We start from the raw sequence: 144,179 nt of genomic DNA on the forward strand, positions 1-144,179 counted from the left end.
AACTGTGATGTATATGGAATATATTATAAAAAAAACTAATTTAGGTCGATGTATATATATTTGCATAGACTTTGGACCATTTCTTTCTAACACAAACGATGCAAACGACTAAGCGCGCACATGTTTTGATCATTTGTTTCTAACATACGTTTGCAAAGTGGGCAGAATCAATTTGCGCCAATTGCAGTTTTGAAAAGGTATTAATTGCGCCACTCTCTTTTATTTTGATGGTATTAATTGCGCCAATAAATGAAATAAAATTGCGCCAAAAACTTTGACAAACTATGCACTCGCTAAAAATGCGTCTACAGTTCGTCGTTCATCGTTTGTTAGAACGAACTCTACATTTGTTTCTAACGTCACTCTGATTAAACGATGTTTTGTTTCTTCATTTGTAGCGTTTAGAAAACAGCAACAAACGCCACACAACGTTTACAAAATTTTGGTTAGAAAGAAATGCACTCTTTATATTTTGAATTTCGGATCCAATTGTGTAAATTGGAAATTTTGAAATATGTTTTATATCATCTTCTCTCTAAAGGTATGACAGTTCTCCCCGATACCGTCTCTAACGACATATGATCCTGTATAATAAGCATTTGTTTTTATATAGATTTGAAAAGTAACATTCCGGAATACAAATGGGACAATAATATACCGACTATACCCGTCATGGCGAAGCATTGCACATGCAACCACAATTGAAAGAGTTTTTTTCTGCAGATAAATCGTACATTTCAAATGTACAAAATCTGAAATAAATCGAAAATCAAATATAGTGACAACAACAATATTTATAACAAATATCCTTTTCCTTTATATATTTGTTTTGCCAAAACTAGCTAAAATATTATCAACTACAATAATTAGTGATGAAGATTGGATCTGTTTGATTGTCTCTGCTTCTCAGTTATCCATCCACCGTTTTCTTGCGTTGAATGATATGGTTAATATGCGTTCATTTGGTCCTTTCATTCGAGCTGTGGGCACTGTTTAGTATCATATTAACTGGTTTGAAAACAAAGTGCAATTAATAATTTTAGACAAAATTACGCAGGCGAAAGTATTATAAAAGTCGAAACCTTAAACTAAATGACCTCGCGAATTATTGTAAACGATCATGGGATAAAACTATACCATAGTTGATTTTGAACTTTAGAACATTATTTTGTATATTGTTTGGTCTTTCTATAGATTTTTGATTTGACAGCTAAATACACCAAGGTAATCTTGCCTCATTAAGAATCATACCTGTTTAATACCTGCCAAACACCCCCTATCTGTAAGTTGAAAGTAATAGTTAATTCCTGACAAACATATCCTATCTATACTGGAAGAATTATTAATGCATCGTTTGTTGACAAGTGGTTTTAATTATTTTGTGAAAAAATACCCCAAATAAATCACATTTTAGATTTTTGTTATCTAAATTCTAATTGATACCTGATTTTTTGGTACAGCTGTAATGACATATTTTTGAAAGTTTAGAAGATTTTTAAAAACATGTATTGCACGAAATCATTAAGTCACAGTGGTAATGTTTTTAAAAAAGTACAATACATGTGCCTTTACAACTGAAAAAGTACAATACATGTGCCTTTACAACTGAAAAAGTACAATACATGTGCCTTTACAACTGAAAAAGTACAATACATGTGCCTTTACAACTGAAAAAGTACAATACATGTGCCTTTACAACTGAAAAATAGGCAAAACAGAAAGGATTTAAAACCCATTTTCCTCTCAATACTGTATTGAAATAAATTACGATTTAGTATTTCCTCCTCTCCGAGTTTTTTTAAGTAATCATCAGTAATGATTATATGACAAACTGTTGTCTTGCATTCAAAAATATGTGACTTTAATCAAGTTTGGTCGTCATGCATATAAACAATTTGATTAAAATAAATAATATTCTGTAACGAAGTGACTTTGGTTTCTACAATATTCACATCATTGGCTTTGATATTGAAACATTCTCGTATCAAGCCTCATTGAATATTGTATTCACGCATCTGTTTGGATCGGTGAATGTTTTTAAAGGACCATCAATAGATATAAATAAAGATGAAATTGTATAGGGACAATTTAATCCGGTGATAAAGTCAGTGCGTTTTTATAAACATTTTAAAAGTAAAATCACGTCAAAAAAGGATGATCTCCATAAGCTGGAAAATATATTTCAACTTTTGTAAATATTAATTTGAAATCAAATTTGTTAGTATATGTTCTTTTCAATAGATTTGAAATATTTCAACCGAAAATGACATTAAAAATTCAGGTTTTGAATGTCAATAATCATGACTACTTTGTATGTAATATGCATTGATAAGACGCATAAAACCTTAAAAATTGTTTACATCAGTTGCAGCCCAATTGTTTTGTTGCCGAAGCAGTGAAATGGTATTAGTGGGAATTTAAGTCGGATTGTAATAATTGAATCAATGTAATAAGCAACGACTCGAGAGCCGTATCATTTACTACCTTTTCTACAAAGGGTTGGAGTTAAATGCAGCATTGTTGTTATCTAGGATACAAGCTTCCTTTATGACAAAATTTATGGCCGAGTTTATTATTTTCCATTATATAGAGATGTAAATGTTCTGCAGGACAATTAATTCACTTATGTTTGTGTTATCGAGAGGGATCACAATTGTTGATGACCCTTGTTGTTTAATAAGGAAAGAAAAACAGTCACATGGCAACGGGGTCTAATCCGCTTCTATAATTTGGAGACAGAATCGAGAGGAATTGATTATTTCTTATACTTTATAAGAGCATGAGAAATAGATTTAGATTTTACTTTTGTTATTCGTGGAATGTAACAGGTATTAAATATAAAGCCTGGTGAATAAATGATAGATTTTCTTATTCAAGACTTTAAAGTATAAAACACATAAACAATAGAATGCCATCGTTTTATGAAAAAGTTGTTTCTGTTATCGAGAAACCAGAAAGTTTGAGAACAGATTTTGAGTGTCAAGAACTTATTGCATGGTTTAGGAATAAATCCAGTTTGTTTAAAACTTTAAAATCAGGTAAGAACATGAAGTTATTATTTATAAACAAAATAATGGTAATTTTAGCAATGTCAGTACATTTGTAATTTCCGAATCCATGATATTTATTCAATTGATTATATTACTAAATAGATAGTACATTTCATAATTACAAAACTTTTTCAAAAGTTTATTAATTATAAATGAAGTATACCAATTGTTACATTAAAAGCCGATCAATTTAAACTTGAATACATACAGTGCAGTGCGATGCACTACTGTACCATCAATATTCAGGTGTATTTGATTTCCATTAAGAAGCGAACTTTAAATGACAGTATGAAATTTCGTGGTCAAATCAACCTTTTAAATGATGGGTAATGAAATGAAAAGAGAGCATTCTCAGTCAAAAACTACCCCCCCTTCCGAAACACACACACACACACCCACATCACCAAAACCCAATCCCCCACTAACACACACACACACGTTGAATAAAGCGCCAAGACAATAAAGCGCCAAGACAAACCCTTGTTGACAGAAGACGTATTCGTGTTGGATTTAAGCTTTTTCATATGAATTCCCAATATGTTTTAAATCATCATTTGTTTCAAAAACGTTATTTGACCGAAACAATTCTGGTCATTCAAGATATCTGAGGACATTAGTCAAGAAGACTTTATAGAGCCGAAATTGCTCAACGCCTAAACCTAATTATAGTTATATGAGATAAGTCACAGTATCAAGTATCCAACGATATAAGGAGAGATGGGATGTTGATCATTTGTTACTGAGTGGAGGTCCAGAGGGGGCTTCCTGGGGTTGGAACCCCCTTATTTTGACGATCTATGCATTTGGATACCCATTGGTGGCCTTCGGCTGTTATCTGCTCTTTTGGTGGTGTTGTTGTCTCTGACATATTCGCCATTTCCGTTCTCAATATTATTTGAATGGGGACATATAGTTGGACCCCATCCCTTAAACTCGGTTTGGAACCCCTTTTGGAAATGGCTAGATCCGGACCTGTTTGGGTTTATTTTGACAGAAACCCAATGACAAAACTACAAATAACCAACAAATATCTAGACACTAATTCTGCTGATCTCATTTATGTAAGTCAACACATGAATGAGGCCACTAAATGTAATTTTTGTGATTGTGTTTAATCTTTGACTATAAACCTAGTAATTTAACAAGCAAATCAGGGGACAATATTGCGTCAATCGTGTAACCTATGTATGACATATATCTTATAAAAATAAAAATTAAAGATATCTTAAATACTTAATAAGATATCTTGTTAAATAAATAAGATATCTTCAAATTTGAATAAATATAAAAACGGCGTGCCATACCTATGTGCTTACTCCCTGTAATTTTGTAATACATTAAAGCGTAGTGAAATAGTATCAGTAACAATTATCAAATCCGGTAAATTAAATGTATTCTTTTTTTAATATATTTAAATTCCAAAAAGATATTCAGTCATTAAAATTCCTTAAAATTGCCTTTCTGAAGAACAATAATCAGTCACGGAAATAATTTATTTCATTGACGCGACTATTGTAAAAGGGCTCTTAAAGTCATATATATGTTGCTTTCCTTTTTAAATTACATCAAAGTAAGAAAAGTGCTCGCAAAGAAAAAATATGATGAATAACGTTGACCTACGCCAGAACTACTCTGACAATTATTTTTGTGGAACGAACTATAAAATTATGATTGATTCATGTTGTAGGAATTTATCAATGGAATTGTGTTTAAACTTTAATCAAATTCACGAGATATTCTAGGGAAGACTATACATATAATATATACAAAAGTAAAACAAGAGCAAACGACACTCATTAAGTTGACAAATGACTGAAATATAAAATTAAGGAGCAAATATTATAATTTCCGGAAATTGATGATGATGGGAGTTTATAACGACCTTGACTGTCTTACCATCCTCGAACGGTCGGCTTCGGCTTGCGCCTTTTTGGGGCTTTTAAAGCGGAGGAATTTGTTTTTGTTTTTATCATATAATAGTTGGAAAACTTTAAACTCCAAATTAAATTCAGTGGTAAAAAATTAAAGCTAACATATCAACTGATGGTACAAATATTGCTGACTATCAGTTTGGTTGTATGCTCATTGTTGAAATCCGTACGATGACCGATAGTGGTTTAATTCCACGTCATTTGGATTCTGGTATATAATACAGTCAGGATCCTACTTCGTCAAAATTATCTCCCCATTACGCCAGTTCATTTTCACAATCGTAAAAATGGAAGCCATTGTAGCGATGACGCGCTACCAATTTTGCTCTTGGAAACCGATAAATTTATCCACATTGCACCAATACGATCCTTATATGTCAGTTATATTTTAAAAGACAAATGTATCAACTAGCTAATGAGCATCAGTTAATGATTTTGTCTGCATTGATTCAACTTAAAACTATTGTCTGATCGGTTGTTAGGTGGAATTTTCGAAAAATCATAAACATTTTAAAAAAATCTAATTAAATATTTCGTGGAAGGGCAGACTAGATTTTTTTAGTGGTTGAAGACTATAAACCCTAGTTATCACACACAAAAAATTAGAATTTTTCGAAGATATGCATTTTCATCATCCAACTTGTAAGGCTGTCGTCAAGTACTTTCAGTATAAAAATAGCTATCCGAACACACCTTCCCTGTTTGTGTGACTCATTAGATAGGTATTTCACTTGACCCATATATTTCATCTTTTAGTACTGTTATTTTTTTGTGTTATAAAGTCAACCTGTAGCTTTAATTTATAAAAATGATAGAATCTGAAGCGAGACGATGTATGAAATATTCTTACTTTGAACGATATCAAGACAAAATACTCAACTCAAACACGCCCTAACATAAAAAGGTGCACTCGATTTTCTCTTTTCGATACAATTGTTACCTATTTTTTGGAATTTTTTCTTCAGTCACATAATGGAAGGGCAGACACGAAAATTACTGAACTAATAGATTGATATCTTTTCCGTCCGTGGTAATTTTTTCAAAAAAATCGGAGGTTATGCATTTTTGTCATCCAACTTGAAAGATACCCATGTCGTCGACTTGATATCTAATTGTTCTGCGTAACTATGTACTAGATAAATTGAAAACTTATGCAAATGGTGTTTTTGAAAATAAAACACCTCGTAATTGAGAAGAAAATTGCAGTTTTGTTTGTTTCTATTAACTTTTTAAAAATTTGTCACTATAGTAAACAATACAGTAAACATTTATCGCCTTCTCTAATAGAGAGCTTCGATTCTTTTGTTCTATTTCAACCTGGTTTCCGACTGATAGTTGTCTCATTGGCAATTATATCTATTCTTCTTATTGTTATATTCTTGAAAGTATGAAGTGTTTCGATACAAGTTTCCCCAATTTGAAACACAACTTTCCAAGCCGCGTTCCGGCAAATGCCAAGAAAATAATACTTAGCAACTTTGGTGCTTCCAAAGCGCTTTTCTTGATATACCTTTATCTGGAACTCTCACACAAAAGGAATATATTTGAAAGCCAAAGGGATGTATAAATTGTCGTTCAACGTAAAATATAATGTTGTACGTCAGAATTACGTTTCGTCTACAAAAGACTCATGAGTGACGCGGGAATAAATAATGGAGAGGAAATCTTTTAATGTCTGAATAATTTCTAAATTTGACAACGGAAAATTTAAGAACGGTTAATTTAAATGTCTGATAATATAGTTTAATGTCAGAAATTAACCTTTTCGGAAACCATCGGCTGGTTCCCGATAGTGTTCTTGAAAGCCTTGTCTAGTTAAATACCGGAAAAGTTGCCAAAAACAAACGCTCTGAATGTTTTAAAGTTATTTAGAGTTTCATGAATAGAAAAAAAAAATGATTCCCAATCACATCTTCTTATTTGTATGCTACAATAGTTGAAATAAGAACAAATTAGAAAATCAGATATTCCAAAATTAGACAGTTTCTGATAGACAAGAGAGAGAAACATTCTCGATATACTTAGTAGCAAAATTTCTAGTCTTTTCGATGTATTGTTTTAAGGACTGGTCTGCCATATCGTGTAAGGTGAAGGAAATTAATTGTATAAAGGAATTCGATGAAAAACTTATCATAACCATTTTGTCCGGAAAAAATAAACAAACAACATTTGCAAAGATATATATGTTCTATTTCCCCGACAAAGTGCATTCTGCGGTAAGGGTAAATACCCATCGACTACAAATGCACAACTCATTACATGGAATGTTTAAATTTGTTAAAGATACGCCGGTATAGAACAAAGCAGGTATATTCATATCACATGAAACATGAATCTATTATTCTTATAAATAAAAAAAAATGCATTATTATTATTATTATTGACTTTATTTCCTCTTATACAGAGATTATGTCATAACATATATATATACACATTAGAACAAAACACATATTTAGACAGTTCAAAGTATCAAAGGAACATCAAATTAAGCAATCTTTATTGTCGCTAATGATCAGCAATTTATCGATAAAAGAGTTTGCATGTGCTATAGACATGCTGGACACAAATTTTTGAGAATACAATACTCTCGTCGTCATCTAGGTCGTATTTAGTGTCAACGGATAGAAGAGTGGCTGTGAATTCTAGAGATGATAGGCTGCCAATATAAACACTAAACTGGATTGTGTTTATGTTTATAATGTCTCTCCAAATTTCATTCCTGTAATCAAGAACACAATCACATGATCATAATAATATGTTCTAAAACGTTTGAAAACAGTTTCCCGCATTTTTCTCATAGGAGTTATTCAGCTTAAATACGAACAATAGCGCACAAGTCGATAATGTACTTTGAAGCTACACTTAGATCTGGATATCTCTTCGAAATTATCCATGATTTATGTAAGTTAATGACTGGATGGATAAGTTTGAAAAAGTTAAAGTCGCTGTCGTTTGAAATCCTTTCTAGCCACTTCAATTGTTCAGTCTTGTGAATGTTTTGCGACACTACATTGTTCCAGACAAAGTTTTGTTGAAGAGGTTCTAAATGAGGTACAAGCATTTTCTCGAAAATCTTTGATATGCAGCTTGTTAGCGATATACCTCGGAATGAATTTGGGTCTGTTTTGTCTTTATTCCCACATATGATCAGTGGAATTATAACAGTTGATTTCCAATCAACAGGTAAATAACAGTTTTGAATTATTAAATTGAATAAGGCGCACAAATGTTTTTGTAGTTGTTTTCCAGCATACTTTACGTGTCCGTATGAAACCTTATCAAAACCAGTAGATTTATTATTCTTTAACTTTTTACAAACATCATAGACTTCGTCATATTCAAACTCCGTAATATTGTCACTGACTGCACTAAAGACGTTTCGAATATCAGCAATTGTTTGTTTCATACTTTGTTCTCTTTCAGGATTGAACAAAGTTCTGTCGGTTTTAAATGTAGATTCAAAGTGGTCGGCCCAAGCCTGACATATATCATTATCTTCCGCATATGTACGTCCATTCATGCGAAGTTCACTGCAAATAACCTTTTGTTTTCTTCGACTTTTGAGAACTGACCATACGTATTTCTGGTCTGAGTCTATAGATTCTTCGAGTTTTTGTGCACAGTTTTTCATATAAGCATAATACTAGTGAGTTCTAATTCCTTCCGGAAATCTCTGTATGCTCTGAGGAAAGAGTTGTTTCTATTGTGTATGTTGCCGTTTGTAACCCAATCTGCACGACGCTTTCTCATATATGCATGATTACGTTTTACAGTGTTCGTCCAATACGGTTTAAGATGTTTGGCGAATCTTTTATGTGGTAATGTATCATGATCGGCAGTCATTATTGCATCGACAATAGTCTTGTAGTATGACTCAATAGTTTCTGAGGTTGCAGGTGAGGATGGCGAACAGACACTCCAAAGATTTTGAGATACGGCAAAAGAATAGTCCGTGATTAAATTAAGTTCAATCGCCTTCGTCCAAGCAACCTTTTCACTTAACTGTGTTAAAAGTGGATTCTGATTCATCCTGTCTGATCTACGGTAACCGTTAATTTCCATCGTGCATATTATAGGTTTATGGTCCTACACGTTTCAAATATATCTTCATCAGGAATAAAAACTTCGGATATATAACAAATGTTCTCTCTTTGAGTTATTATGTGATCTATAGCAGTTTTTGGACCACCATCGTAAGACTGAAAGGTATGTATAGGCCCAATGGCAAAAATTAGTGTGTGAAGTGAGACAGTACTAGTCGCCTCTAAGTGTGTATTCAGTAAGTTACTCCTTCTATCATTCACAAAGTTATATCGCGGTCCTTCTATCTTGCAATTGAAATCGCCCAATAAGAAGACAGTTTGACGTGAAACTGTACTTATGTATCCCGTCATACTTTGAACCACACCATTGTTTTATTTATTATTATTACTTTTACTGTTCAATCTGGTTTTTGTTATATCTACTTTACGTGAGTCTGCATTTATGTATGCCGTCATACGACAAAATTATTTTGATGTCTACCTGTGCGAATTTCAAACGCGCAATTTTACACCAGTAATGAAAACCTTCTTTCATTAATGAGTAGACTTTACATAGATAAATTCAGCCGTATAGGAAAAGCAAAATGAGAATGTTGATTTTGATGTATGCCTTTTTGTGCTACTTTGTTACATTTGTTGTTTATGTAGTGATATTAAGATGATAACACAATATTGACTGTTGTACCCCTATTTTTGACATTTTTACTCTTTGAGTATGTTTGTTTTGTTCATGCATCGTTGACAATGTAATGGAATTTGATGCGACTGTCATACAAGTGAGAGGTTTAGCTAGCTATAAAACCAGGTTCAATCCACCATTTTCTACATTAGAAAATGCCTGTACCAAGTCAGGAATATGACAGTTGTTATCCATTCGTTTGATGTGCTTGGACTTTTGATTTTGCCTTTTGATTTTTGATTTTCCTTTTTGAATTTTCCTCGGAGTTCAGTATTTTTGTGTTTTTACTTTTTTCCAAAGTTTGTATAAACACGGTAGATATCCATTAAATATTCAAATTTTGAAAGTTCTTAAAACGTTCCTGATTTTTAGAAGTAATATCAAGTAACTTTGTTTTCCTCTGTCAGCTTGAATATTCTATTATTAAGGTATTTTCTTGGATATGATCCCTTTTTAAGGAGTTGACCTCTCGTTCTAGACGAATAACAGTGTCTTTAAGTCCAAGAGAAGTAATAAAAAAGTCAGAATGCGATTCATCCTCCACAACAGATTGTTTTCTTGAATACACGTTCTGAGATTTCACATTCAAAACTAACTTCAAGTCATCGTTAAATTCACTCCTTGAGGCCAAGTGTAATAAATAGCAATCATTTCCGAGCTTACCCTCAATCGGTTCACTAGATGGTTTTCTCTGACCGAGTCGCTTTTTAAGACTAGCATTCCTGTATGGAAAACATTTATGGCGCTTGGCAATATTTAGTAACTCATATCGAATTGTTTCAATATCAATATTACGTCCCCTGCATTTGTCTACTAAATTCGACACAAAAGTATCTCTAGGCAGCGAGGCAAGGGTATCATTCATATAAATGTGGGGTTTTTTTCTCATTCAAAGAAAATTGACAATATACCAAAGAAAGAGTGATTTTGTAATTGTTTTTCATCTTTATACTTTCTGTCTGATCTTCCATCCCTATAGTTTCTATTTGACTTTCCATAGCCATTAGAGCAAGAAAAAAATATCGTTTCAATAGTCATCTTGTTATAGTTAACAAGTGAATGGTTTTTCATCTTATTGTCATAATAATCTACCCCCACATCCTTTCATAAACTTAAAACGATATAAAATAATATTTAACATGTGGATAAACATGTCTAGAATATTTTGTCATTGAAGATTTTTAAAAGAATATTTGGTAATGAGTTTTTAATGTGTTTTGGATTGATACAGTCAGCCGTCATAATGGGACATTATGAACTCATATTCACCTTTATTGGTGTTTGACAAAATGCCTTTAAGTGTTAAATAATTTATTGGTATGCAAAAAGCATTCTTTTGTTGCTTTTGATTTATTTCTTCGCGTCAAAATAAGGATTTAATTTTATCTTATGACGAGTTAAAACTACGGTTGGAAGACTTGCATCTATAGCTACGCGATTCGCAGAAAAATGTTACTACCCATAGGATTTTAAAAAGCAAATTGATGAAAAAATAAAAAATATTGCCATTCCTTAATTTAGACACATATGTGCTATAAGGAGAAAAGTACGTTGGTAGTCTATACACATACCAATATGCCATGGCGTTGTCTGTTTGTTTCCGACATATAAGCGTTAATGCCCCTCTGCATGGTATCTTTTGCCCCTTTTATAGAATTCAATTGGCCCCCAGTGAGTGGCATACAGATTTCTTGTATGGCCTGATAATATATATTAATCAAATACATATGAGTTATAAAGCACGAGGAAAATTGATTATAAGATACATTAATTCTTAAATATGGACGAATCCTGTTTATTAATAATACACATCACAGGCACCAAATTAAAGAATTTTTCATTGACTCTGACCTTCAAGAGTTTATCAAGTGTCTTTGACCAATGGTTTCTAAGGCCTTAAAACATCGGTAATCGAAAGACTACTTTGATATTCCAATCCCACTTTAAGCCATTTTATTGTATTGTTAAAAACTCTGTGATATATTATGAAAAAAAGCTTTTTCCATGATACTAATCTATCAGAAAAGTAATGAATTATGTTTCATATTAATTTTTCAGTGCAAACCCGTAATAAATCATGTATAAATGTCTGTGAATTTTATTTTTTTTTTAGATATTGTGAAGGATGTAATTCGTCACTGTATCTTCATGCGAACAAATGAGGACAATGTAATCATCAGGCAGGGTGACAGTGGTGACAGGTAAATTATTGTTCGCTTCCTTGTATTTTATGGAATGATATTATAGTGGCAAATTTTTACACCAGGTATAATTTGGTTGCTGTACTCTACTACGAAGACTACAGTACCACAAAATATATCTTTATACTTGTTAAGCAAGTCATCGTTTTATACTTTAATGATTTAAAATTCGATGCAGATAAAAGTCAATGGACTCATAGAAGCCATACGGTGAACAGAAAAAAATAAGAAGTGGTCATTGATTTTTAAATGTCGTACTTTAGAAGAAATCACAGCTTTCTTCTATTTCAAGTTCAAATAACAGGATGTGTCCAACAAAAATAACTAATAATATATAAATAATAATATCTGTATGTTTTCAGGCTATATGATATTTTAATAGACACAGTTTTCTTCTATTTAAAGTTCATATAAGAGGATTTAACCAACAAAAAACCTAATAATATTTGTATGTTTTTCAGGCTTTGTTATTTTAAGAGGCACAGCTTTCTCCTATTTAAAGTTCAAATAACAGGATATAACCAACAAAAAAAAACTAATAATATCTGTATGTTTTTCAGGCTATATGTTATTTTAAAAGGCAGGGTTTCAATCTATGTTGTTCAAGACAAAGAAAATGATCAGGAAATACGTCAGCATGTGGAAAAAGTTCTCGCAAAAGCAAAACTTGATAAGTTACTTGATAGAACACAACTCGGACAACATGTATGGACCTCAAGTTAGTTTTTAATGAAACATTGATGTGGCATGTCCGTCCTATTTCTACCAAAATTATTTACAATTAACGTTTTCCATTTCCGTAGATTGAACGTGTTGAGCTTGGGTCGTTTTAATGTAATGGCAGAAGGTTTTTATTTCAATACAAAGGGTTTACAATATGGATATATTTGAACAAATAATAATTTCAGTACTTTAGTATCTGTCTGAACTAACTTAAAACAAGTAAAACGTGTATTCTCTCTCTATTGAGGAAATGTACTGGTGCTTCTGGATTTTTAGCTGAATTCGGCTTTTCTTTTATTAGAAGTCTTTTATTTGCTGCTACCTCATCACTTGTACATGTAGTATATGTCTTATAATATTATTATGTATGTATGTATATGTTTCTGCATACCATTGTATCAACAAAGGTTTTCTCAGAATACATATGTATATTGGAATATTTACCAACCAAGATATGAATGAAACCGATGGAATGGCACTAGCACAGGCACTCGTCTCAGAATTTTTTTCCGTATATAATACCTTTATATAACACGTGTTTTTTCTGAGACGAGTGCCTGTGGGCATGAGTTACGAATGAAGCAAGACTTGGTGCCTCGATCGGGTTATCGTCTTCTGCTATGCCAGGCTTTGTCAAGACTGTCATAAATATACACATGCTTCTTGGCTAGTTGTTTGGAAAAAATAAACAGGATTGTTAGGTTTGAGCAGCTTTTCAAAATATGCGCCTGTCACCAATAGGTAATTAAGGCCGCTTTTAGAACAGTAGATATTTTTATTTAAAAGCTTAAGTTTAAACGATATCTTCTCATTATTCAGAATCTTCATTTACGCTACAAATGTAAAGATGATTTATGTAAATTTCCGTCTTGATAACTTGTAGATGAGGGTCAGGCATTCGGAGAAGTTGCTCTGATTAAGGAGGATTGTGTGAGAACTGCCAGTGTTGTGACAGATGAAGACACAGATTTAATGGTTGTCGACAGAGCATTGTATAATAGATCTGTGAGGGATGTCCTTGAGAGAGAATTCCATGAAAAGACTGAATTTGTAGAGAATAATCCCTTATTTAAACAATGGCTGCCAAAAATGAAGAAATCAATGACAATTGCTTTACAAAAGGAAACAATGCATTATGGAAGTCCTGTTGTGCGACAGGGTCAGCCAGTCGAGAACATATTTTTTATGCTCAGGTATGATTTGATTAATATTTTAACAAATGAAGTAAAATTATTTTAATGAGTTGAATGTGTTTGTGCAAAAAAAGAATATTTTTGATATAGGCGTGATTTTCTGTTGATAAATAAGATAGCCCAGTCACCCTGACTTTCAAATTTTTTGACTTGGGCGTCCCTGTTCAAATTAAAGCCAGAAAATGTTATTTTCATTTATAATACATTTTAAAATCAATTTATTTTTGGGGGTGGGCAATAGGGGTTCAGGTACTGCTACTCGAAAAAGATTACACTGAAAAGGCACATACATTTTGCCATACAACATGTTGACTACAAGCTCTTTTGTGGTCATTTGAAAGAGTCCTTTATGTGCTAAGAACGTGACAGTTCCCTACATGAGGCAGCGCGTAACATATTTCAACAGGACGTGGCTGCGTATTTATACATCCCACACAAAAAGCGAACGTCCATGTAATTTTTATCGTACCAATCAGAAGTGATACTTTAACTCCGGCCGGATGGGGATGATGGTGACGAAATAGTCTAAAATAATTATAACAAATATATATATCAAACTTCTAGCTTTATGTTTATTTTCAGAGGAGAAGCAGAGGTGATAGCAGACCAAGCTTCACATAAGACACAATATCCTGAAATCTGGGGAGAACTCCAACGAATATTACCAGATCTTCTTCCAAAGTAAGAATATGGAAAATAGTTTTGAGAAGTGTGATATCTATAATAATTGGTATGCAATTCATGATTACAAATAGAACATATAATTGATAAAGCAGCTACTGATTATTGCTGCAAATAGTCTATTCTGAATTTGATGAGACCATGTATGATGGATATGGTTTTATTGCAACTTCTTTTAATATTCCAACTGACCCAATGTGAAAAACGGAATCAAATCTAGAAAGATATCAAAACCGCATGGGATTTAAATATCTAAGGGGGTTTAAAGGTTTTCGAAAAAATAAAATTAACACAAATTTTCAAAATGAAATATCCAAATATTAATTTGCAACATATTGTTGTTGAACACAATTTGGACATCATTTTTCATAACTACAAACTTTTTAAAAAAATTTCATTGAAAGACAACTTTTACCCAAGTTAGTTAAAAAAATGTTTGAAAGATATTTTATAGATCAGCATTTTGAATAGGTCTGGATTTTGTGAAGAATTTCTTATACTAGTACATGTTTTGTAAAAATACTAAACTTACAAAGTTGCATTTTTTTGCTATTTGTTGGCACTTATAATTTGGGCATATGTATTGTTTTATGAAATAAGGCATAAAAGTTTCAAAGTATACAATATAGTTGTTAACCTCTACGTCATGTTTAATTGATGTGTGTCTCATTGGTAATCACATACTACGTCCTCTTGGTTTACATAAATCTGGGATACTGTGCATTACATTGAAAATTGAATGGCATTTGAAAATGATGTGCAATAGGTTCAGACTTAAAACCCGTTTATTCATGTACATTCTAGTTCATGGTTTTTATATGCACATTTAGTTTTTCATTAGGAATATTAAAGCTCTAACGGGAAATTTCCAATTATTCATGGCATAATTAGACCATATGGAAAGTTTCAAGGGGTAATGGCTTTTAACAATTTTACAATGGTATTTGTCCGGCTCTTCCCATAGGAAAAGTCTCATTTAAATCTTATGTTTATACAAATTGGAACTATATTAATTTCCAAAGCTTCCATAGTAAGTCTAGATTAGTCCATGGACGATGTAAAAGCTGTATGTGACCTAACGACGTTATGGTTAAAGACATATAGGATTGCTGGTTTTATATTTTTTTTACAACATTGTTAGTAATCGTATACCCGATGCATGTTTATGACATTTCTCAACACTTTGAATCATCTTGATAAGATCCATAAATTGATAAAACGAGTTTTTTGTATCAAAACAGGATATAAAATTAGAATAATTATAATAATTGTTATTACATCAAAGTATTAGATTTTTTAGAGTGATTTTTAAATTTATGTATTAAGACTTTTACTTAAAGTAATTAAAAAACTATTTTGATGCACTTTTCTCCATTCATGTATGCATGAAATGTATCCCAAATGTTATTATATATATTAATAATTAAAATAATAAAAAAAAACATTTTAAGTAAAGTATTTAAATCAAACTTGTTTACCTTACAAATTGTGACTTGGATGAAGAGTTGTCTAATTGGCACTCATACCACATCTTCTGATATCTACACTCATACAAAACATGAAATACTGTTTATATACAAATCTAATGTTTCCATTAGAAAAGTTATTACATTTAAAAAATAGTTGGGCTTTTGCTGACATATTTTCACAATAAGGTTATTTTCAAAAATTATTTCGCTTTAATAAAATTAATAGTATTACATATTCATGTATGTACTTACTTACTTACATCATTATGTGATATTTCGAAACATTTCCTTTTATTTGTTAGGTATTTTAAAAATTAAAGTAGAAATGTTTAGATATGATGTAAGAAAGTGGTAAACAACAATCTCATCGAAGTAAAAACAGGAATTATCATTTCCTCTCCTTAATGTAATTTGTTAGATACGTTAACATTGGAAGTTGCGTTTAAATTAATACAATTAACTTTAAGTTTGCTATTCTCAACAATCAGGAAAATAGTCACATTATCTATTTTGTTCCTTAGTAGTTGAGTAAAAGGTCTGTTTTCCTTACATGCAATATGTTCGCACACTCTCCTAATATAACGGATGTCAGAAATATTAAAGCTTGATACAGAAATAGTTCGGATACAGCTTGATTATATAATTGTTACTTTGATGCAACATTCGAAATGTCAAAGTGTTAAGTGGGGACACTTATCTTGTTTTCAAGCAGTTGAATTTGAATTAGATTTTCAATTTGGTAATTTAGATAACTAGCTACAGCATGCTACATTGTATTGTATCGATGACTTTCAATACTACTCTCAGATTTATTTAATCTCGTTAGTAATTTTTACCCATCAAAAACCAACTGTTTTGCTGTCACCGAACCAAACATTATGTATACATGTTTTTGAGAATGACTTGCATATTATCCTTTTACCTGAAGGTACTTGCACTTTAAAAGAAAGCCTCTATTCATTCAAAACGACTTTTTTTATTATGTGTTAAAATAATCTTTACAAAAAATGAAATGAACATAATAACTTTTAATCAAAATAATTAACCATGCACAAATTGGGTAGCATGATTAATTCTAGCAGCATCACATCGAGAACATTAAAAACCGTTGCAATGAAACCATTCCTAAATGACATCTCTTTGTTTGAACGAAATGTTATTGCTTCAACGTCCCGTGGAAGTGATGGGTCACGTTACATAGGGTGGGCATTAATATAGGCAAAATTATTTCGGTCCTTAAAAAAATACTCGTCTTTCCCAGTTTAACTCCAAATTTTCTGACCTTTATCTCAGCTACCAGGGCCAATTATTTGTTACACAGTTTGATTTGTTTTTTTCTTAAATATATGAATCTGAATGCTTTTTGCAGACGTTGAATTACGACAATGGCTAAATAGTTTTAACCATATAAATAATAGATTTTTTTAAGTTCCTTAACTAAAAGAAGTGTCTCCAAACACATCATTTATTTAATGCGCAAACTAATGCCCGTTGTACTTATTTATATGCAGTCTTGCATGCATGCATGTTTAGCACAGGTAAACGATTAGGGGAATAAAAAAATATACGGGAACTTAGTTGCATTTAGTAATATCCGTTACATAAACTTGTTTTCTAAAACTACAGTAGCAACTTCCCAGGGCAGATCGAGTTGACCAGAGATGACGGGTTTAGCCCTTCTGTTTACACTGTTTTAGATGTATGCCATGAAATGTTTTATATTTTGTCATTCCAATAGTTTGATCGCGAGCAAACCTTATAAAGATCATAAAAAGTAAAATGACAAAAATACCGAACTCCAAGGAAAATTCTAAACGCTCAAACACAACAAACGAATGGATACCAACTGTCTTATTCCTGTCTTAATTGGTACAGGCATTTTCTTATGTAGAAAATTGTGGATTCAATCTGATTTTAAAGCTTGCTAAACCTCTCATTTGTATGACAGTCTAAAAAAAGATTTCAATGTGTCACAGTAAACAAAACAAACAGACATAATAGGTAATAATGATAAAAATATGGGTATTTTCATGAGGGGGTTTTAAGAAACACGTGCTGTGAGCCAATGCGAAGTTTATTGAAATAGTGTTTCTGTTTTAGCAGGACGGTTGATGGAAAGGTTAACTAGGTTGCAAAATTCAACTTAAGTGAAGTGAACAATTTTGCTGAAACATTACTAAAACAAACATAGATTCGACAATATGAGACAACATTTCTTCCTTGTTCGATTTCATTTATTTTAGGTGTAGTATTTTTATGAGTCTGGTACCTTTGATAACTATTTTCACCACTGGGTCGATAAATAAAGGCAACAGTAGTATACCGCTGTTCGAAATTCATAAATCGATTGAGAAAAAAAACCAAATCCGCTTTTCAAACTAAAACTGAGGGAAACGCATTAAATATAAGAGGAGAACCAAGACAGAAACACAACATTTAAATGTAACTCACACAGAAACGAACTATAATATAACAATGGCCATTTTCCTGAATTGGTACAGGACATTTTTAGAAAAACAATGGTAGGTTGAACCTGGTTTCGTGGCATGCCAAACCTCCCGCTTTTATGGCGATGCTACTCCTGGTGGACTTTTCGTCCTCGAAGGTATCAACAGCCCATTAGTCACCATTTCGGTGTTGACATGCATATCAATTATATGGTCATTTTTGTAAATTTCCTGTTTACAAAAGTATGAATTTTTAGAAATACTAAGGATGTTTTTTTTTTTTTTTATCCCAGGCACAGATTACCGTAGCCGTACTTGGTATTACTTTTAGGAATTTGGGTCCTCAATACTCTACAACATTGTACTTAATTGGCTTTATAACAAGTGTAATCTGGGCGTCACTGATGAGTCTGGTATACCTTTCATAACTATGTATATGTAACTATACTAACAGAGTGTCTTGGTTTATCAAGATACTGTTAAATTGAAACTGCAAGGCTTCACGTTCATTTCACCAAAAAAGTACCCCCATCTATATACAAGAATAGTTTTTGCGTTGCAATAGATTACTGGAACTGTGTTCTTAAAAGTTTTCTGATGCATCATGAAATCATGAAAATATACACATTGAAAAAAGTATTGCAACACTTCCATTGATAACAATGACATGATTGCAGAATGTGTATAATATGGGTTCTACCGAATACTTTTGATCCGTTTATATAATTGTTACTTCGATGCAACATTTGAAATGTCAAAGTGTTAAGTGGGAACACTTATCCTGTTTTCAAGCAGTTGAATTTGAATTTGATTTGCAATTTGGTAATTTAGATAACTAGCTACAACATGCTACAATGTATTGTATCGATGACTTTCAATACTCCTCTCAGATTTATTTAACCTCGTTAGTAATTTTAGAAACATATCAAACTGTCACTGAACCAGACACTAGGTATACATGTGGAGAATGTATACATTCTCCCAAGTCGGGAGCCTCTGGCCTTTGTTAGTCTTGTATTATTTTTGATTTTAGTTTCTTTTGTACAATTTGGAGTTTGGTATGGCGTTCATTATCACTGAACTAGTATATATATTTGTTTAGGGGCCAGCTGAAGAACGCCTCCGGGTGCGGGAATTTCTCGCTGCATTGAAGACCGGTTGGTGACCTTCTGCTGTTGTCTTCTCTATGGTCGGGTTGTTGTCTCTTTGACACATTCCCCATTTCCATTCTCAATTTTATTTATAGAATGGCTTGCATATACCTTTACATACTTGAAAGTTTTTGCACTCAAAATAATTGACCATGTACAAATGGATTGCATGATTAATTCTAGCAACATCATATCGTAAAAACATTAAAAACAATTGTAATGAAATCAATCCTAAATGACATCTCTTTGTTTGAACGGAATGTTAATTGCTTCAACGTCCCGTAGGAGTGATAGGGCACGTTACATAGGGTGGGCATAAATATTGGCAACATTATTTCGGTCCTTTCATTTATACTCGTCTTTCCAGTGCCACTCCAAATTTTCTTATCTTCATCTCACTTATCAGGGCCATTTCTTTGTTGCAGTTTTATTTGTTTTCTTCTTAAATATATGAATCTGAATGCTTTTTTCGGACGTTGAATTCAGACACTGGCTAAATAGTTTTAACCATATAAATAATATATTTTTAAATTTCCTTAACATAAATTAGTTAATGCGCAAACTAATATCCGTTGTGCTTATTTATATGCAGTCTTACATGCATGCATGTTCAGTACAGGTAAACGATAAGGGGAATAAAAAAATATACGGCAACTAAGATTTATTTTGTAATATCCGTTACATGAACTTGTTTTCTTAAACTACAGTAACTGTAGCAACTTCCCGGGACAGAGTTGACCATAGACGAGTTTAGCCCTTCTGTTTATACTGTTTTAGTTGTATGCCATGAAATGTTTTATATTTTGTCATTCCAATACTAGTACTTTGATCTCGAGCAAACCTTATAAAGATCATAAAAAGTAAAATAACAAAAATACCGAACTCCGAGGAAAATTCCAAACGCTCAATCACATCAAACGAATAAATAACAACTGTCATATTCCTGTCTTAACTGGTACGGACATTTTCTTATGTAGAAAATTGTGGATTAAATCTGGTTTTAAAGCTTGCTAAACCTCTCGTTTGTATGACGGCCATTATATTGAAAACTACGTGTCACAGTAATAGGTAAAAATGATAAAAATATGGGTATATGCATGAGGGAGTTTAAGAAACACGTGCTGTGCGCCCATACGAAGTTTATTGAAAAAGTGTTCCTGTTTTAAGCAGGATGGTTCATGGAAAGGTTTACTTCGGTTGCAAAATTCAACTCAAGTAAAGTGAACTCGTTGCAATTTTATTTGGACTCTGAACAACTGCATTTCCTTCTTACTTATAAACCGTTATTCAAAGTTTATAGTCGTACAGCTTTTGAATGTATTACCACACCAAGTGTAAAAACATAAAAAAAAAACTAATTTTGCGTTACTGAAAAAAAATGATCCGAAAATATGGGACAAAATTTCTTCGTTGTTCGATTTCATTTATTCTAGGTGTAGTTTATTTATAAGTCTGGTATCTTTGATAACTATTTACACAACTGAGTCGATACCACTCCTGTTGGACGTTTCACCCCGAGGGTATCACCAACCCAGTAGTCAGCACTCCGGTGTTGACATGAATATCAATTATATGGTCATTTTATAAATTTCCTGTTTACAAAAGTATGATTTTTCGAAATACTAAGGATGTTCTTATCCCTGGCACAGATATCCGTAGCCGTATTTGGCATAACTTTTTGGAATTTGGGTCCTCAATGTTCTTCCACATTGTACTTGTTTGGCTTCATAACAATTTTGATCTGGGCGTCACTGATGTGTCTTATGTAGACGAAACGCTCGTCTGGAGTATTTTTAAAATTATAAGCCTGGTACCTTTGATAACTTTATATGTAACTACACTGACAGGGTGTCTTGGTTTATTAAGATGCTATTAAATTGAAACTACAAGGTTTCGCGTTCATTTCACAAAAAAGTACCCTCAGCTATATACACGCGTTACAAAAGATTAATTTTTCTAATTTGTAATGCGTCATGTAATCATTAAAAAACATAAACAACATTGATCATAAGTAATCGATATTTGTTAATCCTTCAGTTGTTTGATACCATAATATTATATTGATATTCTATGTAGAAAAATGTTTCCTGTTAAGGATTGTTTATTATAATTACTGTGTTATTAATTCTTTACTTATCTTATTTCAGAGATAATGGTATTAACTACACACCTTATGAAACCCTACAACGACGACGCACATCCCATCGGCCTTATCAGATGTGTCTTTTAGGAGCAAATGAAGTGGTCGGTAAGTGTCATTGGAAGTCTGTTCATGCTGTACTTTTAATACAAATATAAGAATTTTCTTTGTTTTTTATTTATATTTTGAAATAATGTGTTAAGACTAATAGAGACCGGAGTTGCTTTAACGTATAGCAGTAATTCTGAACTACTCAAATAAATTGGGCCATAATCATGATATTACTACAATATTACTGTGACTTGACTGTAGGTGTTGCTCTCCACCTATTGCAACTTATTCAAAAATTCTGACCAAATTGCAGTTTGATTTATCCGAAATTTGAGCAATACTAACAGTAAAGTAAAATAACAAAAATACTCCGAGGAATATTCAAAACGGAAAGTCCCTAATCAAATGGCAAAATCAAACGCTCAAACTCGTCAAGCAAATGGACCACAACTGTCACAGTAATACAGATAACAATTATCAGATAGTTGCTTGAAAAAAAAAATGAAAAATGTCGGTCATCACAGCTTAATGATTATAAGCAAACTCCATTTTTTTCAAATGTATTCCTTATATTGCTGTTCAACTTTATAAGGTATTTGTATATATGAGAATTTGCAAAGAAAAATTGAACCTACCTTAAAAACAATATTTCAATTTAGCAGAAACTGTTAGTTGAAAAAATTGACGTTGAAACACATTTAGTTCATTCAGAGCTACCTATAAGTTGGTAAAATTCTTTTAAAGAAATGTTACTTAATGAGAACATGCATTTTTCTGTCAATTACATACTTCAATGAAAAACTAAAAATTGATTGAAAGTATGCTCACAATTATTCCTATCATTCACCAGTACACTTGTAATTCTGTAATCATTGTCATTTATAAAATCTATCTGAAAACATTAGAACATAATCTTGGGAAAACCTTACTGTATGTAGAAATATTTGATATTCAAGAGTTTTGCAATTTACAGTAAAAAAAAATATTCGTATTGGTTATATTTATCAGGTGCTGTTGAAGTTATTGTTGGACTCAAGACTCACCTAGAAACAACAACTGTCACAAGGGAATCTGATGTATTGGTTCTGAGCACCAACAATTACAACAGACTCTTCAACCGGAAATCGTCTGCTAGATCAGTTGACATGCTGAAGGAGATGCTTTGTCAGCGATACTTTATGTATATACATCGTTCAAACCTATCTGTGATAGACGCTACTTTCCTGAAATATTTAACAATAAAGATGTTGGACACTGAATCTATAAAATTGCTGAAGACTAGACATAACAGAAAGAACGAATTTACGGAACATGATTTTTACGAAGCATACAGAATTTTCAAAAAAATGGAAAAAGAAAATGACAGCATTATCAGTTTAATGAAAATACTTGATATTAATTTTCTTTTCTTTGATACAACATTGCCCGAATTAGAGACAAGTAAAAAAGTGCTGACTGATTTAGAATACAGAATGACACAATGGAGAGAAAGGAGTAAAGGAGAGGAAAAACCGGGCACTTCAACTTCTAAACATATCAAAAACGGAAAACCAAGAAGAAAATCAAGTTCTGATGTAAGAATTATGTTCTAGTTTATTTTGCATTTACCATTTTTACCTATAAAGTTTTTTATTTTATTTTTATCCTGTTTTCTCGTGACAAGCAAATGAGATTTAAAAGTAAAACATAGTTTCCTCCGTTATAGAATCAGACAAAGACCGCTTGAATTTCAGAGACTTCTGAGATTAAAAATATTCTTCATCTATTCTCTAATCGTTATTTTTCCGGCGGTTTTATATACTTGTAAAGAGTTGTTAATCAAACTACATCGATTGAGACTTGTCTTTTCAGTTGATAAAAGTTAATTGTGATTATTTTGTCGGGTTCTATGTCATTTCAATAACGAATGTTTCCAAATTACACACTATCTTGTTTGTTATTTGTAGGTTTCACACAGAAAAAGAGGCACTTCTTCTGCAAGCAGTCAAAAATCAGGGACCTCAAGACACAAAACGACACATTCATGAGAAGAGAGGAAAACCCTGATGTAGTCAGATATCATTTCCATGTAGACGCAAATGAACTGTTTCGTGTACCTGTATTGTGTTCTTTCGGATTGGCCAAAAAATTGTAACTGCTATTACATGGTACAAGTTTTGTCATTGATGACAAAAGGTGGATGCCGATAGCTGGCATTTACGTTGCCATATTATTTATTAATTTATATTGCCGAAATGAAGATTAAACGCAGACTGTTGTTAACAGATTTGTTGTACCCAGTAGTTAAATAAAGTCTTACTAAATACATGTTACATGCTTAAATCTTAGTTTTTTATATAATAAAAAGGCAGAAAAACATTGTGGGAGATTGTACTGTGACCTGTCATTTTTGAGTCAGATAATTGTCTTTTTAAATAATAAAATTCTTTAATTTGTGCAAAAAGTAAAATCACAAAAATACTGAACTCGAAGGAAAATTCAAAACGGAAATTCCCTAATCAAATGGCAAAATCGAGAGATAAAAAACATCAAACGAATGGACAACTGTCATATTCCTGACTTGGTACAGGCATTTTCTTATGTAGAAAATGGTGGATTGAACTTGGTTTTATAGCTAGCTAAACTTCTCACTTAAATGACAGTCGCATCAAATTCCATTATATTGCAAATTGTTGTTTTGCAAATCCTATCCCGTCGCAATTCTCGCAATAATGAAAAAATGTAAATATTATTTCAAATTTGGTGCGATCGAACCGCTTTTCTAGATTTAGCTTTATCATGAATGTCCAAAACAAATACATATATATAGATACTTAAGGATTATTAGGACTAAAAGGGACCCCACGAACAGTTTAGCTATTAATATATCCAAGGTCAACTATGCCTGATGGAGTTGGGACCTTCGTATCGTTATAATTTCCAAATTCATCAATGGAGAATTTCAGAAAGACAATGTATAGATATCGTTAATTCCATAAGCACTAAATAATGAGCTTGATAATACCCTTGGGAATAGGAGTCCATCCTCAACAGTATATGACCCCACAGTGCTAGAAAAATCAAATATCACTTTACAAAGTTGATGCGTTCGATATGTTTTTCTTGATTACCCTTTATTAGGAACGCCCAAACCCAAAGCAGGTCAATATCCGAGTGCTTGATAAGCTATATGACCAGAATAGGGACTTAAATTTCATCTAAAATCAACAAAATAATACTAAACGCACGCGATTAAAAATGATAATTGATAAATTGCTGTTCAACATATGGCATCCGTTCTTATTATCGTGGAAAGAAACAACTCGTATTTTGTATTTCAGAATCGAGGAAAGGATTTTTCGGCTATAGTTGGAGCATATATATGTTCATCTGTGAGTCAGATATTCCATACGGCTAACCAAATCATGATTTCGTCCTTATATATTTGTTTAGAGATGACGTCTTCTTTATTTTTATAAGCTTTTGGTCCAATGTGTTTTTTGTAAGCAGCAATCCTCTATCAGTAGAACGTACAAGTGGTTGTCGTTTGTTGATGTGTTACATATTTGTTTTTCGTTCGTTTTTTGTACATGAATAAGGCCGTTAGTTTTCTCGTTTGAATTGTTTTACATTTGCCTTTTTGGGGCCTTTTATAGCTGACTATGCGGTATGTGCTTTTCTCGTTGTTGAAAGGCGTATGGTGAGCTATAGTTGTTAATTTGTGTCTCATTTAGTCTCTTGTGGAGAGTGGTCTCATTGGCTATCTTACCACATCTTCATTTTTATATGAGACATAATATGTTCTCCATATGCCGCAATTTATTGGAACGCTGTTACAATAAAACGAAAAGTTCGACGGATATATGTATGTTTTGTCATAGAGATAAATATATTGTTCTTCTAAAACTGTTACATTCACGTTGGTGTACACGGTTTTACATACATCTGATGAAACACATTTTATTGAAAATCTAGCAAACTAATTTCACTCAAACGTTATTTGTGTATTGGTTTTTTTAAAAACACTATTGTACTTCTGACACTCACGTGGGTGTACATGGTTTTACATCCAACCAGGAACATATGCTGTTCCCAGATACAATTGAAATTGTATTATTCATTGTAATTCTATGAAACTAAGTTCACACGAAATGTATGTTTGTATGATGTGAAAAACACAATTGTACTTCGGTGATGTGTTAATTTTTTACAAATAAATATTGCAAACATATTGCATGGGTTTGTTCTGTATAGAATGGATTTCAGGAAATCTGAATGACACTTCTACACGTGTTTGTCCCTGTTAAAAGTAACATATCAGCACAAAGGTCTATTAAATTTTGCAAATTATTCGTGATTTTTAATCAATAAAAAGGTAATAAAAATACACCAATAGGAAAAAATATCACAAATCAATATAATAAAGATACACCAATAATAATTAGCCTGACACAAACTGATAACAAATAAATATAATAAAAGAATTAAATACACCAATAAGAATAAAATATAAAATGACAAATGACAAATGAAAAGAACAGATGTTGATAGTAATTTTGGATTGAATACAAAAAAATATACTTTTTGAAGTTTTTGATGACTTCTGGTATCAACATTATTTTGTCATGCCAGTTTTAATGTTATTTTTATACTATTGAAAGATCCACAAGGCACAAAATAACTTTGAAGTAAGCGACTTAAAGTCTCCGTACGAACAATTAACGTGTAAATTCATGTCTAACTCGGACAAAAAATGAATTTATATGGTTGCTCCCTAATTCAATGTTTTGATACATATAGATATATAATAAGAATAAGAATGTTTTATTTTCAAAATTACAGGGCTCATAAAGATTATATAAATCAAGTACAATGATTGAAGTAATTAAGTCAACAATAAGACATTACAATATAAAATATATATAATTATATCAAAATGCGTCTGAGTCAGAATCAGAGCCAAAACATAATTAAAATCTTATACAACAAACACAGTATCAAATAAAATTGAGAAAGGAAATGGTGAATATGTCAAAGCGACAACCACCCGACCATAGAGCAAACAACAGCCGAAGGCAACCAATGGGTCTTCAATGTAGCGAGAATTCCCGCACCCGTAGGTGTCCTTCAGCTGGCCCCTAAAATATGCATAATAGTACAGTGATAATGGACGTCATACTAAACTCCGAATTATACACAAGAAACTAAAATTTAAAATCATACAAGACTAACAAAGGCCAGAGGCTCCTGACTTGGGACAGGCGCAAAATTGCGGCGGGGTTAAACATGTTTATGAGATCTCAACCCTCCCCCTATACCTTTAGCCAATGTAGAAAAGTAAAAGAATAACAATACGCACATTAAAATTCAGTTCAAGAGAAGTCCGAGTCCGATGTCAAAAGATGTAACAAAAGAAAATAAATAAAATGACAATAATACATAAATAACAACAGACTACTAGCAGTTAACTGACATGCCAGCTCCAGACCTCAATTAAACTGATTGAAAGATTATGTCTTCATCATATGAATATCAGGTACAATCCCTCCCTTTAGGGGTTTAGTATCATACTATCATAAAATATATGAGAAGAACATAACCCGTGTCATGCCAACAACTGTTTTTTTAGAAATAAATGTGTTTAGTTCTGATGCAAAGACCCTATCAGTGAATCAATGTTAAAGCCAAAATATGCAATCTTTAATGAAAACCTGTTCTTCTTAAGTCAAAAGAACTACCAATAAAATCACCATTTTTTTCAATACTAGTAAAGTGTTCTTGTGATAACATGGATAACATCCATCCAAATTTTGAAGAATCATCTAAATTATTGAAGTTCTGACAAATGCTAGACATTTACTGAAAGAGTTCATCTCTCAAATAGTTATATAGTGAGCATTCAATTTAAAAAATGACGCTCATCCTATACTTTATTGACTGTACATTTAGACAGTATAGCGCTCAAATCTATCAATATGATTTTTTGAATGTCTGGCAGTTTCAATTCTTAATGGGTGAGCACTGATTCTAAATTAAAATATGGACTGCATTTTATAAAAATCACTGATATCTTAATATTTTTCTTTTTGAAAACAATAGTGAAAAAAATAAGCGTTCATTTTGCCTCTGTCAGTGTCCATTGTTTGATACCTAAGATGATTCCAAAATTTTAGAAAATGTCACACAGTTTAATTTTAACAAACTTACACAATGTATCAAGTTTTTGATTAAAATTAGGTAATTGAATCTCATTTTGTATAAATTCTATACTGTTTTCCATGTATTGACTTAATAAAAATGTAACTGTTTATTACACATATAGGCATCATATAATAATCCATCTTGCAGCCAGTCTATGACAATATTTTAATATTGCATGATAAAAAAAACGTAAAAAAAACTTTGCACAATCAAGCTCTTTTTCTCCAAAATAAATTGGGCATTTTAAAAATTTTATTGACTTATTAAAAATTATAATCTTTGTTTTATTAAGATTAATATCAAAACACCATTCTGTACAAAGATTTCAACATATCAATTCTCTTTCTGTTGGTGTGCTTTGTCTGTATGCCTTTGGTATAACTTCGATGCATATATCGTGGCTCTGTGCTTCAAGACTGACAGGCAGCACCTCGTTATTGTGCTATTGTAAAACTTGTTTGTTGCTTGTCGTTCATTTTTGCGGTGCTTTGTCTATATGCCTTTTTATGATTCTTTCAGGTGACATATACGAAGTGGCTCTGTACTTATACATCCCGTCATTGTGTTATTGTACTTTAGTAAATTTGTGTATTATTGTCTTAATTTAATTTTTGCTCATATGCTTGGTCTATATGCCATTGTGTGCTTCTGTGTTACATATATTTTTTATTTTTAATGATTTAAATTATAACACAATGTACTATTTTGATATTTTTACCTACTGTGTTTGTTTGTTTGTTCACGCATCGTTGTCAATATAATAGAATTTGATGCGACTGTTGTACAAGTCAGACTCGAGGTTTAGCTAGCTATAAAACCATGTTCATTCCACCATGCATTTTCTACATGAGAAATTCCAGTACAGTTGTATTCCTTTCATTTGATGTGTTTCAGCTTTTGATTTTTCCGTTTTATAAAGAATTTTCCGTTTTAAATTTTCCTCGGAGTTCAGTATTTTGTGAGCTTACTTTTTTTGCATACCATCATGTGTTTCTGAAAAATATTACAACATCATCAGCATACATTAGACAATCAATTCTTCGATTATTAAGGTAGATAGGGTGTCTTCCTCCATTTTGGATTTTGAAATACTAGAAAACAAGGTCTAGATTTTTGATGAAATGTGCAAATTTTTATAGTAGTAGGTAATTCATGTGTAAGAATTTTCATTATAATATAGAAAATGCCATGTTTTATCATATTTATGATTGTATTTTACAAAAATAAGAATACTTTTGTTTGATTCATTTTTTCCCAACTTTGTCAAATAAGGGGAGGCAATTCAAATGCAAGGGCAGATAATTCAGATAGTGTTACTTTTACAATAGAATGTGTTAGGAATTTACCCATTTTTACACGTAGCAAGAAAACGAGTCCGGTGACCCCATTTTTTTCTTTTTCTTATCTGAAAGCATAATATTGGAGCTATCTTCTCAAATTTTATCTCAAAATTCTATGGTGTGGTTTGCGGTTTATGGCGGAAAAGTTAGTTTTCCATGCATAATCTATACAAAATCTTTACAATTTGCACAACCTGTAGTGTGAAAATAAGTCCGGTGACCCATTCTTTTTATTAATGTTTTTAAACAAGCAGGATATGAACTACATTTTGGCAAATTATTAAAAGATTCTATGGATTATAATTTAGACACCCATCTACCTTAATAACAACAGGATCAGGACATGATAAGAACTTATCTGGTAAATCATTCATTAATAATTAATTAAAAAATATTTGGGTTTAAAAGATCACCCTGCCTCGCACTAATGATCACTAACAGTGGCGGATGCAGGAATTTTCGAAAGGGGGGTGCTAGCCCAGGGCAAAGGGGGGGGTGCAGGGGGTGCAAAACATATGTCCCGATTCAAATGCATTGATCGGCCAAAATAAAGGGGGGGTGCGGACCCCCGGAACCCCCCCCCCCTCTGGATCCGCCACTGACTAATGCAAGACTTCAAACATAGAGTCATTACATACATACATGCAATGACAAAAATATGTTTGCTCTTTAATGTGGAGACGTGAAAATTATTAACTTCCGAGGAAAAGTTTGCGAATTTTCTGCAATCGAACTACTCGGCCATTCTCGCTACGCAATACAAGTTATTTCTTCGTGCAACCAGAAAGGCCGAGTTGTTCCGATTGAATTTTCTGTTGACAAAAAAAATAAGTAAGTGTTTTTATACTCCCATTTACGGGACGTATAATGATATATACATACAGTTGTCCTTCCGTTCGAACATGATGGGCATTATCTTAAAAATGCTTTGTTTAAGCATGTAACTTTGGTGTCAATGGTGAATTGTCTTTGACAACATGATTGATTTGAGCTCCAATTCGTATATTATGAATTTTACTGTTTTAGATTTTACCATGAGGCCTGAACACTAAAAATTTATTGCATAATTTAATATGAAATAGTGAATCTCGCAAGATGTTGGTCCTGTGCATGTTACATGTATATGTTGCAAGGCTAACTGTAACCTGTCCCTATCCAATATACAGTACCATTCAAACGGATCGATTTGATATTGTTTTTTTTCCGATTTCTGTGTTTCTCAGAATCACACCAAGTACCGCGGATTTCACTCCCAAAGTCCTCCATAGATTCTCTCCCAACACCGTGTGGCTGTTAATTGGTTTATTCGGATGTTCTAAAAATTAACGACGCGTGACAACATAATCAGATTACCCAGATAATTTACCTATGTACATTTAATCGATCTTGATTGCACAGGTGTGCTTTAAAATCATTGTATTAAAAATTGAACAAATGTTTTCCTTTCTTTGACAGATAAAGATGTGTCATTATCATTTAGAAGAAGATAATTATTATCTTATATGTTTTTGTCGGAATGTCCTATGCCATTATCTTTGAATAAAACGTACATACGAAAAAGTATGAAGAAAAAAATTTGTTATTTTGTGTTTCTATTACAGTCTGGTAAGGTCATACATTGTGTTCTTTCAACAAAGACGATTCTGACACAATTAGAATCTTTTATGACTTACATTTACTCAATCAGCAATATCGGTGCATTAATTGTTCATTATTTAAAAATCAACTGGCTAATAAATATCATGTTGTTTTTACGCTTACACGATTCATGAGATCAACAAGTAATTAAACTTAATTTATTGAGCAATGTAAAATATTATGTTTCACCACCTCGGTACATTTATAACTTGAATGATTTAAATTACGAAAAGAAACTGTAAAGTAACAACTCTGTTGGACAAAGGAAATATCTTAAAGTGATATTGTTAGCGCTCGTCATTTTGCTATTTTACGAAATGGTTTTCAAATTGACAAAAGTATTTGTATCAATTTCGTTATTTAAATTTGGAAAGTGTAAAAATTTAAATTACTATAATTCTACCTGTCTTCATGTTTTTGACAAGTTTATGACGCTCAATCATTTTACGTTTACAAAAGATGTTAAAAGTTGTGATGATAATTAATCCGCTTATCGCTATCCGATAATCCTTTAATTATTATCAAACCTCACTATTGCCCATCATAATGTTCCATATTCCAGTTAAATCAGTCATCATTTTATTTTCAAAATTTCCCAACCGCCTACAATTGGCAGTTCTTTATTGTATTGTTGTCATTTGAACACAATTGATCACCGGGGACAATTTCCATCATAACTTCAATATTTCATCAACCATAAATTTATATTATTGACCATGGACGTATAACTAATGTTCAGGTCTACGTCCTTTTTTGAAAGATAATAACATTAAAATTCAAATAGTCAAAGATGTGTTCTCGTTTATTCGGAAAAGAATTACATTTTAGATTCCGATTAATCAATTGTAAAAGGACCTTCGGGAGCCTCAACACGATCGCACAAAAATGTCGTTCACCTTGAATGAATTTTTCACACGGTCATCTAGAAAGGTCACCTTAGTTTACTGAACGCGATATTATTTCCCGCCCTTTAAAAAACTTGTGCTGTGGATGAAATTAATGTTAATTATTTTTAGCATTTTTAACATTGTTAAGTAAGTCAAGTTCAACCCAAACTACTGATAACTGAGATGTGTATCGTGGAATTGTCTTCGCACAGCAAATAATTGTTTTTAAAATCTTTTAAGGTCACTGTTCAAAATACATAAATTTACATTCACTGTGCGAACATAAATATTACTAGAACACACCCGCGAAATCGTGGGCATTCAGAGCGGAGTTAAAAGTATGTAAAGTGTTGTTAGAAGTTTTATACCTCCTCCTTCATTTCCAAAATTCCAAGTTTTTGGTTTTCTATCAATTTCAATATGAACATACATTTAGTATGTTATGAACATTTAAGTAAGGAGCCTGTAGTTCAGATATCAAAAGTTCACATGAATAATTTTAGTCCTTATCTGTATATTACTATATAAATAAAGTGTATTTACTTTCAATTCTTAGTTTAGTAATCAATCCATGGTGGTCAATTGACAAAGTATACAGACCCTCTCCATTTAATAAACTCTGAACAGAATTAAAATACACTTTATTCGTACTATTTGTTTGTTCAAAGTATACAGAAAAACGCAAACCGGAAGTATAATCTGACTTAAAATTTCGTCCAATGACGGGACAATATCCGGATGCCTTTTTTCTCGTTTTTCTCCCAAAATAACTCAATCTGAATAATCATATGAATTGATGACAAATGCGACTATGCACTGTATATATAGGACACAGAGTCGTGTTGATTAATTTATTGTGGAAAGAAGAGAAGCGACACCAAAAATGAGGTCTTCTCGTTTAATAGTATAGATACAAAGACGAAATTAATGCAGCTGTGGATATTCCTGTTGTAACTGAAATGTATTATTATCCTACAGTCATGACAGTACTGCCAACAATTCGAAAAACGAAAATGCCGTAATTATTAAGCATAACGAATGGTGAATAATATTTTCCCTTTTACTTGCATAAACAAAACTTTGAGACATGTAATTTTTATGATTTTCTTTAAACTGCTCCCATTAATTTAGCGGAAGTTTCCGGTTCTTTTTACACAAGTATGTCCATTTCGTAAATAAAATATTAATTTACTGGTAAAGACATCGAGGTCAAAAAATTAAGTAATTTACATTTTCTATAAAACTTAAATACAATTGAAAGAATTAACAACAACATTTTGCTTTAAATATTTTATTCATTCCAGCAATTTATAATCGTAAAAAGAAAATGCCGTATTACGGGGCCATTATTATACCTAATGAATGGTGAATAAATTTTCCGTTTTACTTGCATATACAAAACTTTTAGACACATAATTTTCTAATAAAGACTAACTTTGAAGTAGAATATTGGATTTTTCACATATTCCACTATATTTTATAATCCCTATTTTTTTAAAAGCAAGTACATTAAGGTAAAGATATATTTAGATAAGCAAACAAAAAATATGAAAATATTTTGACTTATTATTACCACAAATTAAACTTAATTAGTATTAAAAGACATTTAAAATTATATACCTGTTTGACACTTAAACTGATACAGTAGACCGGAAATATAATTCTTTATTACTTCAACCTTTACCTGTCAGGTAATCCAATTACCTTATCAGTCGTGAGACTCCCAAATTCCTCCTAACATTTTGGGAGGAGTATCAGAATTTTTCGGAGTGACTCCCACATTTTCCTTGGTGTAGGGTGTGGGAGAGTTGGTCCTTTTGAACGGTACTGTACATGTATACCCTCATTTTTCAGTGGTCCGGCAGTCCAGATTTCCTCCAACCATAATCCCGAATGGTCTCTATTGCAAGACCTACCTATTGTATTTGTTGTTAACCTGCATGGTTTCGTCCTGAAAATGCATGAAATATTTGCCACTGGACGTTAAGCAACCAACAATCAATCAATCTATACAAACAAAGAAACACTTTGTTTTAAGTAATTTTTTATCTTTTGAAAACTATTATTTAAAAATAATTACATAAATATTATAATAATATAATAATTACTACATGAAATCATTAAAAAGAGATTGATCATAGAGATAAGTTGGTGTGTTTTTTTAGATCTACAAAAAATTTATTAGTAGTCAAAATTTCTCTGTTAATCATTTTGCATTGTTTTTTAGTTTTATAAAACTGTATGTTGAATACCCATCAAATATAGTTGAGACTGGAAATGGGGAATATGTCAAAGAGACAACAATCAGATCAAAGAGCATATAACAGCCAAAGGATACCAACATGACCAATGGATATTCAATGCAGAGAGAAAAACCTGCACCAGGAGGTGGGCCTCAGCTGGCCCCTAATTAAAGATGTGTACTAGTTCATTGAAAATTAACTCGAATAATTACAGCGCCCCCTTACGGTCATTGTCCTCCAGAGGAGGTGATCGAAGTGATCGTAATATAACGACTGGATTATTCGGGTTAATTGAAAATGGACATCATACTAAACTCCATTCATATAAATTATTTAAACTTAGAATTATTTTTAATTATGGAATTTGTATAATTTCTTGTGCTTGAAATTTTTAATATTAAAACTCCATGTTTATTCTGTATTACAATGTTTTGAGCGGTGCATTACCATGATTAACACTTTCCATACAATGTGTGTTTTTTAGTTAGTGCTGTGCATTCTTTTTTGTAATAGAAAAAGTTGTGTGCCCGAAAGAACATTAAAATACAGAATATACATGGAATTTGATATTAAAATTTCAAGACAAAGAAATTAAAAAATGTATGCAAATTCCATAATTAAAATAGTTCCAAGTTGAAATAATAGCCTGTTTATTGCAACTTCTTGTCCATGGTTGCAACAAGTTACAGCTATATATAAGTATACTAACTAGGAAGCAGATGTATTTTAGAATACATTTTATTTTAAAAAATCACTAGAAAGCACCATAGGGAATACATAAACTGATGTGATGTTCAAGCTAGGGTCAAAAGAGGAACATTATAAAAAAAAAAACACTAAGAAATTAGGATACAAAGACTGATACCATTATCATGATTACATACATGTACATTTAAAATAGAAAAAACAGTTAATTAACTGATGAATAAAAAAAAATCTGTAAAATCCAGCAGTACATGTACACTACAATCAACATTATCAATGACAATAATTACTTTTGAAAAATTGATAAATGAAACATTTTTAAGAAAGTTTAATAGTGTAATTCTTTTTTTCAGGAATGTAACAAATCTCACTTGACCACTTATTGTTTGAAATGGATGTCCTAAGACCACAGATAATAAGAATTGGAGATAGATGTTATAGGAAGAATCCTACCCTTGAGAGAGATATCACAGCTGATGAAGAAGAGGAATATGATGGTTTGTAAAATACTGATTTAGTGTTACTTTAATCAATCTTTTTTAAAGTAATGAATTGATATCTACACAATGTACATTGTACATAATGTAAAAATGTTATTTTAAAAATTGTTCTTTTTACAGAATAGCCTGGATTGGATGGTTGAAATGTGCATATTGAAACAAAAAAAGTTGTGCACTTTGTGGAGAATGTACATTTTGGGATTAAATGGGGAAATTGCTTTAATGTTTAACTTAGAAAATATAACTTGATGAATATGATCTTTCATTTCAGATGAGAAAATTTCAACTTGCAACTTGAAGGTATTGGAAACTATTGGTAAAACTGTTGGTAATATTGTTCATGTCCTTTATTTATCTTATTAGTCCCTTTAATGTATATTCTTTTGTTGGGAATCAGTTGGAAAATTTCAATCTGAAACAGTTTGCCTGTTTAAAACTCTCATTAAATGTTCATTTTTTTCTAGATGGGAACGGTGAAGATTTTGGATATTGTGATGAGGCTTGTGATTTGGACATTTCTGTTGAAGAAACAGATGGTGGATTTCAGTTAAAATTAGATGTCCCTAGTGTCTTCTTTAAACATATCATTGGTAGGAAAGCTGAGACAAAGAGAAGACTAGAAACAGAGACTAGAACTCAGATCAGAATACCAAAGAATGGACAAGACGGACCTATAGGTACAGTAAAGGCACTACTTTATAAGTGAGATAAAAAAAAGTTTTTGGAACGATTGGAACTATTATTTCAAGTTTTTCCTACGGCAATGGTCTCCCAAACAAGAAGTAGCACTTCAACTTGAGGAATTATGTTGAGAAGAAGGACAGTTTGAAATGTGCTAGAAATTTATACATATATCAAATTTAAATACTTTAATAGTTTTCTTGAAACAACTATCTGCCAGTAACCAAATGATACATGGATGTGAATAGATAAAGCATAAAGTTATTTATATTTTTCTTGTGCATGTGAAGTGTTATTAACTTAATAATGATGAATAATGAACTCAATTTTAATCCAAGAACAATAGTATTTTCATTATATTGTAACAATGAGTCCATTCAGTAATTTAAAGATAAAAGGGACTTTTTTTCAGTAATCCAGGGTCATGACAGAAAAGGTGTTATTTCTGCTAAAACAAGAATTGATTTGATAGTAGATGGAGCCAGACAGAGGGAACCGTTTACTCACTTTCTTTCTATTCCAATTAACAGTGCCAAAATGCAAGAGAGCTTTGCTGAATTCAGAACTGATGTATTGAGAGAATGTGATGGGGTAAATATTTTCAGAATAGTTTTTCAGTAATAATGTGATCCAAAATTCAGTATTCCAATGTATAAAAGTAAAATTGGAATGATTGTTATTGATAATTACATGCATGTAGATCTCATTTACACAAGAAATGTTTAAAAAATTATATTTCTGGGTTGCCCGCAGTTGCTTGGATTACATATTTATACAAAAATAACAATTCTATCTCTTTATTGTTTTAATGTTGAAACTCATACACATCAAGGAAAAAATAACTTGCCTTTTGTACCTGTTTAACTGGCCCTTTTTTTAGATTCAAATAGTGACAAAATAGTAAATTTATAGAACTATAGCAGACATTGGAAAAGATGGCTTGAATGGATTTTTTTTTCAATTCAAAACTATATTGATAATTTTACAAAATTATTAAATTAAAAAAATAATAGTAATAGACCTAAGCTTTGTTTTCTTTGACAGTTTTCTTACACTTTGACTCAATGAAAGGGGAAAACATTACACATATTGACCATAAAATATGTTCCTGGATTAGATAAGTAGCTTTCGAAATTAAAAACCAGTCTAAATAAGAATCATGCAAAACTTGATTGATGGCATGGGTGGAAAGTCTAGAAATTAAAAAGAAATCTTATTTAGGATATAAACATGATAAAAGTAAATTGAAATGCTGTGGCTTCATTTATTTTCAAAGGGTACGGATTTATGTCAATTGAGAAAAACTGTATTTTCATGGATATTTGATTATTGGTTTTGCCAAATTTAAAGTCTGCATAAAAGGCATACATAATTAGAACTTCATTGAACATTTAAATCTGTGGTTTAACTATGCCCACTAAATCCATGAATATTGGTATGCCTTGAATATTATTGAATCCACAGTAGTTTTTTATTATATGAACCCTTAACAGGTAAGAACAAACACTAGTCATTGAGAAGCTTAACTTTTCTGAACAATAGAACGTAATTAGTATGTTCAGCTGATTTTACAGAGTTATCTCCCTGCAGTAATATGCACCTTCTTAATTTCATCAAATTTATCTTTTTAGGACAGAGGTATTGACAGTTCTATCTTCCAGAAGTTACAGAAATTGCATTTAACAATAGGAATCTTGGCCTTAATGGATGACAAAGAGATACACAATGCTGAGGAGTTGTTAAATGAATGTAAAGAAAGTCTTATAGAGTAAGTGATACATGTAGTTGTAAAGAAAGTCTTATAGAGTAAGTGATACATGTAGTTGTAAAGAAAGTCTTATAGAGTAAGTGATACATGTAGTTGTAAAGAAAGTCTTATACAGTAAGTGATACATGTAGTTGTAAAGAAAGTCTTATAGAGTAAGTGATACATGTAGTTGTAAAGAAAGTCTTATAGAGTAAGTGATACATGTAGTTGTAAAGAAAGTCTTATAGAGTAAGTGATACATGTAGTTGTAAAGAAAGTCTTATAGAGTAAGTGATACATGTAGTTGTAAAGAAAGTCTTATAGAGTAAGTGATACATGTAGTTGTAAAGATAGTCTTATAGAGTAAGTCATACATGTAGTTGTAAAGAAAGTCTTATACAGTAAGTGATACATGTAGTTGTAAAGAAAGTCTTATACAGTAAGTGATACATGTAGTTGTAAAGAAAGTCTTATAGAGTAAGTGATACATGTAGTTGTAAAGAAAGTCTTATAGAGTAAGTGATACATGTAGTTGTAAAGAAAGTCTTATAGAGTAAGTCATACATGTAGTTGTAAAGATAGTCTTATAGAGTAAGTGATACATGTAGTTGTAAAGAAAGTCTTATAGAGTAAGTGATACATGTAGTTGTAAAGAAAGTCTTATACAGTAAGTTATACATGTTATATTCACATTAAACATTTGTTACAAAACATACAGAAAAAGGTAAGTCAAAGTTTAAACAATTAGTGTAGATGTTGTTTTTGTTTGACTGCTGTCTCTTTGATAAGTACACTGTAACATTACCCATGATGACCAATATACATGCTATGGGTTCATTTATTTTCGTGGGAATATAATTTGCATGGATATAACCAGGTGTTGGACTATTACACCACTGTTCAAGGTAAGGGGAGTGTTGGGGGACCCTCTACCATGTTTAATCCTACATTGTTATGCCTGTCCCAAGTTAGGAGCCTGTAATTCAGTGGTTGTCTTTTGTTAGAATTTAATAGAAAAATTGTATTTTGTTGATACTTAATTTCATAGTTTTGCCAAAGTTTGCATGTTAAAAATTTCTTGAGAAATTTTATTCTTCATTGAACTTTATCTTTATAGTACATCAATTCCCTAAAGTTGTAGAAATTTGGTACACAATAAGTAATAATGAATCCTTAGTATATAAATCCCATCATGTAAGCAATGCATGTGATGTGAGTTATTCAATATAAAAAAGATGTGGTATATTTGCCAATGCGACAACTCTTCACAAGAGACCAAATGACATAGAAATTAACAACTGTAGGTCACCGTACCACCTTCAACAATGAGCAAATCCCATACCACATAGCTATAAAAGGCCCAGAAATTAAAAACGTAAAACAATTCAAAAGAGAAAATTAACGACCTTATTAATGTACAAAAAAATATATAAAAACAAATGTGTCAAACAGCAACAAAAGACAACCACTGAATTACAGGCTCCTAACTTGGAACAGGCATAACAATGTAGGATTAAACATGGTAGAGGGTCCCCCAACACTCCCCTTACCTGGAACTGTGGTGTAATAGTACAACATAAGAACTAACTATAAAAATCAGTTGAAAAAGACTTAACTCATCAGTCAGATACAAAAGAGATATGTCTATAAGCAAAAACACAGAGTGGACGTAGCCAAATACTTGTACATCCCAAAAACAAAAAGACACTAGTACAGAACTGAGAGAACTGGCAGTTACTGACAGCTAGTTCAAAGCCAATAACAACTTCTAAACAAAACATGCATCAAAGACTAATAAGATATAGGAAAATGTGGTATGAGTCCCAATGAGTCAACTCTCCATCCAAGTAACAATTTATAAAAGTAAACCATTGCCTTAAAGTGAAGTTCTGGGGTAGAAAGTAGCTAATTATTAATATGCATGGCATACCTGATTTTATATTGATTTAAACGCTTATACAGTGTAACTCACCTCATCCAAAACCTGGTTATTCCAAAATCCTGCTTTAGACCACACATTTTGATGGTCCCAAAATATGACTTTCCTTGCAGAAAAAACCTGAGTATTCCCACACCCTGCTTAATCCAACATTTTTTTCTGGTCCCCAAGTGTATCGGATTTCACAGGTTGCACTGTAGAACTTTAATAGGCTGTACAATGTATTAATTATAGCAAATAATCTGATTTGTTTTCAGACCTATTCTGAAATCTGAACCACTGTTAATACATTTAAGAGGATTGGAATATATGAATGATGATCCACGTGCAGTGGATGTGATGTATGCTAAAATAGACCCAGGAGAAAACCTTGATAAGTATGTACAGATGGTAGAGTATAAATAGATCATATCACTTACACATATATTCTAGTCATAAAATAGACTGATTTTGAATCTCATTATAAAAATAAGGAGATGTGGTACGATTGCCAATGAGACAACTATCCACCAGAGTTCAAATGAAGTGTTTATACGCACCAATTGCTTTTAAAGTTCCTTTGGCTTTTCTTGCATGTATTTAAGATATGACATTAAAAAAAATGTTAAGTTGTAATATTGTATGGAAATTTCTTAGGGATAATCATTGACCATACGTTATTAGCTTGACATATGTGGTTGGTTCATTCTGATCAGAATGTGTCCCTTGTTTGGGGTATGCAAAAAGATTGTTTGCAGTGTTGTAAAACAGAAGAATTAGGAGATAACTATATTGTGTTTTAAGTTTGATTTACATAAATTGCACCATGTAGGTTTTACTGTCACAAGTGTCACTTTGCAAACCTTAGTTAATTGATGTGTGATGCATAAAAACCAAGTTTTATGACTACAATACAGTTATCTCCCTTCTAATGCAAATTTAATAAATCATTCTATTCCTATCATTCTTTTGTTGTTAAAGTCTCTTTTTAAAACTATAATTTCTGGAAAATTCATTTTTGTCTTTGGCATTTAAACAGTCTGATGGCATCTGTATATTTCTTGGTTCAGAAATAAAATCAGAGAGGTCTTGGCTTAAGAATTGAATGAAATAAATTAAGTCTGAATAATTTCAATATGTCAGCTTCCATTTGTTTCATATTGGAAGGTTGAGAATTAGTTTCTGCTCCTCATTTAATTAATTCCATTGATACAAAAAAAAGGAAAAGGATAAGATGTTTTTTTAATATTTCAGTATTTGCTTTTGAAATAATTAAAAATCATATAATTTCAGATTGCAAATGATAGTCGACAGAATAGTGGATAAATTTACATCAGCTGGCATTATGACCCAGGAATATGACAGGGTTAAGTTACATGTTACAATAATGAATACATTATTTAGAAGAGATCCAACAGGTGCTCCAGTGCAAAGACAAAAAGGAAAAGTGGAAAGGGAATCATTTGATGCTTATAATCTTATAAAGGTGTGTTACTATTTATCACTGGTTTTGATGTATTAAAAAAAGCATGTTGATATGATTACAAGCAATCAGATGAGAAGAAGATATGTTCAATTTCTTAGATATTGGTTAGATAGAACTAAAATCTAATATAATACATTGTAATAAGTTAAGGATAATTTAACATCTGACAAATTCAGCTTATCATCTGCAGTTACAAAACAACAAAAAATGCACACAAAAGGCTTGACAAAAAATCAAATGATTAAAACCTTTACACTACATTTTAGTTGGCTGGTGTCTAGTGAAGCTGCATGATGTTTCAGGTACACTCATCCTGAACTCCTCTAGTGATAATGCAGATGCATTTTGTATCTTACAGTAGGTTTTTATGTCTTACACTCAATGGATTTGGATTGTGTAGCTAAAAACAAGTCACTGGATCGTTAGTCTTTGCTGTAAGTTGTCTCACTGGGGATGTTTCAATAATCCTGTGATGCATACTTTTGGAGTGTAAACATGTTACTTACTAGTTGTAGACAAAATCAGTGGCTCTGCATTGAAACTGTTCAATTGTTGAATTAATATTGATTTACTACAAAGAGAATGTCTTTGCATGGCTGCATGTGGGCCTTTAAAAAATGTACAATCCATTTTGCATTGTTTTGAATCACAGTTATTGTTATATTGCAATAAGACATTGTGATAAATATGGTTATAAAAGCATATAACAGGCATTCTAATGTTTATTTCTTCTTCCATCCTGTCAAGTAATCAGTTATGTTATTTTTAACATCATTAACAAATGTTTTTTTCTCTTTTGCAGAGATTTGGTAATTATAATTTTGGAGAGTACTGTATAGACAAGATACATTTATCACAGAAACATGGGACAGCATGTGATGGATACTATTATTGTACTTCTTCAATTAATATTCCATAATAAATTGTTATAAATGTCATACACTTTCTAGCATCTTTTTTTCTTGTCAATGTTTATACTTTTTAATGCCCTTGTTGTAGGTAACAGGAGCATTAATTGTTACCCTTGACTGTCCGTCTTTCCTTCAGTCCATCCCATTTTTGTTTCAGCACTTTTACTTTATTAAACCTCATGCAAATTATTAATGCTAAGATTCACAACATGCAGAAATAGTTCGAATACGGATTGTGAGTCATTTACCACTCAAGTGCTACTGTGGATTCACTATTATTCGTTGGATACCAGTTTTCATGGATTTCGTGGGTACAGGGAAACCACGAATTCAAATGTTTAACAAATTGGTAATTTGTTGTATGATAAAATGCAGACTTTTGGAAAACCATGAAATCAAATATCCACGAAACAAGTGTTCCTTAATCCATGAAAATAAATGAACCACGGTATGCCCCCTTTTTAACTTGGAAAACTGCAGAGCCTGAAAAGGGGACATTATGTCCTCAGACACATTCTCCTATTATTTACCACAGTTTACACAAGATAAAAAATATTTAAAAGACATTAAAAGAGTAATAGGTAACAAATCAGCTGAGCATCTACAGTGGTGGATATAATTAATTAAATGCCACTGGAAATGAGGAAAGCAACTTCCAATCAATCAATGAAATAAATGTAATAACCATTGCTTTCCAGTAAAGGAGAGATACATTTAAAAAAAAAAACAATTATTCTCTGAAAGTGCTAAGCCAAACTTGACCTTAATGCTTCTCCATGTATCAAGAGTAAAATGTAAATGTAAGTGAAAACCTAAAGCAGTTAGAAAAAATCAAAGTCTCTGTCCTGCAAAGTTTCCTGAAAATTCAGACTACCCATAATGGAGTTGATGCCCTATGAAATGTCGTTTTTGGGCAATTTTCACAATTTTTAGTTGTATTCAAAACTATAACAGATGTTAATGATTAGCATAACAATAAGATCTCCAAATAAGTCAACATTGATGATGTGTCAATTTATTCCTTATCAGAGTACATGCCCTTGGAACACTACTTTTACTCATTTTGTGACTAGCCTGTGACATAATGTGAAAACAGTCGATTTTCACTCTGGTGTTGACAGCAATGGCATAAACTATTTGCACAAACCTTTGAATTTTAGAAGCTAGAAGACCTGGATGTTTCATATCTTGTATGCACCTTATGTTACAAAGTTTACTTCTGTCATATGTTTATTGTCCTTGACCCTATTTTCATGGTTCAGTGACTGCTTGAAAACATTTTTTTAAAGTGAAACATTCACTTACTATGAGTAAGAGGATAATTATATTTGCTATATTGTTTCAATGCAAGGTGAGTTTCATCTGACCTTGACCTTAATTTCGTGATTCATTGGACAATGTAAGGTTTTTGAGGTTTGGTCCATTTCCTTGATACTATATATAAACAATATGGCCATTATACTAGTATTAAGTATGGAATGCTTATAAGAAGATGTGGTATGAGTGCCAATGAGTCGATTCTCCATCCAAGTCACAGGGTATAAACTAAATAAAAAAACGAGAAACGATACACTTATGAACCACATCAACAAAAAAACAATCTCTTAACAACTGTTTCTTGACGCAGGACAGGTGCAAACAAATGCAGCATAGTTAAACGTTTTTAGGTCTGACTAGCAGGTTTCATCTGACCTTTATCTCATTTTCATGGTTCATTTAACACTGTCTAGTTTTTGAGGTTTGGTCTATTTCTCAGATTTTATAAGTAATAGATCAAATGTATTTGGTGTATGGAATGAAAGTAAGATGCACATGTCAGTGTAGTTTATATGATATTGACGTCATTTTCCACAGGCACTTGTCTCAGAAAAAAAATTTCCTATATACCTTAATGTAAGTGTTGTATTAAGGTATATAGGAAATTTTTTTCTGAGACGAGAAACGATACACTTATGAACCACATCAACAAAAAATGCCTGTGTCATTTTAATAGAAAATTGACATGTAAAGTTCATGTAATTGTAAAATCTTGATATGACAGACTTTCAACATTAATTCAATGATAATTAAAACAGGCGAGATATATCAGCGTGTGCACTCTTGTTGCACAAACTATAATGTATGGAGAAACATTATGAAACAAACGGGTTCAGCAAAATAAGATCTACAAACAAGTCAACATACACGAACCCCTTTCGGGAGTTATTGTAATTGAAAGACCATTTTGTATAATTCTTATATCATTTGCATATCTATAAATACAGGATTAAACAGATTTTTTCTAGAGGTTATTGATGTGTAAACCGGGTCTCTTACTCACAAACTTAACATAAAAGTCCTTCGGACTTTTATTCAGTTTGTGAGTTAATCGCCCCGGTTTACACATCAATAACCTCTAGAAAAAATCTGTTTAATCCTGTATATTATTATTTTTGTTATTCTTGCAGAATCTATTATAATAATCGATATAGAGAAATTTGAAGCAAAATTTTAGAGCAAAATAATATCTGCAACTGAATAAGTCAACTTGACCGAAATTGACCACATACAGGAGTTATTGTTCTTGAAAGTTTGTGTTTAAGTGGAGTCCCAGTATACTAAGTGACTGTGATCATAATATAATTGATAATAATGATAATAGATATATATTATGTTATAAATTGTAGGTCTTAGATACACCAGTGGCAGAATGATCGAAGTAGTCAAACACTAAATATTTTGCCTGTAAATAAACTCATCATAGATACCAGGACTAAATTTTGTATATACGCCAGACGCGCGTTTCCTACTATGGTTTGGACTGGAATATGGGAGAGTGAAATTTTATCAAATAGGATGATATCATATATATCTTAACCTGAATCAAATGTAAGTGGATTTGGGGTGTACATTTATACAATCAGAACTCATATGTTACTGACTTGATCACTACTTTTGAGATAAACAAAAACATAGTGAAAAAAAGTTTTAGAAATATATATAAATTATATACATAAACATTTAATATAAGAAATATATATCAATGAAATATTTTTCTCAGATAGTCAAATAACAAAATGATATATAAAACTATACTTGTCGAGAAAATAAATTAATGTGGGCATGGGACATAAGCAATGTCTTACATTAGGGTTATCTCCCTTTGTCCATAATTGCAGCTGAACCAATTCTTAGGATCCCTTCTTATGTTAACTTTTAGTTCCCACTACAAAATTGATGCGATCTATTGAATAACGCAACTGTTAACAAATACTTTAATTCAAAGATGCGATAAAAATAAGTTATAAATGGTACAGGGTTTCTCTAATTTTGGTGCTATGTTCACATTTCCTGACCGGTGTGAGAAAAATATTTCTCCTCACTAGTGAAAAATCTGTTCTCAGCAACCGATTGGTTGAAATTTAATTGTGACGTTAAATTTTCTTGTTTTCTTCTAAATTTTCTTATTGTGACGTCATAAAAAAAGGCGACCATGTCTGATGACGTCACATCAAAAGTACACAACTTTCCTCAAATCTTTGATAAGTAAAGGATAAAAATTTTAAGAGAAACAAATTCCACAACTGTAACTCGTGTATTACGATATTTCTCCACTCTCAACAGTTAAATTTTAATTATTTAAAAAGCTCGGCAAACTTCGCGCTTTAAATATTAAAATTTAACTGTCTCGAGTGGAGAAATATTGTAATACACTTGTTGCAGTTGTGGAATCTATATTTCTATTATGCTGCTGCAAGAAATGGTGTAAATGAGTAAGGCAGCAACAATTTGGAGGGGCTATGGATTTTTTTTCTGGACAAACTTTTTTTTCGCCTCTGGCGAAAAACATTTTTTTTTTTCGCGACAAGTCGAAAACAATTGTTCTATTTCAATTTTAGCATTACATATATAGTGGCAGCTGAGGGTGAAACAAACATATTTTTTTTCTCAGAATGAAAAACATTTTTTTTCTTTCTCCAAAACCTGGAAACAAACTTTTTTTTTCCAAAAAAATCCATAGCCCCCGCCCCCACCCCCGAAAATCAAATGGTTGCTGCCTAACTACCACAGGCACTAAAGTCTTGTCTAAGATTCCCCCCCCCCCTAAAATTCTAAGATAAGTGCCTGTGGTAACTACCCAAAATTTTACGACACAAATTTCGCTTTTTTCCCCTATTGCTGATTTTCCTTTTTTGGATTGTGATGTTTCTTTGGCACCATCTTTCGGTGCTTATAAATCCAAACTTGTTCACTATGCCTATGTGTAGTGGCGTTTTAGATTTCAATAAGCGACATACATGTATAATTATCATGCAATTATTGGTCAATCATTTATGAAGTCAAGGATTTCGTTACCAAACATTTATTTAATTATGTCATATATACAAAGATTTAGTATTGAGTTTGACTGTACCTGCAAAAAACTTATTTCTAACGGAATAGAAAATCATAATTTTTATGGTTATGTTGTTAACCAAGCCCGGAAATTTATATACGATCTGGGTAAACTGGATCAATATAAATAAGAAGATGGGGTATGATTGCCATTGAAGTTGGCCGCTTCTCTGATATACCAAGAGAAATGCGTCTATGTGTATGTTGTAATATGCAATGTGTTGAGAATGAATTCCATTTTGTATTGGTATGTCCAGTATATAAGGCAATTAGAATATTTTTTCTGCCATGCTAGCCTATTATTGTTCATGGCCTAATATTTTTAAACTATCTTGTTTCTTGAGAGCTAATTCTAGATCTCTAACAATTAAACTCAGATATTATTGGATAGTTATGATCATATTGTATTGTTCTCTATAGCATGCTCTATATGCTTTTGCAGATAAATATTCATTCATTCATTCATTGAGACAACTCTTCACAAGAGACTTTAAGCTTATTCCAAAAGCACTTGTGTCAACGTGATGATCGTAACTGCAATTACGATCATCCCAATATGGCGGACACAAATATAGGGAAATTTTATACGGCTGATTTCTCCACTTGAACAGCTTATTTTCAGATTTGTTTTATTTCAAGAAAAGTCTTTATAATCATTACCATTGAATGTGTTTTTTCTAAATGATAGAAAGACAACCAGAAGAACAAAAATCGAGATTCCAAAAACCACGATGATGATCGTAACTTCGTCTAAGGATGATCGTAACTTGGACGTGTTTTTATAAAAAGATGATCGTAACTCAAAATTAACGATGTGTTTTTTCACTAAATGACCGCCCTATAATATTTAGCAGTCACGACAAATTGGTATTTCTGAAAAAAAGTATGATTTCAAATTAAACAAAATGAGCGTTAATGAACACCGTTTTTTGTCAAAAGGAAATGACATAAGGGTGGCTTAGCAGGCTTATATGCAATATATTTTTCTTATGAGTAATAATTAAGTTAACATTTCAAGCCAAAAATATCAATAAGACAACAAATGGAAGTTTTTAACGACCTTGACTGGCTATACAGCCCTTGCAGGGTCGGTTATCAATCAGGGAGCTGCCATTCAATTTTTATATGGAGCGTGGGGATTTGGAAAAATGGCAGGACAGGAGAATTGAGTAAAAAAAGGCCGGATGAACAACTTAGTTTAAACAATATTTATTCAAAAAGTGCATGAAATATAAATATACAATATAAATACAGGGATTCGGAAACAAGAAAAACTTATATAAATCCGTCTCCCTTAAGAAAAAATGACGAAATTAGAAACATAGTATATAAGAAACTCGTATAATCTAATTTTCAATTCTGTGGTTTGCCAGTTACTCAGCAGTCAGTTTGATCGAAAAATGGGATCAACTCTTTTTATTATAATTATGGTTCATGTATCTGAGAAATGTGTAAATGTTCCGAAAAAAGGGTAACATTAAATCAAAGTTTCAACATCTAAATCGACATCGACATAAAGATAATTGTTATGGACCAAATCTCCCTGTTTCTAAAATAAATCTTTGTACAACTTTAAAAATATTTTCGTTTTCCTCATCACTGACGAGTTCACTACCTGATACTAATGTGTGTACATTATATATTGGTAGTGTAGAAATGGTTTGTGCCCTGATGAGTCTATAATTATGACATTCTAGCAAATAATGTTTGCTGCTCTCAACTTGCCCACATTTACACAGGCTTGAAAGAACAATATTTTTCTGGAAAAGGTGTTCATTTAAGCCACTGCAGTTCAACCGGAGTCTGGCGTGAAGTATTTGGCCTTTTCTACAACCGGTATTATAATATGTAGGGACTTTCTTAGTATCTCGATTTATGTAATATTTAAGTGTAAATTTTGATGGATTACATCTAACGTCTTGTGGAAGCCTGTTCCATTCACGAATAACAGATGGTAGGAAAGAGTTTTGATAAAAGGTAGTTCTACAGTTCATATTTTGGACATTAAATGCACTTCTAGTATTATAGTTATAGACTTGATATAGTTGTTGAGGTACGAGACTACAGAGATAATTAGGAGCTTGATCATGAAACATTTCGTGAAATTTAATAATTTTATGTCTGGATCTTCTTTCACTCAGAGATACCCAACCAGTATCATTATAAAGATTAGATTTAGAGCAAAGCTTAGTGGCACCTGTGACTATACGAGCCGCTTCTATTTGAATGCTCTCTAGTTTATCTTTTAAATAAATTGGTATATTATCCCACACAGAATCCGCATATTCGAGAATAGGCCTGATAAAACTTATATATATAACTTGTAGATTATTACGCGATAGCTTAAACTTTAAACTCCTCATTAGATTTAAGCGAGGCGTAGCTTTATCAATAATATAGTTTACATGACTTTCCCAACAACCGTTTTCTTGAAAAATTAACCCTAAATGTTTATGTTCTTCAACCTCTTGTATCAGTGTATCATTCATGTATATTGGTGGATTATGGGGTTTTGCTCTTTTTTTAGATATGGTCATGGTTTCAGTTTTTCTTGGATTAAAATTAACAAGCCATTGTTGAGACCATTGGTGAATTTTTTCTATATCAGAATTCATCAATTCAGATGCAGCATACTCGTCCTCAACAACTATATATAATGACGTATCGTCAGCAAAAAGTCTGATGTTGCATGATATGTCACATACAATATCGTTTATGAATATAGTAAAAATAATACAGGTCCTAAAATTGAGCCCTGGGGGACACCTGCATTAATGCTATACACATCAGAGGTCTGTCCTCCTATGACAACTCTTTGTCTTCTTTCGGATAAATAACTTTTAAACCATTTTAATAAGTCCCCTCTTATTCCATATTTTTCTAGTTTATGAAGGAGGCCTTCATGCCAGACCCGGTCAAACGCTTTACTGATATCACAAAACACAACTCTTATTTCCTTTCCAAAATCAAGGGCTTTAGCGATATCGTTTGTAATATAAATAAGTTGATTAACAGTACTATCTCCAGGCATAAAACCTGATTGCAAGTTTGTAATAATTTTATAACAAGAAAGGAAATTAAATAAATATTTAAAAACTACATTTTTCCATCGTTTTACCAATAATAGATAACAGAGAGATTGGTCTATAGTTTGATAAAATTTCTTGAGAACCACTCTTAAAAACTGGTATCACATTTGCTATTTTCCATTCATACGGATAAGTGCATAATTGAAGTGACTTATTGAACAACAGAGCCAGGGGATAGCTTAATTCTAAAGCAGCATATTTAAGAAATCTTGGACTAATGCTATCGGGGCCTGTTGCCTTAGACACATCTAACAAGAGAAGTTGGTCATAAACTTCATCTTGCGTTATAATTATATTATCTAATGTATGTATGATTTCATCTAAATTTAGTTCTGGGATATTTGCAGATGAGTCATCAACACTCGATTGATCACAAAAATAACGATTAAATGCATTTGCTTTATCCTTATTATCGTCTAAATAGGTATCATTTAATAAAATAGGGGGGTAGTCTGAGGATTTGGAAGGAAATCCAGCCAGGTTGCGCAATTTTTTCCACCAATTCTTAATGGAATCTACGTTTGAATGTAATGATTCACATTGTTTTTCAAAATAATGGGTTTTTGCTAGTTTAATCAAGTTTACGCATTCATTTCTTATTTTCTTAAAGTTTGCCCAAGACTCAGCAGTATTGTATTTTTTTGCTTTTTTGTGCGAACGTTTCCGTTTACGAATTTGTCTCCTTATAAGTGACGTCATCTAAGGAGGATCTTTCGTGCGAACAACAATTAGTTTACTTGGAATATGCTTGTTAGCAGCATCTATAATTTTTTGTGTAACAATGGAGACTGCATTATTTAAATTTGTATCAAGTATTGTGTCCCAGTCAACTTGACTTAACTCCTCGCAGTAGCGATCGTAGTCCCCTTTTTTCAAAATCCCAAACCTTACGTTTAAATTGGGTGTATTTCGGTTTGTGCAAATTCAGTATTCCACTTACTGGACAATGGAACCTATAGTGTTTGCTTCTAAAATATTTTCACTCACTTCGTGATATGCAAGAATATGGATATCATTAACTATAAGGGGGTCGAGAAGTGATGAGGAATTCTCACAATAAAATGTTGGCTCGGTAATTGCTTGGTGCATACCATTATCTAATAATATGTTTTTTTAAATTATTACGGTTGGCCAGTAGTAAGTTTTCGTTGAAGTCACCCATGACCAAAATATTTTTTATACCGCTGTTTACTGCGTTTTCGATTGACTGATTTATATGATTCCAAATATGATATGGTGAATCTGGAGGTCTGTAAAATAGGCCAAACAAAACTTTACAATCCTTAACTACTACTTCAACCCATAAGCATTCGAGAGTATTGATTTCTAGATCATTTCGTCGCTTACTTGGGATATTTTGTTTTACATAAATCATGACACCCCCTCCAAGCTTATCACCTTCTCTGTCGTTACGATAAGGAGCCTTAAAGTTTGATAATGCAACTGAATTGTCGGATATATTCGGCTTTAACCAAGATTCTGTTAACATAATTATATCTCTATCCCCAAGCTCTGCCTCCAAAATATCAAGTTTTGATTTAACACTTTGAATATTAATGCAAGTAAATGTGATCAAATCGCGCAGATCTAAATTCGAAACTGAATCATTTAGGCTAAAATCATTTGCAAATGATGGCCCAGGATTTGTTTCAATATCACCAGAAAGCAATATAATAAAAACTACAAGAAATATCAAATAACTAATAAGCTCAGTTTTTACAAAAAGGCATCTTGATACGTCTTTACACACTTTGGTAGTTAATCGTGTATTTGAAAATGGTGTTATGGGAAGTTGATCTAATTCAAAAATAACAGTATATAATAGAGCAATTGTGATCCCTAAATAACCATATCGAAGCATAAGTAATACAAGAACAACAGTATTCATGTCAATACATTTTTTATGATGAAGTCGAGTTGACCTCGTATAATTTAACCCCACCCTTATTCTATAAGTAGTTATATCAGTAGACATATAAAGATATAAAAAAATGACGGTATAGAGTACAAGGGTGGGGCTTCAACAATATAATAAACAATTTCAAACAGACATAAAGCATGGCAAACCACAGAACAGGCATATAAAACAAAATAAAATAAAAAGAACAAGATAAACATATATACACAAATTTTGTTTAGTTGTTGGTTAAGGCCTTCCAATGTGACTTTACTTATAAAGATCCAACTTAGTATAGGATCTTTCCATATGTTTTCAGTTTATGTACTGGACAACAACAAAAAAATTAATTTTTTTTTTCTTTTTGAATGAGTATGGACAAGGTATTAAATGCAAATGTTTCTATGATAATGGAAAAGAAAAGAATAAACAAACAAACAATCAATACCCCCCCCCCCCCAAAAAAAAACCCAACAAAACAAACAAATAAATAAAACAAATAAAAAAAAAACAAAAAAACAAAAAAAAAAACAAACAGAAAACAAAAAAAAAACAAAACCCAAGGAATTTCAAACAAAATAGAAGATTTAGTTCTTGTAATTGGTATGTTTCAAATCAAAATGATAATGTCAACGATTACAGAAAAATCTGAATATTGGCTTAATCTGTTTATTTTTTTTCATTCATCTTAAAGTAGCATAATATGAACTTTATGAAAATATCTTTTCAAAAGTTTTAGCAGTGCATAATACTTAATGAATGCTGACTTATAGTATCATTTGTCTAAGGAGACAACTTGTATTAACATATTCGAATTAAACTAATAAAATGTAGAAAGAGAACCAGTTCTTGACAATAAATCAAGGAAAGACATTCGAACAGACCCAACATTACAGTTGCAGATGTTTCAAAAATGAAAAATAATATTCTTTACTCAGAACAGTTTCAAATTACTATTTCAGACTGAGATTTAGTACAAGTAATATCTTATATATAAAGATAGCGGTTTGCTAAAAAAAAACATAAACGTTCAGGATAGATTCAGTTCCCGTTTCCCATCACTACTTCATCAGATACAGGTTGTTTTTCAGGTGTAGATTCATCATCTGAGATGTCTGTGTCGATATGGCATATGCTCAACATCTTGGAGAATTCAATTTCGTTCCGGATAACATGTCTAGTTTCTGATAAGTCATATACATATATTTTACCATCTACCACAAAAGTTGACTTGATTTTCTTATTTCTAACTAACTGTCGTGCTTCGTAAGCTAGACCACTTCTTGCTACAGTTAGGTCTTGGTTAATAGAAATACCTTGTAGGTCAGGTCTGTCTTTTAGTTGTTTGGATGCCTTCAGTAGTTTCTTTTTTAAATTATGGTTTGGTATTCGAGCTATAATCTGTCTAGGTTTAGCTCTCCCTGTACGATGACTAATCAGTATGTCATTTGGCTGTATATCAACACCTAATTTATTGGCGATTTCTATAATATTTGTATTAGTATTTTCACCTAAAGTATATGGTACACCGCTAAGCCTTACACACTGCTTCCTGCTGTGCTGTTCTAGCTCATCACATTTAATTTTCAGATAGTCTATCTGGTTTTTAAAGTTTTTGACATCTTCTCCATAGGAGAATTCTAATTCTGTTTGCTTTTGTTTTATTTCGGCTAGTTCGAAGAGAATAGGCCTCTGTTTTTCTTCAATAAGGGCTTTGAAATCATCAGTCAAAATTTACTTTACTGCTATAGCGATTTTAGCGATGTCACTGTCACTAATGCTAACTATGGGTTGTTGGTTGGTCGCTGCCATGCTATCAGTACAGCTATCTAGGTCAGTACTTCTGATAAGATTTTTTTTTTTTTTGGCAATCTGTGTGTTTTGGCCAAACAAAAAGGCAGGATGATAATTTAGGTAAAAAAAATTAGGTTGAACTAATGATAAAAAGGCAGGATGACATTTTAGGTTAAAAAAAATCAGGATGAACCAATGAAAAAAGGCAGGACCGAATAGAGTGAAAAATAAAAACGCAGGATAGAGATTTCAACTTAAAAAAATGCAGGACAAAATTGTTCATCCTAGCTAATCAAATAGCAGCTCCCTTTATTGATGGTTTCATTGAGTTTTTTTTTTTTTTTTTTCTCATTCAACAGATATGGTTACACTTCTTTATGCTATATGTTTTCAACCACTCCTTTGAAAATCCTATATCTGTTAAAAAAAACTATTAAAGTTTGAATTCCCCAAAAATACCAGGTTCTCGATATATATATGTACTATTGTCCCTACAAAGTGTAAGGGGAAAATGGAAACAAGTCTCCAATTTTACCAAACTGGCCATTAGTATGAAATGTTCAGTGCCTTATTTACATAAAATATATGAAATCAATAAAGAGTCGTTAAACCCTAATGCATTTTAATATTGAACTAGATAAAAATAAATACAAAATCTCGCGAATTCATAACCATTTGTGCACTTACCAATATAACGTTACCCTCCCCTCAGTGATCGTTCCTCATTATTATCACAATATTAGCTGAAAATGTACACTTTATCGCATACCATACAGCTTTATTTATCAGAAAATGCTTCGTTTGAACAGACAGTTACGATCATCTTAAAGTCAAAGTTACGATCATCGTTGATAAAAATAAATAAAAGTTACGATCATCATCGTGATCTTTTGTATCTCGATTTTCATTCTTCTTGTTGCTTTTCCATCTTGTCCGAAAAAATATACCAATAGCAATGCTTATAAGATGGTTCTTTTACATAATACCAATCATGAAATAAGCTGTTAAAGTGGCGAAATCAGCCATCTAAAATTTCCATAAATTTGTGGCCGCCATATTGGGATGATCGTATTGCAGTTACGATCATCACGTTGACACCAGTGCAACAGGTTACCAATCAATTCAACACGGCTTTGAATAATGCTTTTATTTGTATAAATATTGATTTTGTAATGAGTAAATTAAAACTATACAAAATATTATTGTTATACACATATAATTAATGAACTTTCACGGTATTAACAATATGCCGATATTGGCATTGCACAAGCCGTCATATTTTCAAAAAAAGTCACCGACTGCGATGTTGGTTGTGTGATGAGGTCATATTTTTAACCGACTTCGATGTTGGTTGTGTGATGATTGATATTTTAGTCTTAGACAGATGATTTTTTTTTATTAGTTGTTATTGTCGGGCTTTGAACTATAATAGCTGTTGGTAACTGCAACCCTCAGGTCTTTACTTTAAATGTCTTTTTTTGTTCATTTGGTGAAAAGTAAAATAAAAAACACTATTAAAAAAACAAAAACTAATAGAAACGATAAACTTAATGCTTATTTATACCTCTGCCCCATATTTCCGACAAATGATTAATGATCCGATATAGATATAGATTATAACATGGAATTTTTCAAGATCAGACCCCTTATCAGCCCTAGGTCATGATATCAGCCCGAGAGCCGACAGTATAAAAAACAAAATATTAGGAAACAGGAAAATATATTATTAAAAAATGCAAAACAAATAATACAATAAATGAATTTTATAACGTTTTAAAAAAGTTCTTGTCTGTATCAGAGACATATAATACATATAGTATTATATGTCTCTGTCTGTATGTATTCTGGTGAAGTATATGATAAAAAGAATATAACATGTCATTTATAATATCATATACCCCTTATCATCCCATGGTCAAACCTACTCGGGCTGATAGGGGTCTGATATGAAAAATGCCATGGTTTAATCTATATCGATACATATCGTTAGGTTGATTTTCTAGGCACTTTATAATTTATGTATCTCTCTCTCTCTCTCTCTCTCTCTATATATATATATGAAAACACGGATTTCTTCTAGACCCTATCCGTCTTTGTACAATCTTTAAAACCGGTAACTCGTATTGGTAAGTAAACATAGAGGTCAATCTTTTAGAATGAAATATCATACAATAAGTAAACTAATATGCTTTTGGTTATTCTTAACCGCAACAAAAGGATGCATGCAATCAACTTTTGTAGAGGTATAGCTAAGCACCACATAGGAAGATAACAGATAAGAAGCCACCTTGTAACGAAATTACTGATTACTATATTGTATGCGATGAAGGATTTAACTTCTACCGTGAAGTTGCAGAATAATCATACTCGATAAACTTTTTTTTAACAATATTTTTTGGTTGAATTTTTATTCTCGATGTTTAAGCGTTCCATCTGAGATTATTTTAAATATAATTATGGTTCGAACTCTTAAGATGAAATAATAAGCCTTTAGCTATAACAACATTGAAAGAGATCCCTTTCGTTATTTCAGGAATTACATATTGGAACTCTTCTCATTCTCATTAGACAAGAAACATATATTACTCTGATTTAGTCTAAATGAGTTTTAGAGGTAAGCACATATCTGATTGATAGAACTTTCGTCATCCGAGAATAGTAGTGTTGCTGATCTCGCTCTATTGGATATACATTTTAGTATGTTACAAATCAAGTTAAAAAAATTGAGTGAAATCGGTAAAGATGAATTTAATTTTAAACGACTTACCGTCGTTTTGTGATCCTACACAAGAAATTTCTCACGTAGGTAAAACATAAGATTTAGTTTTAAATCCGGTTCCTAATATACCTGGAAGAAGGAAGTACATAGTCATATTCAGCGACATATAAATGCAACAACTCATAAATACTGGACATTTCGTTTCATTATATATATATAATATAAATACCAATTTAATTAAAAACAGGATTGCAACCTAATCGGTATTAATGGAAAATTTACCAAATTATATACAGATGATAAAGAAATTCTTAGATTGATACTATAGTAGAAGGTAGTGTAAATTCAGCCTTGAAAGATAAGTAAAGGAAATCAAATTAGTTCTACAAGCTAAGAACCCATTAATTTTGGTCGTTGATCGTATTTCTTTTTTTCTATTTAATGAACACTATAGGAACAAAAACATCCACAGTTTAAACATAGTAACCTTATGTCCAGACCAGACCCTTGTCAAAAATATGCCTGCAAGATACAAGATTGTCTCCAAGGTAACGTTATAAAGTTAAAGAAGAAAGAACATTGTAGGCGAGTAGAATAGATCTAATACTGATTGATAGCAATCTAAGACCTCAGATAGATACATGTAAAATTAAACCGGCAACAATTCAGTATACTGATCATCTGAGCGTTTGTTTAACATTTAAAACGGGGGCGTCAGAAAAAGGACGTGGGTTTTGGAAACTAAATAACTCTGTCTTAGAAAATAAAGATTATCAAACCTTAATTAACAATTTGATAACTAACTTTTTAAATCAATACCAAAATAGAGATACAGACTGTCGTACTTTTTGGGATATATTAAAACTTGAAATTAAAGAAGCTACTGTAAAATATTGTAAATCAAAAGCTAAAGCCAAAAGAGAAGTCACACACACGTTAGAAAAAGAATTACAGGAAAAGATGGTTGAGAGAGACCAATTAGATTTATTAAACTTTAATTTGGATGATCGTATTAAAAATTTGGAATCAGAACTGAATAAGATTTATGATGAGACAGCCATTGGTGCACAAATCAGAGCCAGAGAAAAATGGGTTGAATTAGGAGAAAAAAATAATGCATATTTTTTGGGACTTGAAAAGCAAAGGCAAATTAAAAAATCGATAAATAAGTTATTAGATGAAAAAAACAATATCTTAAGAGATCAAAGTAAGATTTTACTTGAGATTAAAAACTACTATGAAAAATTGTTTTCATCACAAAATCCTAATGATACATTATCCCAAGAATACATTAAAAATACAAAATTAGAATATAAATTAAATGATGAAGAAAAACTATTGTGTGATGGTTCAGTAACGCTTGAGGAATGTTCTGAAGCGATAAACAATATGAAATTAAACAAGTCTCCTGGACTTGACGGTCTAACCGTAGAATTTTACAAAACGTTTTGGGAGAAGCTTAAATATCTACTTGTTAAAGTCTATAATAAGGGTCATGAAGATAATTTGTTGACTTACTCTCAGCGTTCTAGTGTTTTGTCGTTAATATTCAAAAAGGGGGACCCATTAAAATTAGAAAATTATAGACCAATTTCATTATTAAACGTCGATCTTAAAATATTGTCCCATGTTCTAGCTCAACGACTAAAAAAAGTTTTACCAAAACTCATTAACACTGATCAGTCTGGATACATAAAAAATAGATTTATTGGATTTAATTTAAGACAAATACAGGACATTATAGATTATGCAGATATATATAATATAGAAGGGGCTATTGTTTTTGTCGATTTTAAAAAAGCATTTGACACGCTTGAATGGAAATTTATGTTAGACACTTTAGATCACTTTGGATTCAATGAATCATTCAAAAATTGGGTTAAAACTTTGTATACTGATATTCAAACATGTATAATTAATAATGGGTGGATTTCAGAAATGTTTAAGAATTCAAGAGGTATTAGACAAGGGTGTCCTTTATCTGCTTTACTTTTTGTCATATCCGTTGAAATATTGGCACTAAGACTTCGAAATAACGAAGATATAAAAGGATTTCAGATAAAATTTGATAGAAAAACACATTGTATTAAAATAAGCCAATTAGCTGATGACACAACTTTATTTTTTAATGATAAAAATGATATCGAACTAGCATTGAATGAAATTGAAATCTTCGGATCTTATTCCGGATTAATTATAAATAAAAATAAAACAGAAGGGATATGGATAGGAAAACTCAAAAATAGTAAAGACAAAATAGCAAATATTAACTGGACAGATAAACCTGTAAAAGCTTTAGGGATTTATTTTGGACATAATAATGAAGAATGTGAGAAATTAAATTTTGAAACTAAAATAGATAAAATGGATAAATTATTTATTCTTTGGAAAAAGAGAAATCTCACTATTTTAGGTAAAATATTGATAATTAAATCTTTGATTATACCACTCTTTACCTTTTTAGCTAGCTCATGCGTATGTCCAGAAAAATATAAAGAAGAAATAGAAAGAAAATGTTTCAAATTTATCTGGAATGACAAACCAGATAAAGTTAAAAGAAAAACGATGATTGGTAGTTATGAAATCGGGGGTTTGAATATGATTGACATTGAAAGTCACTTTGAATCACTAAAAGCATCATGGATAGGTAGAACCTTACATACAGATATGGCCAGATGGCAACTTATACCTTTAAATTATTTACAATGCTCAGGAAAAAATTGCCTAGCAGTTTATATGAATATGGATTATAATAAAGTTGATCAATATCTACCTAATATTCCAATATTTTATAAAAACGTGTTAAAAAGCTGGATGAAATTAGGAGGAGGACAGACAGATATACCAAAAACCTTTTACGAAATCAGAAAACAAATTATTTGGGGGAATAAATACATTAAATTTCATAACAAATGTCTTTTTTTCAAAAATTGGATAAAAGGTAACTTAATTTATATAAATGATATTTTAAATGAAGATGGCGAAATTTCACAAGATGTAATTTTGCAAAAAATTGAAAATAAATCCAACTGGATAGCTGAGTTGACATCCCTAAAAAAAGCAATTCCAAAAGAATGGTTACAATGTCTTAGATCAGAGAATTCAACAAGAAGTATAGTCAATGTAAAAAGGCAATGTTTGTCAATAAATGGTAAATATATTGACATTTCTTTTTTGACAAATAAGTTATTATATAACAGATTAGTAAAGAAAAAAATTGTGAAACCTATTGGTATAAATGTATGGTTAAATGTATTACCATTACAGACAGAATTTCATTTGAAACCATTGTACAACTTTATTTTTTACTATTTAGAAGAAAATAAATTAAAGATGTATCGATGGAAACTTTTACAAAGCATTTTACCAACCAAAAAGTTATTATTTAGATGGAAGGTAACAGACAATGATTTATGTAATAAATGCTTTACTGAAGAAGATTATCAACATTACTTTATGTCATGTTCTTTTTTGCACGATTTTTGGAGAAAAATTCATAATTTATTGCAAAAAGTAAATATAGAAAAAGATTTCACATTGAAAGATATTGTTTTTGGCTATAAAATATCTGATAAATATTACTTTGGCTTTAACTTTCTTATAACTATTATTGGGTTTTCAATTTATAAATCCTACTATGGATCTGAACAGAAAATGAAAAGACTTGATGTTTTTTGTCTATTCAAAAGAGAATTTACAAAACGAATGTATTATTCAAAGAAGTTAAAAGAAGATAATTTTTTAGTTAATGTTGAGAAACATTTATTAGATTGATGTTTTGTTTATTAATATATAATAGAATTGAAATTTATATGTATTCTTCACAAGGAGCTTGGACTTGTTGAAGACAATGTAACAAGCAACTGATGGAAATAAAGGAATTTTAAAAATAAAAAAAAAAGAAAGAACATTGTACATATTGATAACCGCAGTTCTCGGATGCGGATCAACGATGTTGAAAAGGGGACACCACTATAGGCAGCATAAGGATCGAGTGAGACTTGTAAAAGATTATACATTTACCATAATGTAGTTCTATAAGGGCGGCGTTCCTAAATCCAGCTCAACTGGCACTCCCATTTCAGATTTACGAAACGTATTTTGTTATTCAGCATTCTAGTATATTAATGGTTTCTGTAGGGTTTATTCTATATATGATTTTAAAGTCTTTGGTTTATCTGTGTTTTTTGTAGTCTGAAGATCTCTGAAGTGTCTAACTTATTGCCCCCCCCCCCCCTTCCCCCCATCTTAATATCATGCTGATACTTCATCATTCGAATTCAGTCACATGTTGTCTAGCCATTTCAGTGACCACCTTTTTGGTATCGTTTTGGCGTGCTCTCCCAACAGAGTCCGGGAGATCATGAGCTCAACTTCTGTCGGGTCAAACAAAGACTTTAAAATTGGCATTTGCTGCGTCTCCGCTTTAAGAACACGTGTCGGATCAAGCACCTTAATAGTCCAGCTCTGTTGTCACTGTTTGGACAAGTACAAAGATGGGTTCATATAAATTAACTTGTTCTTGCCCTTTTTTGTGAATTTAATATTTACAACTGGACGTTGAACACCAATTCATCATCATCAACATCTAGACTTGGGACGAGTCAGCTGTTCTTGTGTTGATGTTTTATCCATCATCTTTTTCAATATCACCCATGATTGAAATGACAAGTTTTTTTATTTTTTTATTTTACGAAGTAAAAAAAAAGTAATTAGCTAGGAGGGTCACAAAAACATATAAAATAAAAAAATTTCAAGTTTTTTTTTTCAGCTGTTGATATAGGCAAATATGCAATGCTTTTGTCGTTTTTAGTTATTTCATTACAAATTTTAAACGGACAATGAACCCACGCTTCTGCTAAAAAGATCACAAGAACACAAGATTTGCAGTTATTGTAGAATAATTGCTTTGCTATTTTTTTTTAGCTCACCTGGTCCGAAAGGGCCAAGTGATCTTTTCTAATCACTTCACGTCCGACGTCGTCGTTAACTTTTTTCATTTTTAACTTTTCTACAAAATCACTGAATGGAATGAATCCACATTGCATGGATACTTCTAAAGAGGTGCTGACCAAGTGCTGTTACTTAGTAGCTGAAAAAAAATCAAAAATTGTCACCAAAATAACCATAGAAGCCATGGGAAATACATACAATTGTTTTCTTCCAGAGAACCACTGAATTGTATGAAACCAACACGACATGTATGTTCCTAACGAGCTGTTGCAAGTGTTGTTACTTTGTAACCGAACCATCATCCAAGATGGCCACGAGCAAGGGAATAATAAGTTTAACATAAGGCCATATGGGAAATAAATACAAATACTTCTTGAAATCTTCTCTAGAGTAGCACTTTGAAACTAATCATGGCATAAGTGTTCCTTATGAGGTGCTGATGAAGTGTTGCTACATGTTGAGCAGGATCTATCTACCTTTCCGGAGCACCTGAGATCACCCCTAGTTTTTGGTGTTGCTTATTCTTTAGTGTTCTATGTTGTGTCATGTGTTCTATTGTTTGTCTGTTTGTCTTTTTCATTTTTAGCCATGGCGTTGTCAGTTTATTTTCGATTTATGAGTTTGACTGTTCCTCTGGTATCTTTCGTCCCTGTTGTTATCGATTTACTGTTCATGATGACCACCAGGACCTAATTAGTTTAACATAGAACACTACGGGGAAATATGTAACAAATGTCTTCTTCTTAAGAACCTTTGAATGGATTGAAACCAAACATGGTATTCATGTTCCTTGAGTTGCTTAGCAGGTACTTAACAAGTTTTGTAACTTTGTTACTGATTTGTCATACAAGATGGCCACCAATGGGAGACCTAGTTATAGGAATTACATTAAAATGTTTGTTTTATATTAACCACTGAATGGAATGGATTCAAATATGGCATGAATGTTCCTTGTGAGGTGCTAACCAATTAGTGTTGTTACTTTGTTGATGATTTGTTACCCTAGAAGTTCTTAAAAGTAATTTCCTACAATTTCAATGAATTTTTGTGTAATTTCTGTAAACTTTATGAAAGTCACCTGGTTTTGATTAAATTATGGGGTCAATATGTAACTTAAATTATCCTCAATCATTAGTAGGGTATTTGTCATGATTTTAACCTTTTTTTACATGATTTCCAAAACCAAAGTACTAGTAGAATCAAGTGAGCAACACAGGCTCTTGAGACCCTCTAGTTTGTTGTAAGAAATGTTTGCATAACATTTGATATGTTTGTTTACAATAAATAGTAAAAGCATTTGCATTGCGACTTGCACTAAAAACCTACACAAATTGAAACAGACAAACAATGGAACCCTGTTTGCTTGTATTAGAACAAAGTCTGCAAAAGGTTTAGAGTTTATAAAGTATTTTGCAAAACTGTGACAGCTGAGTTTACATTTTTAAAGCTCTGAGATTTCTGTAAATTCGAATGTCTTAAATCAGGTAATTTAATGAATCTTTTTTTCTTTGTAGCTAATAATTACAAAATGGAATCCTGTAAGAATGTTATAGAACAATTGGTACAATGTTGTAGAAAGCTGAAAGATCCAGCATCTTCACCTCCTTGCTCTGGATATTTAAAACATTTGCATAAAAAGCCTACTTGATGCCAGTTTGGAATCATAGTGTTAAAATATCTCAATCTTATATAAGTGGTCATGTAAACTGTTAAATATGTGAATTATACAAACAAATATTTATAAATTTATTTTATTCAATAAAACTTTTACAGACATTTAACAGTTCTATATGTATGTCACCTTGTCCTTTGATTAATATCCAACATAACTGTCAAACCTGCCTTTGTGTAATAACCTTTTGTATGCTTTAGTATGGCAGTTGTGATAAAACCCTGATTCTTGTTTGCTCATTAATGAGAGGATATGGTTTCATGCAAAATTGCCCTTAAATTCGAATGTTTCAAAAGGTTTTCACATTTGTAGAATTAATTTGAATTTATGGACTTTTAATGACATTTCTTTTTTTTCTGTTTTTAAAATTTTTAATTGACTATCCAATAAAAAAAAGCCAGGTAATCTAGTACTGGGAAATGATGAAAATACCATTTATTTCAAACCATACTACTGTGAAATATATATCTTGCCTATAAGATATTTATACTGTAAGTGTATTCCATGGTTATTTACTCACTGGCAGAAATACACATGGGAAACACTTGTGCTATAAAATAATTTAGAATATAATGTTTCTTTAACTTATCCACTTCATAAAGAAATCTAGCAGGCTTCATTCTAATTGTGTTATGAAGTAGAAGATGGCAATTTACATCTCTCCCCAGACCATTATTAAGGCATTTAAAAAAGTAATAACTAATGATACAATTCTTTTTTTTATTTTTTTTATTTCTGATGAATTAGCAGGACTAAGATAATCAAAATATACCTTCTCCTTTATACATGCAAACCTATCACACTAGGGTTTACCAATCAGTTTGTATGAAAGATAAACCAAGTCCAGTTTACTATTGAAATAAAACTGATCATAATTTTGGCTATTTGTTACCTTAGAAGTGTATTTCAACTGAGACTATACAGTAAAACCTGTATAAAAAATAACAAATACAGCTGCAAAAATTATAAATAGACTGCAGTAGGTAAAGTATAAAAGTTTAATAATGCTGATAAAGTATTACATATAAAGAAAGAAACAGGCAAAAGCAGTATCTTTATAAAAAAATCTTATTATGCTTTAAGTAAATTGTACTTGAAACAAACCAAAAGTGTAAGAAATAACTTAACCCTGGTATATGTATACTTCATCTACAATAACAAAAACACTCTTGTTGGTTTGTCAGAGAAATTTGAAAACCCATGTATCCAGCATGGGCAGTTCAGAATGAAAATTAACTTATGTAACATATGAACAATGGAGCAATATTTTAACTGTTTCAAAATTGAATTAAGTTCCAGAAGCTGTGCATCAACATGAAGTGTACAAATATTTAAAAGCTGTTTAAATAAGGTCATATTATTTATAATTTGACAAAGATGGATGTATTAGTCTTTGTAATAAGTCTTTTTGCTTAGATATATTAAACAGTGCATTACCTAGATGCTGTATGTGATAGTATTTTAATTGAATTTTTTCTTGTCAACCAGAAACAGAAGAAAATCCCACTCAACATACCTATTCACCATGTTCACATAAATCTCAATTTCAAACAATTCAAATGAAATTGAATATATTTAAATTGGATTAATTAGATTTCATTCAATTTAAAATACAAAAATTTAAAGTTAAATTCATTCAATATATATTTAATTTTCCTAGGATTTCATTCAAATCATAACATTTTACTTGTTTATTCACATTCAGAAGCCAAATTAATAATGTTACATATTTACACCGAGAAATTAATTACACTTGTAGAAACTAAAAATCATCTATTAAAATTAGAAATATACAAAAATATTGTAATCTTCATGGTGACATACAGATTAGAAACTAAAATAATAAACCTTAGTACAATATTATAACACCACACTTAGAGGCTATTACTAATCAACAGGTGGGAGGCATGCTTCATCAAACAAATAAATAAATAATAGAGGTATTCAATGAAGAAAATACGTCAGAAGCCAATGATACAGTTTTTCTCTTTTGCTAAATCGATCAGTCTTCTGAAACACCATGTACCTGTTGTGTTTGAATGATAATTTTGAAAATGAAACCAGCTGCGAGTATGTTAGACAGGCATCTTCCGTTACCAGAGACTGAACAATGGACTGTCAAATTTATTTTATAAATATTTAAAACCTAATAACAAAAACAATCTATAATGGTAGTTCAAATTTCACATTCACATCAACTTCTTTAGCAAGTCCTACAATTGTAGACAGTTTCACAGCCTGTAAATAGAAAACAATATTATATTATTATAAACATTTGTATTGTTTTTACAAGCCAATTTTCTAAAAGCAAAATTTAGCCTAAAACTGTAAAAGTGACACCACCAAAATTCAAACTTCATCTGTGTTTTGACGTAATAAGCTTTGTGTATAAGTTTCATAATATTTGGTTGAGGCAAACAAAAGTTAGGGAACAGAAACAATAAATTCCAGCTTTTTTTCCATTTGTAAAGGGACATAACTCTAGAACTAAAAGTGACGCAACCAAAATTCAAACTTCATCTGTGTTTTGTGAAATAAGCATTGTGTATAAGTTTCATATTATAAAGTTGAGGCAAAATAAAGTAAGAGAAAATTATTCTAAAGGCATACTTAAGTAAGTTAATAAAATAATTTAAAACTCCAGTGAACAGACAATGGCACACCATTATACCTGGTGTTCACAGGCAGATAAAAATGCACAATTGAGTTGACACCATATCTCCTGGTATCCATATTAACCTTAAAACCTACTAAACTACAACAAGCAAAGGAGTATATTAAATCTTTTAAAATGTGGAAATTTAAATCAAAGATGACAGCAACATGCATCTAACAAATAACACAATGACACATCCACAACATTTTTGACTTGATTTAATAAAATGGGCACAAAAACAATTCTGTTCCTTGTTCTTGTTTATCACTGTCAGGAAACAAGTGAAACTGCGAGCTACTGCTCACTGATGATACCCCCGCCGCAAGTGGATAATATTAATAGTGTAAAAATATGCAAGTGTTCGGTAAACAGAAAGTTGTCGAGTGATGAATCTGAAAACGCATCACACAGTATAGCTGACTTATAAAAATCCTGAAACCAAATTTCAGAAATCCTTGTATTGTAGTTCCTGAGAAAAATGTGACGATATTTTTAACTTGGCTATCATGTGTAAAATCATACAAGTGTTCGGTAAACAGGAAGTAGTCGAGTGATGAATCTGAAAACGCATCACACGGTATAGCTGACTTATATAAATCCTGAAACCAAATTTCAGAAATCCTTGTATTGTAGTTCCTGAGAAAAATGTGACGAAAATTTTCAACTTGGCTATCATGTGTAAAATCATACAAGTGTTCGGTAAACAGGAAGTTGTCGAGTGATGAATCTGAAAACGCATCACACGGTATAGCTGACTTATATAAATCCTGAAACCAAATTTCAGAAATCCTTGTATTGTAGTTCCTGAGAAAAATGTGACGAAAATTTTCAACTTGGCTATCATGTGTAAAATCAGACAAGTGTTCGGTAAACAGGAAGTTGTTAAGCGATGAATCTGAAAACGCATCACACGGTGTGGCTGACATATATAAATGTTGATACCAAATTACAGAAAGGGTGGATGTGTAGTTCCTGAGAAAAATGTGACGAAAGTTTCATGGGACGGACTGACTGACGGACTGACTGACGGACTGACTGACGGACTGACTGACGGACTGATGGACGGACGGACTGACAGACAGAGGTAAAACAGTATACCCCCCCTTTTTTAAAGCGGGGGTATAAATATTCAGCATGAGAACATGAGTGCTTTTAAAACAAATGGTAGTGACAAAATTATGTCAGTTAACCGAATTTCTATCAATGTACAAGAAGCTGTCAGTTCAATGTGTTGTGATAAAAAATATTCCCAATGATTCCCTCACTGTTACCTTGACTGGCATGAACAAATTTAGTTACAAAGTCTGAAGAAATTGAAATGGGATAAAAATGTCTAGCTGCCTAAAATTCTTGTTGGAAACACTAACTTTGATACATTTTTAATTCATAATTATATATATTTACCATTTTGGCTGCTTCATCTAAGTTATCACAAGCAATTATTTTCAGATCACTAGCACCCATCAATGCCTTTGCATCTTCTACTTTTGTTCCTATAAAAAATGATGAAAGTACATGTATTGGATCACTATCACATGTTATTGTCTTTGTATCTATTGCATCCATAGATCTCAATAATGCCACCGCATCTTCCTTATATGCTCCTGTAAAATATGATGAAATCAAGTAACTCCATCTACACTATTGATATACAAATACACTCTTACCTACTAAAATGGTATTATATTTTTCATAGTTTTCATCTAAATATTTATCTGCCTCACCCTTCCCCAGTTTCTCAGCCTTAGCAAAAGTTTTTATTTTCCTGACTGACCTTATATTGTATATGGAAAAAGTCCTTAAATCTGGAAATTTGCTCCTTTTTATAAACTTTATCTTATTTATTGGTTTATTATATATAATAAAATAAAAATAAATTGTGATATGATTGCTAATGAAACAACTATCTACCAAAGTTCAAATGAAGTAGATTTAAGCAATTATATTCAGGCCTTAAACAAGAGAAAAACCCATACTGTATTGTCACCTATAAAAGGTCCTGACATGAAAATATAAAACAATTCAATTGAGAAAACTAACAGTCCAATTAATAACAAAAAACAGGTATTATTAACATGAGTCAACAACACCACTGAACTACAGGATCCTGACTTGGGAGGGACACGTTAAGAATGTGGTGGGGTAAAACATGTTTTGGGCTAAAAAAAATAAAGTAATATTAAAATGTATTTGAAAGGTGTATTTGAAAGGTAATATAACATAATCCTTGAAATATAACCTTGTAACCTAACTACAGTGGGTATTTTAAGATGTATTTCTGATCCTTGAAATATAACCTTGTAACCTAACTACAGTGGGTATTTTAAGATGTGTTTCTGATCCTTGAAATATTACCTTGTAACCTAACTACAATGGGTATTTTAATTTTAAGATGTATTTCTGATCCTTGAAATATAACCTTGTAACCTAACTACAGTGGGTATTTTAAGATGTGTTTCTGATCCTTGAAATATTGTTATGCCTAAGGGTAGGAGTTAAGATTGATAGGTTTATATGTATCATGTTTCTTTCTTTTCTTGTGTTGCTCAGAGAGTTCATTTCTACTTTCACTTTCATTTTCGTGTTCCGTTACTCTGAGCTGCACTGTTATATTATGAACGGAAGGACTATGCCTATGAACTCTTTATATTTCAGGTATCGCGGCCGTATTGTATTGTATTGTATGTATTATATTATTGTTTATGGGAAATATTGATAGGACAGGGTTCGTTCTCACTGTTTGACCAGGGGGGTACTTTGACATGATCCCAGCTTTAGTTTGACCTGTATATCGCTTGTCCCTTTTGCTCACCTGTTTTATTCAATCACGTTAAGGGTCTATATTGTAACCAGGGTACGTTCCCACTAAGGGTTATTCTTGATAAGCCCATATCTCCCCTTTTCCCTCGACAGTTGTGTATTTCTATTTGTTTTTGCGCCATGTTCCATATTATTGCAGTGGGAACTTCCGGTTTTAAGGACCAATCTGAATGGACAGAGATAACCTAGTTTCCAGAACCCGGTATTATGTATATGTAGAATTACAACCAATCGCTACGTTAATTTTATGGACACACTTATCGTTATAGTAACGGACACACTTTCTGTGTCCGCAGACTTCCGGACTATATAAACGGTTGTAGCAGACGATTCTGGACAGCTCAGCTCACATTACTTTGACCATTTTTGATAGATATACCATTATTACCAGAGCCAATACCACTTGTGAACCATTACCAGGTTAATGTTAACCCCGATTTTTAGGATATTTACGACCTGACAAGTGACCTATATTATTTACTATAATACTATAAATTAGTATAAATAGTAAAACCACTTTCCCATGTTTACGCACGACGATTAACATCCAAGGGGGGCTCTGAACCGTTTTTGCTTTGGGATATTTATTTATAACATATATATATTGATTTATTGACTGATTAAATAGTCATTGCTAAACTTATAACTGTTTTTGTTATATTTTGTCTTGAATTGAATAAGAAACCAGTGTCTTAGATTACTCAGTCCAGCTACCAAGGTTTGCAAGTTACCATTGCATGTTTCACGATTACCAGTGAAAGTTTATAAAAGGCCTGCTACCAAGGTTCTAGTGTTAAGCAAGTAAACACACACACACATTTAAATATGAGCTACGTAATGCTATACCAGAGGCGTTACAATATAACCTTGTAACCTAACTACAGTGGGTATTTTCAGATGTATTTCTGATCCTTGAAATATTACCTTGTAACCTAACTACAATGGGTATTTTAAGATGTATTTCTGATCCTTGAAATATTACCTTGTAACCTAACTACAATAGGTATTTTAAGATGTATTTCTGATCCTTGAAATATTACTTTGTAACCTAACTACAATGGGTATTTTAAGATGTATTTCTGATCCTTGAAATATTACCTTGTAACCTAACTACAGTGGGTATTTTAAGACGTATTTCTGATCCTTGAAATATAATCTTGTAACCTAACTACAGTGGGTATTTTAAGATGTATTTCTGATCCTTGAAATGTTACCTTGTAACCTGACTACAATGGGTATTTTAAGATGTAATTCTGATCATTGAAATATAACCTTGTAACCTAACTACAGTGGGTATTTTAAGATGTATTTCTGATCCTTGAAATATAACCTTGTAACCTAACTACAGTGGGTATTTTAAGATGTATTTCTGATCCTTGAAATATAACCTTGTAACCTAACTACAATGGGTATTTTAAGATGTAATTCTGATCATTGAAACCTTGTAACCTTACTAAAATGGGTATTTTAAACTGTAATTCTGATCATTGAAATATTACCTTGTAACCTAATTACAATGGGTATTTTAAGATGTAACTCTGATCCTTGAAATATTACTTTGTAACCTAACTACAATGGGTATTTTAAGATGTATTTCTGATCCTTGAAATATTACCTTGTAACCTAACTACAATAGGTATTTTAAGATGTATTTCTGATCCTTGAAATATTACTTTGTAACCTAACTACAATGGGTATTTTAAGATGTATTTCTGATCCTTGAAATATTACCTTGTAACCTAACTACAGTGGGTATTTTAAGACGTATTTCTGATCCTTGAAATATAATCTTGTAACCTAACTACAGTGGGTATTTTAAGATGTATTTCTGATCCTTGAAATATTACCTTGTAACCTGACTACAATGGGTATTTTAAGATGTAATTCTGATCATTGAAATATAACCTTGTAACCTAACTACAGTGGGTATTTTAAGATGTATTTCTGATCCTTGAAATATAACCTTGTAACCTAACTACAGTGGGTATTTTAAGATGTATTTCTGATCCTTGAAATATAACCTTGTAACCTAACTACAATGGGTATTTTAAGATGTATTTCTGATCCTTGAAATATTACCTTGTAACCAAACTTAAATGGGTATTTTAAGATGTAATTCTGATCATTGAAATATAACCTTGTAACTTAATTACAATGGGTATTTTAAGATGTAATTCTGATCATTGAAACCTTGTAACCTTACTAAAATGGGTATTTTAAACTGTAATTCTGATCATTGAAATATTACCTTGTAACCTAATTACAATGGGTATTTTAAGATGTAACTCTGATCATTGAAATATTACCTTGTAACCTAACTAAAATGGGTATTTTAAGATGTAGTTCTGATCATTGAAATATTACCTTTTAACCTAACTTCAATTGGTATTTTTAAGATGTAATTTTGATCACTGAAATAATACCTTGTAACCTAATTACAATGGGTATTTTAAGATGTAATTCTGATCATTGAAATATTACCTTGTAACCTAACTACAATGGGTATTTTAAGATATAATTCTAATCCTTGAAATATTACCTTGTAACCTAACTAAAATGGGTATTTTAAGATGTAGTTCTGATCATTGAAATATTACCTTTTAACCTAACTTCAATTGGTATTTTTAAGATGTAATTTTGATCACTGAAATAATACCTTGTAACCTAATTACAATGGGTATTTTAAGATGTAATTCTCATGATTGAAATATTACATTGTAACCTAACTACAATTGGTATTTAAGATGTAATTCTGATCATTGAAATATTACCTTGTAACCTAATTACAATGGGTATTTTAAGATGTAACTCTGATCCTTGAAATATTACTTTGTAACCTAACTACAGTGGGTATTTTAAGACGTATTTCTGATCCTTGAAATATAATCTTGTAACCTAACTACAGTGGGTATTTTAAGATGTATTTCTGATCCTTGAAATATTACCTTGTAACCTGACTACAATGGGTATTTTAAGATGTAATTCTGATCATTGAAATATAACCTTGTAACCTAACTACAATGGGTATTTTAAGATGTATTTCTGATCCTTGAAATATTACCTTGTAACCTAACTACAGTGGGTATTTTAAGACGTATTTCTGATCCTTGAAATATAATCTTGTAACCTAACTACAGTGGGTATTTTAAGATGTATTTCTGATCCTTGAAATATTACCTTGTAACCTGACTACAATGGGTATTTTAAGATGTAATTCTGATCATTGAAATATAACCTTGTAACCTAACTACAGTGGGTATTTTAAGATGTATTTCTGATCCTTGAAATATAACCTTGTAACCTAACTACAGTGGGTATTTTAAGATGTATTTCTGATCCTTGAAATATAACCTTGTAACCTAACTACAATGGGTATTTTAAGATGTATTTCTGATCCTTGAAATATAACCTTGTAACCTAACTACAATGGGTATTTTAAGATGTATTTCTGATCCTTGAAATATTACCTTGTAACCAAACTTAAATGGGTATTTTAAGATGTAATTCTGATCATTGAAATATTACCTTGTAACCTAATTACAATGGGTATTTTAAGATGTAACTCTGATCATTGAAATATTACCTTGTAACCTAACTAAAATGGGTATTTTAAGATGTAGTTCTGATCATTGAAATATTACCTTTTAACCTAACTTCAATTGGTATTTTTAAGATGTAATTTTGATCACTGAAATAATACCTTGTAACCTAATTACAATGGGTATTTTAAGATGTAATTCTGATCATTGAAATATTACCTTGTAACCTAACTACAATGGGTATTTTAAGATATAATTCTAATCCTTGAAATATTACCTTGTAACCTAACTAAAATGGGTATTTTAAGATGTAGTTCTGATCATTGAAATATTACCTTTTAACCTAACTTCAATTGGTATTTTTAAGATGTAATTTTGATCACTGAAATAATACCTTGTAACCTAATTACAATGGGTATTTTAAGATGTAATTCTCATGATTGAAATATTACATTGTAACCTAACTACAATTGGTATTTAAGATGTAATTCTGATCATTGAAATATTACCTTGTAACCTAATTACAATGGGTATTTTAAGATGTAACTCTGATCCTTGAAATATTACTTTGTAACCTAACTACAGTGGGTATTTTAAGACGTATTTCTGATCCTTGAAATATAATCTTGTAACCTAACTACAGTGGGTATTTTAAGATGTATTTCTGATCCTTGAAATATTACCTTGTAACCTGACTACAATGGGTATTTTAAGATGTAATTCTGATCATTGAAATATAACCTTGTAACCTAACTACAATGGGTATTTTAAGATGTATTTCTGATCCTTGAAATATTACCTTGTAACCTAACTACAGTGGGTATTTTAAGACGTATTTCTGATCCTTGAAATATAATCTTGTAACCTAACTACAGTGGGTATTTTAAGATGTATTTCTGATCCTTGAAATATTACCTTGTAACCTGACTACAATGGGTATTTTAAGATGTAATTCTGATCATTGAAATATAACCTTGTAACCTAACTACAGTGGGTATTTTAAGATGTATTTCTGATCCTTGAAATATAACCTTGTAACCTAACTACAGTGGGTATTTTAAGATGTATTTCTGATCCTTGAAATATAACCTTGTAACCTAACTACAATGGGTATTTTAAGATGTATTTCTGATCCTTGAAATATAACCTTGTAACCTAACTACAATGGGTATTTTAAGATGTATTTCTGATCCTTGAAATATTACCTTGTAACCAAACTTAAATGGGTATTTTAAGATGTAATTCTGATCATTGAAATATAACCTTGTAACTTAATTACAATGGGTATTTTAAGATGTAATTCTGATCATTGAAACCTTGTAACCTTACTAAAATGGGTATTTTAAACTGTAATTCTGATCATTGAAATATTACCTTGTAACCTAATTACAATGGGTATTTTAAGATGTAACTCTGATCATTGAAATATTACCTTGTAACCTAACTAAAATGGGTATTTTAAGATGTAGTTCTGATCATTGAAATATTACCTTTTAACCTAACTTCAATTGGTATTTTTAAGATGTAATTTTGATCACTGAAATAATACCTTGTAACCTAATTACAATGGGTATTTTAAGATGTAATTCTGATCATTGAAATATTACCTTGTAACCTAACTACAATGGGTATTTTAAGATATAATTCTAATCCTTGAAATATTACCTTGTAACCTAACTACAATGGGTATTTAAAGATGTAACTCTGGTCATCGAAATATTACCTTGTAACCTAACTACAATGGGTATTTTAAGATGTAATTCTGATCATTGAAATATTACCTTGTAACCTAACTACAATGGGTATTTTAAGATGTAATTCTCATGATTGAAATATTACCTTGTAACCTAACTACAATTGGTATTTAAGATGTAATTCTGATCATTGAAATATTACCTTGTAACCTAACTACAATGGGTATTTTAAGATGTAATTCTGATGCAGCTGCTACAATCCCTTGGGCAATCACATCACATCGCATGATTCCACCAAATATGTTTACCATTATAGCGTGTACCTGTAATAGAGCATGTTGTTATAGGAATTTACTAGAACTGAAATACTAACAGAACAAAACAGACACCCTAGAGCAGGCAGTGTTGCCATGATATCACAGAAACAGGGGTTCTAATAAGGCTGAGGAAAGACAAAATTTTGCATAAAATTGTTGAAATTAAACATTCATATTAATAGTAGATACATCGGTCACTTTTTTACAGAAAGAAAAGGCTTGTAAGACTCCAAACAGCTCAGGTGACTATGTGTCCCGAAAAATATGTCATTTTGATATTAATTTACCTTTATTACAATCATTTATGTATGCATTTTGTAGATCTTATCAGTTTCCTTCTATCTACCATAGATCATTTATACTTATTACATTTTCTCTCTGTATTTTTTTAAATAACAAGATCAAAGCCACAATAAAAAATTTGGTCTTTAAGAGCAAGAACTCACATGCAAAGTCAAACGATATTTTGAGGGAATAGAACATAAGTATTTATACTGAATAAGTATTTCTTTTTGACAGTAAATTGGCAATCACACCAAATCTGTCTTTTTAGACACATTACTTTATAGTTTTCCAACATATTCATGAATAACAGAAAACCTTACTGATTTTGTACTTACCTTTGGATCTGATGTAATTAACCTAAAAGCTTCCATCACTTGATTTGAGGTGGCGCCACCGCCAACATCTAAAAAGTTGGCTGGACTACCACCATGTAATTTAATAATGTCCATTGTAGCCATGGCTAAGCCTGCGCCATTGACAAGACATCCAATATTTCCATCTAAACCTATATAATTTAAATTGTGTCCAGCTGCTATGTGCTCTCTCTTATCTTCCTGTGACCAGTCTTGTAAAGCAAAAATGTCTTTTTGTCTGTATTCTGCATTGCTGTCAAAATTAAGCTTGCAGTCCATACAGTAAACTGAAATGGAGAAAAGCATCAATTAAATACATTGTTGTACATATATTTAAAAATATGTTTAACTGTGTTTTAGCTTTGTGGTCTCATTGATGTTTAACCCTTAGTGGTTTGCTGTCTTTTCATTCTCTCATGACTGATGGCATTGTTTATGGTGTATTTTCTTTGCCCCCTATAAAAAAACAAAAGTGAAAACTCCTGTATCTGGCTACTTTAAGTAGACAGGAAATAGTTAAGATTATTGATAGAATTAGTAAAACACATCACACATTTGCCCTTTCTTTGCACACAAGTTTTAAATATTGAATAAGTGCTAATTTCTAATCTAATTGAAATTAATTGAAGTAACTCTTACCACTTATCATGAAAATTAAATCTAGGATTACATGAATTTTGTTTACAAATATTATTTTTCTTTTAGTATGAATGACATTTCTTGTAGGTGGACTTCTCTGTCGGGTTTAAATTTTTCTGTGTTGTAGAGTTAGACCTTGCAAAATTCATCAAATTTATCTGTTTTCAGTTCCATTGTAGGATATGGTGTGCATTACCTAATTCACAGCTTTCCAATGTATGTTTAATGTTTTCTATGAAACTTAGAAGTAATTAAAAGGGCATTGGGTACAGCAGTTTTAAGGAGAGATAACATTGATTCTAAACTATACACATTTTTGCAGGCATCTAAAATTTGCAGAAAATAAATAATAGTCCTCAAATATGATTTTGGATAATTTTGAAGGCAGTTGCAAGGATAAGGGAACATGCTGTTTATGAAAGCAGGTGCATTATATTACCATGATCACAGGGCATAAAGCTAGCCACAAATTAAGACTTTGGTCAATAAATCTCATAATTAACCAACTGTTAACAGGGATTTGTAAAATGGTGAGCAACAGGAAATCTTAATCAACATTAAGAATATATACTGCAAAATTTGGATCCAAAAAGAGGAAAGAAGTTGAAGTAAGATATTTTGCTTTTAGCGAAAAAGTACGCACAGTAATTTTGGCTTTTTTCTTATAAATGCAAATGATTATAAACTGCTTTAATAATATTTAGGCAAATTACAATGTGAGCCATTTACTGCTTTCTTTCACCAATAATTATATTATTTTGTAAATTATAATTTCATTGCATTTATCCCACAGCTTGCTACTTAACTTGATGATAAATATATATACCGTAGGCCAAGTTATAACACTTGTTATGATTGGATATAGCTTTCCCGCCATCAACACTCAAGGAGCCCAGGGTTGAGGCAGGGCTCCTTGAGATCGAATCGATATCCCAGATGTTATGACGTCAATTCAATCAAATTTGAATGTAAACATATTCAGAGTAGGGGCCTTGTACTTCCTGTAATCTAGACCTTACTCTTCAAAATTATTTACTGTTCATATAGAACTCGTAGTCCGAACTCGAGTTCCATTCGAACTTGGCACCAGAAGTTCAAAACACTTAACAAAACTAGAGGCTCCAACAGGCTTGTATTGCTAATTAAGCATTTCTGAACAAAATTGATACAATGTAACAAGAATCTTTGGTTTTAATGTGACATGTGTTGACAAAAATCTTGTCTTGTTTTTGTCTATCTGTTATACATGTAGTTTTTAAGCTGTTTCATGGGACAGAATCATATACTCTTAAAATGATGCAAATTTTAGTTGCAGTTGTCATGGTAGTTTTAGAGAGTTAAATTTTTGTAGATATAGTCTAGACCTATAGGATGGATAGATAGGATGTTAAACTTTGTGCCTGTTCCAAGTCAGGTTGTTTGGCCCATGCAATGTTGCTTATCTTTGTTTATTTTCAGTCATTTTTGGGAGGAGTCAGATGGTTAATGTGGTCTGTTGTGGTGTCCAGGGTTTTTGGTAATTGTTTTATCAGTTGTATGTATTATCTATTAAAATAACACAACTAAACAGTAAGGTACAACAATGAAAAAATGAAATATATATATATCAATGTCCCTCTTTATATTCCACATATAATTCACCAACATACCTACCAGAAAAAGTAATGTCCTGACAACTCATATAAGTCATAACCTGAACAAATGAATTTAATTTCTTGTCTCTAATGTAAGATTAATAATGCTAGTTTGACCATGTGATATTAATGCCTCAGATCCATACAAATAAGTTTTAAAGCATTAAAATAACTATGTATGCCTGCTACTAAGAGCCTGAATCAATCACCAGGTATCAACACATACTTAAAGAAACATAAGGCACCCTTATGAATATCTTTGTTTTCAACAGACCATGTCATTTTGATAAAGAAAAAAAAATTGTAAACAGATGCCAAGTGAAGATTTTATTTAGGCCTTTTGGATCAGGTGAGAGCTACAACTAGCATTTCTAAACTGATGAAAGCAAAAACATCTCGGTCTATTCTTTTAGTTTTAATATTTATGTTGAAAGTAAGATTGGAGTCTTCCTTGTTAACTACTAAAGCTGATTACAACATGTCTACCTGGAATGCTGCATAAAATGTTGGTGGAACTAAATATAGACTTTGCCACAGGAAAAAACAAAAGGAGATCACTGACCCAACAAGGCAATGTAAGGGATCCTTTGTATGCAAACACAGTAACTTCAATATGGTAATTTTAGGCAATATAATACTTTGGTTCAACAATATATTCACACAAGAGTGCACAAAATAAAATGTAATGCATGCTCAACTGATTAGGATTTAATACTTTTTAATCGATTATAGAGGCCCTTCCAGGCAGAAAAAAAATAATGTAATTAAAGCAGTCACTGAACCAATCCATGGTAATCAGGTCAAGGAGAACAGACATATGCAAGAATGAAACTTCAAATCATAAGACATCTATATACATGATGTAAAGTATCCATGTCTTGTTCTTGCTGAAATATAAAGCTTTGTGCAAAAAAGCTTTTTTAAGGCGTAGTTTCTGTCCTATTGGCATCCTCATGTTTTGCATTTCTGCAACATTCATGGCAGACATACAATTAAATGGTAAGATAATAAGGACACAGCATGACTTTAGAGAATCATGCTGCCATCAAAAACCTTGACAAGATCTTTTCTCATTATAATAATGGAACACGTTCATTAAATTTAACCAAATTAAATCCTCTTGATTTCAACTGATATTGAAGATAAAATTGAGAATGGAAATGGGGAATGTGTCAAAGAGACAACAACTCAACCAAAGAGCAGACCTTTTTTTCTAATTTAAAAGAGAAAAAAAAAAACGAAAAACTTATAAACTATTCAAAGTTTGACATAATCTATTTATAATAATGGTTTGATATTTTTTAAAACTCAAGATGCTTATGCTTTCAATGCATGCTTTCTAGGCCCTGAGCATTTTTTTTTTTAACCTGCTTTTAGTACTCACCTTTATATGGAATATCTGAAAAGATAACTAGCTAACTGAGCTAGTTTCTAGGTTTCAAGTCTATTTTTTTTTTATTTTCAGAGTGCATCAGATGCAATAGATATAGTAAAATTATAATTTCAGTTAGATCCAGCTGGTTAGATCATGCACTTTAATACAAACCACTAAGTCGTTGTGGAATATAGGTGATTAAATCTAGCCAATATGACATGGAACATCAACACAACAATATATTTATAAGGGAATACTAAAAAAAAAGCCAACTCTCATTCATGATTTTCCTAAAGAAATCATATCTGAATTACAAATATATTATAATTTTTCCCGTTTATATATATTTAGTCTGCATTTATTTTCTGTAAAATGAATTTATCTTTAAATTTAACGTGCAAATCAGGATTTTATTTTTATGGTATATCATTAATGTATATTAATGTTTTTCGGATCCTTATCCTTTAGAATTGTGTGCCTGAACTATGTTTGCCTAGCCTAATTTACTGTGGTCCTATAATATTTCTAGTGATGCCTATTTATTTTCATACATGTTAATCAATTGGTTCTTCTTTGCCGTGTTAAAAATAGCAATTCTTTGTGTTCACTGAACATGTAAAAAAATATCCCATTTATCACAAAATTTCTGCTACTAACAGACTTCTGTATTTAAGACCATAATGACATTAAACTGTGTTGACAAAATAAAATGTCATACAATCCATTACAATGTATGTTGTCAATCTAATAAAAAGTTTGTAACTTAGTGGAATAATGGGTTTGTAATTAACTGATTCAAAATATATTTCAACATCTTTATCCCTTCAAGAAAATATTTGTATTCGTTATGAATGAAGAAACTAAAACACTCACTACAACACATTTTCAATCTAAAATGATAAAATGCATAATTAAGATATATCTATATATACTATATTGACAATGCCTATTTCAATTCACAACTCACAAGATTTTTAAATATAAACTATTACCTACCTTGACCTGTGGCACCTTCAGTCATAGGATTAATTTCTATTAATGTTGCATCATACTTTAAAAAGACGTCATAGTACATTTTCATCATAATATCAGCTGCCTTATAAATAAAAGAACATTTGCATAAGGTTAATAAAATATAATAACATTTCTATTTTGTACTTGGCCATTTATTTTATCAAAATGATGCATAACAACTTTTAACGGGAAAAAAGTCATGGGTGATAACTGTAAAAAAAAACCTCTTTTTTTTATAAATATCTTACAAGAAATGTAGTTTAATATAAGATCACTGACAACATTATTTTCAAATAAAACCTGATATAAGACAATATTCTGCTAAACAGTTCCATTAAGAGATAAAATTCTGATTTCTGTTACTTCTAATGAAAATCTGCTTTATAGGCATGTTTATCACTTGATAAGTATTTAATACATTAGGCCATTCTAGACAGTCTCCAAATTGTAATTCAAAAACCAATTTGTAAGTTTTTTACTTTAGTCATGAGTAATTGTTGTATAACCTATTAATATGACAATTTCTACCTTATCAATACATGATGGATCAAATCCCATATGTGCTGCCATTTGCACAGCTTGATTCCTGGACATTCCATTAAAAATATCTATAGGTTCTTTGATAATTGCATGTGGATTTTCTTTGGCAACTTCTTCTATATTCATTCCACCTTGTGAACTTCCTACCAGTACTGGTCCCTAAAATGATACAATGGTGAAATGTAGATGTTGTTGAACATCCTAAAAATGTAACAAAAAGTTAAGAGCTAAACTATTCAAAATTGTGAGAATTTAATACATTTCTGTTTCTCAGAGCAGTGTACATGGTGTTAGATTGGTTAGAGATGATAAATGCAGCCTTTCATTAAACCACTTTGAAAATGTTCACCCTCTGGAAATTAAAGATATCAAAGTTATTCTAACAACAAAGGTAAAACCCGATTACAAATTTCAACTCATCTCAAACTTAGCATGATAAAATTTACATAAAAGTTTTTGAAGTGGAATTAAAACTTCAGTGTTGAACTAATTTCCTTTAAATACATGTACTTCCATATATATATATGTATCTTTTCACCAAGTTACTTTAAAAGTATTAGTCTTGTCATGGACCTATGTTAAAATAATTCCTAGTTCCCTTTGACCAAGATATCATTGATTGATTATAGGTATATAAAGTTGCTTTATGCACTATTGACTATTTCTTGGTGGTCAGGTTTGGTTTTTTTTTGCTGGGTAAGCCAGATTATTAGGAGAAAATCACTGAACATAGGCAGAAAAACTAAATCCTAATTAATTCAGACTGGATTCAATCACAGCTACCATGTGCCAGGTACCAGAAATTAGGGGTAAACAAATGTTCTACCCTCTAACAAGTGGGAATAGGAATATATTTATGCAGATCTTTTTGATTATATTGCTAAGGTAACATTCTTCATGCTTGTAAAGTTTCATCAATATCTGTTCACCTGTTGAATAGAAGTTGTCCTAACAAGAGACAATTACCACATATTTCAATATTATAGTAAGAACATTTGATTATCTATCCTTTAGCTAGTAGGGCAGGAGTTACATTCCTTAATGTACATCTGGCAGTATTGTTCTAAAACTGTGTAAAGACTCATCAATAGGCTTTCAGAAGAAATTGCCTTTACAAGGTTCATAGACAAAAAGATAGATTGAATAATGTTCTGACAGGGTGATTCCTGTATATCATTTACACTCCAAAAAAAAACTGTGTGTGGGGTTATATCTAGAATGGGCAAAACTACAGTAACTTAAAACCAGATGCTCTGCAAAGCGCAGCTTTTTAGGACCACAGAGGTCGAACCCTGAACAGTTAGGGCAAGTATGGACACAACATTTAAGCTTAATACAGCTCTGAATTTGGATTGTGATTAAATAGTTGACACAACATAGGTTTCTGACACAGAATGAATGTGGTCTAAGAACTTAAACTTAAAAACTTAAAAATTAAATTGGACATTTACCTATTATGGTCCAATATCCAAAATCTAAATACATGGTTATATTCAGCATATAATAGAACCCCAAGGATTCTATTTTTGATGATATCAAATAATGTTCAATTTTAGACCCTTTAGACCTCAATGTGGACCAATTTGATAACCGGGCCCAAATATTAAAAATCTTAATACATGGTTAGATTCAGCATAATGAATTAACCCCATATATTCAATTTTTGTTGAAATCAAACAAAGTTAAATTTTTTACCCTTTGGACCTTAATGTAGACCAATTTGAAAACGGGACAATACTGTGCAATTGAATATTTCTTGCTATTGCGTAAAACGTTGCAATTGAAAATTTCTTGCTATTGCGCAATATTGTGCAATTAGATATTTCTTGCTATTGCGCAATACTAAGCAATTGAAGATTTCTTGCTATTGCACAATACTGTGCAATTGAAGTTTTCTTGCTATTGCGCAATACTGTGCAACTGAAAATTTCTTGTTATTGCACAATACTTAATATAATAATTTTGGACCCCGATTTGGACCAACTTGAAAACTGGGCCCATAATCAAAAATCTAAGTACATGTTAAATCCAGCATATCAAAGAACCCCAAGAATTCAATTTTTGTTAAAATCAAGCTTAGTTTAATTTTGGACCCTTTGGACCTTAATGTAGACCAATTTGAAAACAGGACCAAAAATTAAGAATCTGAATACACGGTTAAATTTGGCATATCAAAGAACCCAAAATTAATTAAATTTTGATGGAATCACGCAATTTTTTGATGAAATCAAACAAAGTTTAATTTTCGACACTTTTGGCTCGTAATTCCTAAACTGTTGGGACCAAAACTCCCAAAATCACTCCAAACCTTCCTTTTGTGGTCATAAACCTTGTGTTAAAATTTCATAGATTTCTATTAACTTATACTAAAGTTATTGTGCAAAAACAAAAAAAAATATTATTTAGAACCTTTTTTTGGCCCCCAAGTCCTAAACTGTTGGGACCAAAACTCCCAAAATCAATCCCAACCTTTCTTTTGTGGTAATAAACCTTATCTTAAAATTTCATAGATTTTGTTTATTTATACTAAAGTTATTGTGCGAAAATCATGAAAAATGCTTATGTGGGCCCTTTTTGGGCCCTTATTCCTAAACTGTTGGGACCAAAGCTCCCAAAATCAATCCCAACCTTTCTTTTATGGTCATAAACCTTGTGTTTAAATTTCATAGATTTCTATATACTTATACTAAAGTTATAATGCGAAAACCAAATGTCTTCGGACGACGACGCAAACGTCATACCAATATACGACCAAAAAATTTTCAATTTTTGAGGTCGTATAAAAAATGTGTATTCCATATCTTAGAGCTTTTTGGCAAATATTTCTTAAATAGCATAACTGCTTGAGTTAGAATATATGTGGATGTCAACGCTGAATTTACTAGTGGTTTACCTATAAATCATGTGTAGCATTCCAGACATGAGATCAATAAAGTGTTACACTTAAATCAAAACCTAATTCCATATTTTAAGGTTAAATTGAAAACCCTATTCCATCCCATTGCTCTACTAGCTATAGTTAAATCTTAATCCTGAACACAGAAAAGTCTTTAGACAGGCTCTCACAAAAGAATAACTGGTACAGTTTGATATCAAGTTTTACAACATCCATTTAAATACATATCTTACAGCAAAAGAACGTTCCATAGCAATAGCAAAGTAGAATTCTCTCCTGGAGTACAGTCTCTCGGATAACATCACTGTATTACAGGGTCTGCCCAGTGGTGCTTGTTTTGTAATCAGATCATAACCTAACATTTGCTCAGCAGTCTTCTTTGCTTCTTCTGGCCTGTATCAAATGGGACATTTTTTATTTACTAATATTTCTTGTACACAAAACAGATAAATGAATATGTATCAGAGGACAAAAATGCAACAGCTCAAGCTTGCTTAGTTATTATACATGACAATACTTTTTGAGAGTATTTTGTGTCATTGTAAGTTTTTGTAGAGTTTTTTAATGTTCTGATTTTGTTCAGTTACAGTATGTGACTCACTACTCAAATACTTACTCAGTAAAGAACTTTTGATTCTTAAAATTGTGTATGAGTTCTGCATACATTTCAGATTGAAAGATGATTGTCATATACATGTAATACATGTATGAAATTATTGCTAAAATGATTATTCAAACTATAAAGTTGTTTTTTTTAATTGAAAGAGCAACCATACACTGTATGTCCTTTACTGTTTTAGTATGTTCATGTGCATCGTTGTTTTAAAGTCTCTGATAATTTTTTAGTAAACTGTTGTTTGATTTTATAACATTGGAGTGCCTCTTTTCAAAATTTTTGTTCATTTTGAGTCTTTATTGTTTCTGGAAATGTGTTGACCTCTTTTCATTTTTGGGGGTATTTTTTTTTGTTGTTTGGGGATTGTCTTAGTGACAGATATCCTTAAATCTCCTTTTATTTATTCACAGCATAAAAAATTAACATCTCTGAATGCATTTGTATACATCTAATTCATATCATCTCATCATAAATATCATTTCTATTAGTTTAGGCTATATTGATTAAATAATTTATCTAAATTAAGCTTACGTATAACAGATTTTGACTCCTCCTTTTAGACCACTTGTAAATGAACCCTTCCCTCGTCCACCAGAGAGTACCTGAGCCTTGACCACCACATCTGTTGAACCTGTCTCTGTAGCTATAAAAATATATTGCAATGTCAATTCATTATAAAATAGTCTAACACATTGTTACAATTATGACCACAAAATAATACAATTCAATGAAGCTCAGTGACATAAGGAGCAAGTGAATAGTGATTTATATGATCTTTATATGATAAACATAATAAATAAGTTGACATTTTTACAATTATGACCACAAAATTCTGGTGTAAACATATATACTTTTAAAAATAATTGAAATGAACCCCAATTACAGTGCAAGCAAGGGAATCATGTGAATAGCGATTTTTATGATTTTTATACATGTTATGTGGTTAATAAGATAACTTTCCAAGTATCTACTTAACATAATGAATAGATATATAGCACTTTTTAACTTAGAACAGGCTGCAGATGTAGACATGACTGTTGCGGATATGCCGATATCCCACTTAATTTCGTTCAGACAAACTAAACAGCGTGATATACCCAATTCTGCTGTTGACTTTTCCACCTCCTCTGTTGTTTCACAGACTCTGTATCTAGGTATTGGTATTCCAGCCTTCTCCAATAAACCAAAACTCAGGTACTCATGGATGGATAAATTTCTCTGTTGAGATTGCTGAGAGGGGATAGAACCAGCAAGAATCTGAAAAACAATAAATAAATATTAACAGTATTTTGTCCACAAGCATGACAAGCCATTTTTTAGAAAAAGAATTCAAATGAAAAAGAACAAATAGGTGCATAATCATGATAATGGTATTTAAAGTTGTGAAAGTGAAGATTCTGAGATTTGTACTTCATTCAAATTATGATAAGGGGGTCAAATGTGAGGTAGGGTATAGATATGACAAAGGCCATGTCATGCCAAAGTTAGCCCCAAACATCATTAGAATATAAAAATGAAATTGGACATACAAAAGAACATGGTATGAGCATGTGGAGAGTAAAATTCTGTGAAGGATTTTAAAAGATGCAGGTGGTAATGCTAACATAAAATTCTTGCTCTTTTTAAGTTTACGACAAGTGATGGCAAAAGCTCTTTTATTACATTTCAAGTGATAATTAATCCCAGTTTGCCTTAGTACAAATTTTCAGGTACATAATAATTAACTAAGGCAAAATGGGAGCAGCTTCAGTAAACATTGTAATTAAGTTATGTTTTGTTTGTATTGCAATTAGTTATTTTTTGTTATTTTGATGTCAAATTCTACCATGAAATCTATAATACTAAAATTACGAGGTCCAATTTGTCAGCCGTCATCGGGTAAAAACGACAAATCAAAGAATTCAACTCTATATATAACTAATATAGGACAATGGTGTAGATTAAAAATTACACCACTCCAGACCCTTTTGTTTTCCACATAATTAATATTGCCAATAATTAACAAGTTCCGGGTCGAATCTGATACCGATACCAATAGTATATTCACCTGTTAGCTATTACCTTATCTGTACATTCCGCATTTGACAGACGCACCACCAAACGGTGTATTTAGGATTTTGCTACATACACGGGTCATAATCAAAGGGCTGACACTACTAAATTCAATCATTGTCAAATTGTTCCCCATTGTAGTTTTATTCAGCAATCAGCAAGACTTTCTAAGATAACTAATATAGGACAATGCTGTTGATTAAAAAATACTCCACTCCTGGATAGCCAGGACCTTTTGTTTTCCAAATAATTAATATTACCAATAATTGATAAGTTCCAGGTAGACGGGTTCAAACAGAAAGATTTGAAAGCAGAGAAAACTTTGTATCTTATAATCGACATGACTTTATCAGATGACAATACTAATTACTAAAATAAGGCTTAGGCATAGTTATATACTTTAATTCAGTCACGGACCCGCGATATCACGGGTGTGTACTTGTATTATTTATGTTTGGTGTTCCACTTTTTAAATAATTCTTTTTTATAGCTGCTCCTCTTTTCTGATTTTTTTTAATTTATGTGTTATATTTTGTAAATAAAGTCTTATTAGATATGACACATTGTATATGGATATTTCATTTTTCAATGAATAAAGAAAAGACAAATATCATACTATCATAACAAATATTTCATATATCTAAATCAGCACTGAATTCAAAACCCAATTTCAAATTTGCATACTTATACAAAAAAAAATTACATGTTATATTTTTAATAATAGCATGAGAAAAAAGCACTTAGTCTAATACATATAACATGAGAATTATTTCCAATTAGTTCATATTGTGAAAAATAAGGCACTGATGTACACATTTGAATGTTCAAAGTTCATTTAGTTTCCAAATTTGAGGATGTAAGATGCTGCATCACCATACTGAGGTTAATATGTTGGTTGGCGATGTTTTCCAGGAGATCGAAGAATCTTATATAATTTGGACCTAGCTTGAAGAAGTCAAGTCATAGTATATACCATGTAATTCAGAGGATGTAATTCAGAGGTGGTCATTTGTTTATGTGTTACATATTTCTTTTTCGTTCATTATTTGTACATAAAAAAGGCTGTTAGTTTTCTCGTTTGAATTGTTTTACATTGTCATTTCGGGACGTATTAACGCTGACCATGCAGTATGGGCTTTCCTCATTGATAAAGGCTGTATGTTGTCCTATAGTTGTTGATATATGTGTCATTTTGGTCTCTTGTGGAGAGTTGTCTCATTTGCACTTATACCACATCTTCTTTTTTTGTATTTTTACATGTATTATCTTTATTATATATAATTATAATAACACAATTTAAAAAAATATATATTATTTTATTAAATTTTCTGTAATATATGAAAACAAGTTTGTGGGAATACAATTTTTCTTTCTTTTTTTAACTCTTTGTGTTGCATAATGAAAAGAATAATTGACTGATTATTAAGAACTTTCTGATTGCATAAAATTTATACAATTAAAACTTATATAAAATTAAGCATAAAAGAAGCAGCTTTCCTACTGACTCATGTTTTATTGTGGATTTTTTTTCTTTAAAATTATAAAAATTGTCACAAATTTGTCACTTTTATAAAAAATAATAATTCAAGAGAAACAATTCCCTAATTAAATGTTGTTAAAATTGCTATAAAAACACAGAGGTTTAATTTGTTTATTTAATATTTTTATCTAAATTCACATTTCGCCTTAGTTCAATTCCCATCTGGCCGTAGTATATTTTTTACCTTTTTTACCTTGAATTCACAGCTAAGGAGAAATGAGAACACACCAGTATGCTTTAGTCCAAATAATTATGACGTCTTGAAAGGCTATTATATTTTTTTTCTTTGACGCCGTAAGGTAAAGAGGGGGAGGCAAGGGGTTTAACTGTTATTTATGCTGTTATGGGGCAATTTGATTATTTGTTATCTGTTATTCTAAAAATATATTTGCTGTTAGCTGTTATTGTCTTATTCATTGTTAACTGTTATTGGACTATTAGGGTTTTTTGTTATCTGTTATTGTGATAATGCATTTGCTGTTAACTGTTATTGAAAATTCAAATGTTAGCATTTGTTTTGACAGCCAATATTTGGTAAAAATTGAAGATTATTGAAGATTGGGGTCTACCACCAGTAATATGGTGGTCACGTATTCGGTAAAGGATTTCATAAACATACCCATCACAGATCATTACATAAACATATTAATAGAACGGTAAGGTCCAGGACAACTCCAGTATATCTTATGATTATCCTTTGTAATAAAATCCATTTTTTATGAAAATGTTGCTTGCTATTCAGTGTGAGCCAAGGCTCTGTGTTGAAAGCTGTATTTTGAGCTACAAATGTACATGTACAATGGTTTAATTTTATAAATTGTTACTTGGATGGAGAGTTGTTTCATTGGCACTCATACCACATCTGCCTGTATCTATGTAGTAATTTTTTTTGTATGGGGATATTGTTCCTCGTTTCCAGTACGTACATATTAAATTCGAACAATTCTTAATATGACAAAAAGGAAATATTATGTCAAAGGATATCTGATGAGGATGTCAATTAAGGACTAGGTCCTTACAACCATATAACAAAGTACACAGACTCAGATCTTTGATTCTTTCAAAGCAGAACCAAATACATTGTATAATAAAAGTTCCAACCATGTCCTGGGTTCTGAAGCTGCACATAACTCATTACAAACAAAGATTTAGTTTGTCTTCAAGCCATTGTTCCACTACTTTACTATGTATTCTACTTACTAGTACACTAAAAAAACTGATAATAAATTGTTTAAATATAGCCTTTGAAAATAATGGAATAAATTACTTTTGTAGTTTCAAAATTAGTTCAAAGTACTTGATAAATTGCATGCTTATAATTGGTGCTTTTGATTTTTCTACCCTATATACCTCTGTGGTCATAGTCTTATTAAGAAAAAAACCACACACCTCATGCATTGAACATGCATTTAAAAAAAAATCAGAATGCGAATATATATATTCAAACTCTTTCAGGTAATTTTTTAGTAATAACAAACAAAAGAACTATGTCAATTGGACCTGCTTTGATACCATAACTGCCCTTAATTTTTATTTTTAAAATATAATTTTTGTCTGCTATGGAGTTTCCATATATCGTCAAGTTATCAGAATTCCAATGGGGACTAACTGTGCTGCACTAATTGCAGACCTGTTTCTGTATTGTTATGAGTTACAATTAATGGAAACATTCAGCAACTGGAGGGATTGTGCTAGATTTTCATATAATGGAGACATAATCTTTCAATCAGTCCAGGAACTGACTTATTTTAATATTTCATTTACTGTTATCTGTTTTTGTCCATTTTATATCCTTGTTATCTGTTATAAGCCAAATCAATTTGCTGTTTTGCTGTTATTGGGAGCCCCCTTGCACCCCTCGGTAAACTGTACACTGCTACAGTGGGTTACAAAACCAAACAGAAGCTGACAAGGACTTTATTGTTGGTCCTACATGTTCTGCAACATTACCTGTTAGTGCTAAGAAATCTTCACATAGGTAGTCTGGTGTATCCCCATCATGGAAAAAGACTTCTCCTTCAGTTTTATACATTGATAGTATGAGGATTTAATATATGAATTTACAATGGAGGAAAAAAAGACTCTTCTTCTATATCATGTGTATCCAGACAAAAACATTAACAAACAAAGGGGTACATTGTAACTATCATGAGCATGATGAGGACATCATTACAAGAGAAAACATCAATAGCATAATAGCGCCGCAATAAAGTTACTGAGAATTGTCGAAAATTACGCGCTTACCACAGCGCTATCCAAAAATCCTGGGGAGAACACTGGACGCCTAATTACTTCAACGTCATAATGCTGAAGCTGCCATTTTCGGTTGGACTTTGAGAGCATATTTTGCTTTTAACTTTGAGACCCAATTTGGACATCAAATTTTTCATTGAAGGCTAAAAAAAAATTGCATATATAAAAATTCTTACCTTTTATGTGTTTGTTTGTGCAAAATATTTCCAATTAATCCCTACAGAAATAATAATATAAGTAACAATTCCTTCCGAGGCAGGAACATGTCGACTGCATTTTTTTAAAACGTTTATTTGATTTATTTTTAGGAGATTATAAAAAAAGTTTTACACCAAACTCAATAAAATTTGACAGACCCAAATTTCCTGAACCTTAGTTTCACATTATCCGGAAATTCAAGTCCGTCAAAATGTACCAAGTTTGGTTCAAAAATATAGTTTATACTCCTAAAATGAAGCACCTTGAGGTTAAATCAGCTAAACATTTTAAAAAAGCAGTAAATTCTTTCTCAAAGTCCAACTGAAATTATGAGTTTGGCGTTATGACGTCGAAGTAAGTCTTACTGTAAGGCGTCAACGTAAAAAATATAATAGCCTTTCAAGACGTCATAATTTTATTGACTAGGTATGCTTAGTGTATGATGATCCAAGTTTTTAACCTTGACTGGCTATACTGCCCTTGCACGATCGGTTCACATAACCTACAAATACTCATTTGGATATTGTCCCTTCATGCAATTAGACTAGGAGTAGGATGGAGCAAACATCAACATGATTTTGGTCAAACAAACCTGGTTTCCTGAACATGCTGAATGGAGTATACACCATTCTGAATGATTATTCCAAACTAAACATCATATTGTTTTTTTTTTAATTATACATAGAATCATACAAAGGTCTAATATTTTGAATGAGAAGATGCAAGAATTAAGATGTTAAAAGTTCGTGAATTTTGTCAAGGACAGACCTGAGTCAGTGAGTGACATTTGTCGACTAGTTCAGCTATCTGTCCGACTTATTTTTCAAGAAGCTAAGAAAAAGTGTTATTGCTGGGAAAATGGACAAAAGACATGTTAATTTGTATATACCCTCAGAGAATTGCCTGTATTTAACTTTTGTGCAAGGCGACCTGTCGTCCGCAAAATAACAGACGCCATCTTTTTCGAAACGAAAATAACCGTATCGGAATAGACACGATTTTCCGGTTTACCCATTCTTTCAGTGAATGACAGGATGAGAATCAATGTGCATCATATTGTCATGATCATAAGATTTCAAGTCCAAAAGCTTTATTTATAGACAAATATCAGTATACAGAAAACATAATCTCTTCTGAGCCTTTATATCGTCTTATTACAAACACAATATTATTTTAAACATGCAATTTAAAAAAGACAGCATACATACTAATGTAACTGCTGGGACTGCAAGTATTATAGTCCCAGCTAAAAGTTACATGCACAAGGCTGAAGGCCTACACAAAACTGGCAAATTATTTATTGAAGCATATATACTAAAATATTTATTATTATGTCTTGTATACATATACAATAGAAGTTTAATATGTTAGAATATGCCGAGCAGCCATATTAAAAATACAACTAAGCAATCTCAGTATATTAAAAGCATATGTATAAAGCACTTAAAACACATAAGTTATAATAACACACTATTATCAGGCAAAGCCACCAAAAAATTATTTACAGGCGTTGGATTGGCATGAATTTAACTATCCTTCTATGTAAAAAAGGTTTCCATTAATATATCCTCCAGAAATAGAAACAAAAGAAATAAAAATAGAGTACTGCTCAACAATCTGGGATCCACATCAAAAACAGCAAATTTCACAAATCGAAAAAGTTCAGAGAAGAGCAGCACGGTTCTCGTGCAACCGCTTCTATAACACCAGCTCACAGTGGCGGATCCAGAAATTTTCATAAGTGGGGGCCTACTGACTGACCTAAGAGGGGGCCCGCTCCAGTCACGCTTCAATGATTCCCTATATAAGCAACCAATTTTTTCCCCAAAAAGGGGGGCCCGGGCCCTCTGCCCCCCTAGATCCGCCTCTGGCTCAGTTACTGAAATGATGACAGACCTAAATTGGTACCCACTCGAAATTAGGCGTTTACGATACAGAATTGATTTCTTTTACAAAATTATTCATGAAATTGTTGCAGTCCCTACGCATAACCTTTTGATCTCACTAGACATCGCAATTAACAATCATTTAGGCAAATACAATGATTTAAAGGCAGTTATAAATATTCATTTTATCCCAGAAAAAAATATAAATTGGAACTATCTGCCACAACAAATAGTATCATGCAGTACAGTAGAGGGATTTAAGAGTATGCTCACAGAATCTGCTCTCATCCCCATATTCTACCCCTAACTATTCTGTTAACAAATGTATATAGTTTTATCAAAATTTATTTTTCGAATGTATATACGTTATTTTGATTTTTTGATTTTGTTATTTTTGATTATTTCTTGCTACAGTGTAAATTATAAATTTTATAGTCGACGCCCGGCGAACAATCTTCAATAATTGAAGGATCGCTAGAAATTTAAGAAGAAGAAGAAAAGAAACAACACCCACGGCTTCTATACTGCCTCATTTTTACATTTATACCTCGAATTTGACATACGCAGTCATACGTGGTCATCGGAGTATCAGAATCTATAGAGCATGCAACTACGTTAACATCTTCAAACTTGCATAAAATAATTTGACTAAGTAAACCTGTTAAAACAGAAGTTATTATTAGTTAGACTCAACACCGGAATGCTTGGCATTTGCCGGCACAAGTTTAGTAGAAATTTCGTTAGCAATAAATTGAGTAACTCATTTATATATAGTAAAAGATTATTATATTTTTTTCTCTTATTTCCTCCTTTTATCCTCATAAGATCAACCGAGTATTGATCTACTATTAATGAAAAGTTCTTCAATTATTCTTTAACTTTATTTGCTGTATATTTCATTATTTATTGTAAATTGTATTATATGTCTTCGGTGTTGAGGCAATTATTCTTTAACTTTATTTTCTGAATATTTCATTATATATTGTAAATTGTTTTATATGTCTTCGGTGTTGAGGCAAATTAAAATAATAACTGAAAGTTCGTTTCTGTTCTTAACAGCCAAGCCAGTCCCACCCTTAGCCAAACTACGGTAAGGATTAACAGGTCTGTCCACAGCTTACGAGACAAATAAAAGTCCCGATACTGTGGTAAATTTTTGTGCTCTTGTTTAACGTTTTTGCTGATTGGCTATGTCTATATGTCTTTGTTTCTCTTAGTGATTAAGTTTATAATAACACAATGTTGACATTTTACCTATGATGTTCGTTTGTTTTGTTCACATATCGTTGTCAATAAAATGGGTTTTTATGCGCCTGTCATACAAGTGAGAGGTTTATCTAGCTATGAAACGGTGAACCTATGAAACCAGGGTTAACCCTCTATTTTCTACACAAGAAAATGCCAATACCAAATCAGAAATACGAAAGTTATTCATTTGTTTGATGTGTTTGAGCTTTTAATTTTGCCATTTGCTAAGGGACTTTCCATTTAGAATTTTCCTTGGAGTTAAATTTTGTCATAACATTTTGTATATCAAAATCAGCATGTGATAACGTTCTGTCACCAGCATAATTATATATAGTACTATTGTCTAACTATACACCAAAGATTCCATTTAGGAACATACTTTCAAAATTACTACAAATATTATTAATCTTTAACATCTTGTTTTCTGTTTTGTAATTAGCTCTGTAAAATGCTTATAAAACTATTAAATAAAGCACAAGTTTTCATTTTTAATGATAATAATTCATGCTGCAAACAGTCGAATGCCTTTAAGCTTATCAATATTGCTGCGACAAAATAGTCCAGTGCCTTCATCCAATCCTCAATTACTGTAGGACAGTTTGACACTCATACCCTGATCTAAATGCAGATAATGGGTGGTTGAAATGTTCCATATCCTGATCTAAATGCAGATAATAGGGGGTTGAAATGTTCCATATCCTGATCTAAATGTAGATAATAGGGGGTTGAAATGGTCTTCATTTAACGTGTAAATAGATGCTATAACGACTTGTTGATTCTAAAATCAAATTGTGGAGTTCCTGAAGTAGTTATGAACCTTCATACATATTAAAGGATATCAAGACTGAATTGAATATTGGAGGTCCTGAAATAATTGTGAAATAATAAATAAAAAAGACTTTCCTGAAACATATAAAGACCTCTTCAATAAAGAAATTTAAACCTTTTAAATGTTAAACACAATTCAAATTTGTAGATCAGGAAATTACTCATGATATCATAAAATCGAATTATGGAACATTCTTGAAATATTTTAGGTAGAGCTCCTGACACTGAGTGAATAATTTTGGCTACGAACACTTGTGTTATATTTATCGTGACTATACCTGCCATCTGAATTTCGTGGCCTGTTTCTAGTATTTGCAGACAAGAAACAAACAATATATTTATTAAACTGCATTAAAAAGGAATTAACTATTGAAAATTATTTTGAAAACCATTTAAACATTGTAAACATTACAATTTAATTATTTACAAAAGAAAAATCATAGGCAATAATACATCTGTCAGAAATGAAATTTGGATAATATTCTGGATCACCTTTACTCTTATTACGACCACTTATAGTGATCTGTCATGTAGAGAATCCTTTTTGCAGGTGCATGCATGGGTTATTTTTTGTTAACGCGAATATAATTCGATCATTGATTTGTCATTTTGTAGTTTTTGTGCGTTTATGGACTGTTGTCTTTTTTTATGCCCCACCTACGATAGTAGAGGGGCATTATGTTTTCTGGTCTGTGCCTCCGTCCGTCCGTCTGTGCCTCCGTTCGTCCGTCCGCCTCAGGTTAAAGTTTTTGGTCAAGGTAGTTTTTGAAGAAGTTGAAGTCCAATCAACTTGAAACTTAGTACACTTGTTCCCCATGATATGATCTTTCTAATTTTAATGCCAAATTGTAGTTTTGACCCCAATTTCATGGTCCACTGAACATAGAAAATGATAGTGCGAAGTTCATGTTAAAGTTTTTGGTCAAGGTAGTTTTTGATGAAGTTAAAGTCACATCAACTTGAAACTTAGTACACATGTTCCCTATGATATGATCTTTCTAATTTTAATTCCAAATTAAAGTTTTGACCCCAATTTCACGGTCCACTGAACATAGAAAATGATAGTGCGAGTGGGGCATTCGTGTACTATGGACACATTCTTGTTTTTACTCTTTTATTCTTCGTCATTGGTTTGCTAGACCTTCTGCATGTTTTTTTTTTATTTCCTCTTGTATTTTCATTTTTTTTTATTGGGAAATTAAGTTAAAACATTTGTTCTTTATGCAGGCGATGTTCAGCCTTCTATTCAATGCAGTTTTAATTGAAACAAAGGACAGTACGTAAGACTATAAATGGACAGTAAGCAAATTTTAGAATGGTAAGTCGTTGGTATAAAAGACATTACCTTTTCTTGTGGTCCTTTATTTAAAACGCACTACTATATGTTTTAATAACTATATTTAATCTGCAAATTGAAGTATAAATTGGGAAACATATGTCTCTCTATGCTTTATTATGATGCAATGTATATTGTGCACAATATCGGCATCTTCAATACATATCGATTAATATTAATGTAACATATTTATTGCCTTACTGGCTAGTAAAGTTAAAATGAAAGATGGAAAATATAGAAATGTTTGTTATCATCCTTTAGGTAAGAAGATTTAAAACAATCAAACATATAACAATGACATACATCATGGCGGCGACCTGCTCTGACCATCGATCGTTTAATTCATAACTTGACGCAGAGCCAAAAGATGTAAACGAATTGCTGTTTTAAAAAAATCAATAATAACTGTCCAATTCGAATTTTAGGTTCCGAGTTATCTTATGACTTATAAGGAAGATTAAAACGAAGGAAGCACGACGTCATATTAATAAGTCTTGTGTCAACTTAATGACAAAGAATTAAACTTGACAAATTTACGACATAACAAATTTAATTGTTTATCAATGTTCCCAATAACAGTAATTTCAGAAACTACAAACAAATGAAATATCTTTGATAAATGCCTGAAATTAATATGTATATGTACTTTTAATGATTTTACGAACAGCTTATAGATGATATGTATATATAAGTAACAGATGTAACATCATTGATCATTTGATATACAGCACTGATATAAGCTGATGTAATGTAATTTTTATCCAACACTTCTCCTAATTTCGTTTTTCAATTTATGTGGTAAGAAAACATGGGCCAATAAGTGCTGGGAATCGAAAAGGGAGGGAAGAAGGGGGGTAGGAACCGGGGGAATTAGAGGAGGATAAAACTAGGGTAATCTTGGATTTGTTTTACCAATTTTCGTCTGGGAGTAAGGGGGATGGATACAAGTTGGGATTCATGAACCCCCTCTCCAACTCTCTAAGCTTGTAGTCTGTAGTTAAATAAAGTGCATCATGAAATATTTGAGAAACTAATGAAGTTTACATTACATCCTGTACGAAATGGTTTCGTATCAGTTTGGGTTATTACAACTTTAACAACCGCATATAAATCAAATTCCTAGAATAAATTATACACGTCAAAACAGATGCACAATTGTAAAATTCCCAGGATTACAACAAAAACACTCGCATGTCTCTATTGGATAAAACATTAAAAAAAACAATGTGCTGTAAAGTAAGTCAACTATTATTTAAAACGGATACATACTGAATAAGCTGATGCAATAACGGAAAGGTTAAAGTTCGACATGTAGATTTATAATTGGAATATTGTTTAAACAGTGTATAATACATCGAATATTTTAACAAGGTAGGGTGTTTTCAAATATTTATTTCCAACCAAAATATCATAAGAATTTAAAGTAACTGACGGGGAGGATTCATGGGTTAAGGGGAGAGGAGGAGCGTCCCCCAAATTTAGCTTTATATTATACAATGTTATATGACAACTGATTAGTTTCCTTCTGACTTCTCAGTAAACTAATGTAACAGGGATATTCAATCGAAAGATCTAACCTATTGTGATAAATTCTTTGATAGTGATCATGTACTGTTAATGGTAACACTCAGGGAAGACCCGTCTAAATTCTTCTTAATTGACAACAGGGTAAACAATGGTAAATTTAACAATAATTTAGCTGTTGTACGACCGAACAGAAGTTTAATGAAAAAATCCCAAATGCATATAGCTAATCAATACTTTGGAATAAACTACCAAATGAAATAAAATGTTTTGATAACTGGACACTTTAAACAAAAATGTGTAGATATCTTGCATGACTGTAAATGATTTATAACAACTCACTCAAATATTCTAATGATTTTGTATTTCATGTATATATATATGAATTTATTTTTCTCTTGTTCTACAGACGATTTATAGTTAGCATGAATATTGCATCTACATAATATGTTCAAAATTGTAAGCTTTGAAACTGTTTGTTCTTAGTAAGGACCTCAAGGTAGATTAGCGAAAGGTAATTGAGTTACCCTCTTTAAATAAAGTCATTACTTACTTAATTACTTACTAACCACACTTCTCGTTATCTTAATAATATTGTTTTTGTTGAATAATCAATAATTCTATAAATATACTGCCGAAATTTCCCTTAACGTGGGATCTTACTTTAAAAAATTAAAAATAACAGCAATAATTATCCACCCCTTGATTTAGATATACCAGTTACATGGAAAACTCTACAACATAATTTACGACAAAAGGGACAATTTTTTCGTTCCCTATAGTTATTTTTTTTGGGCTGGTGATGTTTCTTTGATATAATCTTATATTGTTTATATATCACAACTCGTTTGCTAAGCCCGTATCGCAGTGCCAATTTTTTTAGAGTAATTTTATGTATGATTTTGAAGTCCCGAAGTCAGGGATTTCGTTACCACAAAATTTGTAGCCCATGACTAAATTCTGCCATGGATACTAAAGCCTCGGTCACACCTTACCGGATAGCACGAACGGACGCCTAACGGATGAAAATAAAAGTTGTCCATTGACAAAATTGTTATCTGTTGGGAGTGCGTTGATGCACTGACCGAATAAAACGGACGTGTAACGAATGCATAACGGACATACACCGGATATGCAACGTACGAGAAACAGAAACGTACCGGACAGAACGGATGTCAAACGTACACCGTCCAAAGGACGAGTACCGCATAAAACGGACACCTAACGGAAGCGTACCGGATAAAACGGATGAACAAGATATACGGAAAAATATAAATATTAAAAATGTTTCCGTGTAACTGGTTTTGGTTTGTTCTTCAAAATGCCGCTACAGGGCAGTGTCTGGCCTGAATAAGAGGTGATTTATTGTGAATTCATGAACCTAAAGAAATCTGACATACCACTAATTGGCAGTTCTGACGCGAAATTTTCAATTGCCATTGATCCGTTTCAGATCCGTTCCGTTTTATCCGTTATACGTCCGGTAGAAGTCCGTTTCTCATTCGTTCAACATCCGTTGTATCCGTTAAACGTCCGGTAGAAGTCCGTTGGTGAATATATCTTCCACACTTCAACGGATGTATAACCGACACGTAACGGATGCACAACGGAAACAAAACGGACGAGTACCGTACAAAACGGTTGCCTAACTGACGTTCAACGGACATTTTATCCGTTGGACGTCCGTTCAAAGTTTTGAACATGCTTAAAATTTTCCACCGGACAGAACGGACGTCGACGAATAAAACGTACGCTTAACGGACATGCAACGGATATGGACAGACGTCTAACGGATAAGAACGGACGTTTAACGGATATGAAAGGATTGAAAAAAAAATTATCCGTTAGTCGTCCGTTCGAGCTATCCAGTAAGGTATGACCGAGGCTTAATATTTTGTTTTGATCTTTAGCTGTCCCTGTAGACATTTTATTTCTAACGACATAGCACATCCTTATTTTTACGGTGATATGTTCTTTAGGTCGAGTTGTGAAAATTTAGAAACGATCCGGGTAAACTTATCGTTCTATTAAGTAAACTTTTTTTAAAAGGTTAACACTTCAACACTGTAATTAGATCTTTGAATGTTGTTTTTTTAGGTATGAATATTGATTTTGGTATAGAAAAATTAAACCCATACTCAATTTTATTTTTATGGATATTCACGGTTCTACAATCTGTCGATACCTATATTTCGGCATTGCACAAGGTCATGTTTACTGTCTGACGGTTAGTGACGTCTTTAAATCAAATCCATTGGATGTTGATGTGTACGGATTAATATTTAAGTCTCAAAACATGATTATCTTACTCGTTGTTAAAAGAGGTAGACACTAGACGCTGAGGTTGACAAATTTGATGGGGAGACGGAGTCAAAACATTGATTACAGATTTAACCGCCACGATTTTAATCATATGCGTGTTATTGACAAGCTATCTATCTTGTCTTGGTTTATCTTAGTTATATGTTAGAAAATCAAACTTTGGACGTAGAATACTAACATCAACTAATGCAAAATGTAAAATCACAAAAATACTGTCCTCCGAGGAAAATTCAAAAAGGAAAGTCCCTTATCAAATGGCCAAATTAAAAGCTCAAACACATCAAGCGATTGGTAAACAAATGTCATACTCCTTGCGATAACAGCCATATCCGAGCTAATTTTGGGTAAACCTGTTTTTTTACCTAGCTTAACTTTCCAGTTTTTTGACAGTTGTTTAAAGTTCCTTTATTAAAAAAATATTAAATTTTAATCCTGGTATCTATGATGAGTTAATTTACTTTAACTTAAGATGGATGAGCAACGTACAATTGTGCTAGCACCCCTAACAGCAGGGGCGGATCCAGCCATTTTAAAAGGGGGTCCCAACACAGAAGAAAGGGGGAGTTACAACTATATGTCCCCATTCAAATGCATTGATCGGCCAAAAAAAGGGGGGTTTCAACCCCCTGACCCCCTCCCCTGGATCCGCCACTGAACAGATATATATATAATAGGTCAATGTGATAATAATTGTGATCCAAACAGACATACACATTAATCTTACACAGACGCCAACAAAAAGTGTTTTAGATAAGAGTACATGTATTTTATAATATACACTTTCCCGAAGTCATTGATAAAAATATGTCGAGTATTTACCTTTTCGTAGCACGTCTATTGACTTTCAGTACTATCAGGTTTTTACTTTGTGTCTTTTCATGTTGTGGGGGACGTATAATAAATTCCCCGCCATCTCTGGTCTTTATTCGCTAGTTGTCTTTCTTCATTGGGTCTGATGAGTTAAGCCCTTTACAACATTTTTGTACTGTCACATCACTATCCCAAGTTAGGGGAGGGTTTGTCGGCGGCAAACATTTTTTACTAACCAAATTTGTTTTGTGTCTGTCCCAAGTTTAGTGGTTTCGTTTACGTTTTGACAGATGGTAAATGCTCTTTATATGACTAGATATAGAACCTAAGGTGTCAAGAAGAAATAATTAATATTATAGGGTTATTGCATGAATATTGGGGAATATTGCCCCGAATAGAATTTTATATACCAATATAATGTTATAACAATATATGTTCTACGAGGGACAATATTCCCCAATATTCATGCAATAACCCTTTTATTGTATAGTAATATAATATTCTAAAGTAAAAAAAAGGTTTAAACTAATATTTCGTCGTTGATGACTAGTGCAATATTATTAATTATAAACTTTATTACCGTGAACTAAGAATATTGGTAGTGTGTCATGGTAATTACTTATAACTCAACCCTGAAACGTTTAGTGTATATATGGGGATGGTTTTGACATGGTGGAGAATTTAATATACATGTACATATAGATAACCAAAACATACCTACTTATTTGTTACATCAGGTTGTCATGACATAGAGAATTTCAGAAGAAGTTGGTTCATTTCTGTCGTATGTGTTTTTTTCAATTGTTCTTTGATAAATTAGTCCGTTAGTTTTCTCAACTGAATTGTTTCCCATTTGTAATGCTTTTATAGCCGACTTTACGATATGGGTATTTTTCATTGTTGAAGGCCATACGGTTTTGCTCATTGTCCAACTCCCCAATCTGCCCTTTGATCACAGTTTTTTTTTAAATATCTGCACCATTTAAGCACTTTATGACAAGCTTTATCAAAGGATATTGTATACTAGTATTTATTTTCAAAATTATACCAAAATCAGCCGTGAGGTATATCGGTCCATTAAATTTACCCTTCTTTTCACCAAATTAATATTGCTATTAATAGGCTTTGTGGATGTTTTATTTCAAATTGTCTACAGAATTGCAATAAACTTCATTCAAAGGTAAATACAGGTAGATTTAAAAGGTTTCAGAAGTTTGACAAAGTGAGATACAGAACGGGTCATTTAATATAGGATACAATATTCAGTTCATGTAGTTTCTAAGTTTCATATCTTCAAAGGTAAGAAAATCTATAATCTGTACATACATGTAAGTCATTTTTTTATCATATTGTTTTATTTTTTTTATTTCACAAGGAGATTTTTTTATGACATTTTAATGAATTATCTCTTATAGACAATACTTATTTGAGTTTTAAGTGAATACTAGTATAGGTTTATCAGAAGGAGTAACTAAGAAACAAATGGGAAGAACTGAAATGTTGTCGATGAACATAAATTACACGTAATTATTAATTGCATTATTTTCTGTGTAGAAATTGCATGTATTCATTAGTAGTGGAAATAAATGGCTGTTAAATATCCCAGTTCCTTATCAAATTTTCAAAAGATACCGGGAATCGTGATTTTGTTCTTAACAACTCGTAATCTCACAGACAAAACTTTCCCTTCTAAATGCAGATCTTCAGGTGGAAGGTAAATAATATTTTACAAAACTTATTGAAAATGAGCTTTTTACTTTGTTAGCATGACACATATATAAAACAGGAGATGTGGTATTATTGCCAATGAGACAACTCTCCACTAAGACAAAATGACACTGAAATTGACAACTTTGTGTCACCGTACGCTTTCAACATTGAGCAAATCATATACCGCATAGTCAGCTATAAAAGATCCCGAAATAACAAATGTAAAACAATTCAAAAGAGAAAATTTAACTAACGGCCCAATGTATGTACAAAATAATGAACGAAAAAAAAAATGTAACACAGCAACAAACAACAGCAATTGAATTGACTTGGGACAGGCACATACCAAATGAGGCGGGATTGAGCTAGTTTTTCGGCGCCAAACACTCCCCCAACCTTGTACTGTGATGTAAAGATAAAACATAAGAAAATTCTATGCAAAACAATTAGCGAAAAACAAATATGAGAAACAGCAACAAAGGCCACAACTCTATTATATGCCCCTGACTTAGGATATGCACTTACAGAATGGGGTGGGGTTAAACTATTTTGAAGGCGCTCAAATCAACCCCTAACATGGTACTGTGGTGTAACAGTAAAACATACGAACAAACTATGGAAATCAGTTGAAAAAGGTTTAACGCATCACATGGATACAAATATAAACTAATCTAATAAAACACAGAGTGGGCGTTTCCGAGTATTTATACATTGACTAACAAAAAGTCACTAAGTACAAATCTGTAGTTACTGAGTTTAGGTTTTCTACGAAAGCCGAGAAGGATCATTCAAAATTCAAAATTCACAATTCACAATTCAAAATTCAAAATTCAAAATTCAAAATTCAAAAAAATTCAAAATTCAAAATTCAAAATTCAAAATTCACAAAATTCAAAATTCACAAAATTCAAAATTCAAAATTCAAAACTCAAAAATCCTACATTAATCTATCATGATTCCCCGCGTTTACGAAACACAAAAAAATCGCACTTTACACTTTAATATACTACTGAAAGCTATTTTAGAAAGTTTGTTAAGAACACGAACCCATTGAAACAAGGCAAAGGGTCCGTTACACCTTCATAGGGATACATCCAACTTCACCATTTGAAACCCTTGGTGACACAGCGTCCTTGCAAGTAGCAACCCTCTCTAGAAAATAGGAAAGGAAACCCGAGCCCTTTAGGGAGCTACCATTTGATTTTTATGGGGGGGGGGGGGGGGGGCTAGGATGAAAAATTTTGTCCTGCCTTTTTTTTTAGTTGTAATCTCTGTCCTGCCTTTTTATTTTTCACTCTATTCGGTCCTGCCTTTTTTTTTATCAGTTTATCCTGACTTTTTTAACCTAAATTGTCATCCTGCCTTTTTTTTTTTTGCAAAGTGTCTCATCCTGCCTTTTTTTTACTCAAAACTCCTGTCCTGCCTATTTTTTTCAAATTTCATTCTAGCCCCCCCATAAAAATCAAATGGTATCTCCCTTACTACTACAGCTGGAAAGTCGCTTCACTGAAATGGAACGTTCACAATGGAATAATTGAAATCATCGCTTTTTCGTAAAGTTTAAATATGCATGAAATATTTACCACTGGAGGTTAAGCAAACAACAACAAATCTCTTATAATAACCTAGTTTTCCAACGTAAGAATCTAGTTATTAAAATATGTATATACAAAAGACAGATTTTGTGTATCGTTCATCAAATTCTGATAATTTTATGTTGTTATATCAACAAAATTCGTGTTAAGTTTTTGACGATTTTTCTTTGTTTTTTTGGGAGTTACGGTCTATGATTGACGTAAGATGATACTTTTGGCATTTACTTATGTAATTCCATTTATTACGAAAGCGTATTAGGGTCATCCTTTTTTATTTATTTTTTTCAAATTGTCGACTTTAATAAGGTTTACCGGTTTACTGATAATAAAAGTTTAATAAAAGTTAAAATTCCGCATTTATTTTCGAGTCCCCACTTTTGTCTTTGCATTCTGAACTTTGACCGTGTCTGTCACGTGACGTAACCGTATTGTGACGTCACTTCTCAATTTTCTAACGTTTTCAAGAACGGGAAGCTTGTTCAATTTCTAACGTTTGAAAGGGAAGCTTTTTCAAAATTGTTTTTGTAAAATCCAGTTCCATCCTCACCACGGATGAAACCTCAGAAAAAAATAGGCAACCGCCTAATAGTTTACGACCTGGTGCAGAGAAAAATGCTACTTCTAATCGTAATAAAAGACCAAATGTTAGTAAAAGTCATGTGCATTCTGATCCAAAAAGACTTATGGCTCCTCGTGGGAATTAAAACATTATTGCGGTGGGTAGTCATTCAAGTCAAGTTATGATAAATGAAAGCGGAGACGAGATTATTGCCTCCAACCAAAACCAAAGTGACCGTGCGGAGTTAGACCCTGTGGCAGTAGCCATTCCTGGACCGAGAGTTCCGATGTCGAGTACAGATTCTCAGCGACCTGAATTGTACGATTTCACCACAACAATCAACAGAAGAGCAGCCGATAATGTTTCTATTATAGTTTCCCAAGTCGAAATGGTCCCATCGATTCAGGATAGTCATGGTATGTATACGCATGCAGGGGACCACAATTCACCCCCTTTTATCATAGAAAAAGGTCCCAGTCGCTAATTACAGGCTTGCACTCGGCCAGTTATGAAATTTCCCTAGTTAATCACATTCCGGAAAGCATCCCTAGCATATTTGATCCGATTGGGGCTCATATTCCATATACCAGAAGAACACCTACTTGCCAATATTAAAAATCGTCTTGCCAGGCCTCGTTTACTGTTTTTCCCCTGGGGCCGATTTGATTCCACATAAGATTTCTTGAACTATTTAGTATTAGGAGTTGCGGAATGATTGCCTATGAGACAACTCAACTCTAAAACAACGTTGGTATTAGCAGTTATAGGTAACCGTACAACCTTCAACCATGGGCAAAACCGTTACCATATGCGGCCTGTTATTCCACACAATATTTCTTGAATTAGTTTAATCTTTAATTAATAATGTTTATCGGTTTACTGATAATACAGGTTTAATAAAATTTAAAATTCCGCATTTGTTTTCGAGTCTTTTGTCATTCTAAACTTTGACCGTGTCTGTCACGTGACGTTACCGTATTGTGACGTCACTTCTCAATTTTCTAACGTTTGAACGGGAAGCTTGTTCAATCCCACCCACCTACCCCGACATTCTCCTATTTGGATTTTTTTTTTCTGCTGTTGTTTTTTTGGTGTTTTTCAAGTATATGCTTAGTGAGATTAGGAAGACCGGGAACGGATCCAGCCGGAGACAATTGATTTTTGGACTTAATGGAGTATCAGTGGCGGATCCAGAAATTTTCATAAGTGGGGGCCCACTGACTGACCTAAGAGGGGGCCCGCTCCAGTCACGCTTCAGTGATTCCCTATATGAGCAACCAAATTTTTTCCCAAAAAGGGGGGGCCCGGGCCCCCTGCCCCCCCCTAAATCCGCCTGTGAGTATGGCAATTATCGTAGAGGATGAACTTTTCGACTCTTTATAATAACACAATATTGCAGTGGTTGTGTTCAGTTATATATCGTGAAATGTTATTGCGATTAAACGTTTTTCCGAATGCTTTTAAATTGAGGATGAAACATTCTTTAGTTATATAAATACTTGATGCTGATTTGAAACAGACAGTGCTAGTTTTTACACATCTTACAAAATGCTGATCTCTTGATGGTGGACGTTTACTAACAAAGAAAGGAGAAAACTTTAATTTCTAGAATTCAACTGTAAAAGCATATTAGATATATGCGTTTCCAAAGACTAATTTCTTTTTAATGCATTTTGATATTTTTGATTGTTTGTTAGTATCATTTTTTAATAAAACAGTTGTCGCAGTACTGGTGCAGTGGGGGGATCTGGCAAGATGACAGGAGGGTCATGACCCTATAATTCTACGTTAGACCATATGTTAAAATATTCTACTGTGGTACCACAGGGAAGTTGTGTTTTTTAAAAACGACTTTCTTTTGTTTACCAGAGCGGCCGGTTCATCACTGTTACCAGTTTTGAATTTTATCCTCCGAGTACCGAGAAAGCGTTATTCAAGTTATGGCCTAGCGTCAGTGTGTGGTTGTGCTCCTCGTTCACTCTAATTTTCCTTAGTGGAACTTTTGTTACTTCTGTTACCAGAAGAACACCTACTTGCTAATATTAAAAATGCCGGCAGTTTGTATCGTCTTGCCAGGCCTCGTTTACTGTTTTTCCTCTGCGGCCGATTTGATTCCACATAAGATTTCTTGAACTATTTAGTATTAGGAGTTGCGGAATGATTGCCTATGAGACAACTCAGCTGTAAAACAACGTTGGTATTAGCATGTATAGGTAACCGTACAACCTTCAACAATGAGCAAAACCGTTACCATATGCGGCCTGTTTTATTCCACACAATATTTCTTGAATATTTTAATCTTTAATAAAATTGTATATGGTACCTATATTTATATATTAAAATTGTGACCCGCAATGACATTTCCAGGCGTATGGAGGTAGAACGTTATTGTTAGAAAAATTATAAACATGATAAATATTGAGATTCAATGAAATACGTATGGCTTCTTTTTTGGCCGAACTCTACATTATATATAAGTTTTGAAGAAGTTTTACTTTTATCGTTTGAAGTGAAAAATATTTAAAACTACATTTTAAATTGATACACAAAAAAATCGAAATTCTCTGCTCTATAGATTTTATTTCATATAAATGGAGTCTGAAATATATCCATAACAAATGCACCGTATCAAATTCGTATATCAAAACACTTAGTTATAAACTGTTACGCGTCGCATACTATGTATAGAGACAAGCGCGGTATAGAGACATGCATGATAAATCTAAAATAAAAGAAGGAATTCCGTAAGCTTACTAACAAATTTTAAACTAACTTCATTTCAACAAGTTTAAATCACATGTTCTAAAATAGAGCTAAAAAAAAAAAAAAAAAAAAATGCTCTGCTCTATAGATTTTCTTTCATAAATGGAGTGTGAAATATATCCATAATAGATGTACCGTATCAAATGCGTATATGAGAACACCAAGACTTATAAACTGTTACGCGTCGCATACTTTGTTTAGAGACATGCATGATAAATCTAAATTAAAAGACAAATTGAAAAAAAAGGAATTCTTAAAGCTTACTTTGACAAATTTTAAACTAACGTCGTTTCAACAAGTTTAAATTACATGTTCTAAAACAGAGCTAAGAATTGTTTGTATTGTAGTAAATTTATTTCGTTGACATTTTATTCAAATACACTATTGAACATTACTAAGAGCCAATACATACAATAATTTTGTATTTTATAAATTAGTGCCTTCAATAAATAAAAGTCGTCATAGAACAGTCTCATTTTCATACCTGATTCGAAATGACTCGTTTCATTGCTATTACAAAAAAATATGTCATAATAACAGTGTACGTATAGGAGCCAGGGACAAAAAGGGGACAAAACTATGCCCCCTCCCATTTTAAGACAAAAATTGAAACTAAAAAATGAAAATGAAAGAGATCAATCACTAAATTTAAGATTAATACACTACATAGAAAATAGGTTTTTTTTCTTGTCAATTTCAAAAGTTTGCCTCTCCCCTTTTCCACACACAAACTTTTCTCAAACTTATCCATTCTTATAAATGGCATATTTCTATACGAAGGTATACACAGACAGATGTGCCGCCGGAATAATCTCAGCTACAGCGGAGGGGGCATTAATTTTAGCGCTTGTCCGTCTGTACGTCCGTACGTATTCATGGGAAAATTTACAACTTGGAAGTTTCCGCAATTTAACTTTATTTTGCTTCAAACAAATACTATGAAACTTATACACAATGCTTATTACCACCAAACTGAGATAAAGTTAAAATTTGGCTGGCATCACTTTCACCGTTCAAGCCCATTTATAAATGGAAAAAATGATAAATTTGTCGTCTACGCGCTCTAACTTTATTTGCCTCAACCAAATGTTATGAAAGTTACATACAATGCTTATTACCACTTCAACAATGAGCAAACCCAATACCTCATAGCAAATCATATAAAACCCCGATGTCATTATATGAAAAAGAGGACTGCTTCAAAGGCCATCATGCAGCACCACTGAACCAAAATGTACATATGATACATATGCAGATAATTATCATGTTCCAGAGAGGTATACAGCCGGTAAAACATAAATTAAAGCTGGTACTCCAGGAATATATTCGCATACATGTAGGAGTATTTTCACCTAATTTGACACAAAGCTTCTTCTTTTTATCTTTATTATACACAAAGTTTCTGTAGCCTGTTGTACTCGTCGTTTAATTGCTATTTAGGAGGGAAATGATAACTTTATTTGAAAATGTTATTTTTTAGAGCAAATCTTTTTTATTGTTGCTACCAGAAAGTTTTCTTGTGAATTTTTAACTTATAGTGTCTTTGCTAAAACAGAACCAACATTGAAAGATCAAGTTTTCAGTGTTTACTTAAAAGGTAATATTTTGACACTAGATTTCCCAATGACAGCAATGAAAAATATCCGAAAACCCTTGGTAAAATTGATATCCAGGAACATTGCAAAACATTTTCACCAGTTTCAAAGGCGGTTTCGGGTTAAAGAAATAACAGAAATAAATTAATAAATTAATTAATTCCTGTCACGGAATTCACCTCACTGACAGAGGAACGGCAACACTTCTCAGACTATACGATACACTTGTCAAAGTCACCAAAGAAAAGTCGGACACAACATCTTTAAATCAAAACAACTCTCACGTTGGTGTTTGTTTTTTCTGTGGCGAAGAGGGACACAACTCTCGATTTTGCCGCCATGAGACAAAAATACTGTGTTGGACCTGCTCAAAATATGGACATAAAATGAAAAACTGCTGGTATTCATCAAATTAGGACACTGGCAATGCATGTTATGCCGAAACTTTTCTTTTACAAACAATGAACAAATTTTATTTGAATGTTTAAATAACATATGTACCTTGTGTGATAATATTGAATGTAAATGTAAAGGAATGGAAAATGAGCAATACTATTCTTCCATAAGTGCAGAAAAAACTTTACACTTACAGAACACAACTTTAAGGAAAAACCGATCTTTAAATAATAACAGAAAAGAATCAATAAAAGCAACAAAATATCAAAATAATGAAAATAAAACTACAAAATGTTTAGAAGAAACATATTTTGGCCTTAAGAAAAATGGATTAAAAATTTTTCATTTAAACATAAGAGGGGTCCTATCTAAATTTGATGAGATGAAATTATTTATAAATCAAAAAAATAACACACATATTATGGGAATATGTGAAACATTTCTCACAAGTAACACGGAAGACAGTTTTATTAGTATTAAAGGATTTGAACTTGAACGCAAAGATCGATGTGAAACAAGTGAGAAAAAAGGAGGGGGTGTAGTTGCTTACGTTTCTAGCTCTTTAAAATACAAAAGAAGAACTGATTTAGAAATAAGTTCACTGGAAAGTATCTGGCTTCAGATCCATTTCAAAAACTCCAAATCCCTATTAATATGTTTTATCTACAGACCTCCTGATATGCCACAATCGTGGATTGATGAATTTGAAAAGGAAATCGAGAAGGCAAATGAATTAGAACTAGAAATGATAATAATGGGCGATATCAATATCGATTTTACAGGGGGGTGCTTGAACAATAAATGGGAAAATCTTTTACTAACACAATCTATTGTACAATTAATTGATACTCCTACCCGTATCACATCAACATCAAGTACTATCATTGATCATGTTTATACTAACCACCCTGAAAATATAGTTGAAACAAATGTCCCAAAAATAGCCCTAAGTGATCACTATCCAGTATGTATTACGAGAAAAATAAACCAAAAAGATGTTCCAAGCTTACAGCATAAACAAATTCGGTATCGATGTTTCAAAACCTTTAATGAAAACAAGTTTTTGGAGGATTTAAATAAGACAAATTTTGCTCAAATTGAACAAATAAGTGATACTCAATCTGCCACTGACATGTGGTATAAACTATTTCTGTCAGTTATTAACAGGCACGCTCCTGTCAAAGTAAAAAGAATTAAACATATACGCCAACCAGATTGGCTTACAGATGAGATAAAAGACGCTCAAAACAAAAGAAACTATTATCAAAGCAAGAGGGATTGGGAAAAATTCCGTTATTGGCGCAACAAATGTACTAAATTAATAGAAAAATCTAAACAGTCCTTTTTCAAGCAAGCAATAGAAAATAACAAAAAACCTAAAGAAATTTGGGCTTTACTCAAAGATTTAAAACCCAAAACCCAAAATGAAATTCCATCTACCATGAATTTTGACAATAAAGAGTATGATAATGTGCAAGATATAGTAAATCATTTCAACACTCACTTTACAACAATAGGTGATAAATATGTTACAAATAGCACGCAATATCAAACAAATAAATTAAATGATTATGTTCAAGATAAAATACCCGCTGGTGTTAGATTTACGATTCTGTTTATTAAACTAGACGAAACGACGAAATTACTTTCTAAACTAGAAACATCAAAAGCAACTGGACTTGATGAAGTTGGTCCGTTTTTCATTAAACTGTCATCGAAAGCTTTAGCCCCAAGTATAACGTATTTAATAAACTTAAGTATACTAGAGGGTGTTTTCCCAGAAAATCTTAAATTAGCTAAAGTAACTCCAATATTTAAAAATGGCGATAAACATATGCCAGAAAACTACAGACCTATATCAATACTTCCTACATTATCAAAAATATTTGAAAAACATGTCGCAAAACATTTTTATCTATATCTGTCAAAATATAAAGTTTTACATGAGGCACAATCTGGATTTCGATCTAACCACTCATGTCAGACAGCCCTTACCAAATTAATTGACACCTGGCTCAAATGTATTGATAATGGTAATGTTGTAGGAACAGTCTTTCTAGATTTAAAAAAGGCATTTGATCTCGTTAATCACACCATTCTCTGCCATAAATTACATTTATACAAAGTCTCTTATCATTCAATAAAATGGTTCGAGTCGTACCTGTCTAATAGAAAACAAAAAGTGTGCTCTGGTAATGCAGCCTCAGAATCTAAATGTATCAAATATGGGGTTCCCCAAGGGTCCATCTTAGGTCCCCTTTTGTTTGTCTTATTCATAAATGACATGACTTTAGAAGCCACTCATACAACCATTGATATGTATGCTGATGATACAACACTTCATACATATGGAACAAATAAGGAAGAGATAGAAAGGAAACTAAATTATGATGCCAACACCATAAATAATTGGTGTCTGAACAGTAGGATGGTTATAAATCCCTTAAAAACTACTTCTATGTTGATTGGAACAAATAAGAAACGGACTTTGCTAGGAAATGATATGAATATATGTATACAAGATAGCCCAATCACACCCGTTGAAATACAGAAACTTTTGGGTGTATATATTGACAAACATTTGGACTGGAAATTTCAAATTGACTATGTATGTAAAAACTTAAGTTCTCGTATCGCACTGCTATCTAGAATTAAGAAATTTTTGGATATAAGTAGTAGAAAGCTGTTTTATAATGCTTATATTCTACCCATATTTGATTTTTGTTGCTCAATATGGGGAAATTGCTATGAAGATGGATATAAAAAAATTCTTAAAATGCAGAAAAGAGCTGCAAGGATTATACTTGATGCACCAATACTAACACCTAGTATAAATTTATTTAAAGAGCTAAAGTGGTTGAATTTCAAATCTCGAATTTCATATCATAAACTTATTCTTGTTCATAAAATTCTAAACGATAAAGCACCTGATTACTTAAAGGAACTCTGTTGTCCAATTGTTAACATACATAGTAGAAATCTAAGGTCATCTGCAAATAATAATTTAGCTGTTGTACGACCGAACACAAATTCAATGAAGAAATCTTTTGCATATAGCTCATCTATACTTTGGAATAAACTACCAAATGAAATAAAATGTTGTGAAAACCTGGACACTTTTAAACAAAAATGTGTTGATTTCTTGTCTATAAATGATTTACAACAACCTACTCAAATATTCTAATGATTTGAATGTTATGTATATATATATATCATTGAATTTATTTTTCTCTTGTTCTACAGACAGTTTATAGTTAGTATGAATAGTGCATTTACATAATATGTTAGAAACTGTAAGCTTTGTAATATTTGTACTGTTTGTTCTTTGTGAGGGCCTCAAGGTAGATTAGCACAAGCTAATTGAGTCACCCTCTGTAAATAAAGTCATTACTTACTTACTTACTTACTTACTAAATAATCATTTAAAAAAAACAGTTGAAATTTTATATAACAATGTCAAAACCATGTAAGCATCCTCTACAATGAACGAAAATTTGTCTTTTCGGACACAATTCGAAATGCTTAATTTCTTACAGCATAAAACTCTCAATGTGTTCCCTGTGTGGATTAAAAAAAAGCCGTCAATACGATCTCCATTCTTCGCCTGCCTATTCTCTAATTTTACACCTGACAATAATTCTCATTCACTACACCGAAAAGTGGACGACATATTTTTTGTGTTGTATAAATGAGGATAGTGCACATTCTGTATGTGCCTGTCCCAAGTCAGGAGCCTGTAATTCAGTGGTTGTCGTTTTTTGCTGTATATCAAATTTGTTTTTTCGTCTGAATTATTTTACATTTGTTATTGCGGGGTCTTTTATAGCTGACTATGTGATATGGGTTTTACTCATTGATGAATGCCGTACGTTGACCTTTAGTTGTTAATTTTTTAGTCATTTTAGTCTCTTGTGGAGAGCTGTCTCATTGGCAATCATACCACATCTTCTTATTTTCATATTATGAAAGATTCTCAAGTCATGAAAAGAAGAAGAAAAAAAATCGAAAAAGGATTGAAGTGACACTCGATATCTCTCTCCCGGAGTAAAAGTGATAACAAGAAATGTTTCACTTGTCTGACATAATGTCGGCACATATCCTTTGAAAAGTGTTATAATATTTGTCTGTGCACTATTATATTATTAATCTACGGTATATTTTATCAGATCAGTTGATCAGATTAAGATAATATTTATTGTGTTTGTATTGCAACTGCAATAAAACGATTATCTTTGAAATTCTTGATTTGCGAGTTTTGAATTCTGAATTATGAATGATCCTTCTCGGCTTTCGTAGTTTTCTACAGGTACAACCAAACTTTATTTCTTTGAAAAAAAATAGTAAGGGTTTAAGGTAATTGTACGTGGTAACGAAATCCGTGACTTAATAGTTCACCAGTAAAAAGTAAAAATCACAAAAATACTGAACTCAGAGGAAAATCCAAACGGAAAGTCCATAATCACATGGCAAAATCAAATGACAAAACACATAAAAAACGAATGGACAAGAACTGTCATATTCCTAATACATAGAATACGTACGTTTAAATCCAAAATTCACAACAGACACAGACGTAGCGAACACGTTGTGATATAACAGCGTAAGATGGTGCCAAAGAAACATCACCCGCCAAAAAAGAAAATATTAATAAGGAACGAAAAATCGTCCCTTTTTTCGTAAATTTTGTTGTAGAGTTTTTTGTGTTAAACTGAAATATCTAAATCTAGGAAAGAAAGGTATTTTTATACATATATAAATCTTGGAACGTTTCGACAAGAAAAAGTTCGTTACCTTAAAAAAAGGTTTGGTTTGGAATAATGGTTGTACCTGTACATTGTTTGATATTATCTGATTTCACTCAATGGGTTCCCGTAGCAGGCAGGAAGGTTAGGACAGAAAGGGAAGGGAGGAGGGTTCGTACACATTTTATCTAATAAATAAAACATACTGATAAAGTCAGATAATGGCGAGATACCAATTGAAGTATGCCAATCAATTGAAGTCTCAGCCCCACGACCCTTAGTAACCCACATAAGAATTTATATTTTATTGGCTTATTTGTATTATCTCCTCTTTTTTTGATCTGTATTGATGTATTAAGTAATATTAAAGACAGTCAGATGAATTGTAAAGCATTGTATAAAATGACTCAAGTGAATTCAGTCGATGTAAGCTTAGTGTTTATGTACATCTGTAAAATTGTGTTTAGGTTCATGCTTAACTTTGTGTTGAGGTATATGTGTTATTGCTGTAATAAAACTCTTACGCGTAAAAGATTACAATGTACGAATCCATAATGCCAGTTGTTACTAATCTGTCATTGTATTTATGTTGTCAATGACTTTATTAAACCACATTAAGTTTTTCAAATACATGTTTAAAAGCAAACTTTAAACTTTGATTCAAAAGGAACAAGGACTATACGCCAAATATCTTATTTTTTAAATTTCTTCTATAATCCAATATTTTACCTACAATTCTTATTATTTCTGCAGATAATTCAGGAAGAGATAAGTTTCATTGTATTGATGGTCATTATTATTGCCTCTCATTAGTCTGCTTTGAAATATGTATCCCTCAATAAGTACATATTAAAAAAATCAGTAGCAACTAAAGTATTGTGTATGAAAAAGTTGTAGTTATCTCATTTTAGTAAAATTCCTTTGATTCTAGTTTTATCCTTGAATTGTGACCCTGCATTTAGCCATATAACATTAATCTTAATTACATTACCTGTATACATGATCAAACAAATTGAAAGCTGTTAAGATGTAACACAATTCGTACATCTATATACGTCTATCTATAAAATTGTATTGAAATTGGTAAATTAATTGAAAGATATGATTGGCGTCAACCCTACCATTACTATATTAACTGCATTCATGATCATACAATTTGAATTTTGTTAATATGTGATAAAATTTTCACTATTTACCTTTAAACTTTATAATATGAAAAGGTACAATTTTAGTCAACAAAAATATCAATATTACCACATTCACCACATGTACTAATATATCCTTTAATATCTAATGCATACGTCAAAATAAAAATCAGGTTCAACATATGACAAGACTTGTATTTGAACCTACTTGCTTCTTTCGTCAACAAGAAGGACTCAAAAGGAAATAATTGCAAGGCTAATACGCAAATTCCTGTATGAACCGTTTAAGTGTCCAATTGTTGAAGACAACGACAATAAGAAAACCAATGTGTAAAAACATCTAGTGATTAACGACATCTTGTGACGTCTTACTATTTACAAGTGTGTTTACGACATGGAAAGAAAAGACGTAACGAAAGTTCAAGACATGTAATCAAACATCTTCTATCAAATTCACGATAGGTAAATAATAAAATCAGGAGGATGTAGCAAAGGCCAACCAAATGCATAGGACAGACATGTGCATTTATTAAACCATTTTTGTCCCTTTGTGATCCTAGTGTTAACCTAGAGCTGTGACCATAGATTAAACCATATAAAAATAAATCCTTAAGTTATTATATTAAATTAACTATATACAAGATGAAACCGATTTGAAAGTTGTTTACATGTAACACAATTAGTTCATCTATATACGTATATATATATATAGAAAATATATTGCAAATAAGTAAAACAACTAATGGATATATTGGAATTCAACACCTGAATAACAGTGTTTACAAACCCCCTTCACAACTGGCAATTTCAATATGTAAGTTATTGTTGCATATTCGTATTTTTACAAATGTTGTGATGATATTATTGTCAATATCTGTGTATAAATGTTTTACTCTTTAAACTTTATTTTTAAACTACGGTGTGTATTAAACATAATACCGTTATTGTGTCATCTTTATAAATGACCCCTCTCATTATGGTTTACATTTCCCCGTAGTATGTTGACAATAGATGAAATTAATTTTGATTTAGGAAAGGCAGGCCCGTAGCCAGGAATTTCCAAGGGGGGGTTCGTTGGACTCATGAACTCGACTTTAACAGTCACAATTTGAACAAAACGTTGACTTTAACAGTGCTTATTTGATTTAAGGGGAGGTTCGTCCGAACCCCCCGAACCCCCCTGGCTACGGGTATGAAAGGTACCTTGAATTTGTTCAAACATGTTCAAAGCCTTTTAGTTTTTCAACTATTTTTTTTTTATGTAAACATTGTCTTTATAAGACCAATATATCAAATTAGCATCTTTTGCTTTTAAATTGATAAATATTGGCCTGATACTGTTATGAGAATGTTTCCAACTATTTTAGGCCTATGTACACATATCATTCAATATCCGTATTTGATGTATTTTAACTAAAGGGAAAATCCAGAATATTCTTTCGATCGATCGATTGTTGTCCTATATTTTACTTTTACTTTATGAACTTTATTCTTGTATTCACGTCATGATTACTATTTAATTTTGAAATGTGTATATATACATCCTATATACATTGTTTTTTTTATTAAGACGGAATCAGTATATTCTTAATAAAGGACACAAGAAGGTAACATTTTATATCATAGGCCTACCTAGTATTCCGATTGCTTTTACTAGGGATTATTCAATTAACATTACATACATTTGCATAAAGAGATAATATTTTCCTTCGTTTTTAAACAATTTAGATAATCGAATTTCAACAACACCATACTTTTATTTATTTATTACAATTTTTCGTTCTGTATTTGTTTTTTGATTTCGAGCGTCGCTGGTGGGTATTTTGTTAAAACAGATATGTATCAAATCTGAATAACGATATGGAGATTTTATCAGAAGGTTAGTGCAATTGAAATTTTAATCGTTTTAGAGAATTTTAACATTTATGAAACGAACAGAAGTTTAATGAAAAAAATGATGAACATATGTAATGTTTTTGACTGAACATATTTCAGTCTGATATAGTTAAAACGGAATTTGCACTTAATAATATCGAAAGTATATACATATATGACCATATATATTTGCCATATCCCCACGTCCTTCCCAAAACATATAAAATTATGGTTTATTTACGTCGCACATATAATTTTAACACCAGTAAAATACTTCTGCATTAATTTATGTTGAATGTTACCACAAGTTTCAGCAAAATTGATACGACTGTGTTAGTCCGATACACATTCTGATCAATACAAAAAGATATATTATGAAAATGATGTTGAAAATTTCTATTCACACTGTCATTGCACAGAGTCATTAGAAATTTGATAGGAAACAAATTTGTAAAATATTAAGGAAGGAAGTATAAGATTTCAAATGCTCATTCAATGATAAATTCAATAACAAACTTATCATGGATACTATGCTTAAATTTTGTTCATCAGACACGCGTCAATTTTCCGCATATATAAATCTAAATATAAACGACCTTTTTAATTTACTAAAAATGCTCGAATAATAACACTGTGTAGTTGTTAAATTACATCATACCCTATAGCATGGATTTTTCTATTTTATGATTTCTAAAGCAAAATATTAACCTGTATCTAAAAGGCAATTTATGTAATTACTTTCATGGAGTTTTGGTATGGGTTAAGAGAGTCCTTCTCAACAATTAAGTTCTTTGATGATTGATATTTTTTCAAAGATATTTTGCCGTGTTAGGCTATTTTGATCATTATGACTTGTTAAAATCATAGGAAATACGCAAAAGGTAGTCTTATCCCTTTTAAGTGTTTTAAAAGGAAAATGATAATATTTTTTATCAGATAGAAATTATGCATAATAGAAAAAAAATCTGTATGGTAAGATTGAATTTGCTTCCTGTGTATATTTCTTTTTTGTTTTTGTAAATTAAATCCTTAAAAATACTAGATTTATGGCAAATGAACTTTATATTTTAATGTTGTTGTTTTCCTCCGGAAATAAATCAAATGTATGGTATAAAAGATTTGTACTTTTAAAGTGCATGTTCTATTTTTTGTATACTGAAACGAAAATGGTTAAAGATAAATTGTATTTATTACATGGGCTGTTTAAAAACCTTAATGAAATAGAGTTGACGATATTAAGATTAGACTTTTAAGTTTCAAATGGGAAATAAACAGAAATTGTGTAACTTGTTTCGAATCAGAAAATTAAAAACAAAATATTGCTCTATCTATTTATCCACATAATTTGTACTGACAAAACATAAAAACAGCACTTTAAAATATGGTATGCCTCTGAAGCCATTTTCTAGATTTTTTACCATCATTACTAACACTTAAAGTCGAATATTTGAAAGCCAGAGATGTAGAAGAATTCAAATATTTTAAGAGGTATATGACTTAACAGAACATACATTGATGTCTAAAATCCATCTCATATCAACTTTGTCGAATGTTATTGAAATCTTACTTCATAATATTCAGCATCATATCAATTCATAAACATAATAGCTTATAACTTGCTCTGGGATAATAACTATGATTAGACACAGAAAATGTGTAATAATATCATTGAGTGATAATGTTTTCTTTTATCAATCGTAATTTTATTATTCATGTACTTCTTGATAACCAGTTATAAATATTTTTTACATAATAGCACAATATGAAAATGTAGATTATACATTATATATAAATTTAGCAAAATTCTTTCAGGATATACAGATATGAATCTTTATAAGCACGAAAGAGAATCATTGACATCAGTACATATAACCGAACATGAAGCCAGAAGACGATTGTGTTGTCTGGCAAATAAGATCGAAAAATTTGTCAAAAAGAACCTTATGCTAATCCTGACCTTTGCAGGCATTGTTTTGGGATTTTCTATTGGATTTGCTATAAGAACAGCACAGCCATCGAAAGACACTTTGATATGGATAGGTATATAATGATATATATTATGTATCGCGGTAGCACTTTTACCGCCCTAAAGTCTAACTTAAATGCTCATTTATATTTGAGCATAAACTGTGTACCTCCAGATTTTTTAAATTACCAACTGGTAAAACTTCTGTTTTGCTGTCTAATTTTAAGAATAATGTGGTCCATTTGATGGCGTTCTTGGTTTGTGTATCCTTCCGTTGGTCATAATATTGTTTGCTTTTCTTATTTCTTTATATGACAATACAAGTCTTCATATCTTGTGCTTTATTTTTTTTTTTAAATTCTTTTTTAAATTCAATTGTATAAAAATCGTTAAGTAAACACTAATTCAATTGTATAAAAATCGTTTAGAAAATAATGTATCATATGTAATAATGAAAAGTATGTAAAATAGAAATTAATACCAACCGAAGCAATTGTAAGATATACAATTCCGAAATACAACCAGAGCGCAACGTGCCAAAATAAAAAAATGTGTTCTCCCTCTGAATTACACTATAGTGATATTCACTCATCTGTTGTATAGGTTGATTATGTTTGAACTGTTGTCGACGTGGGGGAATTGAGGGAGAATACTTCACCACATATAGAACTAGTCAATTATAGATATGTGCTTTTTAAGAATGACTTGTACACTATCAAATTCATAAATATGAATGTACTATGTGACAACACACTTGAGACATTCTATGTAGTCAATCAGAGATACGTTTTCATGGGGAATTTTAATTTTCAAATATTTTATTGCATCTTTTGTTTATCATTGATAATCATGTGATATGTAACTTCATACCAGAAAGTGTTTCAAATATGTTTAATTTAACAGGAATGCCAGGAGAGCTATTTTTACGAACTTTGAAGTTGTTGATCCTGCCTTTAATTGTATGCAGTGTAATCTCAGGTAAGATAGTATGAACATACCAACATCATCTAAACTTAATCTAAAGTATTGAATAGACAATAATGTTAGTTACTTGGGATTGGATTCCAAATACATTGCCGGCGATTCTGTCACTCTGAATGAATGGAATAAAACTGAAAAGAAACCAATTTGTTGGAGAATCAATAGAAAATCCCCTCAAGACGAAGATAGCATTTTCCCGTTTTGGTCAAACGTTTCTGTTTTTGGATTTTATTGCTAATCAAAGTTGCGTTTGATTTGGTCATACAACCTATTGATTCGAGTCTTATAATGTAATTTCTAGCGTACCAAATTGTTAAGCTTGGTATCTTTGATATTTTTATAAGTTGTTCTTTGGTGAAAGCACAAAATAATTCTATTTCATGCAAAGACTTAATTCCTACATTGCAATTACTATATATAAGAATTATAATGAAAGAGTGGTATATTATATACAAAAAAAAAAAAAAACCCACTATAAACAGTAAACCAATACTGAAGTGTTAGTCTATAATGAATAAAAAAAATATACATCATACGTGAAAAGAGGGATTCACAAAATATTCAAACATATCAAATTAAATATTAAACAGAGACAGACAAACAAAGAGAAAAAAATTAGACATAACAAAAGACAATAAATGATCCAGACAGTTTGTTACGATAAATTCGATAAATAGTCGTAGGCTTAAACAAACAGTTTATATATATATCGTTGTATATATTTTCAATGTTGGGAACTGACAATTCTTGACTAATCGTAACCCCCACAAAATGATGGAGTTATGAAACAAATCATTAAGCACGACAAAAACTCTAGGTAAAATAAATAGTTTCAATATATATTAATTTATTAATCAAGAGGTATTCTTGATACAAGTAAATATACCACAAGATTACCGATGTTACATCTGATTAGAAATGTTTACCGAATTTGTTAAGCCTTTTTCAAACTTGTTTAACTGATTAAACTCGGTGAAGTCATGTGTGTACTGTTTTTATTGAAATAACAGACACCTTTTCTTTTTGTATTTATATGAAGAAAAAACAAATGTGACACATTATAAATGTTTGGTTGTTTTTCGTTTCTAGGAAGTGCTTCGCTAGATCCAAAGTCAAACGGGAAAATCAGTGCAATATCATTCCTCTTCATTGTCATAACTAACATATTAGCAGGTGTATTTGGTGTAGTATTGTGTATCATTTTCAAACCAGGTATGCACTATTTAAGATAAGATCAATAATGTTAGGCCATTATACAAATGAAACTGTCGTCCAACAATATTTAATAGTTTATTCATATTGCAAGTAATTGTTTTGTATTTTCATTTACATATGAAAAAACATGCGGTAGCACATTATTTGAAAAACAGAACTGCCTTGCCAAAAATATTTATTAGCCACAGCATATGCATTTTATTCATATATTTACATTTAAAAGTTATCAGAAATAATAAATATCAGTTAACAATTGTCTTGGTGTTGTTTTTGTCGTTTTGATTTTTATCCTTTGCTTCATTATATTATGAAAGGCAGAGTTCAGTTTTTTTATGAAAAATGATATTGCCAGGATTGAAATAAAATTAACTTGGTTTAAAAAAAAAGAGTATTAAAAAAAATGATTTATATTTTCAGGGGATGGTGTTCTTTTGTCTAAAGACATTAAAGAGACAGCTATTGTTGAAACACAAGACATATTTATTGATTTACTCAGGTAAATATATCCAGACTGTATTATAAAATCCTTGTTTTTATACAGAAGTCACAAGATTATCAATTGATGCATTGATTGAGGCTTTTAATCAATGTTCGATTATTTCAGTAACTTTTGTTTTATTATTTACCAAATAATAAACAAAAAAGTATGAGATTACTGCAAATGATTTGTTTATGTATTTAAGAATTGAATGCTCTTTTTTTGTAAATTTATTGGGGTGTAAAAGCGTTGACCAATGTACATTTTGTATGAAGCGCGGAAGCGCTTCATACTTAAAATGTGCGCACGGTCAACGCTTTTACAACCATATAAAGTTACAAAAAAAAAGCATTCAATACTTTTAATTACATTTTTACCTATAGGATCATGAAAACACGCCTTTTATCAAGTTTATATTTTATTTACCTGTGCACTTTATTGTGGGACCTCGTGTCATCATGAATGAGAAGTTTTATTGAGTGATACAACTGCTTAAGGAATAACACATGGTGTGCAGTTAGCCAATCAGAATAACGTATTGTAATGAAACATACATCTAATGTAATTATTCTACATTATTTTAGTTTTAACGTTTAATATAACTTACTATTGGTTTATATATATTACTGACCAAAACAAAACATACATTGCTTATTCAATGTGCATTGGTTTACAATATTACCGTTCATAATCTACTATAATTCATATAATAGATAACCTTTATCTCAATCTTGTAGGAATGTATTTCCAGACAACATGATAAAAGCCACATTTTCTCAATCTCAAACTGAAAATAAAATAAGTTTTCAAACTATTGAACGAAACACAACCAATGGCACTATTTCTGAAGTTGTACAAACTATAAGTAAGAATGTGAAGGATACAGGAGGCACGAATGTGCTTGGTAAGTAATAATTTGTAAATATAATTTCTAATAAAACACTTATTGACAAATGTAATATGTTATGACAGTTGGATTTCATGATTAAGTAAAACATGATGAGTAGTTTGGATATACCACAGGCTATAGAACTTTGCAGCACTCCAAAATTATTTAGGCAATTCGTAATAATAAACACACATTATTTTTTCTTCAACAAAAGGCAGTTTTTACTGATAATACTATTTCTGTAAAAATAGATTTGGTGGGTGTATTGACAGCGTTTATACGTTACTATATGTTAATGAATGTTACACGAATGCATTTGGATTAAAAGAGAAGCAAAAAATATGCAAATGAGACAATAACAAAACAACACACGCTACCAAACAATAGCTAGAGGGTAATATAAAGGTTTACAACAATAAACAAGTGTCTGTTCTTTATGTCAAGCTTAAAAATATTCTGAGTTTTTCAATTGACAAGTTTATAAAGAGATTTTTTAAATGAATTCTGGGACACATACAAAAATAAAAAGATGGGGTAAGACTACAAACACACAACCAGAGACCAAATGATGTGGACGTTGAATTGCATACTTATAAAACATTGCAGTCTATTTTGTTTTAATTACTTACAGGTTTGATAACCGTGTGTACTCTAATTGGTATTGCATCAAGTAGACTTAAAGGGAGAGTTAAAGTTTTTACTCAGTTCTTCCAGGCTGGATCAGATATAATATTGCAGATTTTAAGATGGATTCTATGGTAGGTGTAGTGCTTTTAAGTAAAACAGGTACCTAATCGTTTTTTAAAAAATCATCGGTGATGCTCGAATCGAAAACATGGAAGGCCAAATGAATTTCGAAATTAAAATTCATCGAGGACCAAAGCATATGAAAAGGGTTGCCAAATACAACTAAGTTAATCTGTTCCTTGGGTAGAAACTCCATAGTATTGCGAACAATTCAAAGTTTTGTAAACTTAATTATGAATTATAACAATATATCAATAAAGGCAACAGTATTATACCGCTGTTCGAAACTCATAAATCAATAGAGAAAAAAAAACAAATCAAAACCGAGGGAAACGTATCAAATATAAGAGGAGAACAACGACACAACACAATATTAAAATGTAACACACACAGAAACGAACTTTAATATAACAATGGCCATTTTTCTGACTTGGTACAGGACATTTTAAAAATGGTGGGTTGAACCTGGTTTTGTGGCATGCCAAACCTCCCGCTTTTATGGCAATGTTAAATATAACATTAAAATGACAACATTACATGACAAGACTACAATACAAATAAAGGGAAATTATATAGGACAGAGAAACACACGAATGATAGCTTACAAAAGGTCGAGGTTTAAAATTTAATACTCCAGACGTGCGTTTCGTCCACACAAGACTAATCAGTGACGCTCGGATGAAAAAAGTTCAAAAGCCAAAACAAGTACAAAGTTGAAGAGCACTGAGTACTAAAAGTTCCAAAAAGTTGTGCCCAATACGGCTAGATAAATGATATCTTATGTAAACACCGATGCGATTACTACTGGGAAGACATTTTTACTCAAATACAACACAACTTAACATTTTATTTTTATTGTACAGGACAACACCCGTAGGAGTTGCTAGTTTAATAGCGGTATCCATGGCAGGAATAACAGATATTTCAACTGTATTTGCACAGCTTGGCATGTTTGTCTTAACTGTAACAACAGGAATTGCCATACATCAACTTGTATTCATGCCTCTAGTTTTGTTTATTCTCACCCGTAGAAATCCATATGTATATCTAATTACTTTGGTTAGGCCTTGGATGATAGGTCTAGCCACTACGAGCACGTAAGTTAATAACTTTTTACTTTTTTTTTTTAGACCAATCAAATATAAGTTCACATTTATTGAAGATGATGCAGTTTTATGAAGATAACAAATAAACATTTATTTGCATCATTGATTGATGTATAAATAAATTAATATTGGTAATGAATGATGGGTATCAAGGGGTTCAAGAGTAGAATAACAAACATACCAAACTCCAAGGACGAACAGTTCATTATCAAATGGCAAAAACAAAAGCTCAAACGAATTGAAAACAACTTTCATATTCCTGACTTGGTGCAGACATTTCATTATGTATAAAATGGTGGATTAAACCTGGTAAAAAATCTAGCTGAACCGTACAATTGTATGACTTAGAGAACATGATTTTTAAAACAATATTTACGACAGAGCATTGCTATCAAGTTTTAATAGTCACAACGGGTAGTTAAGTGATAGTGAATGTGTTTTTATTGATTGTTTTCTCTCTTTTTTTGCTATCACTGCTGAATTATTGTTTGTTTACAATGATGTATTGTGTTTAAAAACATTATTTTTATATTGCAGTGCAGTAGCAATTCCAGAAATGTTAAACGCATGCGAAGAAAAAAATAAAATAGACAAACGTGTCAGTCGTTTTGTGATTCCATTTTGTGTTACACTGAATGCCGATGGCAGTGCATTGTTTATATCAGCAGCCGCAGTATTTTTAGCAACCATTACTGGAATGTCATTGTCAGCAGCAGATTATATCGTTATATGGTAAGCATGAATATCAAGACATGAAAAACATTTATTTTCTAGTTTATAGTTGAATATAGTAGACCCACAAGTGTATTCTATCCATTTTTTTATATTTATTTATATCTGATAAAAAAATGTCAACAATAGTCCCCAAAATCATTTTAAAACAATAAAACGGTAGAAAACTTAGATTTGAAGTTTTGGGTTATACAAAATGAAATAAAAAAGCCGAATGATATTAATTATTTTGGTAGAACATAAAAATAATCATATCCTGACAGCGTCAAATCTTAAAACTCATCAAAATACTACAGTACTACAACATATATGAAGAATAAAATCAAATAGAAAAGAATTTTCTACTATTAAGTTACTTAGTTTAAAATGTATTCTAACAAAAGGTGTTCAATTCAAGTTCAATACAATGTCGTTTTTGTTTATTACTTGTGTGTATATCCTTTACATTTGGACTTTCTTATTATACATGATTAAAAGTTGTACAATGGAAGAAAAGTCATTTTCAATAGTGTTAATCTGAAATTGCATTAAACGGTAGAAACTTTTGATTTTGCACATTTTGCCCTCAATGATATCTTAAGGGGAACAATATGAGAATCCTAAACAACAATTTAACGTTGTTTATAATGAGCCGAAGAAAACAAAAAGACAACTAGTATTTAGAAGTCTTTAGTTTCAAACTCTTTCATCACATATATTTATTTACAGCATATTAACTGGATTTGCAACCTTAGCTTTGCCGTCTATTCCAAGTTCTAGTATCGTGACTTTAGTGATGGTTCTTACGTCCCTAAATATACCTGCTGGTCAAATTTCGTTACTGTTTGCTGTTGAATGGTATCTGTAAGTATAATTTATCAAATGTTGCAACGGTTTATAGAAACTAATTAACATTAATAGATGCAAAATTATAAAAGTACAAAAAATATTGCCGTTTCCTGTTAATATTATTTTTTGTATCTGAATCGTTTCCCAAATACTTACAAACGGTATATATATATATACATTTAACACATTGTATGCGTCGATAACTTGGTGTCCAGTCATGTATAACATCCAATATCTTTAATACTTTCGCGTTTTCTTTTACTATTTGATATAGGTTTTTCGCATTGTTTAAGGTCGAACTGTGGCCTATATTTGCTTGTCCACTTAATTTGAACTCAGGTGGATAGACGACTCCTTCGCAATCCTACCACATCTCCATATTGTTATATTGTGTCATGAAGGATGAATATCGGTTTTGGTTTATAAATTCATGACGGTGTAATATAGAATGTTCTATATGACTTACTGCTTCGAAACAGAGACTTAAAGATACCAACGATGTGTTCAAACTCACAAATCAAAAATAAACTGACAACGCTATTTCAAAAAACGAAAAAGAACAAACAAAAGAGGGGCGAAAGATACCAGAGGGACAGTTAAACTCAGAGATAAAAAATAAACTGACAACGCCATGGCTAAAAATGAAAAAGACAACCAGACAATTAATAGTACACAAGACGCAACAGTTAACACGACGCATAATTTATGAATTTGTGAAATACAAAAACACATCTATTGCAAGGTGCTTTCTTTTTTGGTGGGTTTTGGTTTCTTTTAATACTTACACCATGATCTATGTTTTTGTATTGATAATACACTGCCATAATTATTGATAAAAATCCTTTATTTCAGGGACAGAATAAGAACAACAAGTAATATCGTCAGTCATACATTTTGTACTGCAGTGACTTATCATTTCTGTAAAAATGATTTAAATACATTAGACAATATTCCATGTGATGATATGGAAATCGTTACAGAGAACCCGAATATTCAACATGACGCTTCTGAAAGGACAACTGGAAATTTATAAACCATGCACACCAGTGTTGTGTGTACAGAACCAAATATTTCAAATGTACTAAAACCAATATATCAGCGAATACAACATTCAGAATGAAGGATCTAGATTTGTTCACCGTGACCTAGATTAAGTTCAGTCTATCGAAGTCACAATCTTGTCAGTGTTCGTATGTTCCTGACTTATTAAAGATGAAGAAAGTTCATGGTCTGGGCATAGGCTTGATAGTACAAACGTAATTTCCATAAAGTCGCTGAATAATTGTAGGTTAAGGCAAACTGTTTTTACACTTTACATTCTTCTATACATTTTCACTGTTGGGCATTAATTAAAAATATATGTTATTGAAGAACCACTAATATAGAAAGAATCTATGTCAAATGTATAAAAACATCGAATGCAAAATATTAAGTTTATAAATAGATTTATTGGAACAGAATAGTTAGCTCGAAAATCTATAACTATATATATTTAGTATATTCTTTTGATAATTCACTCAAAAGAAAATCAAGGGTCGATTACAATGTCTGCATTCAATTCTGCAGAGAAGTAGTTCTGCTATATTAAACTTGTTTATTATTTCATAGTAATTTTATCATAAAGGGTGACCTTATATTAGATTAATTCATTAGTCTGAGATGTTATGTTATTCAATTCAATTCAATTCTTTATTTACACTCAGACACAAAATATGTGTTACATGAGGACAAATTACAAATCAAATACAATAAATGACAGAATAGACAGGTAACTATTAACAAAAGTGTAATTTCTGAAGATAATAAAACTTGTAAGATACATGCATCTTTCTAAATGAAGGTAGATAGTTTCTTAATACATATAGCTAGATTATACAATAACTGACAGTGACACAATGACAGCATATTTTGCATTTTCAGTACAGATAGGTATGTTGTATAATATTATTAGAAACAATAATAACAGATTATGCTTTGTATGCGTCTGTAGTAGACAGTTACATATAACAATGATAATATTTATTAATTTAGTATATTTTACACACTAGATATTGACCATTAACTAGCGTTTATTTTATGTAACGGAATAAGAAATGTTCCTACTATAATGATAATATTTATTATTTCAGTCAGGTTTACACTTGTATATTTATCCTAAATTGTGATGAATTTATATAATTTATGTTTCAGGTTATTGCTCAATTTTACATAAACGTTAACTTTTAAATTTACTTTGTTTGTCTTATGTTTATGATCCTTACTTGTGCAGTGAAGGAGTAGGAAAAAGAAAATCATAGCAACAAAAAAACCAAACTTAAATGTAAATTCAAAACGGAAAGTTTTTATCAAATGGCAAAATCAAAAGCTCAAAACATTTCGAAGGAAGGGAAATCAATTGTCATATTCCTAATTTGGTACAGGCATTTCCTTATGTAGAAAATAATAGACTAAACCTGGTTTTATAGCAAGCGAAACCTCTCACTTGTATGATAGACATATTCTATTCCATAATATTGACAACCATTTGTGAAGAAAATAAACAGACATGATAGATAGAAATGTAAAAAATAGTGGTACAGCAGTCAATATTGTATTATAATCTCAATCACTATAACAAAAAACAAATATGCCAACAAATAAAAACAGTAAAGCGTATAGACAAAGCACAATAGCAAAAATGAAAACCAAGAATATGAAAAATGACCATAGCACAATAACACAATGGCGGGATGTATAAGTACAGAGCAACGCAATAAGGATATTACAAAAAATAAACTGTAAACAGTAAAGGTGAATGATTTGCCAAGTCAAATAATAGACAAGTGTTTCATTATATTGAACATAAATTCAGTCCGTAGTTGTTCGTTTAAAATGTTTTACATTTGTCATTTCGGGGCCTTTAAAAGCTGACTTTGGGGTTTGGGATTTGCTCATTGCATTGTAGAAGGCCGTAAGTGACCAATAGCTGTTAATTTCTTTGTTATTTGGTCTCTAGTAGAGAATTGTTACATTGACAATCATACCACATCTTCTTATTCATAATATAACACGTAATTAAGAAAAACAAGGAAGATCATTAACAGTTTTATTTCACTTCATCTTACACTATGAGTTTGCACAGTTTTATACAATTCTTGCACTTATACCTTCAACTAAGCCGCAAAAGATGCCTTAGTAAAAAAAACTCCGTTTAAAACATGGCTCTAACACTTTAATGGGGCATGTATCGTGTTATCCTGTAAAATGTGCCAAGTAATACACAGCACTAGTGAACCAGTTATTTCATTTACCGCTAGTGCTAGATCGTGGTATTTTTATATAGTTGATAAGTGTAAAGATGAAATTTAATCGACATTCATTAATGACTAGTGCATTTAGTGACATTCCGCGATGGGAAGACTTGCTTTTTGTATTCATATGAATACATACAAAATATAAAGAAAGACTTAAAGGTGGCTGCCGTGTCTTTACTGAAGCGTATTAGCGCCACACATATTTTTTTCTTCCTATCTTTGCGTTATAACGCAAACCTTGTCTTAATTTAAATCCATTGAATTTTTTAATTATTTGTCAAAATTAAGTTTTTGTCATACTTTTTTAAAAAAGATAATAAAAGTATGGGTCGCCGGACTTTTTTTCACGCTACAGGTAAAATAGGTAAATTCACAATACTTTCTTTTATAAAATTACTTAATCTGAGTTATCTCCCCTTAATTGGTAAAGTTATATAAAAAAAAATGAATCAGAAACAAATATTGTAGGTTGTTTTTAAAAAAAATTACAGCCGTTAATATAATAAAACACATAATTTCCATATTTACATCAAAACTCTAACACATAAATTACGTACTACTCTCAAAATTTGCAAATTTCATTGAAATTCTATATCAACTGTAACCTGCTACATCAAATTCCAAGATGGAAGAAGACACTTCATCCACCGTAAAGAACTTGCTTTGTTCTTAATTTTATGTACGGATATATTATAAGTTTCCTTTCGCTTAATAACCAATATTTTAGTAATTTAATACATACCAAGTCTTTAAGGTTGATATCGGAAATAGATGGCAAACTTCATATCTTGACCTTTTCTTTGACCCATATGAACTACGTAAACGTTATATCTAAATCAAACGTCACATGATGATTAAATTATTCTTCTATCAACTTTCAATTTCAGTAAAACAGGGATGAAATATACCAGAGGGACAGTCAAAATCTAAATCGAAAATAAGTTGACAAAGCCATGGCTAAAAAAGATAATGACAAAAGACAAATAATAGTACACAAGACACAACATAGTAAACTAACGACTAAGCAACACGAACCCCACAACACTGAGGATGAACTCAGGTTCTCCGAATGGGTAAACAGATCCGCCTTGGAAAGAAACATACCTTCTGTTTCAACGTATGGTGGTTTTATATCTCAATTAACATAAGACGATCGTGCATGTTCGCTCTTTTACCTTCAGCGTTAGCAGGTGAGTGTGCACAAAAGTCACATAAACAGAAACAAAAATGGGAAGATACCAAAAGCATATTCAAACTTATTACTAATTACTAACAACACTAATGCAAAAATTGAAAACCGACGAAAAGACAATCAGCAATCTACTAAATACTACATAGAAAACTAAAAACTGAGCAACACAAACATTACTACACAGAATATTCTCAAGTGTGGCTACTGTATGCTACTCAGAAATATAAATTCTGAAATAGGTAAAAGCAACATAGCACAGATAGCCACTAAAATGGTCACGAAATGCGTTTTGCCGCCACCACAAGAAACTGGCTAAACTGTGTTTCTACTTAACAGCAACATCATTCCTCGCGGTTTATGATCTTTAAATACAAAACAGATCGATTCAGTAAATTTACCAGTGCCTTATTTCAGTTTGTATCATTTTGAGTGCGGATTTGCATGCTGGGTAATGCAGGAGACATTTACTCTTTGGACGAAACCTATTTAACCCTAATTTGTATCTATGTAATGGTTTCGTGAGATTTGAAAATAGGTAAACTACTATTGCCTCAAATTGACTAGGAGACAAAATGATGAAGTTACCAGGATATTGAAGTTATAATTATATGGTCATTTTTATTACTTTTCGAAAAACTAAGGATTTTCTTATCCCAGGTATAGATAACCTTAACCGTATTTGGCACAACCTTTTGGAATTTGGGGTCATCAATGCTTCTCAACTGTTTACTTGTACTTATACGAGATGCGCGTCTGGCGTATTAAATTAGAATCCAGTTACCTTTGATAACTATTTACAGGTGTCAAAGTTAAAACCGATCAGCCTTTTTTTCGTATTATTGTAAATTTCGTTTTTGAAAAAGAAACAGGCAAAGCAAAGAATTTGATAGTTTTCAGAACAAAATCTGGCAAATTAATATTTTTGCTTACAACTACTATAAAAAGTAAAATAACAAAAACATGGGGACAATCAGAATTACAGACACAGCATGGTAAAAACTGATTTGTACAGATATAAACACTGTCTACAAAACACTCCAAAGAAAAAACGAAAGAAGAGGCCACAAGAATTCCAATTAAAGATTTTGACATAGATACTATTTAATGTCGAGCAAATTATAACCTGTAACCTGTAAGTGATGTCATTTGGGTACCAATTATAAGTTCAAAATGACCTCCAGCGAAGGGCAAATTTGGTAGCAAATAGTCCGTCTCTATGTATGTTGGCGTTTGTTTTTGTTGCACTTCAGTGCTTCTGTTGGTCCGTTGTCATCTTTTTATAGTTGATGTGTTTCTCTCGGTTTTAGTTTGTTACCCGGTAATGATTTGTGTTTTAGGCAGTGATATACCAGTTTTGCCTGTATTTACATTGAGACCGAAATTTAGATTCTCGTATAAAGAACAAATAATGTGAAATAAAAACAAACCTTACGTCAAAATAATTTATAATCACTTATCAAGTGTTGTTACTTTGTTTCTGAATAAGAAATCGAAGGGTATATCAGTCATTTGGGATGTTAACAAATCATATCTGTAATGTTTAGTTTCAATTGGTTATTTCGTTCTTCAGACGAAGTATTCCTACAATTAGTACATCAGAAGTTAGCAAAGGTATGTCGGTCATGTTTAATGAAGATTGCAAAGATTATATCAATTGCATGACAGACATAAATTATTGTGTATACACTTGTTTGTGTATACACAATCCAAACTTTTCTGATTGGGTTCCATTAATATATCCACCAGAACTAGAAATTAAAGAGACAACAGACACGGCTTCATCCGCTTCATTTTTAGACTTATACCTCGAATTTGACATACACAGTCATCTTAGTACCAGAATCTATGACAAACGAGACGATTTTGATTTTGAAATTATCAATTAAAGATTGTGACATAGATACTATTTAATGTCGAGCAAATTATAACCTGTAACCTGTAAGTGATGTCATTTGGGTACCAATTATAAGTTCAAAATGACCTCCAGCGAAGGGCAAATTTGGTAGCAAATAGTCCGTCTCTATGTATGTTGGCGTTTGTTTTTGTTGCACTTCAGTGCTTCTGTTGGTCCGTTGTCATCTTTTTATAGTTGATGTGTTTCTCTCGGTTTTAGTTTGTTACCCGGTAATGATTTGTGTTTTAGGCAGTGATATACCAGTTTTGCCTGTATTTACATTGAGACCGAAATTTAGATTCTCGTATAAAGAACAAATAATGTGAAATAAAAACAAACCTTACGTCAAAATAATTTATAATCACTTATCAAGTGTTGTTACTTTGTTTCTGAATAAGAAATCGAAGGGTATATCAGTCATTTGGGATGTTAACAAATCATATCTGTAATGTTTAGTTTCAATTGGTTATTTCGTTCTTCAGACGAAGTATTCCTACAATTAGTACATCAGAAGTTAGCAAAGGTATGTCGGTCATGTTTAATGAAGATTGCAAAGATTATATCAATTGCATGACAGACATAAATTATTGTGTATACACTTGTTTGTGTATACACAATCCAAACTTTTCTGATTGGGTTCCATTAATATATCCACCAGAACTAGAAATTAAAGAGACAACAGACACGGCTTCATCCGCCTCATTTTTAGACTTATACCTCGAATTTGACATACACAGTCATCTTAGTACCAGAATCTATGACAAACGAGACGATTTTGATTTTGAAATTATCAATTTCCCCCACCTTAGTAGCAACATACCAACTTCACCTGCATATGGAATATACATTTCCCAACTTATTCGGTATTCAAGAGCTTGCAGCTCCTACTCAGACTTTGTAAAACGTCACCAGTGTCTGAGCAGAAAGTTGATGAACCAGGGGTATGTCAAAGAACGTCTCGTCCTTTTTCTAAAAAAGTTCATCGGAAGGTACCCAGAACTTGTTGATAAATATTCCGTATCAACTTCACAAATAATACACGATGGTCTTGAAGTATAGATTTTACGTACTGACGTTGTTTATCATCTTAATTACGTGTTATATTATTCTTTTATTTGTCTTTATTAATATTACTTTTACTGTTGTCTGTTTTTAGAGATATATTTTTGACGTAACTCTGTGCTTATGTATCCCATCATACTTTGAACGACAAAATTATTTTATGATGTGACTCTGTACCTATGTATCTTGTCATACTTTGAATGACAAAATTATTTTATGATGTGACTCTGTACCTATGTATCTTGTCATACTTTGCAAAATTATTTTATGATGTGACTCTGTACCTATGTATCTTGTCATACTTTGAATGACAAAATTATTTTATGATGTGACTCTGTACCTATGTATCTTGTCATACTTTGAATGACAAAATTATTTTATTCATTAATATTACTTTTACTGTTAACCAACTTTTTTTTGTGATATACATTTTACGTGACTCTGTACTTATGTATCACGTCATACTTTGAACCACACTATTATTTTATTTATTATTATTACTTTAACTGCTAAGTCAGTGTTTGTTATATCTATTTTGCGTGACTGTATTTATGCATCCCGTCATACTTTGAACAACAAAATTATTTCATGTCTACCTACGCGCAATTTTACACCAGTACCCATACCCTCCTTCCTTGATGGGTGCATTTTACATAGACAAATATAATCGTATAATATAATCAAAATGAGGATGTTAATTTGATGTATGCCTTTTTGTGCTTCTTCGTTACATTTGTTGTTTTTATAGTGATTAAGATGATAACACAATGTTGACTGCTGTACCCCTATTTTTGACATTTTTACCTATTATGTCTGTTTGTTTTGTTCACGCATCGGTGACTATATAATGGAATTTGATGCGACTGTCATACAAGTGAGAGGTTTAGCTAGCTATAAAACCAGGTTCAATCCACCATTTTCTGCATTTGAAAATGCCTGTACCAAGTCAGGAATATGACAGTTCTTGTCCATTCATTTTTGATGCGTTTTGTTATTTGATTTTGCCATGTGATTATGGACTTTCCGAATTGATTTTCCTCTGAGTTCAGTATTTTTGTGATTTTACTTTTGAATCAACTTACTGACCAAAACAGGTGAAAGAAGGAAAAACAAGAGAAGTAATGTCAAGAATTTTACTCTTGATAAAATATAAAAATAAAATATAAGAGTACACAATTAGAACAGTAAGCCGGTAACGACATCACAAAACACAAACAACAACATCTAAAACAGTAAAGGAAAAGAAAGAATATGTCGCACTTAATCATGAAAATTGTTTCTACACGCACTTGAGAAACCCATTGCATTAGAAAAACGTTTTTCTTGCTTTTATTTTTATCTTAAATTTACTGCGAGGCCTTTCACACGGAACAAAAACTGACACCTCAGTTCATGTTCAGTATAATCCTATAGCTATAGCCGATTACGTTTTTACAAAACAGTATAACAAAAATACGGAAATCCAAGGTAATGCCATACAACCAAACAAAACCAAACGTTATACTTTACCAAAGAACGGACCGAAAGGTAAACAATTTTCATTATCCTGATTTATTACATGCATTTTCGAAGACAATGGTAGGTAAGAATTAGTTTAATAGCTATTCCAAACCCCTAGTTGTTTAAAGTTCTGTTATATTGATAAAACTTGGTAGGCAGGTCAAACAGATATAACAGGTAAATGTTACAATAATTGGGATCCAACCAATACACGACGGAATATCTCATATTATAGGTATGTTTACGAAACTTAACATTGATTTTTATTACTAATCACAAGAAGTGTTGCTTTTCAATTATTTTCACTCGGAACCACTTATTCGACCTTTATACTCTACTTGTATTTATTCATAATTTTATTACCAATAAAAATATAATGTGCGATTCATGACACAACTTAAAATTATACAAAATAATCTAAGATCAACAAGGTTGCCTTTATTTATACACATGATGTGGGGCATGTGTCAAGGAACAGAAGCACAAATCACTTTTCACCTCTGCATATTGCTAAGCTTCCATTTAGGCTAGAATTCGACATTGCTACAGTTATGCATTAAGAAGAAATCGTGCAGCTTAAAGAATGATACGGTCTTTATACAATATAAAAACATGTCTTTTTTACTTGTCATCAGAAAAGTGTTTAATATTTTTTTACGAATTATTGAATAGATACTAGACACTAGAATTACTATTTTTGATTTGCGTGAGACTCGCGATTCGTCTACAAAAGACTCTATATTCATAAAACTAACTGTTATCAACACCTTTGAATTGCTAAAATTTCTACTACAGGAATAGATTACCTTAGCTGTATTTGGCAAAACTTTAAGGAATTTTGGTCCTCAAAGCTCTCAAACGTCGTACTTTATTTGGCCTTTTTTTTTTTTTTTTTTTTTTAACTATTTTGGATTCGAGCGTCACTTATGAGTCTTTTGTGGACGAAAAGCGCGTCTGGCTTAAATACAAAATTTAATCATGGTACTTTTTTTATTTTCTTCAATCGTCTGCAATAGAAAACATAAAATAAATCTTAGGTGTGTACTAAATCATCAGATAAAATAGTCCAGAGATATGTTTACAATAAAATAATTTACAATTAAATACTGTTGTAAAATTTACTTTTTCGACAATGATTATTTTTACCATTATATCAACAATATGTTAGACCAGAGATATAACACCTTTCATTATTCATCAAAACTGTGCCCTAACCCAGTTAAAATAATGTATCTCATTTCAATCTTCGTTTCAATAGATATTTGCATACAAAGTGCACTAGGTTTCATGAATATACACGTTTTGAATATCAAAACAGTGCAGAGTTCATCCTAGACATGTTTTAGAACACTGTGATTTGGAAATACAAGTCATGTTTCTGTCAACACAGAATCAATTCATATTGAGTTTTGAAAGTGGATCTTCTGAAAATATTTATTTATACTAATAATAATTTATATCTTTCAATAATGTCACATTTAACGATTCAAATTAATGATAAAATCAAAATGTTTGCTCACGCGAATTATATTGATGCGGTCAATCAATCAATTTCTTTCGTTATCAAGAATCGTGTAAAGTCTGTCCATAATCCACTAACAGCTTTTCCCAACGTCGTTTCCCACTAATGCTGTCTTTGTCCATCCATGACAGACTTTTGTTACTTTGCTCTGATTCTAATGACCTTTGATTGCTGAATTCCTTCCGCTAATAATAGCTGTTATTCATGGAAATATTACAATATGTAAGACGCAAAACAGGCGTACTCTGTCATTGACAGACTTGGAATTTCATTCGGTATCGACTTAAAAGGCGTTCTACCTACTACATTGTTCATTTGAACATACATTTACACTAGTCTTACATGCAACTACTAATCTTGTTTCATTTCAATTAGGAGCAATAAGTTAAGACGGTAAGTGCTTTTAACATTTCGTATCGGTATTTAAGGTTAAAATTCTTACACTTTTTAAGATGCTTTTTTTTATATGCAGATATTTATCGATAGTTTTTAAAGGTCTTTATGAAATTTCATTATAAAGTAGTGCATGTAATAACTGCCGTAAACTTCAACTCAACTTTCGTGGTTATTTATTAATATAACAGATATACGATAACGGTCGCATGTTTTTTTTTTATAACAGCCTAAACATTTGCATTCAATGTTTTGTTATTTAGAAGAACTACACTTTATATCATAACTGTCTGTTTGACAATCATATGTATCAATCTCATATAAAATAATATTCAATAATGAATTTAACATTATTCAACAATCAATTGTGCTCAAACAGAAAGTTTTTTTTATATAGAAATACTTATTAGCTAAATTCAAGTATAATTGTATTAGTCTTAATTCAACTTGAACATATGCTTTCAACCTGAAGTACAAATGAAATAAATTTGCGAAAGTAAACAATAACCTGTATTTGCTGCAAATCAATAATGATATTCGTCGATAATATTTTCGAACCGTGTTATGTTTTAATAAAAATATGGTGCAAGAATTTGGATTTCAGTGCACATGATTGTTTCTGTTTGTATTGCTATACATCTTAATTTCGATATGTCATTCCTTTACAAGAACCGCCGTGCGATGTTTGAACGTTATTGATTATATGTGGCAAATAAAAGCAAAAGTAGTATACCGCTGTACAAAAGTCATAAGTTGATTTAGACAAAATTTTCCACGGATATATTCTAATTTTAATGGCCATAAAACGTCTCCTTTTCCCCAATTTAATGATATAAAACGTGTACTTACCATGAGCAACACACGTAAATATCACATGTAAAGCAGGATATGCTTACCCTTCTTGTACCACTATTTTTTCTTAAAATGTCATGTACCAAGTCAGGAAAATGGCCATTGCTATATTATAGTTCGTTTTTGTGTGTGTTACATTTTAGTGTTGTGTTTTTGTTGTGTAGTTGTTCTCCTCTTATATTTGATGTTTCCCTCAGTTTTAGTTTGTAACCCTGATTTGGTTTTTTTTCTCAGTCGATTTATGAATTACGAACAGCGGTATACTACTGTTTCCTTCATTTACGAAATATTCATCAAATCAATTATAAGCTCGAAATTGATTTTCATTGGTTTGCTGTATATTCAAATGTTTTGTTTTGAAATCATCTTTGGTTTAAGTGAATTTTGCTTTCCTTCCGGAATAGTCGCAATTTGTATGATACGTACGCAACAAAGCTTTTAACACAATGTTATAGTAGGGTGCCCAGTATCGAAAAAGACGTCTAGTTAACGAGTTTAAGTTAACGGAGAACATACGGCTAAATTTAGATGCAAACTGTTGAAAAATCATTATATTTTCCAATCATGAATGTCGTCGTATGCTGCCGTGGTCACGTTTTTCAAAATTTCGTTGTTTCTTATGGTACCCAAAGATACTGTACAGTACAGGTCATCTTCAACACAAAAAAAATAAAATTATTCCTCTTCGTTTTATTTGTTCAAATTGTACTTATCATTTAGCTTAAATATCAAATTATTCATATAAAGAAAGCTAAAAAATATTTATATAATTTAAGTATAAGTATTTCATGATTTTAGTAGGTCTATTTTTATAGCTGAAATTAACAACATTTTCAACGAAAGCAATTTTATTACGTGTTGCTAAAATTATTCTGTTATATCAGATGAAATAAACACAGAAATAAATGCAGATGAGATAGTAAAAGAACTTCATAAATAGTAAAAACTTAATCAACAAAAATCAAATTGGTTTTAAAGAAAATAGTCGCACTGCTGATCACATCTTTACACTAAAATCAGTAATTGATCATTATAAACAACAAAATAAAAAGGTATTTGCAGCTTTTATTGATCTTAAAAAAGCCTTTGATACAGTTTGGCGAATAGGACTATTTTATAAACTTTTGATACATGATATTCCAAATAGAATTTTTAGAATTGTTTATTCAATGTATACTGACTCAGTATGCAGAATCAAGTTTTCAAATGAACTCAGTTCAGCATTTTTATCTGAGCGAGGAGTAAAACAAGGAGATGTACTAAGCCCTGCACTTTTTAATTATTATATTAATGACCTCACTAATGCTTTAGTCAATTGTAATTCTGATCCAGTTGTAATTGGGGACTTTTCTTTAAATATTCTTCTTTATGCAGATGATATTGTTTTATTGTCTCAAAGTAAAAAAGGACTACAAAATAGTCTTAATGCTTTATATGATTATTGTGATTGTTGGAAACTACAAGTTAACACAAATAAGTCCAAAGTTATTGTATTTAATTCAAATGGTAAAACATTGTTGGACGAATTTACTTACAATGATTCTTGTATTGAAACTGTTTGTCATTATTCTTATTTAGGTATTGTAATAAAATGTAATGGTAATTTCAATTTAGCCATTAATACTCTTATGGAAAAGGCAAGAAAGGCCTATTTCAAAATTAAGAAAACTGTTGGACTGAATAATCCATGTAGACTACTTGAAAAATTGTTCGATACATTAATATCACCTATACTGATGTACTGTTCTGAAATTTGGGGTGTTAACTCATCATTAAGAGACTCTGAACCCTTTGAAAAATTACACATTAAATTTATTAAAGAAGCACTTTATGTTCATTGCAAGTCTTCAAATGATGCTTGTCGTGCTGAGCTTGGTAGAATTCCACTCAAAAATAAAATTGTTTTTTCAAGCATAAATTTTCTAGAGCATATACTTTCATCAGAAAATACACTTGTAAATCAAATTTTCTATGCAACAAAATTTTCAAACCCCTGGATCCTAAAAACTCAGTGCATTTTACAAAAATTAGGATATTCATATCTTGTTGAAAAAAGTTGTCTAACAAAGCAGCACTTGGGACAAGTAAAACAGAGAATTTATGATCAGTGCTTGCAAAATCAAAATGCAAACATACAGGAGTCTTCTAAGCTCAGTTTCTTTCGTCAAGTCTACAAAATGGGTCAAAGACCATCATATGTTGATTCACTAAACAATTTAAATGATAGAGCAGCAATATGCAAAATACGCATAAGTGCACATCCTTTAATGATTGAAAGGGGAAGACATCGTAATATTCCTAGAGAGAAAAGATACTGTCCTGTCTGTAAAAATGGGGAAATTGAGGATGAACAACATTTCTTATTATAATGTAATATATATACCTCAAAGCGAGAAATATTAGAAAATAAAATAAATGTTATATTTCAAATACAGCGTAACATTACCGCTGATGAAAAAATATCTCTATTGCTCAATAATAGCTCAGCATTTTTATTTAGACTGTCTTCCTCTTTCATATCATAATGTCTAAATATAAGAAATAGTGAACTTATATAATACATCATTTTGTAACTTTTCATAATTTAGCATGATATGTTATCATGGAACCTTTCATTCTACCATGTCAATTATTATAGTTGTATGTAATGCCATAGGTCTTAACCATTTATTGTTATTGAGTTTGTGCCAATAAAAATATTGTATTTGTATTTGTATTTGTACTATCACGGGATTATTATTCGGATTGAAGCAATAAGACAGGGTTCACATTTGCGCCAAATATCTTTCGTGTAATGTTAATTGAATTCATAGTTTTGTTATAATTGTAACATACAAAGTAAATCCTTTGGTCACGTTTCAGACCCGGAATATAGTTGAAGTTCGTTGTTTTATTTGAGGAAAAACACTTTATATGTTTTATTGAATTCATAGTTTTGTTAGAATTGTATAATATGGCACACATTCACAGTCCTGTTAAACCATGTAAACTATTTCCATCAAGTCCGAAACGTAGTAGGAATGAAATACAATGGGATCAGTGTATTATATGTCAGGGTTCTGCTTCTGAATTGCTCATTAACATGCGAGGAATTAGCAAAAATAGCTTTATTGATGCTATGGGTGCACGGAAAGATCATGTATGTTTTAGGATATTGCATGATGTTTTCAGACCTAGATCATCTTCGTGCTGATAATTACAAAATATTATACCACCGTTCGTGCTATAAATCCTACACTAGCAGACACAACTGCAGTTATTTTAAAGCTGAATCGTCATTAGGTACGCCCGAGCAAACCCCTGCAGCAGTTCAAACATATGTGCCAAACAAAAGTTTTAAATTGGGATGTTTGTTTTTTTTTGTGAAAATAAAACATTCAAAAAAGACAGGAAGCTCCGCAAAGTAGAGTCAAATGACAGAAAGGATAATTTAAGAAGGTCAGCATTTGAAAAGAATGACCTATAAAGAAGGCTTCAAATGATGGATGAAAAAGCATTTTTTGACAATGCAGTCTATCATAAAGGTTGTATTACCAAATATTTGTTAAGTAAAGCTAAGTCTGAAAGCTTAAACATTGCTAGTTCTATACTAGACCACGACACCGCTTTTCGGTCGCTAATTTCAGATGTACACGAAGATTTATTTGTTGGTAAAAAGGCATTCCCCATGTCGCAAATATTGGAAATGTATATTTCTCATCTTCCTGATCACCTGCCAAAGACATACCCTGTAACCAAACTACAAGATAAACTGGAAAGGTATTACGACAAGGCAATTATTGTGCAACCACAGCGCGGTCAAGGGAAGTCAAACTTAGCAGCAACGTATCAATAGGCAACGTTGTTGCAGCCGCGGGAAAGTTGAAATCAAAGTTAAAGACATCTGAAATTGAACAGGAAGTATCGCAAGTGTCCGACAATATCAGCGATGATCAAATATTACATTCCGCGGCTAAAATCCTTAGACGTGACATCGAAAATTTAACCGTTCCTACCGATGACTACCCAACTCCAAACGAGGCGTCCTTAGCCGTGTCTATGGAGCGGATGCCTTCATCGCTTACAAAATTTGTCTGTTGGCTGATGGACAACAAGTCATTTAAGGACGCGTCTGAACCCTATGTTGTTCCGTTTGACAAAATAAGAAAGGTGATGGGTATAACTGAGTGTATTGTTTCGGTTTCCAAGGATACTTTTACTCCGTTCCACCTTGGTCTTGCTGTGCAGTTACACCACGATTTTGGGTCGAAACATCTCATAGAGACCTTATATTCTCATGGTTTCTGTGCTTCATACGGAGAGATCAGACGATACCTAACCAGCACTGCCAATCATGAAATAGAAAAAATCACTAACGGTGTTTACGTTCCGGATGGAATAATTCCTATTCCAGATGGCGGAGGTTTGATTCAAGAAGGTGCTGATAATATCGATATTAACACGGAAACCATAGATGGAAAAGACACATTCCATTCAATGGCAAGGGCTGTTTTCCAAATTCGACATTATAACGAAGAACCACACATAGATCAGTCAAAAATAAAAAGAACCAAAGAAAGGTCAATACAGATCGATGACAGTGCTTTCTCTCTGTCCGCTTGTATGCCGTTTGTTAAACCAAAAACAAGAGAAACGCCTCGTAGAAATAAAAATGTATACGGCAACATAACTGACTGCGCAAGCAAACTATCCAATACATCAGAAATGCTTTGGGTTCTCTTACGGTCGATCTCTAGAAAGAATTTAGACATTCCTGTTTTATTCCCAACAGACGTGCCTCAGAAAATACCGTTTTGGACCGGCTATAACAGCTGTTTGTCGAATTTCAAACCCCATTTCTCGATAGTGTCCTATACACCCATTATCGATTCTAAGCCAAATGATATGGCAACGGTATACACTACCATGCTAAAGTGTGTTGATATGACAGTAGCCATGGAGTATTCAGTTCAAACATTTGACTAACAACTATACTCCATAGCATAAAAAGCAAGTCGCAAGGACTGTGCCAGAGACATTCCGAAATCACATAATACGCCTAGGTGGTTTCCATACACTATCATGCTTCATTACAGCTATTGGAAAGTTATGGGGAGATGGAGGTTTAAAAGATTTGTTAGTTGATTCTTCGGTTCATGCTTCTGGAACAGTAGACCAGATGTTGAATGGAAAAGAGTTTAATCGAGCCGTAAGAGCTTTGACTTTGGCATTTGAAGCTTTGTATGTATCATTATTGTCTGCTTTCTTCAAATGGTGCGTCGAAAAAGACGTTATTAAGTCATTTCCTATCACTTTTTGGTCTTCTAACATAGCTTCTAACTTCAATTCAAATCCAGAAGTCTTATCATCGATTAATTCTGCAATGGCTGACATTGAACGTCACATGCTTCCTCTCTTGAAAGACTTTAGACAATGGGGTTGCAATGTATCACCAACATTTAAATTTTGGGACATGTTTCTAACGACAGTCGAAATAATGTTGCAAAACATTCGATCCGAAAGAGAAGGACTATGGAGTTTACATTTGTCGTCAGTGTCGGCTATGGTACTTTTCATTTTTGTCACAAACAGGGTGAACTATTCTAGATGGTTGCCAGTTTATATACAAGATATGTTCAATTTACCTCCAGATGTTTTGCCAGCGTTTACATCGGGTGCTTTTTCTATTCGACAGAAGCCAAGTGCCTTCAATGGGATATGGAGTGACATGGCAACAGAAAAGACTGTCATAAAGGACTCCAAAGGATGTGGTGGTATTGTTAATATCACAAGACAGAAACCTGCTTTGATAAGGTGGTCCCTTACACGCCACATTCTAGCCGATTTCAGTTCTGAGATGAGAAAAAGATCTGGTTTCACTGCTGTTGCGGAGCAACTGTCCCATGAAGAGGCAAAACCAACATCTATGAGAAGAGACGATGATCATCTGAAACTTCTCTTAGATCATATGCAGCAAAGAATGACAGATACCTTTGACGTCGCACTGCATCCAAAACCCCTAATCAACATCTCGACAGGAATGCATGCACCAAGAGATATCGAATCATCATTAATCAATGCAGCACAAGAGGGTGCGAAAATGGCAAAATCATTTATTGACGGCGCTCTTGCAGACGACCAACATGGTAATTTTTATGGTCCAATTACTCGTTCAAAGTTAAAGACGTTCGAAGATCTTACCAAAAAGACAAAACTGAAATGTAGGTCAGGTGAAATTATTGAAGGTCACATCAATCCTGAGTTGGTCTTTCGTCGGGCATTAGTGCTTGCAAATAGTCGGGATGACGTCACTGTGGAAAAAGTCATGTCATTTCCTATCGGGCCAATACCAACATCACTTTTTCATGATGATGGAACTATGAGGAATACATGCAAAGCCGATCTTGGCCATCAACTGGAAGCTTTAGTTTCAAGTGTGAAGTCTTTTGAACATTCCGATAAATTTTCTACTGTATTAATACGAGACGGTATGGCTTTGATTCAATCTCTGCATGTGAAAAAATTAAAAACCTTTGGTGATTTGGCACTAGACTTTATCTAATCCCAATTGTTTTGTTTGAAAAGTACAGGTTGTCTCGTCGACGTTTTCGATAGATATGATTTAGAACAGTCAATAAAATCAGCGGAACGTGACCTAAGATCAAGTTCTTGTTCGTCATTTAAAGTGTTTCAGGTCATAGACGGTCGTCAAATTCCTGACTGGAAAAAGTTTCTTGGAGTAGGTGAAAACAAGCAGGCCTTAATTAGATTTCTTGGCGAATCGATTATTCAGCATCACGATAGACCAACCGTTTCAATGACACACGGGGAAGTCATTTATCTAGCTGGCACTTCAACTGACCCTATTTCTGTTACTAAAATATGCTCAGAAGGAGTATTCAGATTTGATGAATTGTTTTGTACACACGAGGAAGCGGATACTCGCATGATTTTACATGCTATTCATGCAGACAAAGTGTTTGGTGTGAAAAGAATCAAGGGAAGGATAATAATGAAGTCACCTGATACAGATGTACTGATTTTATGCGTTCATTACTTCCCCTCCATGCAGCATACACATGAGCTATGGTTTCAAACAGGCACTATAACTTGCACACAAGATTTGCGCCGCTATATACCTGTCCATGAAATATGTAAAAGTCTTGGGTCTATCATGTGTAACATTCTACCAGCTGCACATGCTGTAACAGGATGCGATACAACGTCATCCCTGTTTGGGATCGGTAAGCGCACTGTTTTTAAAGTCTTGAAGGACAACCCAGATGATTCTCCGATTTGTCAAACCTTACGAATTGTGACATCGATGAATCTATAGTTGCAGCTCGAAATCTTGTTGTTAGGTTGTATGATATCAAGTCCAAACTCAAAACTGATCATAGTGACCTTAACAAATTGAGGGTAAAATTAGCTACAATTAAAAATTCCTCCCTTGCCAAACTTCCTCCTTGTGAAACTACCTTTAAACAACATGTACTAAGAGCTTCACTACAGACATATATTTGGATGTCTTCCCATATAGCAAACTTACCCCATCATTCTCCTCTGGAGTTCGGATGGGAAAAGAAGAACGGACTTGTTCCTGTCTATTTCAAAGGTCAGATGTCATCCGAATTTCTGCAAGATTTAGTTTGTACTTGTAAGGGGAAATCAGTGTGTTCAAAGGGCTGCATTTGCTTCGAACAAAATCTATCGTGTACAGATTTATGCCCATGTCAGGCAAATGACATTTGTCATAATGTAAATACTCATCTGGTTACAGTTAGAAACATTGATGACGACGAAGATGACGATGTATAAGATTTCAATTGTCTGTTGGTACCTTACCAATCATTGGAACATATAGAATAAAAAGTGTAAGCAGTCCGTAATGTTTTAATCTATCTTGTGGAGAAAGATATGTAATAAATAAAAAAAAAAAAAAACACCCTGCCATTTGGTCTCTGACCTTGACGTGGTTGGTAGGCTTTCAAACTAACAGGAGACCGTATATCATTGTAGCTAAAATAACCTTCGATCATAATTTTCTTTATGTACTTGTTCTTTCTCTCGTCTTTCTTGTTTGTCTTCTGTCATACTAATGTCACCATGTCTTCAAGATTTTAATGTCCCCATGGTATTTCACGCATTTTGTGTTTGCATCTTTTTGTAATATACATCGATGTTGTACATAACACTGTTTCTTAATAATTTTTTGAAAACTTGTAAACATTATGGTCAATTGTTGCTCATTTAGTCAGCTGTATGTGTAGGATGCGGTAGTTTACCTGTTTCTAATAGACGT

The 144,179-nt window shown here is 31.8% G+C and overlaps 5 protein-coding genes across 8 annotated transcripts; 4 read left to right on the forward strand and 1 right to left on the reverse strand.

Moving 5' to 3' along the window:
• Nucleotides 1-2,614: 2,614 nt before the first annotated feature.
• LOC143067454 (uncharacterized) lies at nt 2,615-24,104 on the forward strand. Its single transcript, XM_076240737.1, has 8 exons — nt 2,615-3,038; nt 11,817-11,904; nt 12,465-12,622; nt 13,511-13,820; nt 14,403-14,501; nt 21,716-21,816; nt 22,768-23,333; nt 23,706-24,104. The coding sequence occupies exons 1-8, from the start codon at nt 2,909-2,911 to the stop codon at nt 23,784-23,786; spliced, it is 1,533 nt and encodes a 510-aa protein (XP_076096852.1). The 5' UTR covers nt 2,615-2,908; the 3' UTR covers nt 23,787-24,104.
• A 5,475-nt stretch (nt 24,105-29,579) lies between these two features.
• On the forward strand, nt 29,580-42,022 carry LOC143067455 (activating signal cointegrator 1 complex subunit 1-like). Of its 2 annotated transcripts, XM_076240738.1 has the most exons (9): nt 29,956-29,994; nt 30,085-30,110; nt 35,106-35,249; nt 35,717-35,929; nt 36,346-36,524; nt 37,565-37,701; nt 39,877-39,996; nt 40,892-41,084; nt 41,887-42,022. In XM_076240738.1, the coding sequence occupies exons 3-9, from the start codon at nt 35,144-35,146 to the stop codon at nt 42,001-42,003; spliced, it is 1,065 nt and encodes a 354-aa protein (XP_076096853.1). In that variant the 5' UTR covers nt 29,956-29,994; nt 30,085-30,110; nt 35,106-35,143; the 3' UTR covers nt 42,004-42,022. The 2 variants fall into 2 exon arrangements, with proteins under 2 accessions (XP_076096854.1, XP_076096853.1); XM_076240739.1 differs by lacking the exons at nt 29,956-29,994; nt 30,085-30,110 and adding an exon at nt 29,580-29,640.
• Nucleotides 42,023-55,676: 13,654 nt separating this feature from the next.
• On the forward strand, nt 55,677-62,595 carry LOC143067457 (cx9C motif-containing protein 4-like). Its single transcript, XM_076240741.1, has 3 exons — nt 55,677-55,763; nt 56,323-56,416; nt 62,336-62,595. Exons 2-3 carry the CDS (start codon nt 56,359-56,361, stop codon nt 62,467-62,469), a joined length of 192 nt encoding a protein of 63 aa, XP_076096856.1. The 5' UTR covers nt 55,677-55,763; nt 56,323-56,358; the 3' UTR covers nt 62,470-62,595.
• Nucleotides 62,596-63,199: 604 nt separating this feature from the next.
• Nucleotides 63,200-89,911, reverse strand: LOC143067456 (succinate--CoA ligase [ADP-forming] subunit beta, mitochondrial-like). Its single transcript, XM_076240740.1, has 10 exons — nt 89,804-89,911; nt 83,969-84,128; nt 83,403-83,514; nt 82,489-82,648; nt 79,348-79,518; nt 78,802-78,901; nt 74,140-74,444; nt 73,405-73,525; nt 66,554-66,642; nt 63,200-64,731 (listed from the first exon to the last, which is right to left on the reverse strand). Exons 1-10 carry the CDS (start codon nt 89,870-89,872, stop codon nt 64,657-64,659), a joined length of 1,362 nt encoding a protein of 453 aa, XP_076096855.1. The 5' UTR covers nt 89,873-89,911; the 3' UTR covers nt 63,200-64,656.
• Nucleotides 89,912-94,412: 4,501 nt separating this feature from the next.
• On the forward strand, nt 94,413-125,836 carry LOC143067458 (excitatory amino acid transporter-like). 3 transcript variants are annotated; one of them, XM_076240743.1, is made up of 11 exons: nt 94,413-94,473; nt 117,061-117,288; nt 118,118-118,192; nt 119,285-119,407; nt 119,828-119,906; nt 120,626-120,792; nt 121,409-121,535; nt 122,388-122,621; nt 123,168-123,362; nt 124,071-124,205; nt 125,043-125,836. In XM_076240743.1, the coding sequence occupies exons 1-11, from the start codon at nt 94,431-94,433 to the stop codon at nt 125,221-125,223; spliced, it is 1,587 nt and encodes a 528-aa protein (XP_076096858.1). In that variant the 5' UTR covers nt 94,413-94,430; the 3' UTR covers nt 125,224-125,836. The 3 variants fall into 3 exon arrangements, with proteins under 3 accessions (XP_076096858.1, XP_076096860.1, XP_076096859.1); XM_076240745.1 differs by lacking the exon at nt 94,413-94,473 and adding an exon at nt 95,467-95,583; XM_076240744.1 differs by lacking the exon at nt 94,413-94,473 and adding an exon at nt 114,873-114,980.
• Nucleotides 125,837-144,179: the final 18,343 nt, after the last annotated feature.

This window comes from Mytilus galloprovincialis, chromosome 3 (assembly GCF_965363235.1).
Source record: "Mytilus galloprovincialis chromosome 3, xbMytGall1.hap1.1, whole genome shotgun sequence".
In the NCBI taxonomy this organism is placed as follows: domain Eukaryota; kingdom Metazoa; phylum Mollusca; class Bivalvia; order Mytilida; family Mytilidae; genus Mytilus; species Mytilus galloprovincialis.

Excerpts from the sequence above, each read along its gene's own strand:
- LOC143067456 (XM_076240740.1), bottom strand. The coding sequence starts at position 89,872 with ATGGCGTCTGTTATTTTGCGGACGACAGGTCGCCTTGCACAAAAGTTA. Across the intron at positions 82,649-83,402 it reads GGAGTCAAAATCTGTTATAC|GCCAGAAGAAGCAAAGAAGA; the intron begins GTAAGCTTAATT and ends CATTTGATACAG. Across the intron at positions 66,643-73,404 it reads CATTGTAGTTAGGTTACAAG|GAACAAAAGTAGAAGATGCA; the intron begins GTAATATTTCAA and ends CATTTTTTATAG.
- LOC143067458 (XM_076240743.1), top strand. The coding sequence starts at position 94,431 with ATGAAAGATGGAAAATATAGAAATGTTTGTTATCATCCTTTAG. Across the intron at positions 121,536-122,387 it reads ATTTTAAGATGGATTCTATG|GACAACACCCGTAGGAGTTG; the intron begins GTAGGTGTAGTG and ends TTTATTGTACAG. Across the intron at positions 123,363-124,070 it reads GCAGATTATATCGTTATATG|CATATTAACTGGATTTGCAA; the intron begins GTAAGCATGAAT and ends ATTTATTTACAG.
- LOC143067455 (XM_076240739.1), top strand. The coding sequence starts at position 35,144 with ATGGATGTCCTAAGACCACAGATAATAAGAATTGGAGATAGATGTTAT. Across the intron at positions 39,997-40,891 it reads CCAGGAGAAAACCTTGATAA|ATTGCAAATGATAGTCGACA; the intron begins GTATGTACAGAT and ends ATATAATTTCAG. Across the intron at positions 41,085-41,886 it reads ATGCTTATAATCTTATAAAG|AGATTTGGTAATTATAATTT; the intron begins GTGTGTTACTAT and ends TCTCTTTTGCAG.
- LOC143067457 (XM_076240741.1), top strand. The coding sequence starts at position 56,359 with ATGTCCAGACCAGACCCTTGTCAAAAATATGCCTGCAAGATACAAGAT. Across the intron at positions 56,417-62,335 it reads GATACAAGATTGTCTCCAAG|CTAATAATTACAAAATGGAA; the intron begins GTAACGTTATAA and ends TTTTCTTTGTAG.
- LOC143067454 (XM_076240737.1), top strand. The coding sequence starts at position 2,909 with ATGCCATCGTTTTATGAAAAAGTTGTTTCTGTTATCGAGAAACCAGAA. Across the intron at positions 13,821-14,402 it reads AACATATTTTTTATGCTCAG|AGGAGAAGCAGAGGTGATAG; the intron begins GTATGATTTGAT and ends GTTTATTTTCAG. Across the intron at positions 23,334-23,705 it reads GAAGAAAATCAAGTTCTGAT|GTTTCACACAGAAAAAGAGG; the intron begins GTAAGAATTATG and ends TGTTATTTGTAG.